This window comes from Triturus cristatus, chromosome 3_2, assembly GCF_964204655.1.
Source record: "Triturus cristatus chromosome 3_2, aTriCri1.1, whole genome shotgun sequence".
Lineage (NCBI taxonomy): Eukaryota > Metazoa > Chordata > Amphibia > Caudata > Salamandridae > Triturus > Triturus cristatus.
The window spans coordinates 995,000,350-995,144,528 of record NC_140584.1 but is presented as its reverse complement, the minus strand read 5'-3'; positions in this window follow the sequence as shown (position 1 = coordinate 995,144,528).

Below are 144,179 nucleotides of genomic sequence, written 5' to 3'. Positions count from 1 at the left end.
AGCCCCCTGGAGACAGTGTCCTTGCGATAGATCCAGATCTCATTAGAAATGGCAGCCATGTTTTGGGGGAAGCAGCTGTTTACATAAACCGGGTCTGCCCAAGTCACAGTGCCTGATCTCACAGACTTGCTGCTGTGATTTTGAAGGAGTTATTGTCGGTGGACCGCCGCCAGCTGCTCCTGGCTTGATCCTGCCTTTGAGAGATTCCTTCTTCTTTCGTGACCGCCGCCCGCAGTCTCATCTCAGTCCTGCCTGCGATGAGACCCCCTGAAGCTTCAAGGAGAAAATAACAGAACAAGCTACCAACAGACACCTGCAATATACCACTGTAAAGTGTGCATGCACTATGGTATAAATGACTTACTTACTGTCCCCGTAGTCCTTGGAGCTTGCCTCCATTTGGACTATGGGATTCCTGAAAAAGACAACAGATAAGTTACTCTATGATAAAGAGACCTAACGACCGTTATAACAACTGCTGGCTTGTTTCCACAAAATAGTTTAAGAGCAATTCTATAGAATTATTTTGATTATCCTTTGCCTGGCTATCAGAACAATCTGTTGACTCATATCCTTATCGATTTAAAATTATGAAGATAAAATCTGCAAAATGCATTGATATGATTAAGGCTGTTACAGTCTTGGTAGGAGATGGGAACAATGTTCTGCATCTTGCTCCTACAGGCTGACGCAGCCTCTCCCGTTAGTGCTCAGTTGTTACACAGGACCCTGCAACAGTTTCTTGCTCAATGTCCTAAAAAGTCTTCTTAATGGCCTGAAGTTGGCTTTATAGGAGCCAGGAAGAGAAACTGCAAAGGTGGCACTTTGGTCCACCACCGCCAAGTAGCAGCCCTCCACTCCCCTCCACTCCCCTCCTGGACACCCACTGACTGAACCCAGAAAGGTTGTGTGTGCAGCTGGAAATAAACTATAGGCATATGTAGGGATATGAAGTTCCTGCAGTTTGCAGATGCAGGAGGCAGTTTGGAGTTTGTCACCACAGTGGGCCACCATGGCTGGGCAGCCTTAGTACTTTGGCACTTTCTAACCCTATTACCCAGATCAGGTCCTCTCTTCCTCATGGAAAGTAAGCATGTCTGTCCGTTCTCCTATGAAAAATAACGGCTGTCTTGAAAGTCTCTCTTTTTCGGTCTCTTTCAGTCTCTCTCTCTCTTTTTATCTCTCTCCCCCTCCCTCTTTCCTTCTTTCTCTCCCTCTCTACCCCTTCCTCTCTGCTAAATGAGAACTACTTTTCAGCGCCTCAGAAGGCACAGAAGCCACTGACAGCAGGTTTCTTCAAGGTAGATTCTGTTTTCAGACGCTTGGCTCGACTAGGACATGCAGATTCACCTGTTGGGCCTCTATTTACTGGATATGGTCAATTTTTACCAATGTGCCTACTGTACAAAACAATTGTCAGGGGTACTAAGCGCTATATAATTCTGCAATACAATGTTTATTATTCACTGTAGCTTATATTGTTCCATTGTAAAACACTCTAATATCATTGGGCCACATTTGCACTGTAGAAACCAGCACAAATAAAATAAAATTCAATACAAAAATATATTTAAAAATAAAATCCAAGCAGTAGAATGAACAGTCATTCGCCTACATGTATTATCACCCATGGGAGGCAGACCGGTGTCTTTCAATGCTTATCCACTAGTTGTGGGAAATCCTGACTGTCAGAGTTTGTCAATATTAGAATACAGTGAAGGAGAGACAGGAGGCATGAAGGTGGTAGAAGATTTGTTGTCTGGCCCAGCAGTCTGGGATAGCAGATTATGCCCTTTCCTAGGGTCTCTTCTAGATGTGCATACCGCTGGACCCAGAAGCCAACAAAAGGGCATCTCCAGGAAGAGCAGCCCTTCCCGAGTTGTACAGGGAAGTCTGCAGCACATCAAGGCTTTTCTGCATGCACCGGTGGGGAATACTCCACTAGTATTAAGTCAGAGTATTGTTTGCAAGTATAGTGTCTGACAAATATATTTGTGTCCTCAATATCGTTTACAGAAATATCATCCCTTTGGTTGTAGCTTTTGTATCAATAACACCAATGGGGCTATACTTTTGTATATTTATTTATATCAATCAATATGTTTTGTTATGATATTCTCGAGCTTTACTCTTCATCCAACCGGAAGTATTTGTTGAACTATGCAGCTAATCTCGCCCAGTGTAATGTGGTCACTCAAAACAAAGACAAGCATTGGCATTTGCCAATCATTCTAACTTTTGTTTGCTAAAAGGTTTTAAAAAGCTTCACTCCCACATAATACAAATAAACCTTGGGCCGGACCAGTGCAAGCTTCCCTAACCCATGTATCTGGTACTGCCTCGGGCAGCAGAAGCAGTGCAAGGTTCACTCTCACACATATAAGAGGTAAGGAACAGGTAGCAGCTATGTATTCTTCTTTCAACACAGAGAACAGGAACAGTTGGTGCTGATACAGTGCAAGCTTCCCTTACATACACAGAACAATTACAGCAGAGGCAACAGCAGTGCATTCTTCCTCACACACATAGAGTGGCTAAAAAATGTGCACAACGCTGCAAGCCTCAATCATGAGTATGCATGGGATGTTTTAATATGTGATGTGGGTATTTCATCATGTGTGATGAGTTTTGTCGCTGCTGGCAGTGTTACTTCAGAGAAGCCGGGCCTGGATGCCCTACTTGAAGGATATCCCGTGGTTGGAATTAGAGAAAATGACCAGAGGGAGATGCTGAGAGGGCTGGTGGAGTGGGCAACATATGGGGTGACCCGAGTTAGTGACCTCTACAGAGATAGAGAACTGCTAGAGTTTGAGTACTTCTCTGACATTTAGGATGTCTAGGCGTCCGTTCCGGTTGCACAGAGCGGTGGTGGTAATGATGCAGCGGAAGCGTTGGGGAATTTTTCTCACTATACTTATCCACACCAACCACTATATACTAATCGGAAACGTAACTTTAATGATGGGCCCATAAGTCATTATCACTTAGGGACTCATTTGATGGTGGGCAGGCATCAGTCTGCCCGCCATCGTAGCGGTGCTGGGAGCACCATCCAGACGTGTGGAGGTCGCACCACACAAATAAGGATGCGCCCGCCATAGGGGCGGGCGCATCTAGGCTTTTAACATTGCGGACAGTGCTGCTGGCTGTAGCACCGTACGCAATGTCAAAAGTGCATGCACAGCACAGCATTTCCCTGCACTACATGGCAGGCACCATGCGGTGCCTGCCACTTGGTGCATGGAAATGCAGGGCGGTACCGGTACCTCCCCAGTACACCAACCCCAGACACAGAGGGGGCCTGCAACAGGCCCCCGAATCCAGTCTCCGCCTGTCTTTTTGCGGTGGGATAACCGCCGCAAAAAGACAGGCAGAAAGGGATACGGTAATCCCTACAGCGGTGCCTTGGCACCGCCACAATGCTGTCCTGGTTCCGGGTTCAGGAAGGCGGGCGGAAAAGGACCGCCTTGCGAAACCGTCACCACGGACACATTGGGATTCCCATCGCCATCCTAATTTGGTGGTAGGAATTTCCTGTGTGATGGCGGAAGGACTGCCACCGCCGGCCCGCCGGTCCTTCCACCACTATAATGAGCCCCTTAGTTAGCAATATCAAAGGTCCTCCGATTAATCTTTGGTAGAGCTAAAAGGGACTAAATAATGAAAGACGGAATGCTATTTCTCCACGAGGACTTACAATGAAGAAATATGCTATACATTAGTCATAAACATGTCCAAATAACGTTGAAAACTCAGAAATAAAGACAAAACCTATTCTCTTCTATTTAGGTTTTTCTTGTTATTTCATATTATGAATGGTCAAGCACAAATACAAATTATAATGTCATGATTTGGTTAATAAAAATGCAGATCAGTTTTAGAGGAGTGAGAGGGAAAGAAAACATCAGTGAAACACAGTTCACTTACGCAATGGAAATACTAATGCACAGTTTGCAATTAGTCTGAAAAGCTAACCCCAACGGCCGTTAGGGATTAGCAAGAGCAGCATCACCAGCCGATGATGTGCAAAGTCTCTAGGAAAGTCTCTTAGGATTAGCAAGTTTTGCGAGCCAGAGAATCAGGAATCAGCATGGCATTCAGCATACCACGAACACAGGAACAGGTCCCCAATCTTGTGAACAAGGCGAGGATCATTTTCCCACAGGAATCTTTATAGTACGCCACTTCCTTTCTTACGTTAAAAGGGTGCATTCTCTCTCTTCTGCAAACCTCTCTATTGGTTATTCACGATGGTGTGACAGTCTACTGACAGTGACTTAACAACTATTTTCTCTTTTTTTTGTTGTACATTTATTATTTTATTTTATTGAGGCATTATATAAACATAAAACAAGGTTATGATACAAACACAAGCATTTATATATAAAAAAAAGTTACAAGCCCAGTATGGACTGGGTATCCCCGACAGACAAATTATAATTCATTCGAACAATTCATTTTATCATAGTCAATGCCCCTAGTTCTCAAGCACTCTAGCAGAACCCTTCACTAAATTACATTATTTTTATAGCAGTTAAATATAAAGACAACCAATACTGATATTGATTTAAAATCCTTTGTTACATATCCTAAATCTATTAAATCCAATCCAATATTGGAGGCCAAATTTTGCACCCTATAACCCTTTTCCTTCTCCCTTTGATTTTATAAATTGATAGCTCTAGATTATACATAGCTAATAGTCTTGACCACCAGTTAATAAAAGTTGGTGGGTCAGGACTAATCCATTCATTAGTAATGCATGCGCGAACCAGCGCCATGGCAGTAAATAGAATAGCGGTAGCAGATCTTGATCTTAATTTATCCTCCCTGTCAGAGCCTACACCTATAATTACTAATTCCCCAGTGATTGTAATCGGAGCTTCTAGAATTATACCTAAGAAATTCTCAATTTCTTGAAAAAAGAGCCCCAGACTCGTACAAGAGAAAAACATATGAATCGAGTCCGCTGCCCGCAACCCACACCTATGGCATTTGTCCCCCTTCGTTGTCCCCCATTTAGCAATTTTGCCTGGAATGTAATATAAATTGAAAAGGGCCATATAGTGTTGACTTTTTAGTCTACCAGTCATTAACCCCTTCGCTGCTGGGGACATTCCGTTGCAGCGCTGGGGGGGGCAGGGGGGCAGCGCGGTTGGCCTGTGCTCATGACGGAGCCGCTCCGTCATGAGCCACAGTTGAGCTGTGCTCATGACGGAACGGTTCCGTCATGACTCCGCCCATTTGCGTTGTCGCCCCGCACAGGCGGGGAAACAGCGCCGCGCAGGCGGAGCGGCCGCCAACAGGATTGTCATGACGGAACCGTTCCGTCATGAGCACAGCGCAACCGTGGCTCATGACGGAACGGTTCCGTCATGAGCGGGGAAGGGGTTAAGACCTGGTTTGCCAAATCAAGAATTTTTTTTATATTTCTATCTTCAATTCCCAGTTTATTCGCCCATTTTGAATTCCATACACCCAAATCATCCGGGAATGTTTCCAATAGTTGTTGATATTGCTGACCTATTGATGTTTTTTCCTTATTTTTTCAATTAAGGAGATTTTAACAAACTGTTGCTCTATTTCTGACCCCAACCGGCCCAAAAAGCTACGTATTTGAAGATATTTAAAAAAATCTTGTTTGCCTAGACCAAATTTCTCCTGTAGATCTAAAAAAGACAAAAGTTGACCATTATTAAACAGATCCCCTATGCACCAAAGCTCTTTTCAGCCCCATCTGAATGTAATTTGATCCTGAAAGATTATAGGAAGCAAACCAAATGCGGAGAAAGGGGTATAAGCATTTAACTTTGAAACGTGAAGCTTACATTAAATCTGTTTCCATTCTGCGTAAGCGGCCTTTACTATCTTGAACTTGGTCTTTTTAAAGTAACTGGGCTCTATTACCCTAACTAAACAAAAATTAGTTTCATCACTCAACTCATATTCAAAAATGGATGGTCTTTGAAAAGAGGGAATCTCAGCCTTGGCCCCAACTAAAAGGGGGCCCATTTATTGCAACATTGCAGCCCAATAATACATATAAAAATATGGGATACCCCATCCCCCACGATGTCTTGGTAGTACCATCTTCTTATATGCCCTTCTCAGTCTTCGGTACCCCCAGAGAAATCTAGAACATATCCTCTCTAATTTAGTAAAACAAGAAGAGGAAAACTCAAGAGGAATTGTTCTGAACATATAAAGAAATTTAGGGAGGACTGTCATTTTTAAAACATTACACCTCCCATGAAGGGTGAGATGAAGGTGATCTAATCTTTCAAATGTTACATTCACCTTATCCATCACTGGGGTAATGTTCAAATCAGGAATCTTATCCACTTCCGATGTAATTTTAATTCCCAGATATGTTGCTTCAGAAACGATTGGTAGATGTGCCGGAAATTCTGTACCTGAGTAGAGCATCTGAGTTTTATCAACATTTAATTTGTAACTGGAAAATCTACCAAACTGCGAAGCCAGCGTCTTGATTGTAGGGAACGCTGATACTATATCACTGGTAAGTACCACAATATCGTCGGCGTACGCCAGCGCTCTATACTCAATGTTATAAAAACTAACCAGCTTGATATGTGTGTTCAAATTTATTTTGTTAAAAAATAAATCAATGTATAATGCAAATAATAAAGGGGAGCACGGGCACCCTTGCCTTGTACCCCTACTGATACTGAATGATCCTGATTCCTGGCCAGAGATACATATTGTTGCTTCTGTACATATGTATAAAGTCTTAACTGCTCGAATAAATTCACAGCAGAACCCCTTCCACCGCAAAACATCCCACATATATCCCCAGGAGACCCTGTTGAACGCCTTTTCAGCATCCAACAGGATCACCCCAAGTGAAGATTTAGTTGCCTGAGCCCAATCTAAAAGAGCTACTACGCATCTCACGTGGTCGGCTGTGTCCCTCCCAGGAATAAACCCATGCTGAAAGTTAAATACTAGAGGGATAATAACCATTCCTAAACGACTAGCCATAATTTTCGAGAAAATCTTACTATCCGAATTTATAAGCGAAATGGGCCTGTATGACGAAGAGTACAATTCAGGCTTGCCCTTTATTTGTTTAAGACAATTATGGTGGTTTTACGCCATGATTCAGGAGCAAAGCCACATTGAGCAGAGAGATACAATGTCATAAGTTCAGGACGGAGCACCTGCCGAAATGTCTTAAAAAATTCGAGAGGAATACCGTCCGGGCCTACCGCTTTTCCTGTGGCTAAAGATAATATTGCTCCTTCCACTTCTTCCCAGGTGATATCAGCAGCCAATTTCTCATTTTGATCGTGTGTAACCTTATTTGTTTCGGGTCTAAATTCCTGCATCATCTCTTCTGCACCAATTGTCTCTTCTTCTGTGTATAGCTTATGGTAATACCTACAAAACACATTCAAAACTTTACCAGGGGAGTACTGGTATTTCCCTTTGCTGCAATCTCTTCGCTAAGATCCTACCGGCATTTTCCCTTGCTTCATATACTTGGGTCCTATACAGAGCTAGTTTAGCCGCTACTTTCATAGCAAAATATTGATGGATTTTCATTTTTAAATTGAAATAGCCTTTAGGGTTCCCTCACTATTTTGCTGCCTAGTTATTTCCACCATAAGCTCTATTTTGAATAATCTTAACTGATCAATCCAGCCCTTAACTTCCACCAAGATTTTCTGCTGTTTGACTGTAGAGTAACTGAGTGTTTCCCCCCGAACCCCAGCCTTAAAGGCATCCCATACAATGGGGTCGGAGGCTGTGCCCCGATTTATTTTGAAAAATTCCTAAATCCATCCATATGAGCGCAGTATTCGGAATCTAGCAAAAGTTTATGTTCAAAAGTCCAAACCTTTGGCTGAGTCCTAGAGCTAATACCTAATTCTAAAATGACCGGGTTATGATCTGAAATGATCCTGGGTGTAATCTCTATCCTAGCATTCAAAGCATTTTTGGTAGGAATGAAAAAATAATCCAAGCGCACATGTTTTTTATGTGGGGCTGAATAGAAAGTAGCTCCCGGATCATCGTTTTTATGAGTGTACCATACATCAACCAACCCAAATTCTTTAAATAGGCCTTGAGTAGCTTTAAACACTTTAATTTTCTTGCCCCTATATGGAAGGTTGCTTGTTATATCAAAATAGCTCTCTAAATGAAGATTAAAATCTCCACAGAGAATTAATGGGGAGGACCATAACGCTAATTCGACACTCAGATAGTACATCACTTTCGGGTCATCGAAATTAGAACTATCAATAGAGCAAATCATCAATGGAGAACCATTGACATGAATTTCAGCGATGGCCCACTGCCCCAAAGCATCTTCTTTTACCCGTTTACATACTCCCAAACAGTGTTTAGTCAGGATCGCGAACCCTTACCCTGATCCATACCCAAATCAGACAACCATTTATGATTATTCCAGGGAATATGGGTTTTTTGTATACAGAGCACATTAATACGCATAGCTTGTAAGATTTGAGCCATCACCCCTCTTTTTTTGTATCGTTCAAATCGCATACATTCCAAGTACGTATACGTAGATTACCAGTCATAATTATATCTAAAAATGATCAGATCCCGTCTGCCCAGCCCAAACCCTGGACTAAGTTTCATAACCAAAAAATAAATTATTATCTCTCAAGTGAGAATAAGTACCATAACCATAATGCATAGTAAGCATCAAAAACCAACAATGCCTCCCCACCCCCCCCCCCCCACATTCCCTGAGAAGAATACAAAAAAATCAGGTATATCTGTCAATCCTAAGAGGGGCACCTCCTTATTGATCAGATACATATTTATATTGTTATCCTTCAGTCTACTTCAGATTGTACTCAAAAACTCCTTTGCTTGGATTTCAGATACAAAAGATTTCGTCTGATCCCTATGTATAACTTTTAATTTAGCTGGAATGAGTAAGAAGGCCTGTGCCCTCTTCGCCTGAAATAATGAGATCATTTGACGAAGGTGCCACCTCTTTTGGACTGTAACCTGACAAAAATCTGGACAAACAAAAAATTCACATCCTTTACCACCTATTTTCCTATCTGGCCGCGCTAAATCATAAATAGCTTCACGTAGCAAAAAAATATTAAGGCAGATAAGAATCGCCCTTGGCCTTTCATTTGAACCCCCTGCTCCAGCCCGTTGATTAAATGGGAACCTATATGCTCTCTGAAGCTCGACTTCCCAGTTCCATTGTTTTTAAGTTCTGGAAAGGCTTCTGTAAATAGTTCGATAACAAACTGCCGGGTATCTTTACCCTCCAGGCCTTCAGATATTCCCAGAATTCTTAAGTTGTTCCTTCAGGAACGATTTTCCAATTCCGTCAGTTTCCAAGTAGTATCCTCTTTCAGAGACTGCAGGGATGTAATTGTGGCTTTCTGCTGCACAATTTCATCCTCCATTACTGAAATCTCGCCTCAGCTTCCCTGATGCTTGTTGAGAATTCAGTACAAGTCTTTGCAACTTGGCGCACAGTGTTCTGCAATTTTCGAACGGCACCTTGAATCCGAAGTCCTTCCGCCCTGGTCTCCTCTCGATGGGCCATTATGCTTTGGTAAATAGTAGAGAGGGTAATTTCACCTTGTAATGGTGTATCTGAGCCTGCAATTTCTCCGGGGTTTGTTCCTTGCTCCACGACCTCATTAGGTTGAGGAGAGAATGAGTAGACCCACACTAATGATCCAGCTGGCCCAAATTCACCCTTCGTCAAAGATTTATATATTTCCCTTTATTTGTGAACTGTCCCTTTATTTGCAGAGACTTTTGGGAACTCTTTTGAAGGTGCTGCTTCACTAATATTCGAGTTTCCAAATGGTGCTGGCTCACCCTGTAAAGAGGAAATGTGCATGGTGCCTGTCTTCTCAATCCCAGTCTCTATGCTCTGCATTTCATTGCTCATAACCCCCGAGCTGACCTGGGTATCCACAATGCCATTGCTATTTACATCTGAAGCTGCCACAGTTGCCACAATAGCCATAGTGGTAGAGTCTTTACTTTTTAGTGGCGAGAGTAACGGTGCTGCTGCAGCAACAATTTTGCTCGGGAAAGTCATTACATTATTGCCACAATCCAAAGAAGAGGTAGTCTCATCGGCTTCCGCCGGGATCGTACCTTTATCAGTTTGTTTTTAAACAACCCTGGAACCATTTGAGGCTTCCGAACTGTGCTGCCTCTTTTCATCACAGGCCCTGGAGAGGAGCCGCCAGCACCGCAGCGTGATCCGCCATCTACGCTTTGACCTAGGTTCTGCTTCGTCGGGCTATCGGCAGAGGAGGGGGCTTTTGCTGCCGTAGCCCCCCGGGTCTTAGTGTACTTGGGAAAGTTCTTCGGAGCCATTGTAGGCACTAGTGAGTACGAGGAAAGCTCCGCACAACAAGCAGATATGTCGCAGACCGCGAGTCCCGGTGGGTGCAGCCTCCGAAGAGTGAAAAAGAAGGGGCCGATATTGCCACAGTATTTCCTAGGTCACGGTCCGAACTGCCATCCGCATCCGCATCAAGAGGTAAGGCGGCGGGGAGAATTACTCCGGGAGCGTGTCAGCATCCAACTTACTCGTTCGAGGGAGCGACCGCCATCTTGCCCCAGAGTGTTTAGAAAATAGACTTTACAACTATTTTCTAAACACTCTTTGTCTAAATAGTGTTTAACTTCCAAGAGTGGAAGAGGAAAGAACCTAGCTACAAATGTATTTAAACATTTAAATAGTTACATTCATGTCATCTACATCCCTCGCCTAGACAGGAAAGAACTCTAAAGACTTATTCAGGAACAGGCAAAATATCTGTACTCTAAGGTAGCACTTGTAAAATTTGGAGGACAGGAGCATGGAAAGCACATCCTCTAACAATTCTAAGGCCTACATTATTTTAGCAAAACAGAGAATAATTTCTAAAAGCCTACATTATGCTTTCACAAAGAATAAAGCATTTTCTTTGTCATTTATTTTCTGCAGTTAGGAAGACAGAATAACATCCAGTTAGCATTATTCTCATTATTTTGACTAAGAAAATCATATTGTCGTGCCTTTTGCACATTTCAAGTGTTGTACACTCTAATATTATATGTTAGCAATTCCACATGCATTATAAAAAGCATGCATTAGGGTGGATTACGTCGAGCAGACTTTATTTACAAAAATCGTGCTCCATCAATTCCCCATCTGATGGTACCCCAAACCATCACAATAACCCTTCTCAGAATACTATCTGATTACATAATTTTAGAATGCAGAGTCCATTGTTCACATCTGTTTTAGTCTAACACCCTCTAAATCTTTCATGACACTATAATAAACACCCTTTCGATCTTCCATTTCAATTCCTTCTCTCTTCCTTTTTCTCACTTTTCGCTTTACGTCTTTTGTTTCATTCTTGTAACATTTATAAAGCAATATTATCATTAGTACGCTAGCAGCAACACCAACTATTGGTGTTAGTATTCTCCCCAATAAGCTGTTAGCAAATGTTGAAAACCAATTACCTATAGAAGAGAAACCCTTACCAAGTTTTTCCTCAGCACCATCAACCTTCAGTTTCGCTAAATCATCATGTAAATGAGTAATGTTGCTGATATATCCTTCTAGATCTCTACTTTTATCAGGAATATATGTGCAACATTGTTGAATTTTCAGCATACTACAGACTCTGCCCTCTTTTGCCAATAATACATTTATGGCAAGTCTGTTTCGTAAAACCATGGTTCTCATAGCAACCATTTCTGCATCAATCATTAATAATTCATCAGCAGTATCTGTTGATAAACGATCAACCACTGTAGACAATTTTCTAATCTTTTGTGAATTTAGAATCACCCCAACTGAAGGTATCAATGCTCCAAAAATATCTCCCACAATTTCCGCAGCACTCAACCCCCTTTTACTCCGTGTTAGTCTCCTTTCATTGGTTCCATATTTATCACCAACGTGGTAGATCTTTGGGAAGACTATATCCATATAACAGCACCCATTCCGATGTGGTGGCAACCTATAGTAGGCATTGTTACCACACACATAATAGACTCCAGGGAATACAAGATCAGTACCACCTCTTAATCCTCAACCCCCTGTTATAAGGAAAGTATGTTCAGATTCACTTGACCTAACAAAATGATTATTATAGTCAGTCTTCTGACTTAATAAGCAAAGCTTTCCTTTATGAGACCAATCCAGACCCCCCAGGATATTGCGGCATGGATTAGCAAATTTAGCGGCACAAATATGGAAATTTAGCGGCACAAATATGGAAATTTAGCGGCATTTTTGCAGCACTTTATTTTACTCATAATCATTCATTTGCAGCTTTAAAACAATGGAAACGTTTAGCAGAGTATTCCACTTTGAAATAGGTCCTGACGTGATGTAATTTCCTGTGATGTCCCTTTCACTACCCCTAGCATTTTAGTGAATTGATGCCCATGCTCTAGTTGGCCATGTTACCCCCTCACCTTCCATGTCCAATGTGCCCGTATTTAAAATATATCTTGATGCGTTGAGACAACCCATACTTTTTATATTAAAGCAACTTCTGAATTTGAAAGGTTTATTAAAAAGGGCTTTCTATTTTAGCTTTTACGTATATTTCTCTCTTCTGCTCCGTTCTGTCCACTGTAAGGGACAACGTCGTTCGGATTCCCTGCAGCGCCTGGACGTGAAAGTGCAGGCCGCTGTGCGGTGCTCAACCAGCTAGCCCCTTGTGCATGCATGTGTGGCCATGCGTTACTGCAAGCTACCCATCCGACATCCACACTACCTGCTGGTAGGGCGACACTGATGTCTATTCATCAGTGTCCGCCCCACGTCCCCTTAAAGCAGGTGAACCCATATTAATGCTGGGGGCTGCGTTAGACCAGGGGTCTCTAACCTTCTCTGTAAGCAGACCTACTTCCGTGCAATGAAAATCATACCGAGCTGCTAACATTATTAGTGTTTTTTATACTGACTACATCAGACAAGATTATTTTAGTGGCCACCCCATTTATGATTATCAGCAGGTAGTTGTCGGCCTCAGTGCTTCAGGAGGGGTTTCCAGCAGTAATGTAACAAGGCTTTGCCAATTTGGAATTCCTTTACATGTTTAACACATACCAGCCATAACTGCAATACCCCTGGCACAAAGTGATAATATTAATAATTCTGCCCAATGCCTGATGAGTTATCGAACATATATCAATCAATAAATATATTTTGCAAATTGAACCATTTCTCAAAACATCAGCTTATGAGCTATGAAAATACACATATTTTCTTTTCAAATACATACTTTTCAGTTTTGGTATGTGCATTTTAATTCAGCCTAGCAAATCTTCTAATTTAGTATGTTGCATTGCACAGAGGAAAGCTACTTACAGGTAGCTGTAGAGCTACTGGTAGCTCATGAGCTACTTGTTGGAGAAGCCTGCGTTAGACCTTGCTAGTGAATGGCTTGGACCATCGTTTTATGGTTTTACAGCAATACTGTTTTGGCTGTCAAGTTAGTAAATGTGAATTATCTCATCATTTTATTTTGATATGCGGTGAATTAAAGCCTATCAGAACTGGTGTGCTTTCCGTGAAGAATCTTCAAAGTATAGTACTTGAATAAACATAGTTCTCAGTGCGGCTTAATACAGAGATGTGTTTCACTTTAGAAAAAAATATCTAGATAGTTTGCGCCCTGTACACTAGTGTTATTTTGTTGATGGGGCAACTCTGTATCATCTTCCCTCTAAGCCTTCTCATCACTGGATGTACCTTTTTTTTTCTACATTTACCAGATGTGAAGTGTCACCAATTTCTTACACCAACGATTTTGCGGGCACTTTTGTAAAAATCGCGGCATTTTTTCAAAAGTGCCGATTTCGCGGAAAATCGCGAAATCCTGGAGGGTCTGCCAATCCAGAGTAATTGCAGCATAAGTCTCGCCCTGTTTGAATTACCTTCTTTATATACCCATGGTGGTTCTTTACTTTTCTGTCGTGCAGCTCTTTGTTTAAAATGTCTACGTCTATCTTCTACTGTATTAATGAATTATATCTCTACACTATGCAACTTACAAGTCAGATTATTTCAATGTGCATATATTGTGTCTATTGTTTTAGTAGAATGGAAAAAATCACCCATATAATCAGCATCCTAGCACTATAGACTACATTCATATTCTTTCTAATAGGAACTTCTGAAAATACTAGATCAAAATTCGAATAAAAATACTGAAATGTCTCTATACCATAAAACAGACTTGTTATTACACTGCATGAAATACCATATGTTAGGGAAAGGTGTTGGTAAGTCACCCCCTCAGACACGAAGGTAGGTAACTGCATGCACACTTAATATTCTCACGCATCCATAGTATCCACATACTCATACAGAAGTTTAGTGAAGACATTTAGTGAGAAATTGTTAATTGATTTTTCCAAATGTAAAACACCACCGGTTAATTCCTTAATATTAGTCTCTGGATCTTCTTTCAGATCTTTTTTAGCATTAATTGTTACGTGCTCATTATTATAAGTAATATTAACTACATTAATAAATATAAAATGTAGTACTACAAATGTTAATACCAACCATGCAAACATTGTTAATGTAACATATGTAAGACAAACATTAAGACATCTTCGCCTAAATATGCACTTATTCCGTTTACAAATCTCAGTTCTAGTTCTATCCATTTAAAATAATTACTAAACTAAATTTTGCTAGACTAGCTTTAGGTTGTGCACCCCCACACCTTTTATAGCCTTCAGCTCTCCTGCTAGCTTTAGGTTGTCCCCCTACACCTTTTAGAGCCTTCAGCTATTCTTCTACTGCCTCAGAACTTTTCAGAATTCATTTATTTTCAAGAATCTCCTCTCTCTTTTTCTGCACCCTTTTCAGGAAAACAGTTCATTTAGGATGGCTTGTATGAGCAACTGCTTTTTTTTAAACAAAATTCAAGAAACTTTCTCCCAAATATTTGTCGAAGTTGTCACCACATATGTCCATTCAGGTGCTGTGTATTTATTATTTGGTACTTTAATTCTCTTTGTTCACTGCACTTGCTCTTCTTCTTCTTCCACTTCACTTGGTTCAGATTGGCTAGATATTTCAATTACTGTTTCTGAAACCTTTTTATTTAGAGTGTATTTTACGCTTTTTACTCCTTTTGGCCACTTGTCTCCCTTCTTTGTTCTTTTTCCATTTTCATTGTCAATGTCTCTATCAAGTGATTATGTGCTTTCTTTTGATGAATCCCTTTTACTTTTTTCTTTGTTGTTGCTTATAAGGATCACATTGTTTTCAGCATTGACAATCACAGCATCATTTTCATCAGTCCCAGTAACTTTTTTTTTTTTAAATCTGTTTATTAGATTTTCATAGCATCGTACAAACATACCACTGCGGCAGGCAGCGGTGAACCAAACACAATATAAACAAACTTATACAGGTACATTTTCTGAGATCAGATATCACATAACACGCATTTCTTTTTTTTGGTTTTTTTTGGGCCCCACTCCATAGAGACAATGTCCCCAACTCTGAGAAATCTGAATACATTTCAGTATACAAAAGCAAACAATTGATACAGTATCGACATGTACCTGCTGTAATAGATAGTCTCTCAAGGGCGACCAGATGTCTTTAGGTCTAGACGACACAGGCAGTTCCTCTGCATACAACTCCAACTGTTCGCGACACAACACAAGGTCCTTAATCCACTCTACTTGAATTTCAACTCGCCTTGGAACATTTCTTTGTTCACGTCGTTCTTCTTCAGCAAGTTCTTCACTTTCAAGTGGACTTGGGATTCTTCTGGTATGGCCTGCTTGTATCCAATTCGGCAAACTTCCACACTTAACAACAGTCTTCATCACCAGTATTAGTTGATAGGGACCATGCCATCGTGGCTCTAGGCAAGACTTCCTTACTTGCTTTTTCACAAGCACCCAGTCCCCAGGACATAGGTCATGTCCCTGTTCTTGCTGTGTTGTTGTTGCAACTTCTCCAACCTGGTGAGACACAGAACGCACCACGTCAGCCAATCCTTTGCAATAATCCAGTTCCAAATCGTCAGTAATGTTCATTAGTTGATTTGCTGGGACAGTCGGCTGTCTCATAGCCCTGCCCATAATAATCTCATGGGGGAACAGTCCTGTTCTTTTGTCAGGAATACTTCTTAAGCTCATTAACACCAATGGCAGTGCGTCAGGCCATTTCAGTGTTGTGGATGCACAAACCTTAGCCAATCTAGATTTTACTGTGTCGTTCATCTGTTCAACCACACCTGAAGCCTCAGATCGGTAGGCACAGTGCAACTTCTGCTCAATTTGTAATGCTGCACAAATCCTCTGAATTATTTCATTATTAAAGTGTGTTCCCATATCAGATTCCAAAGAGACTGGGAAACCTTATCTAGGTATTATCTCTCTAAGAAGCAATTTAGCAACTGTTAGACTGTCATTACGTCTTGTTGGATATGTCTCAACCCAACGAGAAAACAGACAAACAACCACAAGAATGTATTTTAGTCCCTGGCAAGGAGGCATTTCGATAAAACCTAGTTGCATCCTCGTAAATGGACCTGCAGCTTTGCCAATCCGTCACATACTAACCAGTGTCTTTCTCCTTGCATTTTTGCTGCTGGCAAACAATACAACTTTGACAGAGGTTTTCTGCAATAACCCTGAACTTAGGGTTAAACCAGGCTTAATGAAACAATCTGATCATTGCATCTCTATCTATGTGTGTTGGACCGTGATAGGCCCTTGCCATCTGTGATGACAAACTGCCTGGCATTACTGGTCTCCCATCAGTGTAGGTCCACACTTCATCATCTGATCTGCGCTTACAACCTAATTTGATCCACTAATTTTTCTCTCAATCATGATGGCTGAACTAGTGCCGCGCACTCCTCTGGTGTGTTTGTTGGGGATATATAAACTAAGGCCTGTGAAGAAGCGTAAATTCCTAGCAGTATCCCTGCTGCTGGCAAAAAGATGGGTGGCAATTAGATGGGGCAGCAAGCACCCCCCTAGGTTCAAGGATTGGCTGGTAGACATGACATACTGCAGGGAAACTATGGAGGTATATGCGGAAGGACTACCACAAGCATCAAGGCCCGGGGATTTCTGGGAACCTCTAAGGCAATACCTTCAGCAAAGACAGAGTGATGAGTAAGTCAAGTTTGGAGATTTGAACAACCACTGAACGAGATGGGCGGAGAGGACTGGGTATATTAAGGAGGGGGAGAATGGATATGTGTCTGTTATTTAAATGCATTGCACTGGGGCGAATAATAGAATGTAATTGGTAAAATGTGTGGGAGGCCTCCCTGGCCACTAGGAAATGTCAAGGTACTGGTGACCGATTCAATGCACCTGCAGATAACTGTCTGTTGAAGATTGTTCATATGTATATCTAACTTCTGTACAACATAAACTGTAAGACTGTACGGTGTGGGGATAGATCACCTGTCGGACCAGACAAAATAAACAAATTAAAAAGTATGAGGGAGGGCAAGCAATACCAAACCCTTGCCTCCTACAGTAATCTGTGAAAAAAAAAATAATAATAATAATTTCTCTCAATCAGTTGCTTCTTCCTATAGTTCACCTCATCCCAAGTTTCAACAGATGAGAACATTAACCTGCATTCTGTTTGGCCAATTTGTTCATTTTGTTGTTCCACATTAATTGAATATGTATTTAAAGCACAAAATCGTGCAATCTCATCAGCATATCGGTTATCCAGTGTGATATACTCACAACCGGACTTATGTGCTGAACATTTTACCACTCCAATTTGTGCCGGCAGTTGTAGTGCCATCCGTAGATCTTTTACACACTCTCCGTTTCGTATTGATTAACCTGAAAAGGTCAAATATCCACGTTGAGACCACAATTGCCCAAAATCATGAACAACCCCAAAGCCATACTGGCTTTTAGTGTATATTGTTACTCTCATTTGTCTTTCTAAACAACATGCTTTGGTAAGAGCCACTAACTCAGCCACTTGTGCCAAACTCACTCTCTTCAACCATGATGCTTCAATCACATTTGCCACTGTGCACATTGCATATGCAGCTCTCAAACTTCTTTCTGAATCCCTCAGACATGATCCATCCACAAACAAAACAACATCAGACTCAGTCAACGGATGGTCTTTGATATCAGGCCTTGGTTTGGTACATAACTCAGTCACATCCAGGCAATCATGATCAGCTTCATCCAAAACCACTTCACAGCCTGGTGTCTGTAAAAATGTAGCTGATTCAAAGTCGTACATCATGCTATTGTTACATTCTCAGCTCCCAATATCACCTGTTCATATTTTGTTAACCGACTGCTCGTAAGATGCTGTGTGCGAGTTTGTGTTAACAAAATCTCAACTGAATATGGCACATACACTTTCAAAGCATGTCCCATTACAATCGACTCACTCACTCGCAACTCCCAAAAAATGTTCATGCCTTCCACATCAAGATGTATTGGGTCTGTCACATCTTTGTGTGTCAATCTCTGTAATGGCTTCACGATCAGTGAAAAATTCATAATCCACTGCCTGCAATATCCAACCATTCCCAAAAACATTCAAACTTCTTTCTGCGTTTTTGGCGGATTCATTCGCATAGTATCATTGATCCGATCTTGTGAAACTTTCCGAATTCCCTTTTCAATGATATGACCTAGATAAAGAACTTCTTTTTTACAGAATTACAATTTCGCCAGTGACACCTTCTGCCCACCTACTTCCAAATGGTTCAGTAGGGCAATTGTATCTGTCACACAGTCTTCTCTTGTTTTCGATGCAACCAAAAGGTCATCGATATATTGAACCAGAACTGAGTCTTTAGGCATTACCAACTACTCTAAACATTTCTTCCATATCTGATTGAAGATTAAGGGGCTCTCCATGTACCATTGAAGTACTCGGCACCATGCCTAAACACGTTTCCCGAACCGCAATGCAAATAAATATTGGCTATCCGGATGTAAGGGTATCGAGAAAAATGCTTGACAAAGATCGATCACTGAAAACCACTCTGCATCACATGGGATTTGATATAGGATCACAGCTGGATTTGGTACAATTGGACAACAAGTTATAACAATTTTGTTTACCTTTCTCAGGTCCTGTACAATCCTATATTTCCCATTCGGCTAGCGAATTCCCATTATAGGCAAACTGCATGGACTTCCAAGTATTTATTTTAATATTCCTTGCACAATCAGCATTTTAATCTCACGTGTCACCCCTGCAATCGTCTCAGGACTCATTTTGTACTGTGGTATTTCTGGAAATACTGCATTGGCCTTTACTGTTATTTGAATCGGTGCAACTTTTTTATTAATCTGATATCTTTCCCTGTAAAATCCCACACATCAGACATCACTGTATCTCTCAATTCAACTGGCAAATCATTTTCTGTAAACAATGGATACAGATCACTCACTTCTGTTCCCTGCCTTGACATTTTGAAAATCACATATTCGTCCTTCATGTGAAATGCTATTCCATCTGGGGTACAAGGAATGTAATGGCATTGCCATCAACCTCACCATCCACATAGGGACCTGACTGATCTACCTCTAGAGATGCACCAAGAACGCACTCTTCCTCTCCCTCAGGCACCGTCATTGTGATGTATCTGAATCATTTTCTTTTGACTGCATAAAATATTGTGAAGCCACCTGCACATTTGAATTCACTTGACCATTGGTATGAAAACCCACATTCGCATTGTACCGTTGCATTTGACCATTCACATCCTGATTTGGCATAGGAACTTGTGGTATTTGTAAACCCTGTCCTCGATTATTTGATACCTGCATTTGTGAATTTTGATTTTGTATGTGATTCATCCTTGCTTAATTCATCTGTGCCTGATTTATCTGCACCTGATAACCCTGGTTTTGCATTTGCATTTGGTCACAATTTCCTGCCTGTCCTGTATTATTTAACAGACACTTACACTTGCGTCACCAGTGTCCAAATTAACCGCAAACATGACAAGGATACTTTTGTTTCATTTCTTCTTTATCTTTGACATTACCTCTACCTCTTCCTTGACCCATCAGGATCATTTGCGTCACAGTGTTACCATTTGAAACTACACCTTTCATTTCAGTAGTAGTCTGACCATTTCACTGATAATCATCTGATGAATCACTAATCAAATAACCCCCTTTCTGTGCTGTTTTCATCTGGGCCAACATTAATTTCTCCTTCAATTTCCTGTGTCTCATTTCTATGTCATCTCCACAATACTTCGCATAACGAAGTATTTTGTCAATCGATTTATTCTGCCACAAATCAAATGCCGCTGTATCATAGCACTTATTTCAGGTCTCAATCCATACACAAACCTATACACAAAGTGTCCCATATCTTTCTCTGTGATATTTTCTATACCACTACACTGCCTAAATACTTAAAGAAGCCTCTCATAATATGCATGCACCGATTCTTTCAATTCTTGAGTAATTCTGTAAATTTTCACCCAGTCTGTTTCTTTCGGAAAACTTTTCCCTTCAAATACGTAATGACCTGATTATATTTTTTCATAACCTCTTCCGAAGGTGCTCCTGTTTTTGGATCTCTTGGTTATTCTTTTTTCGGCCCATCTACAGCAATTTTACACTCAACCCACAAAACTGCTGGTGCTACAATATCAAAAAGACCTTCCAAATTGACCCACAAAACCTTTGCAACCTTCACAAATCTTTTTACTTGTCTGTACCATTCAACAGGCTTTTCTATCAACCTAGGGAAATCATTTGTAAATTACAATATGTCCTGTCTTGACCATGGAATGAGCACAAAACCACCTCCTGGTACCTCTCACATTGAATTGAATAGGCTGTAACCGCATCATCTGGTACTGACTCTTTTTCTGCTTCTCTTACAGGGTACAATGGTAAAGCAGCTTTCGCTATCGCACTTACTTCATCCTTCTTTTTAGCCAACCTTCCTTTCCATCTGTCCAACTCTCCCCAACGTCTTAATGTGGAAATCAATTCTTTAATCTGTAATCGTCTTCCTGATACATTTAAACTCTCCAAATCTTTGACGGTGGAATTCAACCTGTATGTGTTATATAAAGCTTTAGACTGTTCAATATCAACTCCATACATCTGCGCAACTTCAGCAAAAGTCTCATGTAAGCTTCTTGCTTTTCTCGTAATATTTTTACACAAGAATAACAACTCATCTTCCTGATATTTACTCGGTCTCTCTGGACTAATTGTTCCTGCAATCATTTCTTTCAATTCTCCTTTCAATTTATTCACATCTATTTATGCATCTTTATTTTGACCACTGCAACCAGGAGCTATTTTTTTAATCCAATCATCTAATTCTTCTTGCGATGGACCTAATGATCTCTGTACATTTTCACTTGTTTCAGTTCTTGATCTATTACGTGTCTGTGTATTCATTCTTATTTCAACTTGCATCAATCTCTTAGGGTCAAGATTTAGAACTCATTTTGGTGTCTCATTTGTCTTTTCTGAAATATCGATCATTTGTTCCACTTGTCCAGTGACTACACTCACATTCGTACCACTATTTTCATTTGTTCTTATTATCTCTCTATAGTCTGTATGAGGATATTCATTACTCCTCCCTGGAACGGTTAAGGCATGTACTCGAGTAAGTCCTTACCCATCTTTATACACTGGAACAATTGGACCAATTGTCACTGGAACTGACAAAACATCTGGGTTCATTGTCCGTTTCATTCTCACTACATCTTCTCTATTTACATTTTGAATCTGACTTACAACTTCAGGTGATTTATCTATTAACTCTTCAATTTGAATTAAAGGAGCATTTGGCGAAAAAGTGGAGACACTTGTATTTGTATTTGTATTAGTCTGTTCTTCTTGATATGGCGGAAGTCTATTCCTCAATAATTCATTCAGGAAATCTTCATCAAACTCATCTATACTATTATTTATATTGGTATCCTTTTCTTGTGATTCAATATTTTTCTTTATCTCTTTAATTTTTCCTCCTTCAGCGGTTTCAGCCTCTCTAACTGGAAACAATCTAGTTCCTTCAACAATATCTCTTCTCCAAAATTTTCCCAGAACTTCCCATTTTGCTTCTAAATACTTAGTCACTGTATTTTTGTATCTATTCTGTTGTCTGTCTCTTTCTCTTTTATATGCTTCGTAATCCCACTCTTGAAGAGCTTCGTACTGCATAGGTCTCGGATTTAGATTCAAATTATTAATTCGTCTCCTCAAATTTTCTAATATCTTAGTATTAAAAGTATAATTTGCTGAAAATGCCAAATACCATCTTGTTCTGTATATCCCCTTTCTATCACCATAAACGATGCAGGCGTTCTTTCAGGAGCCATGGAAATTCCTTTTCTAATTGCTATTGGCTCATATTTGCTAAACAATGTTTTCAACAATTTAATTATCTTCATGTTTTCTGTTTAAATCTGTAAAATTTGTATTAGTAAATAAGTCTACAAACTCCCTTTCATGCGCCGGGACACTCTGCTTGAGTAGCTGAGCGCTTAACAAACCCCCTCATAACATAACATAACATAACATGTTATGTTTTTCTGCTTCCAATCAATTTTATTTAAGCTGTCCAATCTCAGCGCGACTCACACCAACTAACCTATAGCAGTGCGGTACTTTTGGTGACGTGTACTCACCACTGACTAATACCAGTGTGGCACTTTATCACGTCAGTATTACTCCTTCTACTGATCCTTCCTTTACAAAATCAGCATCAATGTCTTTTCAAGTCTTTGACAAAGAATAACAAACTAATAAACACAGCTTGTCTGCTCCACTATAAGAAATATGAAAGTATTTTCATGTACTCTAAGAATTTTTTCTACATTCCAACACAACCTCGATCAGCGTGATTATGCCCTCTTACAAGTGCTTAATTCTCGGGACTTCCCCAGTTGCGCCTCTGAAGTGACCCACATAAACATCCACTTCTTCATTCAACAAAGTTCCCTGTGCAGTAACTTTCAGTTCGACGACTGCCTCATACCACATCAACAGCAGACAACGTACATAATGCTTAATGTATGCCACATTAAGACAGCCCTTAGGCTTATCACGGGATCCCAGGCCTACGACGGTCCCGCTAATTCCATTGAGATCCAACAAACCACACGTGACATAAAGGTACAAACTCGCATATATCATAAAATTCTTTAAGTCTTTCCTGTCTTTAAACTCCGCCTCTTCATTACCTAGTATTTTAGTCTAAACAAACCATCCGATGCAACTACCAAAAACTGATGCAGTGGAAGTGTTGGGGGATTTTTGTCACTACACTTATCCACACCAACCACTAAATACTAATCGGAAACGCAACTTTAATGATGGGCCCATAAGTAATTATCACTTAGTTAGCAATACCAAAGGTCCTCTTATGAATCTTTGGTAGAGCTAAAAGGGACTAAATAATGAAAGACGGAATGCTATTTCTCCACGAGGACCTACAATGAAGAAATATGCTAAACATTAGTCATTATAAACATGTCCAAATAACTTTGAAAACTCAGAAATAAAGACAAACACTATTCTCTTCTATTTAGATTTCTCTTGTTATTTCATATTATGAATGGTCAAGCACAAATACAAATTACAATGTCATTATTTGGTTCATAAAAATACAGATTAGATTCACAATAATCATAACAGCTCATTTATGAAGACATCAGAACATCAGGTATAGAGGAGTGAGAGGGAAAAAAACATCAGCGAAACACAGTTCACTTACGTAACAGAAATACTAATGCACAGCGTGCAATTAGTCCGAAAAGCTAACCCCACGGTCATTAGGGAATAGCAAGAGCAGCATCACCAGCCGATGATATGCAAAGTCTCTAGAAAAGTCTCTTAGGATTTGCAAGTTTCGCCAGCTAGAGAATCAGGAATCAGCATGGCATTCAGCATACCACAGACGCAGGAACAGGTCCCCAATCTTGTGAACAAGCCAAGGAACACTTTCCCACAGGAATCTTTATAGTACGCTACTTCCTTTCTTTCGTTAACATGTTGCATTCTCTCTCTTCTGCAAGCCTCTCTGTTTGTTATTCACAATGGTGTGACAGTCTACTGACAGTGACTTTACTACTATTTTCTAAACACTCTTTGTCTAACTTCCAAGAGAGGAAAAGGAAAGAACCCTGCTACAAATGCATTTAAAAGTTGAAATAGTTACATTCATGTCATCTACAATCCTCGCCTAGACAGGAAAGAACTCTAAAGACTTATTCAGGAACAGGCAAAATATCTGTACTCTAAGGAAGCAGTTGTAACATTTGGAGGACAGGAGCACAGAAAAGCACATCCTCTAACAAATCTAAGGCCTACATTATTTTAGCAAAATAGAGAATAATTTCTAAAAGCCTACATTATACTTTCAAGAAAAATAAAGCATTTTCTTTGTAGTTTATTTCTGCAGTTAGGAAGAGAGAATAACATCCAGCTAGCATTATTCTCATTATTTTGAAAATCATATGGTCATGCCGTTTGCACATTTCACGCGTTGTACACTCTAATATTATATGTTAGTAATTCAACATGCATTATAAAAAGCATGCATTAGGGTGGATTACATCGAGCAGACTTTATTTACAAAAATCGTGCTCCATCAGTGACGTGTCATGATCATTGGAGAGCTGGCACGGCCTCCTGTTCATCAATGCTGTCTGATTCTTTGCACAACAACGTGTCGTATCAAAGAGGTGAATAATTTCTATCGGGCCTTGAGGGACGACATTATTACACTCCTAGTAGAACAGCGTGAGAGATGGGAGAAGGACCTTACGATCCTAATCATAGAGGCGGAATGGTAAACTATACTTGCTACCACATATACAGTGTCCTGCAATGCTAAATTCAAATTAATTATTTGTTTATTTTTACATACAGAATATCTTACCCCTCGTAGGTGTCGGGGTTGTCAGTAGCGCAAGAGAGAAGAACAAGCCACTAACCTTCACACAACAGCCAGCGGGGACGACAGCAAGCAGAAAGGCCTCCCTATTCTCCAGGGCACAACCCCCTACAGTGTAGCGGACACATCTATGGGAAATAGCACTCCGGGGAACAGGGAAGGGAAGATGAATGATGCAGCGCAGTGGGTCTCGTAATTCGGGGGGATGCGGCAGGTCTACGCGCCTTATCGACTTCCTGCAGAATGACAAAAGACAGAAGACTGTTCAACTACCAGGGTTGTTTCTCTGTGATTGTTAACCCCCCCAGGGACATAACCAGTCGTTCACTCACAGTGTCATGCGGAAACTGGCGTCTCTTTCTTTGTCCTGTTCTCACCCTCTCCAGGTTTAAAATCATATGACCATACACAATAGCTTGTACGTGGAATCACTCCGCCTGGCTGTTCTCTTCACAGCAAGCGGTAAACAAATGTTTTCCCCAAACGATTATAAAGTCACACTGCGTAAGACACCATAAGCACCACAGAAAACAATGTTGTTCCCTCAACAAAGAGGAATGCTAGGATGGGTAGTACTTTAGTGTTTAATGAGCCTTAGCGGTTCCCAGCGTATAGTCCCTTTTGCCAAGACACACGTGGAAATGCCTAGGAAGGGGTTGCGGCAAATGTACTCGTTACCTGTGCACGGCGGGGACTCTGCTCTTCGACTCTGAGGCGGGTAGGAAAGCGTCCGCCCTCAGAGCACCCTACTCACTCCGAGGCGGGAAGGAAAGCGTCCGCCCTCGGAGCTCCAATGACGTGGTCTTGTTTCCTCAGGGTCCAGAATGGTGCGGGACGGCGCCCGGCGGGGGATGTCGCGGGGACAGAAACTCCCAGCGGGAAGGCAAGCGTCCGCGAGTTTCTAGCTTTGACAGGTTGAGTAATGCGAGGAGTTACGGTGAAGGATTGTCAAGCACCCTCCCATTACGGAGGCGGTGCTTAAATAGGGATGGCCGCCCACGGGAGCCGGATTGTTGCACGTCATACCCCATTGCCTCCTGGGAGTTGCAGTCCCTTCGGCGCCCTGACCGCCTACGCCATTGTCCACAGCTGCAGGTGGACTTGCGGGGGTGCGTGAGGGCCGGCCCATGCCGGACACAGCCTATTACCGTCACAGAGCCCCCCCCTCAAGGACCGCCGTCTCGGCAGGCGGCCTGGTTTCCCCGGATTGTCCTTGTGAAAGAGTTCCAACAAGTCCGGGCAGTGAAGATTCTGCTATGGTTCCCAGGTTCTATCTTCTACCCCATATCCTTTCCACTCAACTAGGTACTGCACCCTTCCCGTACTAGTCTGGAATCTAACAGTTTCTGGACCTCATATTCCTCCTGACCATCTACTTCTATGGGAGGGTGTCTGTCAGGTAATCTCATGTGTGCAGGACATGGTTGGAGCAGGGATACGTGGAATACAGGGTGTATGTGCCATGCCGGGGGTAAGGATAGTTTCATGGTGACGGGGTTGATAATCTTCTCGATGCTATAAGGACCAATGTATTTGGGTTTCAACTTGCCTACCCCTTTTAAGTGTAAATGTTTTGTGGCTAGCCAGACTTTTTCCCCTACCTGATATTCGGGTTCTTTGGATCATTTTTTGTCAGCGAAGTGTTTTTGTGCTGCCTGGGCTGTTATCAGGTGTTGTTTTGCATCCAATAGGACTGCCCTAAGGTGAGCATGATGTTCTTGTATGCTCGGGAGTTTAGTTAGAACTGGCCACTCAAAAGGGAGCATGTTCGGATGATGTCCGTTTAGGCAAAAGAAGGGGGAACACCCCAATGTTGCATGGTCTACGTTGTTATATACAAATTCGGCCATCCATAATAAGGTGACCCAATCCGTGGTGTTTTGGAGAGCAAAACACCGGAGATATTGCTCCAACGTCTGGTTTAGCCTTTCTGTTTTTCCATCCGTTTGGGGGTGGTAGCTGGATGAAAGGCGAGCGTCTATCCCCATTGTTTTACACAAGGCCGTCCAGAAACGGGAGGTGAACTGTGTTCCCCGGTCCATAATAAAAACACTGGGTATTCCGTGGGCTCTCACTACATGTTGGAGGACGAGATGGGCTAGTTCTGAGGAAGAGGGAAGCCCAATGACAGGTATGAAGTGTCCCATTTTCGTTAAGTCGTCCACTATCACCAGGATCGTTGTGAAGTCTTGGTAGGGGGGCATCTCTACTATAAAGTCCATGGACACAGTATGCCAGGGCCTAGGAGGGATAGGTATCGGTTGTAGTAGTCCTGTGGGTTTGGAGTGTTTAGCTTTCCCTTGTGCACACACGCTACAACTTTGAACGTAGTTCCGGATGTCTTCCTTCAATGACAGCCACCAAAATGAGTGCTCTACACATGCTATCGTTTTGTGGATTCCCAAGTGCCCTCCTAATAAAGAATCGTGGGCCCACCGAAGGACTTGTTCTTGCAGGTCAGGGAGGGGCACGTACAATGCTTGGTAACGGTATAGCAACCCGTTCTCAACAATTCTATGGTCGGGGCCCTCGTCTAGCCAGGTCTGTACGTCCATACCGGCCGTAGCAGCCTTGACTTCTGCCACAAAGTCTTGAGGGGTTAGGAGAGCAATGGATTGGTCTTGAAATACTTTTTCATTAAGTATGAACGGACTGTCTGACGGTGGTTCATCTTCTGTGGTCAGACTGCGGGAGAGGGCATCAGCTTTCCCATTCTGGGGTCCCGGTCGGTACTTTATCACGAAGTCGTATTCTGAGAAGAAAAGGGTCCAACGTAATTGGCGAGGTGTAACGGCCTTAGCAGTCTTTAGAAATAAGAGATTGCGATGGTCCGTGTAAATTTCCATGGTATGCTGTGCTCCCAGAAGATAGTGTCTCCATTCTTCGCAGGCCCTTTTTATTGCCAGCAATTCCTTTTCGGTGATGGAGTAATTAACTTCACTGGGAGTAAGTTTCTTCGAGAAATATGCCACGGAGTGTATCTGCCCTGTTTTTGGATGTCTTTGCGACAGTACTCCTCCCAAGGCGTATTGTGAGGCGTCCGTCTCTACTATAAAAGGGAGGTGTGTGTCCGGATGTCGAAGGATGGGAGCTTGAGTGAATTTTGACTTTAACAACTGGAAGGAACGTTCGGCTTCTTCTCCCCATACAAAAGGTATGCCTTTTCGTAACAACGAGGAGATGGGGTGTACAATCTTGGAGAAGTCCTTGATAAATCTCCTATAATAGTTAGCGAAACCCAAAAAACTCTGGATGGATTTTACATGTTGAGGGGTTTTCCAATGTGTGATGGCTTCGATCTTTCCGGATTCCATTTGAAATCCCTGAGCGTTAATCACATATCCCAAAAAGGCTACCTCCTGGACGTTGAAGAGGCATTTCTCCAGTTTTGCATGCAGATTATGTTGACGGAGTCTATTTAGGACCTCTTTGACGTGCTTCACATGTTCTCGGGGACAGGATGAATAGATGAGGATGTCATCTATGTAAACTACACAGGTAGTGTCAAGCAATCCCCTTAGTACCTCATCCATAAAGTATTGGAATGCCGCCGGGGCGTTGCAGAGCCCAAAGGGCATTACCCTATATTCAAAAAGTCCGAACTTAGTCCGGAAGGCGGTCTTCCACTCGTCCCCGCTTTTGACCCGTACCAGGTGATATGCTCCTCTGAGGTCCAACTTCGTGAAGTAACGGGCTCCTTTAAGTTGGTCCAGAAGGACTGGGATCAATGGTAGGGGGTACCTGTTCTTCACGGTGATGCTGTTTATGGCTCTATAGTCGATACAGGGTCTGAGCTCGTCACAATCTTTCTTCAGTATGAAGAAAAGAGGGGACGAAGCTGGTGACGAGGAAGGTGCGATAAAGCCGGAAGCCAGGTTCTCCTCAAGATAGTTCTTCAGATACAAGGTCTCGGGTTCGGTTAAAGCGTAAACCCTACTGCAGGGGATGTCGGCTCCAGGCGTTAGTTCAATACGACAATCGTACACTCGGTGCGGAGGAAGCCGCGTAGCTTTTTGTTTATCAAAGAGAGGCCTGTACTCTTCTTACTCCTCAGGTAAGGTGATGTTACTGCTGCGGTTTTCTTGTGAACATGCAGTAGCCAAGAGACTGGCCTGAGTGTCCATGGTCATTACTGAAGGTGTTGTCTGTTGGTTGCACGTCTGTCGACAGTAGTTGGAGTTCAGGGTCACGGAACGAGCAGCCCAGCTAACAACAGGATCGTGAAGAGTGAGCCACGGCATGCCGAGGATGAGCCGAAATTGTGGTGCATCTATAAGATCAAATTGGATATATTCATAGTGCTCTGTGTTGACTCGCATCAATAAAGGAAGTGTATGTGAGGTGACTGGTCCCGAGGTTAAAGCTGATCCATCCACAGCCTTCACATACTCGGGTTTTTTCTTCCTTTCATACGGAACACCGATGGTTACCGCATACCCTTGGTCCATATAGTTCCCGGTAGCACCTGAATCCAATAGCACCGCTACTTCCCTGGGGTTGTTCTTGGTCACCCACAACGTTACACCTATACATAAATGAGCCACCGCCGGTTGTAACGTATTGGCTATTATAGTAGAGACCTTTGCATGTTGTCCGCCCGACCCAGTGATCTCCTTCTGGTTCGGACTGCTCAGTTTTCCGCCACCTCTTGGGTTCCCAAGATGGCTTGTTTTCGTGGGGTGAACCCACGTTCCGGGAGCTGAGCTCTGGCCCTACATTGCCTAATGAAATGTCCTCCTTTCCCACAATATAGGCATAGTCTCATTTTTCGTCGTTTTTCCTTCTCTTCTGTGGTAAGAGGACCTCGGATGCCCCCGATTTGCATGGGCTCTGTTCCTTCCCCTGTCTTGGGAGGGTCTTCAATGACTTGTTTCGGTTTGGGATACCAACCCCGGGGTTCTCCCCTGCCCTTGTCTCCCTTTCTTTCCAATAAGCGATGTTCTAATTGCACTGTGAGATCAATCATCTCTTCTCAGGTTTGTGGCAATTGAACCACTTGCGAGAGGACGTCCTTCAGCTCCCCTCGCAATCCTTGGTAAAACAACGTTGTTCGTTTCTCTTGGGGCCAGTCAGTTTCGACCACTAACCGGTTAAAGGAGGTTATGTATGTCAGTAAATCTTGGGACCCTTGACGAAGGTGTGGAAATGTGGATTTTCCTGATCAGTTATGTCCCCTATCTTGGACCCCAACGGTTCTATGTGCATGTCACAAGTACATGTATGTTCCCTCCAGTTCCAGTTTCCAAAACGCAAACATATGTGCGTCCACCGTCAACATGTTCTCTGTCAGATCCGCCATCAATGGGCTGGATATTCGATTCCTAAGTATGAAAGGCCACCGACTTTATATGGCTAAGTTACTCCATTTTTACAGTTCAGGCAAGTAGGCCCGATTCTGTCCTCAAAGCCTTCCCTGCTCTCTGTCTCTGACAGCTTCAGCTTGAGCTCGCATCTGTATCCATGAACTTTGTCCTACTCCCTGTGCAGCTAACGGTGCCTGCCTCGGCCAGTTTTGCCTGCCTGCCAAGAAGCTGTATTTCACCTTCGAATTATCTACTTTGCTCTTCAGCCGATGCATTCCTGTCTAGTGATTTAGGTAAACATTTCCTTTAGCTCACAAGCAAAGGACTCGGCCTTTCCGTCCTCCTGCAAGTAATTCATAGCCCTGTTGCCATGGAAAGTTTTCTGCCCCTCGCATCTCATATAGACACTTAGACGCTTGTACACGCACACACAGTCAGTATAGAATAGATTCTGTCCGAGAGTCTTTTCTTGTGGATAACATAGTTCTCTAAACATAGGATGTTAGATATGATTTGGGATTAGGTTGACTTGACCCCCCAGACTTCTCGTCTCCACATGTAGAGCTAAAATGTCAAGTCCCCTTCACCCCCTAGTTGCACGTCAATCACACGTCATGCTGCTGCGCGCGCATCTATGTTAAAGTATTATCTTATAGATCCACCTATGCATGATAATCAGAGCCAATCATGTTTCTTTCTGCTCCTTATTACGCCTAGTTTCGATTACGTACCACTATGTCATTTCTCTTATCAATTGTTACGCCTTTTGCATTCGTTTCATTGTAATGTATGACCTATAAAAGTTACTTCTTGTCAATAAAGTATTGTACTTCACTTCCTGAACCCTCGTGGTGACGGAACCTGAAGGCCGCCACTCGAGTCGGCCATTTTGGAATAAAGCCCATTCAGAAAATCTCTTATACCACGGATTCTGCCTCTTGTTATTCTGAGCTATTTTACTTTATTTTAGATTCCGTATGAAATTCAGTCAAGGTAAAAAGAATATTTACCACATAATGGCGCCCGAACAGGGACACTTTCTCATCTCACGCGCCGGCGGTGCGTTGCAGGCCCGGTCTCCTGCCACAGCTGGACGGACCATAAACGCGTACCAGCAGGATTTCCTGTAAGCTCCCTCCGGTCAAGCGGGGGCGACTGAGGCTGCGATCAACCCAGACGAGGCGGTGAGAAGTGCGAAGTATCCCGACCAGAGCCTAGCTGAGAGAGCAAGATCCGAGGTATACAGAGGCCCACCAGGTTTTCGAAATCCCGATGTCCAGAGGGTCCGCTATCCGCAGTCATCGAGTCCCGTCCATTCTCTGAGGCCTTCCGTTTCAAGGAGCTACTCGGTGAGTACCATCGCCGGGGAGGCGTGTTGACGCGCACATAGGTTGTGCCGGTCAAGACGGATTTGGGTACACAAATCCGGTCTGCACTGTTTAGCAGTGTATATGTACTGTTTAGCAGTATATCAAGTATTCCGAAGTATTCAGTTATTGTCAAGAATTCAGCTTGGTGATTAGTTATGCAGACTGTCATCATCGTCGGTTATTTTTAAAATGTTTAATGGTTAATGTTTAAAGTGTTCAAATGTCTTGCATATTGTGGTATGAATGATTGTTCATTGTTCACTGTTCATTATTGTGTTTTTTTTTCGTATTAAGTGAGTTCAAGAGTAAGTATCAGATCAGTTGTCAATATGCCGCTCTTCTCGAAGTTAAGACAGATTACTACTAGAAAAGGGGTGCTTGAAGAAGCAGTTCCTATTCCTCCTAGGGACACTCCAGGGCATTTTATGTATCACAAGCATGGCTTAGATGCCATATTGTTTCTTGATCTATGGGTAGATTATACCAAGGGATTGCCGGAAAGTCAAAGGTGGCCCGCAGCGGGAACCTGGGATGCAGAGTGCATCATGAAAGTGGAGGAAGAGTTATGGAAAAGAAAAGTCAGACAGTCACAGAAAGACGCTGTTGAGTTATGGCGTAAAGAATCTCATAGACGTACAGAAAAAGCACGTAGACAAGAAGAGAGGAGTAAAGAGAGTTCAAAGGAAGTTCAAGAAAATATATTAATTGAGGAAGGTATCCGAGTGAAATCAGAACAAGTAGATAGACAAAGAAACGCTCTTATGAGTGGTATGTATCCCCTCCTAGCCGAAGGACTACCTAAGGCTGTTCCAGAGATGCCAAAAGACTTGCCACCCCCATTATTTCCAATTAAGGTACATCCAAAAGGGCATCCCAGAACCGCAGAAGATGTTTTTCTTTCCTCATATCTAGATGACGCAGCTCCCGAGTATGCTAACCCCACACCACATAGACCGTCTGGCGGAGGGGTTCAACGTCAGGATCAGGTATCTGTCCCCGTGCAACAGCAAGTCCCGACACGAGCTCCGGCAAGCACATCTGTTTCCGCATCTGTCCCCGCAATCGATTCTACAGTGGTATCGACACCTATAGTTGCTGTATCACGTTCGACGAATCCATTCACACCCGACGCCCCTGAAAGGGCCACGGGAGGTGCAAGCAATACTTTTACGCCACCTAGAATAAATAAACTTGTTTTTCAAGAATCAGCGCATTCACGTACACCCAAATTCGTAAGTGAACGTACGCTTAAGGAACTCCTTATAGATTGTAGATATGACCCGGTGGTCGGTAAAGAGGACGAAATGGTCCTGGCATCATTACGTATCAGACGAGCCGCAGAGTATTTAGCGAGGTTACCAGGAATGATTACGCATCTAGATAAAATATATCATTTTGTTCAAACAGGGCGAGACCCAGAATGTATTAACAGAGCTATGGAATTCCAGAAAGTAGAGATACAGGGGGAACTGTTACGTTTCCTCATAAACTGCGTGATCAGAAATCAAGACCGTCCGGGGGTAGACCCGAATACAATGCTTATTCTTACAAGATGGAGCCAGAATATATCAGAAGGGAGACACGATAAGAAAAACTGTATAATAGCCATGTGCCGAAAAATCCGTAGAGAAATAGAACGTATTCACGAAGAAAGATTGGAAACAGACGAGTTCGAGCAAGATGAAGTATCCGAATCAGGGAATTCCGCAAGACAGTCAGAAACCATAGCATACGTAGGCAGAGGAAGATCCTGTGATAATACTAGATGCTTTTCTGATCCCATACACTCAGAATGTCCAAATAATAGCAGAACGTATCCGACGCCTGTAATAAATTTAAAGTCTCCTGAACATTTGTTCCAAGCCGCAGATAAACTACTACGAGAACGAAGGGGTTACCACCTCCTCGATTCCATGGATGAGCAAGAATTGGCCAGATCAGCCGTTCACTGGATTGACAGTCCTGAAAAATACGGTGATGAGACCGTAGCACACACGTTTTTTAACATGAGTGCAGATGAACAACGTTTAGCTGGAATCTATATGATTCAGCAACTCCTTATACTATATAAGAGCCAACATGCTGACCCTGGTCCTTTACCTGATATATTAACGGAACTACTCACGAACAGATGGAGAGGTTCTAGTAACAAGTTAATTAAAGAAATATTAGTGTCACGTAAACAGTATGTCCTTTTTGTAAGTCCGGATTCTTTCTCGCTGCCCCGCAGAGAAAGAACGCCGTATTATATGGATAGACAAAATCCCTTACGAGAAGTGCACCCAATAAAAGGCGAAGACAATGAGTTTCACCGTGTATTTGTATACACACCCATATCAAAAATTGAATTGTTAGAAATGAAGAAAGTAGTACCAAGTCATGACAAAGACCCAGCGGGTTTCCACCGAGAAATTAAGGACATGTTGCTGATGGGAGAGTATACCTATCCTGATATTATGACGATATTAAAGGTGCTCTTACCTGCTGGCATTTATGAAAAACTGAAAGAAAAAGAGTGGGAAGTGGGAGACCAAAAGATAGATTGGACAGCATTAGAAACGGAAGAAAAGGCCCGAGCCGCAGGTTCAGGGCTCGGGGATAAAGTCAAAGCATTACCAGGTTTACTAGTACAAGTACTGCCACGTTTATTAACTACGAAAAAGGAAGATTGGGGTGCAATCACGGCCTGTAAACAAAAGCATGATGAAGACACAAGTGACTATTATGCCCGATTTGAAAAATGTTTTGGAATAAATAGTGGTATAAAAACAAGTAGTGAGTCGTATCCACATTTATTTGTGACAAAATTAGTAGAAAATGCTTTACCTCCAGTAAAGAATAGAATATTGAAATTCGAGAGTACCTGGCAAAGTAACACTCCGTCACAAATGCTACAAATGTTACAGTATCATCACAATAGAATTAGAGATGAACAAGAACACGAACAAAGACGTATGAAAGATACAAAAATGAAAATGCTAGTGTCTCAGACAGTACCGGCTGAAGGACATAAAAGGGGTATGACACAGTCCGATTCAGCAGGACCGGTAAAAGGGACATGCAATTATTGCAAAAAGCCAGGTCATTACGTACACGATTGTCCAGTTTTAAAACATAATATCGCCATAGGTAAAACACAAGAAAGATCACAGCCACTCAGACAAGATCAGAATGAACAAGGAGCTATGCCGCATTCCCAGGCCATACCAGCCGCACAACAGCCAATACAGTTTGTGCCAGCTGCACCACCGTTGCCTGTTACTGCCACACAAACCACAACACGACAAATGTATCAGACTGCACAGTATGAATATCCTGAGTATCAGCGTTACGCATGAACCAGCCTAGAGAGGGAAGTTGACTTACCCCTTATTGAGATTCCTGTAGATCAAGAAGGACCTTATGTACATAGTGAATTATTAGGTCAAGATAGAAAATTCTTACTCGATACAGGGGCAAGTCGAACAACTATAAAACGTAGTGAAGTTCCAGGGGCACCCCTCTCAGGCTCTCAAAATGTTTCCCTTGGTTTTTCAGGAAAACCTATTGTTAATGAAGTATCACAGCCTCTTCCACTTACGATAGGACCTTTGACACGAACTACAGATTTATTGCTTACTAAATCATGCCCAGAAAATCTGTTAGGAATTAAAACTCTGAAAGCCCTAGGAGCCATAATATGTTGTTCTCCGGAAGGAGTAAGGTTGTTTTTACGTGATTTTAAAGGTCACTATGTGTCTAGAGACATGGATCCCCGACTACAGACTTTACCAGCACATCTATGGGCACAAGGCCCTACTGATGTTGGTTGCATGAACATTACACCATACCGAGTTACACTCAAGGCAGGAGTGGTATTACCACGATTGCGACAATACAAGTTACTGCAAGATGCTGTAGTGGCTTTGCTGAAAATCATTGATGAGTTAATTGCCCAAGGAGTAGTTGTAGAAACAGACTCCAATGTATGTAATTCGCCGATAATTCCGATTCTTAAACGAACTGACCCTACTGCTCCGCCAGTATACCGATTGGTTATTGATTTGCGTGAACTAAACAAGTGCATTGTGCCACAATTTCCTGTGGTCCCCGATATATCATCATTATTGACAGCAATTGATTCCGAAGCAACATTCTTTACTGTAATTGATCTCAAGAATGCCTTTTTCAGCGTCCCAATAGATCCGGAAAGCCAATATTTGTTCGGATTCAGTTTAAATGGGCGCAGCTTTAAATTCTCACGCGCTCCCCAAGGATTCACAGAAAGCCCCAGCATCTACAGCCAAGCACTGAAACGAGAACTTGACAGTATCCACATGCCAGTCAACACTGCACTGCTTCAATATGTCGATGATCTGCTGATCACCGCGAGAAGCGAACCTGAATGTGAAAAGGCTTCTCTGACAGTTTTACATTTTCTAGCCGACAAGGGGCACAAGGTGTCTCCTTCTAAGCTGCAATTCTGTGTCCAGCGAGTTATTTATCTTGGTCACTCGCTGTCCAAGGAGGGAAGGCAGCTTACACCAGATCGCATCCAGTTAATTGCTAACATGTCAATACCCCAGACACAAAAGGAGGTGCGGGCTTTCATAGGCCTCACTTCATATTGTAGGCAGTGGATCCCTCAGTACGCATTTCTAGCAAAACCACTCATTCAGTTAACCACACAGGAGGCAGCCACATCGACTGTTCTCCCTTGGACTCAGGAACATACACAAGCTTTTGAAAGCCTAAAGGAAGCTTTATGCCAAGCACCTGTTTTAGCAACACCATGTTATAGCAAACATTTTACACTCTTTGTTACAGAACGCGAAGGTACTGCTTTGTCAGTACTCACTCAGGATCAAGCAGGATCACGCAAGCCATGTGCTTATTTTTCCAGTACATTAGATCCCGTAGCTCAGGCTTTGCCCGCGTGCCTGAAATCAGTGGCAGCAACAGCTTTAGCAATCAGACAAAGCGATGCCATAGTGTTAGGACATCCATTGACAGTACAAGTACCACATGCAGTAGAAGTTCTTGTGAACCGAACACAAACACAACACTTGACCATAGCAAGACTTACCGGTTATGAACTGACATTGTTTCAGCCACACATAGAGATCCGACGGTGTAATACATTGAATCCTGCTACACTATTACCTGTAATTGGAACAGACCCACTAGCTCATGATTGTGTTGAAATTATTGAAATAAAGACGAAACCTAGACAAGACTTGACAGACGTTCCATTGTTAGATCCAGACCTGACGTTGTATGTAGATGGATCGTGCATGAGAGCAAGTACAGGAGACTTAGTGGCCGCATATGCAGTCACAACAGACACTGAAGTTATTGAGACAAATTGTATAGATACTTTGTCAGCCCAAGCAGCAGAACTTATTGCTCTAACACAAGCCTGTATTCAAGCCACAAATAAGAAAGTTAATGTATACACTGACTCACGTTATGCATTCGGAGTTGTACACGACTTCGGCGTGCTGTGGCGAGAGAGAGGTTATTTAACCTCCCATGGTGCCCACATTCAGCACGGAACCCTCATTCATGCCTTGTTAGACGCAATACATCTACCAACTGCCATATCGATTATGAAATGTAAAGCACACACGAAGGTTACTGATATCATTTCTCAAGGCAATGATTTAGCTGACAGAACAGCTAAACAGACTGCTCAGAATCGCACATTAGACATGACAAAGCCAATAGTTCAGACACCAACACAGTGTATGACAATTAAGGATCCCGCACTTGACGTAATTGACATACAGACACATGCTACTGCAGAAGAATTAAAGAAATGGACTGAACTAGGAGGGATCCAGACAGATCAGGGATGGATGACGAAGGAGAAATCTGTATGGTTTCTTCCTGACTCTATGGTCCAAGCCATTATAGCTACAATTCACAGCCCGGCGCATTTAGGAGAGAAAGCTATGCTAGATAGCATTCAACACATTTGGTTCAATAAACATTTACGAGCAGCAGCTAAACAAAAAGTCCGTACCTGTATGATATGTTGTCAGTTCAACCCAGGAAAAAGTGTTCCCGTAGAACAGGGTGGATTCCAGACTCCTGATCATCCTTTTGAAGTGCTCCAAATGGATTATATCCAGATGGAACGATGTCGAGGATTCAAATATGTTCTGGTAGTTGTCTGCGCTCTCTCCCGATGGACTGAGGCGTACCCAGTATCAGATTACACGGCCCCGACTACTGCCAAACAGTTAGTTCGAGAATTCTTCCCGCGGTACGGTTTACCACGTGTTGTATATTCAGATAACGGCCAGCCTTTCTCATCCGAATTAATGAAACATGTCTCACTTTTGTTGGGATATCAGTGGAAATTCCACTGTGTCCGACACCCCGAGGCAGCAGGTCTCGTGGAACGACATAATCAAATTTTGAAAATCAGATTGTCTAAAATATGTAAGGAGAAAGGTGTTGACTGGATAGTAGCATTACCAGTTGCACTATTTTACATAAGAATGGTAGCACACTCTCGAACAGGGCTATCCCCGTATGAGGTGATCTTCGGAAGGCCACCAAATATGTGGGGGACGCCTATACCACGTAAAATAACTGATGTTAATTGTAATATGCTGACAGATTACTTGGCTTCCTTGATGTCTGCACTACAATCTTGTCGTTCACAGGTAGCTGCAGCTTTTCCTGACAACACTGAGGTGAAACCCCATGACGTTGCTCCGGGGGATCTGGTGTTTGTAAGAAATTTTGATCGGAAGACCCAGTTGGAGCCCAGGTGGAAAGCACCGAAGCTAGTCCTGCTGACCACAAGAACAGCCGTGAAAGTTGAGGGCCGCAAGGGCTGGATACATTCCAGCCACATTAAGAAATTTCATGGACTATCCTCGGATATAGACACTGTGCCCTGCACTCCCTCACAGACTGATTCAAAACTTCCTTTTGTTGAACAGAATGACTCTCAGTGCTATAAATTAAAGCTTAGGCCCAAACAGTCGAGCAATTTGATTGTTTAAGTCCTCTCCAAGGTGAAGCGGTTGAATTGTCTCCGACATGTATCGCTTGGACCTGAGTAGAGAAAATACCCGAGAAATGTTGAAACGACAGGCGTATTGTAAATCACTGCGTAGCTACTGTATGAGGACATTATTAATTTTGTTTTTATTGAGTGTTTTAATAATTATTACAAGTGTGATTTTGCACATATATCATCCTATTTCTAGACATGTTTATAATGTTGCTGCTGAACATTCTTTTAGTGACCTACCGCCACATGAATTATCTTATAGACTTGCGCTGCGCAATAACACCTTCATTAGTATGTTACATCATTCCCATCAGACTAGTAATGCCACCAATTGTTGGGTGTGTGGCCGACTCCCTCCCTATCAGAATAACAAAGGAGTTCTGCCTTTCTTTCCACATCCGTTCACACACAATGGCTCCTGTGGAGCATGGTTTAGTTTACTAAATTCCATAGACCCAGACACAGCAGTTTATCAACAACATTGGATATGGGGAAATCTGAATCTAGTTTTATTCAAAGTCTGTCATCCTAATAAAGGAGGGTCACCCCAGTAGAACAGGAACTGATCTAGAAAATGAAGTGTATAAATTAGGTAATTTTACACCTAATCTTATGATTCTGAATGTCAAATCCGAAGTTGAACTAATTCTGCCCACTATGTCAGTATTTCCAGTTAAGGGTGAATTATGTGTAAGAAAAGTTGGTTCCATACATATGGGCCATAGCCAATGCGTTACTACAGTAGAATATAGTGATCAAGGTAAATCTTCATTTAGAGCTTCTCGCCATTCTTACTTTATATGTGGTCAGACGGCATATATGCGTCTGCCTCTAGATTGGGATGGTACCTGTTACATAGCATTCCTTCTGCCACCTGTTTTCCTAGCTCCCCCTGATTATTATCGGAATGTTCATTTAGTACACAATAGAGAGCGAAGAGATCTCCCAGTTGTCGATTATACTGAGACGGCATGGGACAAGTATGTAGATTTCAATAAAGGCATCTTTCCCTATATAGGTACAATATCAAATAGTAAGCTGATACGCAGACTAACCAAGACTCTTGAAGCTGTAGTAAACGAGACTATAGCCGCCCTAGGCAATCTGACAGAGGAACAATCAGTGATGAGAATTGTTGTTCTCCAGAATCGTCTTGTCCTTGACGTCATCCTGGCCGATAGGGGCGGAGCTTGCAGGGTCATCGGATCCAGCTGCTGCATATTCATACCAGAAAATTCGCCATCTGTATATAAAGCTATAACACGCCTTCATAAGATTGTGAGCCAGATACACGAGAATCCAGGCACTTGGACGTGGTCCGGGTGGTTTTGGAGTGTAATATCAGCCTGGGGATGGAGAGTTCTATCGTTCCTAGGTATTGGCCTTCTTATGCTCTTCAGTTGTTGTTTATGCCTGCAATGTGGACCAGCGATTTGTGGTCTGTGTGCCACATCATGCATTCCATATCAAAGTTCTCGTTCAGAATGCCGGAAGAAGAAGGAAGAAGAAATGATGATCCATGAGCAAATCGATGGAATGATGAAGATTGATATCTCTTGAAGGGCAAGTAGGGGACAAGGAGGGAATGTGGAAATGTGGATTTTCCTGATCAGTTATGTCCCCTATCTTGGACCCCAACGGTTCTATGTGCATGTCACAAGTACATGTATGTTCCCTCCAGTTCCAGTTTCCAAAACGCAAACATATGTGCGTCCACCGTCAACATGTTCTCTGTCAGATCCGCCATCAATGGGCTGGATATTCGATTCCTAAGTATGAAAGGCCACCGACTTTATATGGCTAAGTTACTCCATTTTTACAGTTCAGGCAAGTAGGCCCGATTCTGTCCTCAAAGCCTTCCCTGCTCTCTGTCTCTGACAGCTTCAGCTTGAGCTCGCATCTGTATCCATGAACTTTGTCCTACTCCCTGTGCAGCTAACGGTGCCTGCCTCGGCCAGTTTTGCCTGCCTGCCAAGAAGCTGTATTTCACCTTCGAATTATCTACTTTGCTCTTCAGCCGATGCATTCCTGTCTAGTGATTTAGGTAAACATTTCCTTTAGCTCACAAGCAAAGGACTCGGCCTTTCCGTCCTCCTGCAAGTAATTCATAGCCCTGTTGCCATGGAAAGTTTTCTGCCCCTCGCATCTCATATAGACACTTAGACGCTTGTACACGCACACACAGTCAGTATAGAATAGATTCTGTCCGAGAGTCTTTTCTTGTGGATAACATAGTTCTCTAAACATAGGATGTTAGATATGATTTGGGATTAGGTTGACTTGACCCCCCAGACTTCTCGTCTCCACATGTAGAGCTAAAATGTCAAGTCCCCTTCACCCCCTAGTTGCACGTCAATCACACGTCATGCTGCTGCGCGCGCATCTATGTTAAAGTATTATCTTATAGATCCACCTATGCATGATAATCAGAGCCAATCATGTTTCTTTCTGCTCCTTATTACGCCTAGTTTCGATTACGTACCACTATGTCATTTCTCTTATCAATTGTTACGCCTTTTGCATTCGTTTCATTGTAATGTATGACCTATAAAAGTTACTTCTTGTCAATAAAGTATTGTACTTCACTTCCTGAACCCTCGTGGTGACGGAACCTGAAGGCCGCCACTCGAGTCGGCCATTTTGGAATAAAGCCCATTCAGAAAATCTCTTATACCACGGATTCTGCCTCTTGTTATTCTGAGCTATTTTACTTTATTTTAGATTCCGTATGAAATTCAGTCAAGGTAAAAAGAATATTTACCACAAAGGTTAAGCAATTCTCGGTCCAAAGTTAACATGTGCGACTTGCGGTCAAACACTTTCCTCATGGCTGCACAAAAGTCAGGGAAAGAATGCAGCATGGGGTCATTTCTCTCCATCAGGGGTATGGTCCAACCGGCCGCGTTTCCCCCCCATATAGGACATCATAAAAGCGGTTTTCGCAGCCTCGTTCTGGAAGACTACCGGCTTACACAAGAAGTGGAGTCTACATTGGTTTAGAAATGTCTCAAATTTCTACAGGTTCTCCGTAGAAACGCTCGGGTGGTGCCAGAGGGATCCCTCTATTCTGGGTTACGTGAACAGTGGGGGCATGATCAGAGGCCGTGGAAGGAACAGGAGGGATGGTAAAGAACCCACCCACTTGTGTGGTCGTTGTAAGAGGGGGAGATGCTACAGGTCCTGGAGGAGGTAACATAGCTTCTCTAATATATGAACCCGCACCGGTGCCCTTTCGTGATAGTCCCGCCACCTCTCTGCGCAAGGTACTCATGTCTCTTTTCAGGTCCTGGTTTTCTAATCTGGAGGTATGAACTTCCTGCTGGAGTGCTGTAAGGCTCTCCAGCAGTGAAGATAAAACCACGTTGGTGTCCATCGTCCAGGCCAGTCGTCTAACTTGGGCTTGACAATCTGTCGGGGTTGTCAGTAGCGCAAGAGAGAAGAACAAGCCACTAACCTTCACACAACAGCCAGCGGGGACGACAGCAAGCAGAAAGGCCTCCCTATTCTCCAGGGCACAACCCCCCACAGTGTAGCGGACACATCTATGGGAAATAGCACTCCGGGGAACAGGGAAGGGAAGATGAATGATGCCGCGCAGTGGGTCTCGTAATTCGGGGGGATGCGGCAGGTCTAGGTGCCTTATCGACTTCCTGCAGAATGATAAAAGACAGAAGACTGTTCAACTACCAGGGTTGTTTCTCTGTGATTGTTAACCCCCCCAGGGACATAACCAGTCGTTCACTCACAGTGTCATGCGGAAATTGGCGTCTCTTTCTTTGTCCTGTTCTCACCCTCTCCAGGTTTAAAATCATATGACCATACACAATAGCTTGTACGTGGAATCACTCCGCCTGGCTGTTCTCTTTACAGCAAGCGGTAAACAAATGTTTTCTCCAAACGATTATAAAGTCACACTGCGTAAGACACCATAAGCACCACAGAAAACAATGTTGTTCCCTCAACAAAAAGGAATGCTAGGATGGGTAGTACTTTAGTGTTTAATGAGCCTTAGCGGTTCCCAGCGTATAGCCCCTTTTGCCAAGACACACGTGGAAATGCCTAGGAAGGGGTTGCGGCAAATGTACTCGTTACCTGTGCACGGCGGGGACTCTGCTCTTTGACTCTGAGGCGGGTAGGAAAGCGTCTGCCCTCAGAGCACCCTACTCACTCCGAGGCGGGAAGGAAAGCGTCCGCCCTCGGAGCTCCAATGACGTGGTCTCGTTTCCTCAGGGTCCGGAATGGCGCAGGACGGCGCCCGGCGGGGGATGTCGCGGGGACAGAAACTCCCAGCGGGAAGGCAAGCGTCTGCGAGTTTCTAGCTTTGACAGGTTGAGTAATGCGAGGAGTTACGGTGAAGGATTGTCAAGCACCCTCCCATTACGGAGGCGGTGCTTAAATAGGGATGGCCGCCCAAGGGAGCCGGGTTGTTGCACGTCATACCCCATTGCCTCCTGGGAGTTGCAGTCCCTTCGGCGCCCTGACCGCCTACGCCATCGTCCACAGCTGCAGGTTGACTTGCGGGGGTGCGTGAGGCCCGGCCCATGCCGGACACAGCCTATTACCGTCACAGTAGGATCATTAGGATTTTGAGAACAGTCAAAGCATCCTGCACCACCTATGGGGATCATAGTGCAGAGATGCTCCAAATGGTGTGGTCCTGCCCTGAACTGATAGATTTTTGGAAAGAGGTGATTGTGTGTATCAACAAGGTCATCCAGAGAGTGATCCCAGGCATTCCTATGGCCTGCTTGCTTTGAGGCGATAGTAGAGCGATGCCACAAAAATAATTTGTTAAATCAGGCAAGTTCCATCGAAATGCACCGTTAATCGGCCAATATTAGTGAACCGTTCCTCACAATGCGTCTCCTGTTTATTGTATTAGGAGCCGAGCTTGAACCATTGTGTATGCAAAATTGAAAGTGCCCGCGTCCTCAAACGCTGCCTAAGCATAGCACCTAAGTGAGTCATTTCATTGCTCTTATAAATATTGGTCAAGCTTTATGACTGCAATTTGGTACAATATTCTAATGGAACACTCTGCTTTTTAGGTCGGAGAGACTTTAGTAGGTGAGTTTTCAAAGTGCTACCCACATGGTTTTGCTGGCTACAAGCTTGAGTGCACGATGGCGTGCACGTGCACAGCTGCTCCCCGCATTCCCCCCTCCCTTCTCGCCCAGCCCTTTGATGTTCTGCTCACGTCTCCCTCCTCCCTTTTCGTCAGTTTCATTCTGGCTCCTTTTGGTCAGTTTCATTCTGGCTCCTCTGCTCCTCCCATTCCCCTCTGCTCCTGGCATTCCCCCCTCCCTTCTCGGCCAGCCCTTTGATGCTTATAACATTGTGTTTCATTTAGAGCATTAAACATAAAGGAGCACAGGCAACGCAGATAAAATGGATTTAATTTTGAGTAGTGACTAAAACTTTAACCAAACACACACAACCACACACACACAACCACAAGCACACACACAACCACACACACACACACGAACAACCACACACACTAACGCACACACAACCGCAAACAATAACACACACACACACAACCACACACACAACCACAACACCCCACAACCACAAGCACACACACAACCACACACTCAACCACTCAGAACCACACACAACCACGACCACACCCACACACAACCACAACCGCACACAAGCACACACAACCACACACAACCACAAGCACACACACACAACCACACACACACACACACACAACCATACACACACACAACCACACACACACAACCACACACACACCCACAACCACACACACAACCACACCCACACCTACACCCACACCCACAGAACCACACACACAACCACAACAATCCACAACCACAAGCACACACACAACCACAACCACACCCACACACCAACACACAAACAACCACACACACAATAACACACACACAACCACAACTACACACACAACCACAACTACACACACAACCACAACCACAACACACAACCACAACCACACACACAACCACACCCACAACCACACAAAACCACACCCACACACAAGCACACACACAACCACAACTACAAACACAACCACACACACACACAACCACACACACACAACCACACACACACACACACACACAACCACAACTACACACAACCACAAACACACACAACCACAACCACACACAGCTACAACCACACACACAACCGCACACACAGCCACAACCACAAACACAAAACCACAAACAAACACAACCACTCACACACACAAACACACACAACCACAACCACACACAGCCACAACCACACACAACCACAACCACACACAACCACAAATACACACACAACCACAACTACACACACAACCACAACACACACAACCACAACAACACACAACCACACACACAACCACACACGCAACCACAACCACACACACACACACAACCCCACACACACACCGACAACCATACCCACACATAACCACACACACAACCACACACACACACACAACCACACACAACCACACACAATAACACACACACAACCACACACACAACCACAACCCCACACACACACTCACACACCCCCACACACACAACCACACACACACACACAACCACACACACAACCACAACCACACACACAACCAACCACACACATACAACACACACAACCACACACAGACAACACACATACAACCACACATGCACACAATCACACACACACCCACAACCACACCCACAAGCACACACAACTACAACCACACACAACTACAACCACACACAACCACACACAACCACAACCACACACACACAACAGTTGCATAACTAAATACTTATAAGGTCCCAAAAGCGAGACCTATTGGCTATGCCAATGCTTGTTTAAACAGCTATTGGTTTAACCAGCGCATTGTGAAAACGTCAAACAGTTTCCATTCAAATCGTCTTCGCAATCATCAATGTGCCACAAGTAAGGTTTCTTTCAAATTTAGTATTACAAGGCACAACTTGACCGTAACTTAAGTTTAGATACACTTAAAAATATTTGGCCCGCGAAATTTTCATTATTCTTGCCAGGTGCATACACTAGAAGACTCGCTGCATCACCAGATTGAGAAGTTATGCATCGTCGATGAACAATTAAGATTACATACACGAGGCAAGTTCAATCTTCAGTCTATTGCTATTTATTAAGCGTCTCTACGATTGGCTTTGCAGCCACCGGTGACAGTTTCAATTGAATGCACCTTTTAGATTAGCTGTCTGAATTACAGCGTCCATTCTTTATTTCACAGAATCTTTTTGTCACTCCCGTGATTCCATGCCGTATCCACCACCTATTATTCTTCACCGTAACTGGTAAGATATTACTGCGATATAAGGTACAAATAAAAAATCTTTAAATGCAGGGATCCATATCTCACAAGTACCCCCTCATTATGTTTCCTAGTGCTAAACCATGTCCTGGTCCCGAGGAGAACCCTGAACTTGAATAGGGTTCTGAAACGCATCGACCCTATCCACCATTAATTTATGAAATAACATTGTGTACAGACAGGACAATTAGCCTGGTGTAAACTTTGTGGGGTTTAGCTGAGTATGGCAGGATGCACTATTGAAAAATGATAATTATGTGCACTGCCTCAGTTGTACCTAAAGACTGGTTTGTCTCGTTTTGTTATGTCGTGTCATTTATAAGTATTGGTTTGCTTTTGATATCTTTGTCTCAATTTTTATCATTACCATTTTGTTTAATTGTTTCATGGTGTATCTTTCTTCATGACATGAATTAACCTCTTGAGTGCCCATGACGAGATGGTCTCGTCATGGGCCGCGTTTGCGCTGTGCCCATGACGAGACTATCTCGTCATGAACCCCGCCCACTAATGAAAGGGCCGGCACAGGGCGGGGAAAGGGCGGGGCACTCAAGGGGTTAAATGTTTATCGTGTTTGTACTCGAAAAACAAGAAAAGGTGGAATAAAGCACCAGAACCACTTTAGACTCCAAGGTGGTTATGTTGAATGTATTAATTATCAATGCACATCCAAGCTATTTTCTTTTTCACATAATATTGTGACCTAGTTTGGACGTAAGTATAGGCCCAACCCCTTTGTGTATCACATTTTACTATGAGAGCATGCATTACGGCCATAAACTGTCCATAGTGCATGGGAGGTGCGGTTCATCCCTGCCCTCAAGGAACCTCACGGTGCCTGCCACAAGTTACAGGGATTCTTCGGCATCCAACAGGAGGCTGTGCACCAAAGGGGGCGCTGCTGGAGGCCCCCAAAGATGCTTTTGGCATGGTTTCCATGTCGGACAGACCGGCATGAAAACCATGTTGGAAACCGTCATCATCCTTGAGACTACTTGACGCATTCCAACTGGCAGACGAGTTCTCTGAGCCCGTCGGAATCCAGCCGAAATGACCAGTTGGATTCCTTTCCCATTGTCTCCATGAAAATGAGGCGGTCAGAAAGGAATCCGACCGGCACATTACGATGCAGTTTGGATTGCTCCGACTGACGGTCTAAATCTCCGAACCGCATCGTAAGCAGCCCCTTAATGTTGTCGATCATAAGACAGAACTTATAATAATATGGCACATACGATGCAGGAATATGTTAATAACTGTACACTTAATGCCAATGCAAATCATGTTATGGCAGCTCTGAAGCTATTGGATTTTATTAGTTTAGTCATGTTGCTAGTACAAATGTTTCTAATTATGACATGGATACAGAGAAAAATCTGTGCACCATTACTGTGTGGGTTCCACACAATCTGGATTTCCTTTCAGCAGCACTCAGTCAGAAAGTCACATTGCTGGCATACTACAATAACTCAGCTGCTCGGGACTATTAAGTAACACAAGAGCTATGCTGTCTTAGAGTCTAAAAATAACTCAGGGTAAATCCTTTACCTTTCAGAAGAATCAGTCAGTTGTAATGCTGACAAGTTGAAAAATATCCCTCGAAAAATCACCCTTTGTAAATAATATTAATCTAAAATAAGTCATAACTACTGTGTGGAATAAAAATGGTGGGTAATTAATTAAAGTTATATTGTGAAAGCTCTAAATCCTAATTTCAACAAAGATTATTACACAGAGCAAAAGTTATTTTAACTTGTGGTTGGTGCTGCGTGGGTGAGGCTGGGTGCAAAGTGTGAGTGGGGCGAAGTTATTGATTTTATTTACACATTTTCGTGAAGTCAGGAAACCTACAAAGTAGGGTGATGTTTTCCTCGTCCCCCCGACTTTGTCCGAGGCAAAGTGTTGCCTTTGCTGGCTGCGGAGTCCCTTCAGCTGCACGTCCTGGCACCAGGGGGTTGTTCATCCCACATCACAGAGCTGGGACACTGAAGTCACTCAGGACTATTCTTGGCCCTGAGTGGCAGCGGCAAGACCAGCAACTGTTCCAGAGCCGCGCGCCTGATTCCACGGCAGGAGAATTTCTGACTGTTGGGAAGCGCGAGCCTGCAGCTGGCCCGGATCAGCAGAAGGACATTTTGCTGCTTACACATAGTTAGTGACGTAACAAAAGCCCCCACAGCTCTCGCAGTGAACGGGGTCCTGTAAGCTCCCTGATCTGAGAGCTCCCGACTGGGTCTGGAGCATGGGGGGTCTCTGCATGCACTTTGCACGGGGGCCCACTGAAGTTTCATTAGGCCGCTGCACACAGAACTCCCTGTTCTCACCACATTCACCTCCTCATAAAACACAAAGGGCCTGGTTAACAAAGGTCAGGAACACTTTTCAGTAAATTACACTTTTGAGCAGGTTTACTACTTTTTTGGCTATATTGGCTATATACAATACTTGAATGTAAATTTTCTCCAAAAGTGTAACTTACACTCAGATTTTGTGAATAGCTAAAAGCAGTAAACTTACTCAAAAGTGTATAGCTCCCAGGCCTTTCAATTTGGGGAAGAAATGTAAGTTTCACTTTTAGAGTAAAGTTACATTCGAATTGTGGGGATAGCCAAAAACTACTCAAAAGTGTAAGTCACTCAAACGTGAAAGTTACTTTTGTGAATCAGGCCCGAAGTTTTTTGCATTTGTCCCGAGGGGAACGGGTATGCCCAGACGTCGGTCCCGTGCTCTCCATGCCACTGGAGTCAAGCTATCCTGGCTGATGAAGGGTGAAACTCCTACACCGGTCTTAGGATGCTTGTTTCCATTCCAGGGAGGACCTGGCCTGGTAGTTCGGGCTGGACTGTTCCCATTGGGCACAGGGTCAAGACAGATTTGCATATGGCCGGGTCTAAACTGGAATGGCATGGTGAGCAAAAAAGAAATGGATTTAGGCCCAGATCTCTGTACTGGGGTGAATGTATGACATTGTTCTGCATTCTGTCCATCAATTGTTCTTTTTGCATTTGTCACCCTGAGTGGAACAGGTATGCCCAGACGTGGGTCACGTGCTCTCCATGCCACTGGAGTCAAGCTATCCTGGCTGATGAGGAGGGAAACCCCGAAACCGGTCCTAGGAGGCTTGTTTCCAGTCCAAGGAGGACCTGGCCTGGCAGTTTGGGCTGGCCTGTTCCCATTGGGCACAGGGTCTCGACTGATTTGCATATTTCTGGGTCCAAACTGGAATGGCATGGTGAGCAAAAGAACGATGGATTTAGGACCAGATCTCTGTACTGGGGTGAATGTATAACATTGTTCTAAATTCTGTCCATCAATTGTTCTTTTTACACAGTTAATCGCATAATAAATGCCCCCACAGCCCCCGCAGTGTAGGGGTCCCATGAGCTCCATGACCTGAGAGCTCCGGACAGGGTCTGGAGCGTGGGGGGGCCCTGCATGCACTTTGCACAGGGGCCCACTCAAGTTTCGTTAGGCCGCTGCACACAGTACTCCCTGTTCTCATCCCAATCACCTCCTCATAAAAACACAAAGGGCCTAGTTAACAAAGGTAAGGAACACTTTTCAGTAATTTACACGTTTGAGCAAGTTTACTACTTTTTTGGCTATATACAAAATTTGAATCTAAATTTTCCCCAAAAGTGTAACTTACACTCAGATTTTGTGAATATCTAAAAGCAGTGAACTTACTCAAAAGTGTATAGCCCCAGGCCTTTTAATTTGGGGAGACATGTAAGTTTTACTTTTAGAGTAGTTACATTTTAATTTTGTGAATAGCCAAAAACTACTCAAAAGTGTAAGTTACGCAAAAGTGTAAGTTACCTTTGTGAATCAGGCCCAAAGCTTTTTGTATATGTCCCTGGAGTGGGACGGGTATGCCCAGACGTGGGTCCCGTGATCTCCATGCCACTGGAGTCAATCTATCCTGGCTGATGAGGGGGGAAACCCCGAAACCGGTCCTAGGATGCTTGTTTCCAGTCCAGGGAGGACCTGGCCGGCAGTTCGGGCTGGACTGTTCCTATTGGGCACAGGGTCAAGACAGATTTGCATATGGCTGGGTCCAAACTGGAATGGCACGGTGAGCAAAAAAACGGTGAATTTAGGCCCAGATCTTTGTACTGGGGGGAATGTATGACATTGTTCTACATTCTGTCCATCAATTATTCTTTTTACACAGTTAGTGGAATAGCAAAATCCCCCACAGCCCCGCGGTGTAGGGGGTCCTGTGAGCTCCATGACCTGAGAGCTCCCAACGGAGTCTGGAGCATGGGGGTCCCTACTGGCACTTTTCACAGGGGCACACTCATGTTCATTTTACACAGTTAGTGCCATAACAAAAGCCCCCACAGCCCCCGCGATGTAAGGGGTCCTGTTAGCTCCATGACCTGAGAGCTCCCAACAGGGTCTGGAGCGTGGGGGGGCCCTAAATGCACTTTGCACAGTGGCCCACTCAAGTTTCGTTAGGCCGCTGCACACAGTACTCCCTGTTCTCACCCCATTCACCTCCTCATAAAAAACAAAGGGCCTGGTTAACAAAGGCATGGAATACTTTTCAGTAATTCACACTTTTGAGCAAGTTTACTACTTTTTTGGCTATATACAAAATTTGAATGTAAATTTTCTCCAAAACTGTAACTTACACTCAGATTTTGTGAATTGATAAAAGCAGTAAACTTACTCAAAATGGTATACCCCCAGGCCTTTCAATTTGGGGGAGAAATGTAAGTTTCACTTTTAGAGTAAAGTTACATTCGGATTTTGTGAATAGCCAAAAACTACTCAAAAATGTAAGTTACTCAAACGGGAAAGTTACCTTTGTGAATCAGGCCCAAGGTTTTTTGCATTTGTCCCCGGAGTGGGATGGGAATGCCCAGATGTGGGTCCCGTGCTCTCCATGCCACTGGAGTCAAGCTATCCTGGCTGATGAGGGGTGAAACCCCGGAACCGGTCCTAGGATGCTTGTTTCCAGTCCAGGGAGGACCTGGCCTGGCAGTTCGGGCTGGGCTGTTCCAATTGGGCACAGGTTCAAGACTGATTTGCATGTGACTGGGTCCAAACTGGAATGACATGGTAAGCAAAAAAACGATTGATTTTGGCCCAGATCTCTGTACTGGGGTAAATGTATGACATTGTTCTACATTCGGTCCACCAATTGTTCTTTTTACACAGTTAGTTGCATAACAAAGCCCCCACAGCCCCGCGGTGTAGGGGGGTCCCATGAGCTCCTTGACCTGAGAGCTCCCAACGGGGTCTGGAGCATGGGGGTCCCTACATGCACTTTGCACAGGGGCCCACTCAAGTTTTGTTAGGCCGCTGCACACAGTACTCCCTGTTCTCACCCCATTCACCTCCTCATAAAAAACAAAGGGCCTGGTTAACAAAGGTAAGGAACACTTCAGTAATTTACACTTTTGAGCAAGTTTACTACTTTTTTGGCTATATACAAGATTTGAATGTAAATTTTCTCCAGTTACTTACACTCAGATTTTGTGAATAGCTAAAAGCAGTAACCTTACTCAAAAGTGTATAGCCCCACATGCGATTGGAAGGAAGCAGAAGGAAGAATGCGTGCCGGCCGCGGAGGATCGGAGCGGTGCCAGCACCCCACCTGTGCAGCCAAGAGGTGAGAAGAGGACCGCCGGCGAGAACACAGTGTCAGGCATAAGTGACTAAAGCAGAGCCCACCCGCAGCTGTGGTAACACAAGCCTCCCCCACACAGCCTGGAAAGCGAGATGGTCTGCTGCCAGGGGCCGTGTGCACAACACAAAGTGACTGCATGCGGCCTTTTGCAGAGAAGAGACAAGAATGGAGCAAGAGTCGGGACTTGTGAGAAATGTCCCTCTCCAACGCCACCCAAGGTCCGCGTGGCAGCGCAGCCCCAAAAGAGCACAAAAAACAGAAACGCTTACCGGGGAAAAATAGGAGGTCTCTGGCAGCCTGTAAGCATCCCGGGCTGTGGCGGTCAGAAGAAATACCCCGCCTCACCATGTGGTGCATGTAAGACCATCAGGTCCCCGGAACGAGGCCCGGAGCAAGTGTGAAGCTCCTGGGGCCGATCGGAGCACTGCCGGGAAATGGAAGGAGCAGCAGCGCCACCTGGGGGCCATTTAACGATACCGCACTTGAGAATTAAAGTAATTGCCAGCATGGTCAGAAAAGCAGGAATGACAGGCAACCCCAGGACATTGTGGCGCAGTCAGAACCAAGCTGAAGCAATGCAACCGCAGAGGAGACGGAGTAGTGGTTGTGCGGACCACCATAAGCTGACCTGCCAGATGGTCGCAAGGAGGATGAAGCCGACCTGCCAGATGGTCGTAAGGAGGAAGAAGCCGACCTGCCAGATGGTCGCAAGGAGGAAGAAGCCGACCTGCCAGCGGGTCGCAAGGAGGAAGCCGGCCTGCAAGACTGTCGCAAGGAAGAAGCTGAACCACCAGAGGGTTGCAAAGGAGGTGACCTGCGAAGAGGTCGGAGAGAGAGAAGAGATCTGATAAAGAGGTCTGACAAGAGGAACGGAGAAGACATCTGTGAAGAGAACGACCGAGGAGATGTCCATGAAGAGGACCCCAGGAGAGGCCCGCGAAGAGGACCAGGAAGTGACAGAAGAGAAGTCCAAAGATATGAACTGGAAGTCAGAAATAATGCAAGAAGGTCGCGATGAGAGGGCCAGTCACAGAGCGAAGTGAAGGCAGTGTCCTAGTGTTTGGACAAGACCAGGGGGAAACATGTGGAGTGCACGCTACATGGAGAAGCCTGGTTAGGGCGAACAGGCATGAGAAAAGACCAGACCGCGTTGCGAAGGAAGGAAAGAGAAGAGCACAGAGGTGTGTGGGACAAGTCAACTCACACACCAGAAAGGAAAACACCTGAAGAAGAAAGTGCGAAGGTGCAAGAACATCGGAACACAGTGCCTGGAAAACATCGGCACCACTGGGAGTACACATCTATGTGCGAATCCGAAGGTCACCCAGTGACGACAAAGGCGAGCAGGCCGGTCCATTGGTAACAATCACCTCTGGGATGGAAGGGACACAGGACCGTGGATATCCAAGGGGCAGAGGCCTCAGGGACACCAGTGGCAGCGGGTCCTGACATGAGAGATGGACTGTTGAAGCTCACTCTGGAAGTCCTGGGAGGACAAAGGTAGCATGCAAAGGAGCAAGTGCCAACAACACCCTTTTCAGGTGGAGCTTGGGACATGGAGAAAGGACCCGTAGCGATTCCTCCAACGTGGTTGGAGCGACAAGGCGGAAGTCCACCGGTCCAGTGGAAGCCTGGCCGCAAAGGGCATCCGGGCCGTCCGGTGAGAGGGGACACCCACGAGAGAGGGGCATCCGTGAGAGGGATGTCCTGCAACTGCACATCCCGTTTGGAGATAGTGAATCACCAGATGGAGAAAATACGCCAACCAGGACTGTGTGGTGGAAAGTAACACGGACACGATCCACCAGCACTACACCTGCACCTTCACTGTATGTGGAACAGGAAGAGAGAGACCGTTGGGCACACTTCAACGCTGTGAGTCCAAGAAAAGACTACATCCAGAGGGCACCCGGACATCGTGCCAAGGAGAACTAGTGGTCCCGGCTGCAAGGGTACCTGCGTCAGGGTTTGAACAGCAGCGAAAGAGACTACATGGAAGTCGTTATTATTTGTGTTATGGTTTAGTTTGCAAATTGTATTCTCTCCCACAGGTTCGGACTTCATTGTTTTGACCTTCATTAAAGTTTGGGAGGGATGTAGTATCCAGCTGGATACGTTCTAGTGGTTGCCCTGCTGTACAACACACTAAACACCCACCCACCACAGGCGTCACCAGTCAGGTGACCATGACAATAAAAGGGGCCAGTTAGCTAATCCAACTAACTGTGTCTGTGTAGTCCTTTACCCAAGCATGTGGGCCTAGCACCCGCCAACTCTACAGTAGGGACAACAATGTACCATATTATACTGGATTCAGATGTTCAGTCAAAGTAAGAATCTATTCTAGAATGGTTGGCTTTAAACTTCTAACCATTTGATCCTAGGAAAACAGTGTTAGTGGTCAACCATGCAATAATGACATGATGGCGGCAGATAGGATGTTCACTAAATGCCTAGCTGAAAAAGTTGTTTCTTTTAAAGTTAGCTAAATTTCAAAGAGTTGTTCCCCGATGTTAGATGAGGTGATAGTGAGTCCCAGAGGGTAGATTTAAGTGTGTGAAGGGCTCTGTCTCCGAACGTCTTAAGGAGCTAACGGCAGATCAAGAGTCGATTTTGTTTGATATATCTTAACCCCTTACATTTTGAGGGGTTTTGCCCCACAGAACTCTTTTTTGTGATGTTTAGGGCAAAAGGTATCCAGGCCAAAGTTGCATCATTTTTAAAATCACATATTGGGGATTCTAATGGTACACAGGGCTTGTGGATTTCCCTGAAGGGAACAGAGAAAATAGTCAAAATATTGCAAAAGTTCTGGAGGTTTTAGAAATATGGAAAAAAGTGCTGTACAAGAAACTATATTGTTTATTTTCCCTTAAGAATTGCATCTACACAGATTTGCTGTGCTTATTTCACCCCCTTTCCAGCTTTCGGGAATGGCCAGAGTTGCAAAAACCACATTTTTACGATGGTTTTTGCATTTTTCTAAGTGGAAGTCGATGTTTCATATATTTGTTTTGTTGGCTTCTGCTTGCTTGTATTTTGTAGTGAAATCAGATATGAAATCCATGGGAGAATCTGTAAAGTTATACATGTCTGGAAAACAGAGTTCAGCAATTGGTCATTTCTATAGATCGATCATGGTTTTCCCAGAGAAACTTTTAAGAATAAAGCAGAACTCTCCAAGAAGCCTAAAGTTCAACTAGTGCTTAATGCAAAATAGAAAGCAGCACAGCAAAATATCAAATACAGCTGTCATTTCAACTGACCAAGGCTCTTTCTGGAAAAAAGTCTGTTGGAGCCTAAGGCTAAAATTCATTGGGGCAGATTTATGTTTCCTGGCGCAATCCTGCAAATCAGCAGGGATACGCCAGGAAAGATGCGTCACACAAGTTTACCCTTGCGCCACCACAGATGCGCCGCATTTACAATGCAGCGCATCGTGGCGCAAGGATAAACAGATGCGTGACGCATCTGATAGCATAAGGGCGGCGCATTGCTGGAGTCGTGTCGCAAGCACGACGCAACTAAAGCAATGCTCTGGGGCTGCCCATACCTAACATGCTGCGTCATGCCTTACGCCTGCTTCAAGCAGGTGCAGGGTTTTGACGCAGCAGCGCCAGAAAAGTGACTCAGTGAAATCTTGTAGATTTCACTGCGTCACTATTCCGAGGCTTTTTCCGAGGGAACGCCCACCCTGCTTACATTAAACCTGACACAGGTTTAATGTAGCGCAGGGCTTTACAACGTGACGCATCTCCCTAGATGCGTCACGTTGTAAATAAGGCGCAACATGGCGCATGGTTTACGCCGCCGCTGCATCACAGAAGTGACGCAACGGCGGCGTAAATGTCTCGCAAGGGGCTTGTAAATCTGCCCCTTAGAATTTTAGACCAGTTTGTTCTACACAAATGAATGGATCTTAACCATGTGACAGAAATGTGTCACTTTCAGTAAAAACTAAGGAGCAGTTGGCAGAATCTTCTCCCTGTGTAAGAGCTGAATGATCTTGAAGAGAAGATATAATTCAAAAATTCATATGTAGGCTCATTGTTCTCCTGAAATCCTTCTTCCAGTTGCCATGTTGAAAAGTGAGGTTGCGCTTCTAAGAAAGTTGCAAATGTACAACCTAGAGTATGGCTTCCAGGGCTACTGGAACCATTAAAATTAGCAAACATATTAAAAGCCACAAGAAGCTCTAAACCACTGTAAAACGACATGTATATTCGTTATTAAACCATTGGTACATTCTTGGTTATATGCATGAACATTAACGCTGTAATGCATTGGAGCATACAAACATGATACAAACAGAAAATTTAATTTTCACATTAGTCCTTAATTTTTTTTTTTTTAAATAAGTATGAAGAAATACAACTACTTTTCTTCTGTTCTTTTTTAACTCCAATGGCCAATTTGCAAACGTAATACTCCTTTACTTCCATCAGACCTCGCAGGTCACAGGTTTATATAGTGAACGCTGGTTGTCCTAAAGCATCCAATACCCAGGGCTAGTAACTAAGCTGCAGCGTCTAATGATTTTTGTATTGTGTACCAATCGCGCATTTATTCACATGGTAAAATCTAATGAATTAAAATGGGTATGAAGGAAACCTATGCCTATTTTGAATGTGCCCATGATACTGAATTGAGGAATAGTGGCTATTTGTACATCCCTGAATTTGGGGTATTCATACTTTGTGAGAATCAGATGGCATTTTGCAAAATTAGCTCTTTCTTCCACACTAGCTTCCATTTTGAAGCCGAAAATGGAGTGAAATTGAATTGATAATAACAAATGTTCTACTGTTCCATGTTCCCACATTTCTGCAAATAGAAACGGTACACTACTTTAGGGAATTTGCCTATTGCCTGCAAATGGAAAGGTCCCATAATAAAACATGAAGACATCAAAATGTCACCATAAAAATTGACCAGTAGTGGCTCGTGGAGGGAGTGCCACGGGGCGGTGAGGCGGGGTGAGGTGGGGGAGGGTCAGGGTGGAGGGTAGTAAACTCCGGCTCACGGCCAACCGGAGTAATGTAACTAAATATATAAATAAAACAAATTTCATTGCGCGCACAAAAACGCCAAATGCGTTTTAGCACGCGCAATGAAATTCATGTTATTTATTTATTTAGTTACATTACTCCGGTCGGCCGTGAGTCGGAGTTTACTACCCCCCACCCTGCCCCTCCTCGCCCCACCCCACCGGCCTGCGGCACTCCCTCCACGAGCAGCTACTGAAATTGACCCATTCTGACAAAATGGGTAGCTGCAATATTTTTGCCGGGGCTTAGCTGCCACCAAGGACACCTACCAAACACAGATATATCTGAGAACTAAACATGCAGGGGAGTCCAGGAAAGTACAACTTGTCCAGATCCAACTGTGCGACTTGTCTGGATACAATTACGTGTGAAAAAATCAAACTTTGCCTACATTTTCTGCATATTTCTGTGCGGAAAAGTTCCGGAAACTTCAGGTATCTACTACATTTTACATACAATCCTACCACCAACGATTCCCACACTTCTCCCAATATTATTTCTACCCAATGTGTGTGGCTGGGCCTGACGCTAGCAACTGGAACTAGTAAAAACCTGAACCATATGAAGATAATGTAGTATCAATGAGGTCTTTGTATGGTTCCAGTTTTGGTCCACTCCTGTGATGTGCAACCACACACTGGATTAGTGCTTTAATCAAGAGAACTGAAGAAATACAGGACAGTAATATTTTGGCCATTGACTGGAAGAAACCAAGTTTTCTGTCACATAACCATGGGAATGATAGCTTTTTTTGACATTTGCATTCTGTAAATGAAAATGAACTGGGACCCACACCAGCCAACCCACCCTGAATTCCACTGGGTATCTAGGTTTGAGATATGTCCAGGGTTGGAAGGTTTCCATGGTTGTTGACTGACCCAGGGCCTGAATAGTGTAGCAATTCAACATGAAACGTGAAAGGAAATTGAAATGTACCCCTCTCCGGTGGCCCATATGTCAAAACGATGTCGAAAAGAATCTAAATTTGCTCTCACTTTCCATGGAGATGCTCAGGGCCAAAGGGGTGCAGAAAGATTGCAGGGGCTTTACTGACATCATTGCAGCCTAATACCAGGACAGTCTGGCCCCCATTTTTTATTTATAAAATAAAAAACTATCCCAGTCATCTAGTGAACGTTTACCCCAGGGGAAGGGTAGTTGGGGTAAATCCTCCAATTTCCTCCAAGGGAGCAGAGAGACTGATGGGTCTTAAAAGGTAGGGGGCATGGCACAATGCAGGCCAGCCACCACCTCATTATTTTACTTTTTAAACATTATCCCTGGATTTAGGGGGATTCCCCCTCCCCCAAGGGAGCAGATTGGGGGGATAAAACCCCAAATATGCCCCCAGTGGGAGGAAAGACTGTTGGGCTGTTTAGGGTTGGCAGTAAAGCCCAATGCCTGTGCAGGCCGCTCCACCCCAATTTTCTTATAAAATAATCTCTTGTGTCTAATTGTTATTCTGCTCCCTAGGAGGTCAGATTGGGGTAAATCCAAAATCTTCCTCCCTAGGGGGGGATTGATAGAAAAAATATTGAGTGCTTTAGGGCTAGGGGTCAGGCCCAATACAAGGCGGGCTACCGGTCTCATTCTTTTTTCTATAAACAACAGTCATTTTCTGTGGCTAGTGGGCTTTCTGATTCCTCAGGAGGCTAGATTGAGGTGAGCCCCCAAGACTGTTGTGCCCTGTTTAGGGGTGGTGACATGGTCCAGTGCAAGAGTAGGGAACCCCACCCCTTTCCTTTTCCTATGTAATATAACCCAGGCACCTTAGAGGGCATCCTGCCTTCGGGGTGCAAACTGGGAGTAAAAACCCCAATTGCCCAACCAAGGGGTGACAGAAAGACTGTTTTAAAGAGGGGGCACTTGGCCATGCCCGGTAGGGGTACTCTTCCCAAACAAATTCCCTGGTGTGTAGTGTGTGAATCCCTGCTTGGGGATTGCCTTCCTAGGGCGAGTGCCACCCTTCTATGGGATTATTTGTCTTTGCTCCTTGAACATGGTGCTGTCAGAGACATTCCACCTTTGAATATGATACTTGAGGTGGAATCGGGTCCTTGTTGGACCAGTCCAAATATTTTCAAAGTACATCATTAGTAAGGCTAGTTCTATTTCATGTCTACTGATAGTAGGGGATTCAATTAATAGATCATAATATTTGGTAACTTCTGTTACAGGGACATATGCTAAAGCCAACCATTTTTTTATATCATGTGAAAATTCTCTGTAATTGCATGCCAAACACTCTGTGTAAATTTCTGTTCATTCCTCCAACATTTTGTGGATTGCTTTTCCTTCTCCTTTTATTGCTTTTTTTCTTATAATGTAAGTACCTGTATTTTAGAGAAAAACATTTATATAATTGTTTCAGTTATTTTTTATGGTAATTTATTAAATTAGTTTTTGTCACAGTAAAGTTGAGTTATTTCTATTATTTACTTAGTGGGTATGAAGTCTTGCAATCTTCTAATCAGGAGTGGCATGACGCTTTCCTGCAGTGGTGGTTATTTAAGAACTATTTTGTTGCATGTTTTCATGTGCTTTTTATATTGATATTTAAATAGGAAATCATTTATATTTGTTTTTTTCAATTATATTTTTGTTGTTGATATATATGTGTTTCTCTTTTTTTAAATCTAGAGTAGTAATTGCAAGATCATCATTTTTTGGGTGATTTTTGAGTATTCTGAATTTGTTTTCTTGTTATTGTGTCATAGAATTTTTCTGATGAAGAAAGATTATTGCTTGGTTTGGATGCTAAAAAAAGCACTATCAATTTATCTTGATCAACAAAATGAGTTTTTGCTCATTTAACTCAGGTTCCAGAAATTTCCCTAAAGGAGATATTTAAGGCTGGAATTTGGTCCATGGAGCACACACTTTTATAAAGCATTATCATCATCATTTAACTTTATTTTGGTTATAAAACCATGAAAGTACACATAGAAACGTAAGTCTAACCCCTTGTATGCCCATGACGAGCTGGACTCGTCATGGAGCACAGTCGCGCTGTGCCCATGACGAGTCCAGCTCGTCATGAGGCATTCCCTGGGCACCAGAGGGATTCCCTTTCATGCAAAATAGCCTCGGGAGTTGGGGAAGAGCTTCCCCAGCTCCCGTGGACCCCCCCCCCCCTTTCACTGTAATGACGATCGGCGCGCACGTCGCGCCGACGTCATTACAGTGAAAGTGAAACTGAAATGAGCCAAGAGGCTCATTTCAGTTTCACTCTCTACGTGCTCAGGGGGCTATCTCAGCCCCCTGAGCACGTAGAAAGACGGGAGAGGTATCGTTGGAAAGGGGAGAATCTCCCCACAGGAGGGCGATCCCCAAGCAGGGATCCACCCACTAGACACCAGGGTGGGGGGAGCGACCCCTTGGGCGAGGGCCTTTGCTCCCCCCAAATTATTTGGGCATTATTTAGTCTTTTTGCCCCCCCTGGGGGGCAGATGGGGGCAGTAGCCCCCAATCTGCCCCCCCGGGGGGGCAAAAAGCCCACTAGACACCAGGAAATTTCATAAAAAATAACATTAGGGGTGGGGGCTGCCCAAAACGGGCAGGCCCATGCCCCCACCCCCCAATAATCAGTCTTTCTGCCCCCCCGGGGGGCAGATGGGGCGTTGACCCCTAATCTGCCCCTTCGGGGGGGCAGAAAGCCCACTATACACCAGGGATTTCTTTTCAGTTTTTTTTAGGGTGGGTGCTGCCCGAAACAGGCACGCCAATGCCCCCACCCACCCGCCCCCATTACAGCCTTTCTGCCCCCCCTGGGGGGCAGATGGGGCATTGGCCCCCAATCTGCCCCCCCCCGGGGGGCAAAAAGACCACTAGACACCAGGGAATAAAAAAAATAAAAAAAATAGGGGTGGGGGCTGCCCAATACGGGCAGGCCCATGCCCCCACCCCACCCCCCAATTATTACAGTCTTTTTGCCCCCCCCCTGGGGGGCAGATGGGGCATTGGCCCCTAATCTGCCCCTTCGGGGGTGGGGGGCAGAAAGCCCACTAAACACCAGGGATTTTTTTTGCGCAATTGTTTTTAGGGTGTGGGCTGCCCGAAACGGGCATGCCAATGCCCCCACCCTCCCCCCCACAAAAATGACAGTCTTTCCGCCCCCCAGGAGGCAGATGGGAGCTGTAGCCCCCAATATGGCCCCCCCTGGGGGCGCAGAACGCCCACTAGAAACCATGGATTATTTTGTTTTATTAGTGTAGGGATAGGTGCTCCCCAAAATGGGCATGACAATACCCCACCCCACCCCCAGAGAAATTCCAGTCCTTTTGCCCCCCCGGAGGGCAGATGGTGGCAGTGGCCCCTGATCTGCCCCCTGGGGGGGGCAGAAAGCCCACTAGGCGCCAGCGAGTACGCAGGTTTTTTTATGCACGGGGTGGGGGCAGCCCAAAATGGTCATACCAATGCCCCCACCCCCACAAAAAATAGCCACAGTCTTTCTGCCCCAGATGAAACCCCCTTCCCCGATTTCCCCCCCCCCAGGGCGGCAGAAAGCCCACTGGGCTCCGATTTTTTTTTTTTTTTTAGCAATGTGCATACCTGTGGATTTTGGGCCCTAGCACAGTTGGCACGTAGGCAAACCTAGCAAACTTGTACATTCTTTAAATCTAGACACCGAGGGGAATCCTGGATGGGATGACTTCACTGGCTCTCACCAGGTTCTGTTACCCAGAATCCATTGCAAACCTAAAAATGTGTCCAAAATAACACATTTTCCTCACATTTCTGTGGTGGAAAGTTCTGGAAGCTGCGTGGGTCCACAAAATTCCACCCACCCTGCGTTCCCTAAAGTCTTCAGAGAAAAATGGTACCTCACTTGCGTGGGTAGGCCTAGTGCCCGTGTCAGGCAAGGGCCCAAAACCTATTGAGGAGACATCAAAATTACCTATCATGTAACAACCTGGTTTTGCAAAGCGGGTCCTCTGAGTTTTTGGCCCCGGGCTTGGCGGCCACCTAGGTAAACCTACCAAACCCACACATTTCTGAAAACTAGACACCCGGGGGATTCCAGGGAGGTATTGCTTGCGTGGATCCCCAACGTTTCCTTACCCAGAATGCCCTGCAAACCTCAAATTTAGCTGAAAAAATCACCTTTTTCACACATTTTTGTGTGGGAAAGTTGTGGCATCACCGGGCTGACACAAATTTCCTACCACCCAGCGTTCCCCCGGGTCTCCCGATAAAAACGGTGCCTCACTCGTGTGGGAGGCCCAAGTACCCGCGACAGGCAAGGGCCCAAAACGTATTGAGGCGACATGAAAATTGCCTACCTCAAAACGACCTGGTTTTGCAAGGGGGGGCTACCTGGGTTTTTGGCCCGGTGCTCAGCGGCCACCTAGGGGAACCTACCAAACCCACACATTTCTGAAAACTAGACACCCTGGGGATTCCAGGGAGGTATGGCTTGCGTGGATCCCCCAACGTTTCCTTACCCAGAATGCCCTGCAAACCTCAAATATAGCTGAAAAAATCACCTTTTTCACACATTTTTGTGTGGGAAAGTTGTGGCATCCCCGGGCTGACACAAAATTCCTACCACCCAGCGTTCCCCCGGGTCTCCCGATAAAAACGGTGCCTCACTCGTGTGGGAGGCCCAAGTACCCGCGACAGGCAAGGGCCCAAAACGTAGTGCGCCTCAACAGGCAAGGGTCCTAAACGTAGTGCGCCTCACTACGTTTTGGGCCCTTGCCCGCATTTTGCTTTTTCCATGTGTGCTGCACAAGGCATGTTGGTGGCTCCTTTCTTTTTGTGTGATCAAACGCTTTTTGGCTTTGGTTTACTTCACAATTAAGGAATGAGATGAGGGCAAGCGACGTAGAAGCAATAAACTGATTACTTACCAGTAATCTCTGTTCGACTCACAAAGCAACTACGTGCTTTGGAGGACTAAGACTAATGAAGTAATCTGGCCATTGCTAGACGTCTGAGGGATTAGCATCCCTTTCACTTGCCTCACCCAGAGAGGGAGGGGGGAGATCATTATCACCTTCAGGCACAAGCTAACAGCTTGCTTTCTCCCAGGTGTTTCTTTTTGCGGGAGAGTATTTTGGCAACTGAATTCAATAGCTCTTTGTTCTTGTATTGAGTGTTTCCTGACGCTAATGGCTTTGAGCCATCCATTTTCTGCAAGCCCTGCAGCGTTCTACCTCCCCAGTATTGGCTCCTGTGCTTTTGCTACAACTTTTTAAAGCTTCCAGCCTTCAGTAGGGCTCCTCCTCCTATTCTCAATGACCCCGCTGCAGTCTCCGGCGTCTGCCTACCTTTGGTGCTCACTTTGCAGCTCTCTGTCCCCTGTCGCTCTGCTGCAGTTTTGCATTTTAGTATTTTCACTGCTGCTCCTTGCCTCCTGATGCGGCTGCTGGGGATTCATGTCACCATATCACCATTTCTATGTCACCCAGGAAGTAATGCTACAGTTGTGTGCTTTCCTCTATAAATCAGTATGTGCAGCTGTCTTTTGGGTGATCCAGGACTACAACACCCAGAGTGCATTATGTTTCTAATCTAAACAGAAGAAATGCAGCACCACCTCCTTGGTGAGACATGGAGACACTTGGTGACCCTTGCCAGGATTCTCACAGCTCTCAAGTTTCCAAAGTCCTTGTGGTAGTTACTTACCCAGTCCATTTTTAGGTCTCGCCTGACCCAGCGCATGCGCTGGTCTGGCGAGACTTTTTGTGAGGGCTCAAAAAAGTGCTACCACTGTAGCCTAGAGCTACAGTGCATGTGCGCGGGCGCGCGCCCCTCACTTACGCGGCCGCACGGCCGCTCTGATGTTTGATCGCGAACACTTTTGCGGCCGCAGTTTTTCTTTTTTTCCAGTTTATTACTTCTATGTAGTAATGGTGGCACCCGTGCTTTAGCTTAAACATCTTAGGCTAAAGTCGGGTGCTGAGATTGCTTCAAAAGTAAAGAAATAGACAATTCTTTACTTTTGAAGCAATCTCGGCACCCGACTTTAGCTTAAGATGTTTAAGCTAAAGCACGGGTGCCGCCATTACTACAGAGCAGTAATAAACAGAAACAAGAATTGGCATAGCCAATAGGTCTCGCTTTTGGGACCTTATAAGTATTTAGTTATGCAACTGTTGCATGGCTAAACACTTATAAGGTCCCAAAAGCGAGACCTATTGGCTATGCCAATGCTTGTTTCTTTTATTTGGGACTTGTAGACCTGTTTTCTCATTTATAAATCAGACTACAGATCTGGAGCAAAAGGCAAAACGCTGGATTGGATGAGCTATTCAGGATGGATCTTGGAGAAATGCAGAGTCTACCTACTCCAATTACAACCTGTTGATGGCTTTTGTGTGTCTCCTCTCCTTGTCTCCCCTTTTGTAATTGGTGGCAGAGTACTCCAATCTGAAGTTCCTTTAGTATTCCAGTCAACATTGTCCTTAGCATTCCAATGTGATCTCCTAGGCACACTGGCTCCTGGTTTCCGGTAAATATGTTTCTAACATTTCTGCTCTGTGGTTTCATTGCTGCCCCTTCTACTTGCGTTTCTTTTGTTTCCTTTATTGCACTGCTGTTCCTGTTCTTTAGCTCTTTCTATGCTCTGTTTTTAAGTGCCTTGAACCTGAAATTACTGAGCTGCAGTCTTGCTAGTTCAATTCTTCTATTTGTTCTGTGTTGCTTTGTATCCAGTATGAAACCTTGGTCCTCTCATTTGTCTCTTCCTTGCATATGGTCGCTTGTCCTCCTTTTTTGTTAACAGTGTTTTGTCTGCTTTTTCCACGAAGGAGTCTGTTATCCTAGGTTTGGTCTTGTGAGTGTTGCTGCTTGTTAATGCCTACTATCTAGACAATGAAGTCCCCAAGAACTACTGCCATGCTCCCCTGAGCAACTCCTTTGCTCATCTTCACACCTTGTGCTACCTCCTGGAGCAACTCCAGGCACAGCCCAACTCTTCAGAGGAGGTAGGGAGACACCCTAACTATCTAGCAGCAGGGGGAGACAACAGATGTCATCAGATCGGCCCAGATGGTAATGCCAGCCCTCCTTAATGGGAGACTTAGGCCGTCTTTCAAACATAGCCGGTTTCCAGCAAAATCCCATACTGGAGCGAAGTCAGAGTAATACCCTAAACCAAACATTCTCCTGATCTTGTACCATATAAATAACGCAGATCTCAAAACGTTTAGATGAACTTTCTCAAAAACTCTGGGGGCCCCAAACTTATACAGGAAACTCACCTTGCTTAGTTTCCTCACCATTTCACTCAGGAGCTTCCCCTACGTGGACTTATCAGGTTTCCCTAACAACATTCGCACATTTTTAAACTGGAATGCTGTGCAATACAGATTAAAATCGGGAAGAGCCAGGCCTCCCTTATCAAGCCTGTGTCTTAGCTTTTTTCAAGCCAGAGTGGCCCCCTTATCAGCCCAGATAAAACTGACTACCTTTCCCTGAATTTTGGCAATGCTAGATTTGAAAAACACCAGAGGGATACAATTGAAAACATCCGTCAGCTTGGGTAGGACAGCCATCTTTATTTAAATTCATGCAGCCATAAATTGTTAGTGGCATGTTCTTCCACCTAACAAGAAGGCGATCTATTTCCCTAGCTACCCTTTGCAAATTATGCTGGGGTATTTCATCCACCTTATTTACACTTAAACCCCTTGATATCTAATACCAGGGCTAGTTCTCCCACCCCAATCTTGGATATTCCAGCACATCACTTCAATTTTGGGTGATTTACTAAATACCCAGACACGGCCCCAAATTCTGCAACCAGATGTTCTACTCTCAGGATAGTTAAAGTGGGGTCTACCATATAAATCAACAGGTCGTCTGCATATAGTGTGACCTTACTATTGTAGGATGAAGAGATAAAAGGAACAACCTGGAGATCTGCTCTCAAAATCTGGCTCAATGGCTCAAAATAGATATCAAACAAGAGGGGTGACTGGGCATTCCGGCCGCGTACCTCTTGAAATGCTGAAACTAGCCGTTAATATACCATTAAGAAGAGTCTTGGCCGATGCATCAAGATGGAGCATCTGAAGGGTAAATATGAACCCCGGGCCAAATCCCATAGCTCTCAAGACCTCCCAAAGGTACGTCCAACACACCTGGTTGAATACCTTGGCCTCACCTATTGCGATAACAGCCAAGGGAGCCGAGCGGGTTGTGGCAAGATCTAGTGTATCAATAAGTTGTTGTGTCAACTCCTGAATTTGTCTTTTGGGAACAAAACCCTTCTGATCTAAGTTTATCAGCTGTGGGCAAGCTTTGCCAATCTCCCTGCCAGAATGCTCATAAACATTTTATAGTCGGCATTCATCAGGGAGATTGGGCGATAGGAATCAGCACTACTAAAGTCCTTACTAGGTTTTAAAATCAGGACTATAGTGGCCTCTTACAATGTACTAGGAATACGCCCTCCCTGCCGATAGATTAAATTAAACAAGCTCTCTAGACCTGCAATCAGTTCTTCAATTCAGTTTATACACTTCGGCCGGCAGAGCATCAGGGCCAGCAGCCTTACCATTCTTACTCTGAGATAGGCAAGAGCGGATCTCGTCCTTGTTAATAGGAGCATCAAGCCCCACCTATCCTCTAGTGTCAATCTTGGCAATTACATCTTTCTCAGCCAAGCTTTAAGTGTGTCTTGATCCGGGCGAGCCTCCTCCGTGTATAGTTCAGAGAATAGGGATATGAGGCAAGCTTGCATTTCTTCCATCTTATCTGTAACATTGCCCCTGGGTTAAATGCCAACTGTCTGATGAAATGCATTGACCTATCAGCTCTGGCTTTCCATGCTAGTAATGCCCCTGCTTTCTCACCATATTTAATGTTCTTCATACAGCCAGCTTGCCACTGCTCCCTACACTTCCGATCTAATTTGATCCTGATATTCTGCCTCGCCTCTTCCAACTGCCTCAGTAACTGCTCCTTTCCAGCACTTACATGAGAGCCAAGCCACAACAAATCAGCCTATAAAGATTCCACTTTGACTTCCAATCTCTTCATTCCTAATCTTTCGGTCTTTGTTTTATTGTGCGCCAAATTCTGTAATACCCCTCTAATATATGGGCATCCCATACTACATCTTGGGAGTTGGACCCTAGATTATCAAGAAAATAGGCCATACTTGCTCGCTTTAGCAGCTCCCCTACCTCTAAGTCAAAAATAATAGTGCTTTTTAACATCCATCTTGGCCTCGGCAGTCCACCATACCCTTTTAACGACATAGTGACCGCAGCATGATCAGAAATGTGGCCAGGTAAAATACTTATTGTCGTTATAGCCTCCACTATGGTCCTATCAGCAAAGAAATATCCATACTTTTTGCTGTGGAAAGTAAAACCTTGACTTGCTCCCATCCTGTGTCTCCAGACATACACTAGGGCCAGTTCATACATCATATTGAGGAGACCCTGTCTTACATGGGGAGGGGGCATGGACATGTCTCTTTGTGGTAGACCTATCCAATCTGTTAAACCTTCTTTCTCCGCTTTTTCATTTTTTCATTTTTTTTCCTTTGTTTCTTTCTTTCCTTTGTTCATTTCTTTCTTCGTTTCCTTCTTTTTTCTTCTTTACTTCTTTCCTTTTTCTATCTTGCCTTCTGCTTGTTCTTCCTTCCTTCCTTTCTTTTTTCTGTCCTTTGTTTCTCATTAATTCCATTCTTCCTTTCTTTCCTTCTTTCCTCTTTCTTCCGTTTCCTGTTCTTTTTCCCCTTTTCTTTCCTTCTTTCTTGCCTTACTCTTTCTTCTTTTTTCTACTTTCATTTTCAGGTTGAGCCTGAGTCAGCGCGCATACGATGCTCTGCAAGACTTGCTGTGGTAGAGTATGAAAGAGAAGTCCCGCCCACTCTCCACCCATATTTTTCATTGGCTTGTGTCTTTGTCCTTCCTAAATGCTGGCTTCCGATTCTGTAATTGGCTTGTTTGTCCCTTCTTAGTACGGCGATGTCTTTATTTGTAACCTCCCATGGTTGCTGGCCCCTTTACACTTCAGTTGTTAAACGGTACGTCTTTTTAAGTCTCTAAGCACTACTTTCTTTAATGAGTTTTTACTACTGCAGGCACATCATGCTTTCCTGCAACATTCAGCGTGCGATGCGTGCTTTCATTTTACAAGCAGTCACTTGTTCAATATATGCACGGGCGCTGTGCTTGATGTTGTTGCATGGTGCCCATTTTATAATTTCTTTTAATATATGCACGGGCACCGTGCATAATCAAGGTGCCCGCTTAATTAGGAATGCACGGGCGCTCCGCATCATGTTGTTGTACGGCGCCCATTTTATTATTATTTTAATTTTAATATATGCACAGGTGCCGCTCATAATCATGGCGCCCACTGAATTTAATATGCACAATAACGTGTCCTACTGCAGATATTAGAACTGCATTAAAAAAAACAGGGATCTTTTTATGAAATGGCAACACCGTGGCACAAAACAACAAACAGATAAGATGCAGACTGCTTGATCTGAATTCTGGGCACCTCTCCTTAGACAGTGTAAACTGCTGCTTTGAACAATCTGCGGAATGGTGAGGAGGCTGTTTACCCTCCTCAATGCACGATTGGTTGTCATGAATGGAGTTTCCAGGGCTAACTCAACGGGCTATTTGTTGGGGAGCACTCCACTCCTGTTCTGCATATGTGAGCGCGTGAGTGACAGAAGTGGCTGTTGTCTTGTTAGGACTTTGTCAGAGGACAGACAGATGTGAGAGTAAGGAGACCTTAGAACATTCAATATTTGGAGTACACCTTGCTTGCGCTCTTGGTGTCTAGTTTGGACTGCTGCTCCATTTAAGGGTCTTTTGTCTTTGTTTTTAAGGATGGCCACACGGGCAGTGTTTTTCCCAAAACATTGGCAAGCCGCCTCCCCAAGAGGTGTGCATCTTTCCTGTGAGTCCCAGAGGCTGGCAAAAGCCATCTCAGAGAAAACTCTGTCCAAGTGTGGCCTGCTTACCTCTTGTTCACCACTTGCTGGTGACATCTGGTTTACGTGTTTCCACAGCACGGCATGTTGCCCGTTAGAGATTCCACTGCAGCGGCCATTGACTAGTGCGATGTTTTCTAAAGGATCATCTAAACTATTTTCTTCGAACTTCTAGTATACAGCCGCACGCTTATTTTATTTGTTCTGAAATTGTTCGAATGTGTGCACTTAGTGATGTCAGAAACAAGCCGCACCAAGGGTTTCTAAGTGCCTTCTCACTGTGCATATATTTGCATGGAGAGGACGTCTAAATAGCTCTTAGAAACAAGCCTTATTGTTCAGTTGAGTTTTATGATCCACCGCTCAAACCTCGACACCATCCTATACACGGGCCAAAAACACCTCATTCCATATGCAGCAGAAAATGTACAACTGGGTACAAAATTGTGTTAGCGCCCTGTTTTACACTTTAGGCGTCTTGGGGGTACTGCACATATTTCGTTTAGAAACCGGGTTTTGCACGAGCTATTCCCTCCACGTGCCATGTGAAAAAAACGTGCATTGCCATATAGACCATTTGTGTACGCATTTCCCATGCAAAAGGCCTTGCATTTGCGAGAGTTTAAGCCATTGGCATTGTAACTGATAATTCGTTTTATCTGTTTTAAAAACAACACATAAATCGAAGGCATCAATAGCTCAAACTCTCATAAATGCGAGACCTATTGCATTGCAAATGCTTGTTCTTTCTTGCAATCTGCTCAATTCCGGAGAAGCACAGCTGTGATGATCACACAGAGGAAACATCTTGTTCCAAGAAAGGCCCCTTTAGCTAGTACCTTTCACCCGTAAAGACTATTTACTTCCTCTCTCAAAGCCCCAACTCTCTCACAAATACCGATTTCTCCTTCAAATGTCAATCATTGCCTATCCCAAATTCGATCTTCCCCCTGCGTCAGCCTCTTCCTTTTCCCTTTATCACTCTCCTTTCCAAACTCATTCATGTTCTGCATCAATCTCAGAGTTTCCCTTGCTTTGTCTTTCCCTCATCCTTCACAGACAAATTACAGCCTCTCTCCCCTCCATTCCAACACCTCTCTCCAAGCTTCCTTTGCCATCACCAGCATTCATTTTATACCTCACCCTCTTCCACCCTCAATCCCAGTCTCTTCATTAGCTTCTTCTTTTAGCACACCAGCCAGTTTCTCTCCCTTCTATCCTGGCCTCTCCTCATCCCAGACTATCTCTCCACCACTGCAGTCTTTCTCTTCCTCCACGTAGCCTCTTCCCCAAGGAGTCTCCGTATAAGCCATCTTTAAAGCTTACCAATCTTAGTGGCCCAAATACCTTTCAATGAGCCATTTTTGGACAGATTCTCTAAAACTAACATAATGTCCCCTATTAAGTGATTCTTGAAGTCCAATTAAAGTCTGATCACAATTTTCATATTCGAAAATCTTTGGCAGAGATAAGCCCTTGCTGTGAACTGTTGTGCTATTTCATTAAAGGTGAGGCAGCGCTGCCTGGAGGCTTTGGTACTACCAATGAAACATAAAGCAGACGTGCTGAGAAGTGGTGACAATTCACTGGTTTCCTGAATTCCATTTTTAGGTCGAGTTTACGAGACAGCACAAGCTGTCTGATTGCAAATGACCTTGTGGGGCCTACAAAGAGGTCACATGGGCTTACAGCCAAGCCGCTGCTTACCATTGCTTTGCTTTATTGTCACCAATTTGCTTGCTTCAGGTTCTGAGGTTTTCTTGTCCCAGCCTGTCCATCTTTTGTTTGTCCTCTCACTGGAGCCTAGCCTGCCCAGTGTCGCTGTCCCTTGTGTGCTGATTTCCCCTCCTCGCCTTCTCCCCTTTGGGGATGAATGTTTCTGGTAATTGATCCCTCTTAAGTCACAACATGAAAAGTTCCAGGCAGGCCAAGGAAAGAGGCAAGAAAGAGAGGCCACTCTGGGATAGTTGTGCTGCTGTGTGTACAGTAGAATGTGTATGGTAGTTAGTGGTGGTAACATGAGTGTGGAGGGAACTGTGGAATTTTGCTTAGGTTTGAAGAAAAGTAAGCTGAGAGCTGGTAGAGCATCTGGTGAGCTGTTGCTCCCCGCCTCTGTGTTTCCCTTTCGATTACAACGCCTGCTGTATCTCCAACCTGTCCCCTTCTATACTGATAGCAGCTTGCATAAACAGGACTCTGGATCAAATCTCTTAAATTACAACTAGCTTTGGGCAGTGGCACAGCAAGGGTGCTGTGGGCTCTGATGTAAGCAGGTTCCTTCGGCCCCCATACCTTGGTTTGGAAGTAAACAAAACACATCAATAACTGGGGTGCATTACACCCCTCCGACACCTGGGCCCGATGCTGCTGCACAGCTAAACCCTGGCGGGGTAAAGCTGAGGCCAGGTCAGACGACTGGGTTTTAAGATGGACCATGTTTCTCAGGTCGGCCACTTGATAATTTTGTCGACCTCAGAAGGATGAAAGGCTGAGTGGACGCTGGGATTTGAACCTGTTATCATAAAGTCAAATACAGACTCCTGGAGTCCACGGATCCACCAGATCCGACTCCATTTATGACACATTTCTAAATTGCTCCATAGTGTGAAAGAACGCCAACAACTCAAAACACCGGAACGCATTTTGTGATTTAACCTTAACACATGGTAAACAACCCTAACCACTAAACCGTCACCCCGCATGTTGTTACAACGCGGTCGTTACAACGACCACGTTGTAACAATGCATACCATTACCCCACAAGTCGTAACAACGACTTGCGGAAGGGGGAGAAGGTGTTGGACTTAAAATCCAACACCTTCCCTACTGTCCACACAGACTGGAGTTGGAATAGTAAATTATACTATTCCAACATCCAGCTCCCCCCTCCGCATGTCGTTGTTACGACTTGCGGGGTAATGGTATGCGTTGTGGGCAGTGGAAAAAAGAGGCATATTCCAACACATAGTATACTTTTTCCTTTTAAGGTGAAGCGAAAATGCCACCCCTTAGTGCTACGCTTTTTGGTAATTTTCATTAGTGGGGGGTCATGTCCCCCAAACATATACTCCGGGCTAAGACTTGAACATGAGAGTAAGCATACGAGGCAGAGAGTGAAAGTGAGTGCCCAGGTGAAAGCTCTCTGCCCATTAATGACTGGTATATCTAAAACCTTTTAGTATTAACCTAAATGTTAAATAAATGTTAAATGTTGTAGACTTGTAAAGCGCACAGCTACCCCAGCAACAGGGCGTCCCGGCGCTGTAGACCGCTGGAGAACCCGTCCTCGCTATCCCTGTGAGATGGTCCCTTTCTGGGTATCTCCAAGGTGAAACCAGGCATCCCCGGCGTCTGTGGGGGGCCATTGTAGAGATGAGGCAAGCTTAATGCCCAGAGTTGCCAAGTGTGTTCCTGGTTAGAGTAGGTACCGAGGCGAGAATTATCAAGTCCGTTTTGACCCTGGTCCACAACCCTGCCGCATCGGGAATTGAACCCTGGTCCCTGGCCGATTCTCTGCTTACAGGTCTGCCGCCTCTACCTAGTGAGCCACACCTCTCCACAACCTAGAAAGGTCTTGATTTGTGATAGGGGAGGAGAAAGACATGAGCATCATTACATTTGATAAAAGTGCCAAGTCTTATTCTCAGTGCCATGACACGGATTTAGAAAGATATTTGCCGCTGTTGCTGCACCTTTCAGATAGTTCAGTGGGTTTTGGAGTAGTGATGTGGTTTGTAGCGTCCACTGGCACTCGAGAGGGTTTCGTGGATCTCCTTAAGATCTGTACGTGCCTGTTGCTGTGATCTGTACCTAACCAGTATATCATCACTATCTTGACACGTCATCATTCTGAAGTTGATATTCCATTGAATTGGGCAGGAGCATCGCTTGTTTTGACAGGGGTATGAAACTGGGAATTCTGTGTAAGGAAGTGAAATGCAAATTAAAAGCTATTGTTGTTATAGTGCTAAACCAACAAGCGTGAAGAAAGACTGTGGGAAATTGTGCAGCTGTGCGAGCAAATAAAATGATAATACTCTTGAAAATCTGGGACTGCAAATTTGCCAGAGCAACATGCTTTAAAATGTATAATTTTACTCTAATTTATCCTGAAAAACAATATTGGGGGCACTCTAAGGTCCTCCTATGTTTTTGTCTTTACAACCTAATCTATTTTAATTGATGACGTGTCAATTTGCTTTAAAATGTGACCTTTGCTTGAGGAAGGTTGGAGCGGGCCTGACCAAAGGGGGGAGGTGTGCAAGTCGTCATCAATAAATGTATTATGCAACCAGTGCAGAGGATGAGATTAATGGCTTGGCTTCATTTGGGTGGCTCTGACCATTCTGCAAGTGATTAGCAATACACCCATGTTGGAAACAGCCCACTCCCACTCCGCAGGGTGGTGATGGACTTCCCCGAACACACTGTGGTAGCTTGGCTCGAGTGGTCAGGAAACAGGCGCAGTGCTAAGCATACAATATACCCATACAATAACCATGCGTGCATCCGTTCCAAAAACGACTCTACACCGTAAAAATTATGAAAATATTCTTTCTTTATCTTTTTCTCTTAGTTGCTGATTGGAAAAATAAATAGGTCAATCACAATATACAAATTTCAATTAGTGCAGGTCAAAGAAATATTGGCTGCTTGATGAAATAAATAGGGGTGATCATAAATAACAGGGCATAAATACAAGTGCAATATATACAGACAATTAAATACTTTGAGGCAATAAATACTGTACCAATAAATATTGTACACCAACAAGTCCTGTGGACCTATAAATATAGTGCAGCAATAAATAGGTAAAAACTCAATAAATACAGTACCCCCCAATAAATAATTAAAAGTATACAGCAACACTCATATAATCAGATGACACTTCAATTCTTAAGGGCTGATTTGGCCCAGGCACAGCTTGTAGGGTTGTGGAAGGCTTGAGGGGGGGGCTACTCCCTGGCTGGGACAAGGCTGAGGCCTAAACTGAGGTAGATCAAAGGGGGGGAATACCAATGCCCTGGCTTTCTCTCTCCACACAACCTCTCTAGGTTAGTCCCAGTTCACCCCTGGCACAGTCAGGTTGGTTTCAGCACCTCCCTAGCCCCTTAGAGCAGTCTCTCAGGTCTCCACAGGGCCTTAGGCGCCCCCTACTCCACTTACTGCCCTTTTTCTGATGTTCCGACGCCGCTGGAGTCGTGTCGACGCCGTGAGGCGGTTCCGGTTCGGTCTCGGCGGCCTCGGCACAATGTCAGTTCTTTGACGACGCCGGTAGGCGGTTCCGGTCCGATGTCGGTGGCCTCGGTTCGATCTCGACCTCCGATTCGACGGCGTCGGGCAGTCTCTTCACGATGTCGACTTTGGGCGGCTCCGGTCCGATGGCGCTCTCGGCTCCGATGACGTCGGCCGGTCTGGCCTCGATGTTGACTTCCGGCGACTCCGGGGTGCGATCCTCACCCCCGACCTCCGGTGCTCCTCCTCTCAGGTTCCGGGCGACTCCGGAGTGCGATCCTCACTCCCGACCTCCGGTGCTCCTCTACCTCGGTCTCCGACGACTCCGGAGGGCGGACTTCACTCCTCCGATGACGCCGCTCGCTCGACCTCGGTTCACTTCCTCCTCGACCTCTGGTATTCCTCACGACCTCCGTCGGCGCCCTCTCACGACCTCAGGCAGCTCCGGGTACGACGTCTGCTACCTCAGTCAGCGCCGCTTCTCCACCTCGGGCTCCAGGTCTCAGGCTACTCGACGCCGGACTCCAGGGAAACCAGTTTCCAGGTCAGGATCTTGCTGCTTTCTGTTTCTAAGGCCTGTTCCTGCTGTCCAGGTCCTTAGGATGAGTTTTTCTGGCTTCTTCCCACACAGGGCTACAGGCTGGGATCCATCAGTAGGGACAAGTATCAAGGGTGGGTTTATGGACCCCACTCCAGGCACAAGTTTCCACCCCTGCTGCTTCACTCCTTCCTCCTTCACTGTTGTGCTGCTCTCTCTTCACCAGTCAGGTGCCAACTGCCTCTCTTATCCTCCCAACATTCTAAACGGTCTCCAACTGTCACAGAGTTCTGGAATCTCCTGGAATGTTCTGGAAGGTGCTGGTAGGTTCCAGTGGATGCTGGTGATGTCACAGGTGGCCACCATTTTGGGCTCCAGGCCCTCAGACAGAAGTTTCAGGGGTAGCTAAAATGGCTCCCTGAATCTGCAGCAACACTAAAAAGTCTGGTGGTTCCCAAAAAGGAAAAATTCAAACAGGGGTTGAGGCAAAAGTGGGACAAAATAAATAATAATGAGGAGGGACCACCCAAAGGGCTGACAGGTCTAACACGCGTCCCCCCCAGCTGAAAGTGGGGAGAGCTACCCAACCCCTTGGGAGTTCTCATCACTAAGGCGGAAATACCTTGAGAGACCGTCTGCATTGGCGTGGTCCACTCCAGGCCGATGTTCCACCTGAAAGTCCATCCCCTGTAGGGAAATAGACCACCTCAACAACTTGGGATTCTCCCCCTTCATTTGCATCAGCCAACGAAGGGGTCGGTGGTCGGTCTGAACTAGGAAGTGCGAGCCAAACAGGTATGGCCGCAACTTCTTCAGAGCCCATACCACTGCAAAGGCTTCACGCTCTATTGCACTCCACTTCTGTTCCCTGGGAAGTAGTCTCCTGGATAGGAAGACCACGGGTTGATCCAGACCCTCTTCGTTGAGTTGCGATAACACTGCCCCAATGCCATGTTCTGATGCATCTGTCTGGACAATGAACTTCTTGGAAAAGTCTGGGGCCCTTAAGACCGGGGCCTCGCACATGGCTTTCTTCAATTTCTCAAAGGCTTGCTGACAAGCCTCCGTCCAGACTACCCGTCGAGGTTGTTTCTTGGACGTGAGCTCCGTGAGAGGGGCTACGATGGTACCGTACCCCTTCACGAAGCGGCGATAGTATCCCGTGAGGCCCAAAAATGCTCGGACCTCAGTCTGTGTCTTGGGGGGTTCCCAGGCCATGATGGCCTCTATCTTCGCCTGGAGGGGTTGCACCGTTCCCCTACCCACCAAGTGTCCAAGGTACACTACCGACCCCTGCCCGATCTGGCACTTGCTGGCCTTGATCGTCAATCCAGCTTGTCTCAGGGCCTGGAGAACAGCTTGCAGGTGACGCAAGTGATCCTCCCAGCTGCTACTGAAGACGGCTATGTCATCCAGATAAGCAGCAGAGAAACTCTCCATTCCGGTGAGGATCTGGTTTACCAGGCGCTGAAACGTGGCAGGTGCGTTCTTGAGCCCAAAGGGCATTACACAGAACTGGTAGTGGCCATTGGGCGTGGAGAAGGCTGACCTTTCCCTTGCTCCATCAGTCAACGAGATCTGCCAGTACCCTGAAGTAAGGTCAAAGGTACTTAGATATTGGGCAGCTCCCAGCCGGTCAATCAATTCATCCGCCCTAGGGATCGGATGAGCATCAGTTTTTGTCACTGAATTCAGTCCCCGGTAGTCCACACAGAACCTCAGTTCTGGTTGGGCACCCGGTGGTGCAGCTTTCGGTACTAACACCACCGGACTAGACCAGGGGCTGCTAGAAGGTTCAATCACTCCTAGCTCCAGCATCTTAGTGACTTCACTATGAATGCTGGCCTTCACCTTGTCTGACATCCGGTAGATCTTGGACTTCACAGGTGGGCTGTCTCCTGTGTCCACGTCATGGACGCACAGGTGAGTCCTACCCGGGACAAGGGAGAACAACGCAGAGTACTGCCCCAGGGCCTGGCGACAGTCCTCCTGCTGTTCAGGAGTTAGAGATGGGGAGAGAATCACTCCCTCCACCGACCCATCCTTTTCCTGAGACGCAAACAGATCAGGGAGAGGCTCGCTTTCCACGTCCTCTCCTCCGTCAGTCACCATCATCAAGATGACTTCGGGCCTCTCGTGGTGGGGTTTGAGGCGGTTGGCATGCAGCACCCGCAGGGGCTGACGAGGGGTCTTCAGGTCCACCAAGTAGGTAGCCTTACCCTTCTTCTCCAACACCTCAAAGGGTCCTGACCAGCGATCCTGGAGGGCACTAAGCTCTCCTGGTTCGATCACCCACACCTTCTGGCCAGGCTCCAACTCCACCGGGTGAGCGTTGTGGTCATACCACGCCTTCATTACTGCTTGGCTGGCTTCCAAGTTGTCAGAAGCTTGCTTCCACAACTTAGCCATTTGGCTCCGGAAGGCCAGCATGTAGCTCACCACATCCTGGGGGAGCTTTCTGGGAGTTCTTTCCCATCCGTCTCTCACCAGGTTAAGAGGTCCACGTACAGGGTGCCCATACAGAAGCTCGAAGGGGCTGAAGCCCACTCCCTTCTGTGGCACTTCCCTGTAGGAAAAAAGTAAACAGGGTAGGAGGACGTCCCATTTCCTCCGCAGGCTTTCAGGCAGACTTCGGATCATGCCTTTTAAGGTTTTGTTAAACCTTTCCACCAGACCATTGGTCTGGGGGTGGTAAGGAGTTGTGAACCGGTAGGTCACTCCACCCTCCTTCCACATTGCCCGCATATATGCTGACATGAAGTTGGTCCCCCTGTCGGACACAACTTCCTTGGGAAAACCCACTCGGGTAAAGATTCCCATCAGGGCCCTAGCCACAACAGGTGCTGTTATGGTCCTCAGAGGTATTGCCTCTGGGTACCTTGTGGCATGATCCACCAGAACCAGGATAAACCTGTGACCAGCTGTAGTTGGTGGATCTAATGGACCCACAATGTCGATGCCCACCCTTTCAAAGGGGGTGCTAACGACAGGAAGTGGTTCCAGGGGAGCTTTCAGCTTCACCCCTGTTTTCCCACTGGCTTGGCAAGACACACATGTCCGGCAGTAGGTATCGGACGACACTTTCATCTGAGGCCAATAAAAGTGTGGGACAAGACGGGCGAAGGTCTTGTCTTGCCCCAGGTGTCCTGCCAATGGTATCTCGTGAGCCAACTCCAAAAGGAAGGCTCGATAACGTTGAGGAACTACCAAGGCTCGTGACGATCCATGTAGGGGTGCCTTGGGTTCACTGTAGAGGAGGCCATCCTCCCAGTAAACACTGTAGTTCCCTTCAACGTTCCCTGCTGCCTGGGCTTCGGCCTGTCGCCTCAGCCCCTCAAGGGTAGGGCACTCCCTCTGGCCCTGGCAGAATTCCTCCCTGGACGGGCCTCCCTCCACGTGCCACTCGGCCGGGATGGGTAGGTCCTCCAGGTTGGTAACGTCCCCCTCCGCAGACTCCTGGTCCACCACCTCCGGTGGCCTATCCGTCCTACGGGGTGGAGACGCCGAGGCAGGCTCCTCCTGTCCTCGGTTCTTCCCTTGACTGGCAGCTGGCTGGGCCTTTGTTCCAGGCTCCAGCCGGAATGAACTCCCTCTTCGGGTAGTCTCGGACCTTGTGCTAACACAGGCCCAGTCAGGTGTACCCAGCATCTCGGTGTGAGTCCGGTATTCCACCTCCTTCCAAGCGTTGTGCTCCATGTCATTGCCCAGCAGACAATCGACTGGCACGGCAGGGCTTACGGCAACTCGAAGTGAACCTGCAACCCCCCCCCATTCAAAGGGAACCTCGGCCACTGGATAGTGACCTGTTCTGCCGTCAGCCATCGCGGCTGGGTGGAGTACATCGGGAATTACCTGCTCTGGAGACACCAGTTGGCTACGCACCATAGTCATACTGGCTCCTGTGTCTCTCAGAGCCTCCCCTCTTTGGCCGTTGATGGTGATCCACTGCCCATACTTTGCGGTATTTGCGGGCACCTGGATCTTAGGAACCATCTCCCGTTCTCCCAGGGACACTAAAGTGACACCCGCCCACTCCCTTCCCTTAGTTAAGGGCATCTCCTCCCCGAGCACTACACTAGCTACTCCGGGGGGCTTTCCTCCAGTGGGAGGGGGTGATCGTTTCTGACACTTCGGATCTCCTTTATAGTGTCCAACGCCACCGCACTCATAGCAATGGACAACCCTTGGCTGCTGACTCTGGCCAGGATTAGGGTTTCTGGGTGGGTTAGCCTTAGAGGTGAATCCTGTTCCCTTCCCTTGGAAGTTATTTTGGAGGCCTTTGGAGAACTCCTTTTTCTTTTCCCCTCCCTCTTTCTTCTGGGGGGCGCCCTGTCCGGCCTTTTGAGTATCCCCTCCAGTCCCCCTTGTGGACACCCGGGTACTGGCCCAAATGTCCGCCTCCTCAGCAAGCTTCCGGGGGCTGGTCAGCTTGCTATCCACCAGGTGTTGCCGCAGTTCAGGGAAACATTTCTCGAGTAGGTGTTCCTTCAGTACTAGGTCAAACAGCTCCTCGTAGTTCCTTACTTCACTGCCCTGAATCCAACCTTCCAGTGCCTTCTTTGCATAGTCCAGGAAGTCCACCCAATTCTGTGTGCCCAGTTTGTGACTACCCCTGAACTTCTGTCTGTACTTTTCAGGTGTTAGTCCAAACTTTCTGATGAGCGCCAGTTTCATGGTGGGGTAGTGGGTCTGCTCATCCTCTTCGAGGGCCAATAAAGCATCCCTACCAGCTGGAGGCATGTACTTATACAATCCCCCTCCCCAGTACTTCACTGGAACCCCATGGGCCCTCAACGAGACCTCATAGGCTGCTAGCCACTTGGCGATGTCGTCACCCGCCCCATAGCTAGCTACTATGTCCTTTGGCAGGTAAGGTTTGGGTTCCCTGGTGGACTCTTGGATTTGGCTGCCACCATTAGGAACAGTTGGTGCTCCAATTCTTAGGATCTGAAGCTCTATCTCTTTCAGTCTTATCTCATGAGCCATCCTCTCTTTCTCCGTCTCATGAGCCAACCTCTGTTCCTCCTTCTCCTTCTCCAGCTTTGCTAAATCCCATGTGAGCTGTCTTTTCTCTCTCCGATCTGCTAACTCCACGCTGGATAAGCCCCCGCTAGAGACAGTGCTGCCCTTCCTAGAAAGTGTCCTGGGCCCTGCTGACAGGTTCCCCACCTCAGGTTGGTACATCTCAGCCCCCTCGGGGTCAGGCTCTCCATCCCTGTCTTCCTCCTCAGCCTTGCTTTCTCGGCGTGCCTCCCCCCAAGCCCTTAAGCTGGTTTGGAGTGCACCCTTCTTTGCTCCTGGGGGACAGTACACCCCCTCCCGCTGGCAAAACTCCCTGAGTTGGGCCACAGTGTACGTTTCTAGATTCTCTAGTACAAACTCCATCTTGCCCACTCAGGTTAGAGGACAGGTTTTGTGCAGTAGCAATGTAGGGGGGTACCTTTAGTAATACCTCCTCCCACCACCAGAGTAAATTTGGAAAAAACAAAAACCCACAATTAGGAAGGCCGCTGTGAGAAAACTCCCGGTGTAGGCCTATGGACTACCCACAGTTATTGTTGAGTATATGTAGGCACAGCTCTATCCCACCACTGAACACCAATTTATGTTGGAAACAGCCCACTCCCACTCCGCAGGGTGGTGATGGACTTCCCCGAACACACTGTGGTAGCTTGGCTCGAGTGGTCAGGAAACAGGCGCAGTGCTAAGCATACAATATACCCATACAATAACCATGCGTGCATCCGTTCCAAAAACGACTCTACACCGTAAAAATTATGAAAATATTCTTTCTTTATCTTTTTCTCTTAGTTGCTGATTGGAAAAATAAATAGGTCAATCACAATATACAAATTTCAATTAGTGCAGGTCAAAGAAATATTGGCTGCTTGATGAAATAAATAGGGGTGATCATAAATAACAGGGCATAAATACAAGTGCAATATATACAGACAATTAAATACTTTGAGGCAATAAATACTGTACCAATAAATATTGTACACCAACAAGTCCTGTGGACCTATAAATATAGTGCAGCAATAAATAGGTAAAAACTCAATAAATACAGTACCCCCCAATAAATAATTAAAAGTATACAGCAACACTCATATAATCAGATGACACTTCAATTCTTAAGGGCTGAGTTGGCCCAGGCACAGCTTGTAGGGTTGTGGAAGGCTTGAGGGGGGGCTACTCCCTGGCTGGGACAAGGCTGATGCCTAAACTGAGGTAGATCAAAGGGGGGGAATACCAATGCCCTGGCTTTCTCTCTCCACACAACCTCTCTAGGTTAGTCCCAGTTCACCCCTGGCACAGTCAGGTTGGTTTCAGCACCTCCCTAGCCCCTTAGAGCAGTCTCTCAGGTCTCCACAGGGCCTTAGGCGCCCCCTACTCCACTTACTGCCCTTTTTCTGATGTTCCGACGCCGCTGGAGTCGTGTCGACGCCGTGAGGCGGTTCCGGTTCGGTCTCGGCGGCCTCGGCACAATGTCAGTTCTTTGACGACGCCGGTAGGCGGTTCCGGTCCGATGTCGGTGGCCTCGGTTCGATCTCGACCTCCGATTCGACGGCGTCGGGCAGTCTCTTCACGATGTCGACTTTGGGCGGCTCCGGTCCGATGGCGCTCTCGGCTCCGATGACGTCGGCCGGTCTGGCCTCGATGTCGACTTCCGGCGACTCCGGGGTGCGATCCTCACCCCCGACCTCCGGTGCTCCTCCTCTCAGGTTCCGGGCGACTCCGGAGTGCGATCCTCACTCCCGACCTCCGGTGCTCCTCTACCTCGGTCTCCGACGACTCCGGAGGGCGGACTTCACTCCTCCGATGACGCCGCTCGCTCGACCTCGGTTCACTTCCTCCTCGACCTCTGGTATTCCTCACGACCTCCGTCGGCGCCCTCTCACGACCTCAGGCAGCTCCGGGTACGACGTCTGCTACCTCAGTCAGCGCCGCTTCTCCACCTCGGGCTCCAGGTCTCAGGCTACTCGACGCCGGACTCCAGGGAAACCAGTTTCCAGGTCAGGATCTTGCTGCTTTCTGTTTCTAAGGCCTGTTCCTGCTGTCCAGGTCCTTAGGATGAGTTTTTCTGGCTTCTTCCCACACAGGGCTACAGGCTGGGATCCATCAGTAGGGACAAGTATCAAGGGTGGGTTTATGGACCCCACTCCAGGCACAAGTTTCCACCCCTGCTGCTTCACTCCTTCCTCCTTCACTGTTGTGCTGCTCTCTCTTCACCAGTCAGGTGCCAACTGCCTCTCTTATCCTCCCAACATTCTAAACGGTCTCCAACTGTCACAGAGTTCTGGAATCTCCTGGAATGTTCTGGAAGGTGCTGGTAGGTTCCAGTGGATGCTGGTGATGTCCCAGGTGGCCACCATTTTGGGCTCCAGGCCCTCAGACAGAAGTTTCAGGGGTAGCTAAAATGGCTCCCTGAATCTGCAGCAACACTAAAAAGTCTGGTGGTTCCCAAAAAGGAAAAATTCAAACAGGGGTTGAGGCAAAAGTGGGACAAAATAAATAATGATGAGGAGGGACCACCCAAAGGGCTGACAGGTCTAACAACCCACATCTCTGGAAACTAAAATCCGGGAGATCAGCATTAATCTTAACCTGCTACGGCAAGATCTCCACAATGTTGTGGACAGAGTGACAAAGACTGAAGGTGGAATTTTTGGAGCAGACGGTACCATGCGGACCCTCCAGAAACATGCGTCACAACTCCTTAGAGCCACCAGGGAGATAGAGTACCACACTGAGAACGCTGAGGGCTGCTCCAGGTGGAACAGTGTGTGCTTAGTCGGGGATTCTGAAGCAGAGGAGTGATCGAACCCCGTTCAATTCATGAGTTCATGACTAACATCATGGGTGCCTAAAGAAGAATTGTCCCACGGCTTCATGATTGAAAGAGCCAATCAAACCCCCTTTGTGTTCTCCACCTAGACCCTATATTTTAACACTCCTTACTTACCGAGACCGGGACATTATTCAGCAAACTGCCAGACCAAGGGGAGCTCTGTCCTTCGGAGCAGAGCGTACCATGATCTTTCCAGATTATACTCTAAAAATGTAGTAACAATGACGATCATTCCTGGAAGTTAAGAAAAAAATGTAACGCCATGAACTTGGCATGCATGCTGTTCAATTCAATTCAAATGATCTTTATTCGGATATATTCAAAAACATCCATAAAAGTACATACAAATTACATCAGGCATTCTTATATACAGTCAAATAAGTGCAAATATCAATGTGCAAATAGTGCAAAGATAGTTCTAGATCTAACATGTCAGAAAGCTCTAGAAGATGCGTCCGTTAAAATACATAAAAAGTCATCCCAATGAACAATAAAACAGGTCTTAAGAAAACAGCATGTCTAAAAGTACATCCAATGTGCAAATATGCAATGTGCAAGTAATAAAACAACCGGATACATTAATGAAAACTGATCTTTAAAACAGCATATCTAATGGTACACCCAATGTACAAAAATACAATGTGCAAATAATGAACAGGCTGTCAAACCAGATTCATTGAGGTAAATGAACAACCATTGTGCAAAATACAGTATGTTGAGTGAGCAGAATAATCAACACACTTCAGGTCGTGTTCATTGAGGCACGGGAACGGACAGCAATTTGAAGAAAGTGATTAACTCTGTAAATTACATCGTCAGTACTTAGCATCCGTAGAACTCTAAAAGCCTCATTAAAATCCGTCAGGGCATTGGCTCTCAAATAAGGGATTAGAAAGTGTTTGGTATATTTTACATAGAAGCCACAGAACAGTGTGAAATGCAGCAGACTTTGCTTTCCACCCTGGTTACATGGGCAAGATAAGTTTCCCAAATTATGGGTGTAACCTAAGGGGAAGCAGAGTAAGTTTACCATACTCCCATCCCTAAATCTAAACAGCAAACTCCGATTCCATCTGCCCAGTTTCTTGCGTAGATAGCCTTGGGGCATGTTAAGTGGCCTAGTACATAATACTTGTAGAGATATGTACACAAGAATTGCTGGCTTTGTAAATTCAATTTTTTCTCTGTTCACTCGATACAAATCAAATAAGGCCCTTTTCACTGTAGTCTTATGTGATGAGTCAATTGTTTCGGGTGCTGAGAAAAGATGCCCCATTTCTACGCTTAAAAGGCTCATCTGTACCGCGTTAAGCCAGGGAATATATTTTGCCCGCTCACTTTTTAGGCAATCTAAAATTATGTCACGGGTCAATGAGGCGGCTGGGTTACGCCAAATTTTTAGCCAGAACAAAGCAGGTCTAGATTTTATAAAGTCCTCTATATATGGGAGATTCAATTCTCTATGGCACACTTATGATGGTGCCGAAATAACTCCCCCCAGTACCTTCCTACAGAATTTATTTTCTTCTGTCTGAATGTTCGTGCAACTCGAGTATCCCCACACCTCGGCACCGTAAGTTCCTGTAGGGACGCACTGGGTTTTATAGATTTGTAAAAGTGATAGAATGACTTCAGTATGCTTTGGTTGGCGTAAAGTAATTATGGAATTAATGGCTTTGCCCAGTTTGTTCCTCCCTCTGGCAACGTGAGGTTGCCAGGATCCGAAATCGGAAAACAACAGACCTAAGTAAGGGAAAGTGCTAGTGCTATTTAAAACATTGTTCCCTGACATAATATGGTGGATTTTATGTTTCTTTGGCCCACAAGACATTATATAAGATTTTTTAAAATTTGTACATAGGTCAAGGTCGGCCATATAGGAGACAAAGCCTGAAATTAAAGTGCGGAGTGCATTAGGTGTACGACCTAATAGTACCGCATCGTCGGCATAAAGCAATACAGGGAGGGGTTTGCCGTTGACGAGCGGGACATCAGTAGTCAATTTATCCAAGGATGTGCTTAATTAATTTATATATAAGATAAAAAGCAGGGGAGCCAAGACACAACCTTGTCTTACACCCCTGCCGATTAAAATCTCGCCCGAAACTTCACCATCGTTATTAATACGAACACAGGCTTTTAAATCACTGTGTAAATGGGCCAGGAATTGGACCAGAGGTTCATCCAAACCATATCTCAGCAAGGCTGTCCATTGGCGTGATCGGTTGACAAAATCAAAAGCAGAGCTTAGATCCATAAAACCTAGGTAAAGTGGGGATTTTTTAGCTATAATATATTTATCTAAAACTAAGTTTAGGTTCAAGCACTGCTCAACCGTCCCTACATTGCTTCTAAAACCTAACTGACATGGGTGTAAAATTTTATTTTCTTCGGCCCAAATACTGATCTTATTAAAAATGACCCTGCCCAAAATCTTCAATGTATTGTCAATTAATGATATCGGGCGATAACTCCCAGGATCAAGTCTGTCCCCTTTTTTAAAAATAGGTACGATGGTGCTATTGGACCAGGAATAGGGCAATGAGGTAGTAGATAAGTTATTAAAAACATTACACAAGAGTGGGGACCATAGGTCAGGCTCTGATTTTATTAAGTCAATAGATACTCCAACAGGCCCTGGCGCTTTATTTCCTGCGCTTTGAAGAATTGCATCCTCTACTTCCGTTATTGAAATGTGCGGGAACTTAGATGAGTGACAGTTTTCAAAAGGAGGAGTCGATGCCATGTAAATATTTGAAAAGTGCTTCACCCATACGTCCCCTGGTATGCTACAAGTTATAGGAGTGATATTGGAGCCAAATGATTTCAGGTTCTTGACCTCGCTCCAAAACCCAGCAACATCCTTTGTTGCTGCAGTTCGTACGAGTGATTCCCAATGAGTTTTTAAAAGCTCTTCGGATCGTGTTCTTAAAGTACGTTTGTAACTAGACCTCAGGGTCCTCACCAAAGACTGATCTGGTGGGTCGGTCTTTAGGGCAGCTCTCAAATCTCTATTTGCTCTAGAGCAGGAGTTGTCAAACCATCTAGGGTTAATGTTAGTATTAATTAAAACTGGCTTAGATATCTCCTTCTTTATAGTCTTACACAGTTCCGTGAATGCTTCCACAATCGCATAGTCAGGGCAGTCGGAGGACAGGCAGGTGAATACTAATCCAGGATAGGATTTTATAACTCGGGCTAACACCCCCTTATTGTCAATCCCCTTCCAAACCACCCTTAGCTTATCCGTCGACGCGACTAGGTTTTTTGCCCCTATTTCTATCCGCTTCAGCTTTTTGTAAGGAAGTTTAAGAGTGGATAGGATAGGGTGATGGTCGCTATATATACACCTAACTACTGTGGCCTCTAATAAAAGGTCCACAAGCGTAGGGGTCATAAATACATAATCAATTGTGGAAGCACTCCCATACCCAATATAAGTAGCCACGGGACAGTTATTTTCCATAGTGTTTACTTTTTCCATAACGTTAATTAGGTCCCTTGTGGCCAGAAGGTTGGATAATTCTTCACCTCTTTTACAGGGAGGAGTTTGACGGTGAATGTGTGCATTAAAATCACCTCCTACACATATCCCATCAAGTTTGCCACACTTTTGTCCTTCTATAATATCGTAATAAAATTAAACAGCTTTATAAAATTCATATTGGGATGTGTTTTAAAATCATTGTTATAAAAATGTATTAAACATATTCTAACACTACTAATATAAAGCAATGCCTGGAAGTTTCTATTGTGCGTTTCCAGTGGTTCAATTTTGACATCTGCACCTATTTTGACCCATATTGATAATCCCCCGCTAGGTCTACCCATAGCAGGTGTTGGAGCAATTTGGTTAAAACAACTGAAACCATCAAAAAGTAGAGGAGTGGTGCACCAAGTTTCTTGAAACATCAAGATATCAATTTTAGAAACCCAGTCCACCCAGTCCCCATTTGTGACTTTAGCATTTAAACCTGCTATATTCCAGCTCAGGATTGCCAGATTGTTAGTAGATGGTACCGGGGTAAAGACATAGCTATTGCCCTTGGGCACCTTATCATCATTAGCAATCACTGTAGTTGGGTCAATAAGTGAATCCCCTGCTGGGCCGGGTGTATTAGAATAATTCCTGATTACTGAATCTGACAAAATGGTTGATGGTCAGTCCAAAGTGCCCAGATCAGACAGTGCACTGTAACTATTGTGTAGGGGGAAAGGTGAAAAAATGGGGCTGGGTGGTCTATGATGAGGTCTATAAAAGTAGCCCAATGGCTCAGTAGGGGGGAAAAACACATATTGGTACTACCAAGGATAAATTTAACTGTAGAGGGATTTCTAAAATTAATGACAATACAATCCCCTTCTATGTTCTTGGGTAGTGGCCCGACCCAGCTCACCCGTCGAGTGGTCAAAATTTCTCTCATAATATTAGGTCCTACCCCTTTGTGTTTAGATAGCCAGTCTATACACTTGTTGTTTAGCTGCATCCATGACTCGCTCTGTCCCTCCCTTAACTGAGGTACGCCTGCCAGAATTATTACATAGGGGCAGGCGTCGGGAGGCAAATGGAGGACAGGCCCTGAGTGCATTGTTGGCCTTGTAATAGTTGTTTGGCCCTTATCTAATGCAGTGTTAATAGGTACCTTCCTCCCTGTGGCATGCAGGGTGGGAGCATCCTTTAGCGTATTGGTGGCTATAGTAATGGGGCATATTGGTTCTGTGACTGTAGTCAGGGTGTGCTGGGGGGTTTTTGGAGTGTAATTTCTCCCTTCATTGGCGCCTTTCGATGCAGTGTTAGCAATAGTAGCTTTTCTGGAGGCATTTTGCCCCTCACTCAAAATGCCCTTATTAGCAGTTTCTAAATCTTTCAAAAAGCGCTCACCCCTTATTAAGTCAAGACTAATAGCCCCCTTCCTCTTAACATCTTCATTCTTTATCAAGGTTTCAATGCGGTCTAATCTTTTAAAAATATTATTAAACTGTTTGATCATTTGACATTCTAACTGTTTAAAAACCGTATCTACAATGGTTTCCATAAAATTCGCATTTGATTTCATTGCTGTAATACTTTCACTAACAGGCTCAGTCTGTGTGCATATGCAGTTTATACCATTTCTGGGAGGAGTAATATCCAGGAGTTCTTCGGCCAATTGCGCTTGTTCAATCGTAATACTACTGCCCCCTGTTATTTTTTGCTTCCCTTTAGTCCACATACTCTGTGGTGTGGGTTGGCCCTTGTTATTCAAAGCTGGTTTCCTTTTATTAGTTGAGGATTTTGGGGGGCCTCTTTCCCTTTTTCCACCAGCGGGTTTAGCTTTCGGGGATACATGAGGGATAGGGACGTATTCAGTAATGTCGAGCTGGGACTCAAGAATAATAGTGTCGCTTTCCTCCCCAGGGGTAATAGATGGTAGGTGGGGCACATTGGACTTAGACACTGTAACAGTTGGGGATAAGGGTATGGTGTGTGCTATACTTGAGTCCCGGGACTCAGGATGTGCACGTAAGAGCTCCAGTGACATCCGTCTCTCTGTGCTCGCAATTTCATTGGCAACCATGTTGAAAGCATTATCCAGCATACTTTCCAAGGATAGCGGTGTACTCGGATGTGCCACGTCCGGTCTACCAATTTGAATAGCAGAGCGCTTCCCCCTGGTAGACATATCGCTTCTCTCACCTGTCTACAGCTTAGATGGGTGGCCCGCCCGACCACTGTTGGCCTCTGAGGGCCTCAGAGGGCCCGCCCTGTGCCCGGGCTTAGCCCGGCGCCCCCCGCGCGCGTCCCGCGACGCGGAGGGAGCCGTGAGTTTTAAAGCGCCTCCGGGCGCGCTGACAACAGGAAGGGGGCGGGGCAGTGATGGTTCACGCGAGCTGTAGTCTCCCCCAACAGCGGCCTGCGGTGTCGTGGAGGCGGCGGGGGAGACTCACAGCGTAGGTGCCCCGTCCAAAATGCAGCGTTGCGGCAATCCAGGAGCCCAGGAGCCCAGGTTGGTCGTGGCGCGGTGTCCGCTTGTGTGGAACACGATAACACCCCCCGCTCCACCGAGGGAGCCGTGAGTTTTAAAGCGCCTCCGGGCGCGCTGACAACAGGAAGGGGGCGGGGCAGTGATGGTTCACGGGAGCTGTAGTCTCCCCCAACAGCGGCCTGCGGTGTCGTGGAGGCGGCGGGGGAGACTCACAGCGTAGGTGCCCCGTCCAAAATGCAGCGTTGCGGCAATCCAGGAGCCCAGGAGCCCAGGTTGGTCGTGGCGCGGTGTCCGCTTGTGTGGAACACGATAACACCCCCCATGCATGCTGTTATTCCTGACCCATCTGAAAGTTATACACAGTGGCAAAATCCCATTTTTGACAGTCCCAAACGTTTTTAAGACTGGCTGGAGGTACACACCCCATTGGCCAGCTGCCCAGGAAGGAAGTAGGACAAAGTCAGAGGGACTCCCACCGGGGCAGATTAAGGGAGAGTTTGAGGTGCAAACCATGGCGTAAGGTAAAGGAAGGCCTTTGATCTGAATCTAATGAGGAAGTGACGGAGGATCAGGGAGACGGCCATCATCTTGCAGTGCACTCCCGATCTCCTGTGACATACTGTTGGCGTTTCTAACAGAAACTAGTCACTGGAAGGTGGGCTGGGAAAAATGTTAGACAGCCTTGTGATGGCCTCAGCACCCTCTACCCGGGGACTTTTTGACCCTTCAGCCATTTATTAGATACCACAATCAAATGACCACAGAGAGTCATTCCCGGTATACCATAATAATGTTCGGGACTTGGGGCGCCAAGCCAGGCCAAAAAAACCCTTGCTACATCAACCCTCAAAAGACTCGAGGGAGGTCAGTTGTAGCTTGTTTTTTCTAGGCTTCTGGCAATGGGCGACAGATGCTTCTGGTGTGGAAGTGTGAGATGCGGAGGGTTGGGGTGAGGGGTTTGCAGTTCATTGTTTTAATTGAACATTATTATGATGCATCAGAGGGAAGACAACTTTCTGATACTTTATTAACATTGACTAATGACAAGACAATTCTCAGTATTAATCCCCACTACTTACAGCATCCTATCATGGAACGTTAATGGGCATAACAACTGGATCAAGACGGGAGGTTGAACCACATAGCTCTGATATCCTCCTTTTCAAGGAGACCCACTTAAGGGGCAATAACTGTGTATTCCTTGGCTGGTATGGATTTGACATGGTTTATTATGTGGGCCTTACTAACAGTTCATGGGCTACGGCAGAACTACTAAATAAATCATTCCCGTCATGTTAGATCATTGATACTCTAAGTATGGCCGGTGGGGCGCATGCGTCCCTCCAGACCTTTATATGCAGCCCCCTGGTCAACAGCAGTACTAGGCTGGTGTTCACTTAACTCAACACTAACATTAAAAAAATATTTATATAGAAAGGCAAGCCTTTACTTAAAGGTTAATTGAAGTTTAAAAAAGTAAGTAACTAGGTTGTCCTGCACCACTTAACTTTAGGAACACCTTCATTTTCAAAGCTATCTTACAGCAAAAGTGTAAAAATATGATAATGTCTCTTCAAAATTCAAAAATTGTATTTTATTCCACTCCATCTGGTAAAGTGGGGAAGCTTGGATTAACCTAAGGCTTTCTGGTATCACATTGTGCAATTCAGCTACTAGATGTGTATGCTTCGCTTCCCCTATACCCACCTTACCACACACCCCACCCAAGTCACCTCCCTGCTGGAATCTATGCCGCCGTCGTCACATCACAGACCAAACTTTGTGGAACTTGAGAAAATGTTTGGAAGTACCCATTAGATGGTTTCTAATCAAATCCCCTGATTGACGGAGCTGCTCCATGGGCGCAAAGAAGTTCCCCGATGAGTGTACATGCCCCTCCAGCCTTTCTGGATACACTCTGCACTCTCTGACCAAATTATTGGTGGACCTCCTCCATTTAAACTAGTTATAGGTGGGGATTTAATTCGGTCACGGAGAAGAATCTAGACGTTAAACACACAAAACCAATGACAAGATGCTCCCCTAGATTGTGTGATTGAGTAGGTTTTCACTAACATCTAGCAGTCTGGGCATGTAGACAAGTGAGCTTTCACATTTCATTCGACAGCACATAACTACTTTTCTTGCCAGGACTACATATTTGGTCCACACTTAGACATGCAGGATGTAGCGGCTGTAGAAATTCCCCTGCTGGGCATCTCGGATCACTCACCAATAATGTTGTCATTATTTGGAAGGGCTCTAAATCTAAGGGAAGTTGGTGGTTCAGCTCTTGGTGGCTCATAAATGGTGACCTGGTGACATCCATACGAGCAGACCTTAAGGAATATTTCCAAATCAACTATGACTCTGTTTTTTCACCCATTACTGTTTGGGAGGATTTCAAGACTGTGATAAGGGAACCACACCAGAAAGCACAAACGAGAACAGGATGCCCAAATATTTGCCCTAGAATTACAGGTGCTCAAGATTGTGCACCTTGAGTAGAACCTAGAACTGTACCGTACCTTAGAGGACTTAAGCTTTCCAAGGCCCAAGTCAGACATCTATCTATGGACAAAGCCCGCCAGATTTGAATGGATTCACATGTGAAACTGGCAAAAAACCTGAGAAACTACTACACTGGTTGGACACACACAAGACTCACTCACGAATGAGTAGTGTGTGGCCAACCATTGTAGTAGCTTCTGAGTTTAGCGCCAATTCCATATATCATGAGTAGTCCCATGTGCAGCAACAGGCTCAAAGTATAAAGTAGCTCTATGACGCGGTCAGTATTTTTTTTTACTTAACTTTCACCATGCTGCACAGCAGCTGTGTTTTTATAAAACTTGTCTAGAAAAAACATTGACAGAGCCAATAGAGCTCGGAAAGGCGAAGCCTATTGGCTATGCCAATGCTTGTTTTTTGTTGTTGCTATTATATGAAATCGACCTTTTTCACAAGGCCATTCAATGATACTTCACTAGCAAAGACAATAAATCTCAGCTATATGAGAGCTATTGACTTTTATTGATGTTTTCTTGGCATGTTGCACAGCATTGCGACTGCTGTGCAACATGGCTTAAACTAAAGAAAAAAGCAAAATGATGCTCGGTTCTAGGGTTTAGGGCTAGGGCTTGGGGGTCGGCATCTGGGTCCAGGGCTTGGGGTTAGGGTTTAAGGCTCCGTTCGAGGGTTTAGGGCTCCGGGTTAGGGTTTAGGGCTCCGGGTTAGGGTTCTGTGCTAGGGTTTAGCGCTAGGCTGTAGGCTTTAGGGCTCGGGGCTAGGGGAGGAGGGTGAGAGGAGTGGAGTAGGTAGATATTGTGTGTTAAGGATTTGGGGAGGGTACCTGGTGTTTTGGGGTTCAGGGTTGGTTTCTGTGGTTTAGGGGTGTTTTGGGTGTTGATGGTTGGTGTTTAGGGTTCAGGGGCAGTGTGTAGGGTTTAGGGTTAGGTTGTAGGTATTTGGGGTGGTGTTTAGGGTTGAGGGCAGTTTTGGGGGTTCAGGCTGGTTTTGTAGGGTTTAGGGTTCAAATTTGATAGGGTTCCCAGAGTATAGGGTTCAGGGCCCATTTCAGGTTCGTGCATAATGGAGTTGGCAAGGTTTCAGGGTGGTTTGGTTTGATTTTGGCCAGATTTGGCTGATTTTAGGGTGTTTTTGTAGGTTGGCGGGTGGGGGATGTTTGGTTGAAAAGTCGTACCCGTTACAGCGGATCTATTTTGTTCTGCCTTGCTGAGATTGTTGGGAATCGGTGGAACTAGTGTCCCAGTGAGTTGATGATGATCGAAGCAGTGGAAGTGCTGAAAACAGCATTTTTTGTGAAGGCCCGGTTTGCAATGATATCCAATGGGCGGTGTTGGGATGCGTGGATAAGTGGTTTTCAGGGGGTTCCAGTTGCTCGAGGGAAACGGGGCTTCTGTGAGTGGTAGGGAGGGAGAATTAGTACGTGTGCAGGAAGTTTGGGAGGAATCGATTGATGGGAAGGGTGTTTTTAGGCAATGTCAAGGAAGGTAAACCGCTGCCATAGGGGTCCATGTTAATCATGAATTTTGCATGTTTTTCTGGTGCGATTGTAGGGTGTTGCAGGTGGTTCTGAGTGGATTTGCTTAGCTGGGATCAGAGTTGGGAAGGTCTAGTTTTGATTACAAGTGGTTTGAAGAAAATCCATGAGGGGAAGGGTTGTTTTGGGCCTAGTTTAAGAGTGCGTTTTGACGCCTTTTTTAGGCCTTTTGGAGCTTGTGGTAATGTACGTTTTTGGGATGGTAATTTGGGGTGTTGTAGGGATTTGGGAATGGGTTTAGTGATTTGGGAGCAATGGTGGGAAGGTCTAGTTTTTGGGAAAAATAGCAGTTTGGTTGTAGGTGGAGGGGAAAGGGGAATTTGGCCCGGTTTCTAAGGTGCATTTTGTGCCATTGGCTAACATTGGCGGCCCCAGAGGTCGCAGTAATGCAGGTTTTTGGGAGGCTATTTGGGGGTGTTCCAGATTTTTGGGAATGGGTTTAAGGGGTCAGGAGCTATGGTGGGAATGTCTAGTTGTGGGGAAAAATAGTAGTTTGATTGTAGGTCGAAGGGAAAGGTGAATCTGGGCCTGTTTTCAAGGTGCACTTTCGTGCCATAGGCTAACATTGCCGGTAATGGGTTATTGCAGACGAGAGCCACAAGAGGGCGACTGAAGGCTCGATTCTAGGGTTTAGGGCAAACAAAACTAAAACACCTCTGTAAGCACACGATCAGTGAAAGGACACTGGTAGCAGACAGGAAGCTGCACTTGGTCCGTGCTCCACAGAACCTACATAAACAGGAAGAGAAAGGGAAAGCAGGAGGTGTTGAACAATGAGAGGCAAGGAAATGCGGATGATATTGAAGCTAACCCATGGTATGAATTGGTAAGTAATGGGTGGGCTCTAAGCCCTTTTTACTTTTTTATTTAAATTTATTTACAAGAGACTTACAAGTGACAGCACATGGGCTGTCTCAGACGAGACCTAAATATCAGGTATGGATTACTTTCTCCCACACGTGTGTGTCCAAGCAAATCCAAAACAAGCTTTAGCAAAGCCAACAGAGTGCTAAACTGTTGGCTTTACCAATGTTTGTCTATAAACTATGAAAAAGAAAAAACATTTCAAAATACTGGCGGAAAGCAAACACAAACCATACTATGTCTCAAAACTGTACTATGCTTTTAACCATTATAAAAGTCAAGGTTTACTTTTCAACTATTTTTCAATCAAGAAACTCTGAACAGATCTTAAAAATAATTAAAGTGTTAGAATGTTAAGGGAAACACTTGCCAAGGCCTAATTTACTTGTCGCAGAAGTCAACCATTTGCTCCTCTGCAGTGGTCCAGCAAGCAGATTTATGGACTTTTAGAAGAAATATCATGCTAAGCACACCTTCTGCCGCATACGCCAGATGAGTGAGTGCAGTGGATGGCCTTTCCTTCAGCGCCATAAAAGCCTTTATGTGTCAAAGCTTGTGATTTCATGTAATATGTGCAATGCAGGAGCTATAACAACATTACTCTTAAATCTTGCTATTCAGCCATACCCTAGCAAAAATATCCCTGTTGCTGTGTGTTTACAGGCAAGTTGGGAGGAGTGGGAAGCCACTCAGCGCAGAAGGGTGAAGCAGCACGTGAGGGAGAGAGCTATAAGACACATGCACTCTAATGGACTGCTGGATGAAAGAGAAAAAAAGATGTTCCTTAAATGTGAGCAGTAGAAAGAAACACGTCAGCCAATTAAAAGGATTATAAGGATTCAAACACAAGAAGAGGAAGACAAGCCATCGAATAAGACACAGGCAAATAAGAGTGACAATACAGTCATCCACTGGTAAGCAATGGGTGGGCTGTAAGCCCACTGAAAGTTCACAATAGGTCTTTTGCAAAAAGACAGCTTGTGCTTTCTGATAGGCGAGATCAAACAACACCCACCAAGCAGTCACCATGGCAGCCAGCTTAACCTTAAGGACAATTACATTAGCGGTCCTATGCAGGTTTGAAAACCCTTTTTCTAGAGCTGATTGAAAATTTAACAAGCTAAAAAACAGAAGGCGTGATTTAGAATTTGGCAGAAGGATACTCCATCACAAAAGTGATGGATGTCCTGTCCACCTTGTTATATGTGCCATAGCATAAAATACACTTGTAATAAGATGGACTGGAGATTTGTCACATTTGTTATGTTACGGGGATTTATATAGCGCGCGATTACCCAAGGGTGTCCTGGCGCTACCCATTATTCCTAAAGGAGGGGACAGAAGCTTTCACACTACCTATTAAACAACCAGGTCTTCAAGCATTTCCTGAAGGCCAGGAAGATCAGGGCACATTCTAAGGTATGGCGGAAGGGGCGTTCCATGCCTTGGTGGCTCGCAAAATGAAGCTTCTTCCGCCCCAGGAAACCTTCCTTATCTGTGGTACTATCGCTAACCTGGCTTCCATTGACCGTAACGTCCTTTTAGGATGATATCATTGTATGTTTTGTTTCAGGAACTCCGGGCCCATGCCCTGAAGTGCCTTAAACACAATAAAAAAGGGCTATAAAAAAGACCGGCTTCCTCACAGGAAGCCAGTGCAGTTTGCTAATTTCTTTGGAAATAGGTGCAAACTTAGCTGTACCTGACAGTAGCCTAGCTGCCGCATTTTTAAGCGTTTGCAGCCTATTCATATGGCATTCCTGTAGGCTCAAATATAGACCATTACAATAATCAATCTTGGCCATCACGAGAGAAGTAACAACTGTACGTTGACTCTCAGGCGGTAAGAAGGGGAGGATCTTTTTGATCATCCTAAGGATAAAAAAGGTTGCCGATGAGATAGAATTAATCTGATCACCAAAATTAAGCTTGGAATCTATCAAGATTCCTAAGTTTTTTTATGTTCTTTTTAGACGGTGTGGGATGAGAACCGAGGGTGGTAGGCCATAAATTAGGAGTCCAGAAGTTTACACCATACAGGATGACCTCTGTTTTACCTGAATTCAATTTAAGGCAGTTGCGAGACATCCACGTACCCACCGCTGCCATGCAATCATGGAATTGTTTTCCAACTTCCAAATCCTGACCTGGCTGTAGTGACACAACAATCTGTGTATCATCGGCATTAGAGGTCAGTTTAAAACCAAATTAACTGATCAGTGAGCCAAGAGAGGAAACGTAAACATTAAAAAGTAGGGGACTAAGAAACGACCCCTGAGGCACTCCACAAGGCAAGGAGAAAGGCTTAGAGTGAAAATTGGCCAATGCTACTGTCTGTGAACGATCTGATAAAAAGTACTTTAAAAGCAGCCAGGCTTTCCCTTGAATACCACAATCTGACAGACGGTCCATCAATAAGCCATGGTGGACTGTATCGAAAGCTGCCGACAAGTCCAGCAAAACCAAGGCAGCCTTCCCTCCCCCATCTAAGGCCTCCCTGATCTCTTCTGTTGATTTTGTAAGTGCTGACTCCGTGCTGTGACCCTCTCTAAAACCGTATTGCATGGGGTCCAGCACTTTGTTATCCCGTAGAAAGGCACTTAGTTGCCTATTCATTTCCTTCTCCAGCATTTTAGCTGGAAAAAGGAAGGCGAGAAATCGGGCGAAAGTTATTAGGGTCCTTACAGTCAAGATTCGCCTTTTTTAGTAATGGTAACACTGAAGCCATTTTCTACATTTTTGGGAAGAGCCCCGAGTCAAAAATGCTGTTAAAAAGAGGGGTGAGGACTTGAGCTACCGGGTTTGGGGCAGACTTAACTACTGCGACCGGACATGGGTCAAAAGACGAGCCAGATCTCACTGTCAAAAGGAGTTTAATAGTGTCAGTTGAGGAAATATCATAAAATGTATTAAAAACCTGGGGGGAATCCTTTAAAAGTTCTACTCCCTCCTGACGGGGAATATGATCTATATTACTACAATTGAACGCGGAGAAAATAACCTCCACCTTGTTCAGGAAAAAACTTGCGATATCCTCGCAGAGTTCCTGACTAGATTCAATTTTGCCAGTGCAAGGGGAGATCAGCTCAGATACTGTTTAAAATATTTCTTTGGCCGAGTTTTTTGCTTGAACAATTTTATTTGTGAAAAAACATTTCTTGGCATTAAAAATTAAACCCTTGTATAATGCCAAACTCTGTTTGTATCTTCTTCTGTCTACCTCTTCAGATTTCGTTCTCCAACTGCGTTCTAGAGATTTACAGATACGTTTCTGGGTTTTCAGTTCTTCAGTGTACCAGGGGGCTGTAGGATGCAATCTTTTAGGAGTACACAGTTTTTGGGGGGCTAATTTCTCACAGGCTGCTGCTAACCAATTTGTATGAAAGGATGTTGCCTCCTCTGCCTCCTCTGCCATGGAGTAATGCAGTAACCTATCTGCCAAGCTCTAAATTATGCCCTGAGCCTCCTTTCTGTTGGACATAACTGCCAGTCATCAATCTAGAGTGGATACACCTCAAGAGCATCTAACACACATGGTCTCCAAATCTGAAGAGTTGGAAAAGAAAATGTTATAATGATGAAAAAGAACAATGCCCTGGCTTGTGGAACAGAGGTTGTTTGGAATGTAAAAGAACAGTTCAAAATTAAGGTGCTGGGAAGAGCAGAAGGACTAGAGGTGAGGACCTGTTAGAGTTGGACAGACAGAATAATTCAATATGTGAGGACAAATACCGCAGAGACCGTCAAAAAGAGAAGGGCCCTCAACGTGGCCAAGAAGAAGAAATCAAAGCAGGTACACTCCATCCAACAAAACTATGACTTAATAAAATGAGGGGTAGATCATTTGGGATACGGAAGGGACAGAGGAGAAAGTAACAAGTGGCAAGGAGATGGGGATGAGAGTAATCTGTAAGGGGGATTATATGTTTACCTTCACAAGCTGTCACGCCTTTGATGATAGAAGAAGTTAACTTGGTTACTAGTTAGTGTCACAATGAGTAACCCCAACTTGTAAGCTAGTGGGCCACATAGCTAGGCCTACCTAGGTGCCCCAATATGTTGACAGCAATTATGCGAAGGGGGCTACTTCTTACTAATCTAATGTTTTCTCTTCCACCTTTTCAGGTATGGAGTGGACATGCACAGAGCTCTCCAGGTGCAATATATTCCCTGGCTAAAAAGCAGTAGTGGAAATAGCATAGGGCTCTGTCTGTGTGGATTAGGGCAGATTGTACTATTTACTGTTTGCAAAACACTGGTCACAATTAGCGACCAGTATTTTTGCAACTAGCACATATTTTCACGAACCTAACTATATGCTATTAGGTCAGTTCATAAAAAACAGAATTGGATTGAGTGGCAATGCAGCCTGCCTCATATTCTTTAAGTTGGTTGCAGAGAGCAACGTAGTTTGATTGGCCCCAAATACAGGAATGGTAGCCTGCAAAAGTCAATAGACCGCCATGTCTGTGATTGATTTTCAATAAGGTGACCCTTTTTTTTTAAATGCAGCACCTTTTCTTTAAAGGAAAGAGGCTGCCCGGGGCCACTGGCCACTCTACAAAAAACATACTTTTTTTATATACACAGGAGGACCCGCATTCCCTTTGTCAGTGGGTTAACACCTCCTTTAAGGTGTAGTTACAATTTCACTGTTTTGCAGCAGATTTCAGTTGTAAAACATTGATACATAAAATACTGATTTGGTGTTTGGAAGGGAAGCCTGCAGCACGCCCCTTTCAGATGCCAACCCACTATCTATTGGGAATCCATAACAAAAATCATCACAACAGATGCAAACGTCTATCGGAGCATATGCGACCTTAAGGTGCCTTAAAAGCCCTTACCTCCGAACTTTTGATTGTCTTGTTTTGTATAAATTTAACAAAAATAAATATAAAAAGTTGCAAACATAAGCTGGTCCAAACACATCTGCCATCTATTACTAAAGGTCTGGCCACAGAGTAGCACTTGCATATATAAATACTGGTTTTACTCATGCAAACTGATTGTTGTGTTTTTATAATGACGTTTCAACTGCAGACAAGCAAGATTAACAGCTGTCTGCTGCTTTATATGTATTTCTTGGCAATTAACTTTATATTTAAAATAAAATATGAGGTTATACTGAACATGTGCACCACATTTTTTCATAAACAAAATGCTGTGTTACTTTACATGAAATTCCGATGCACCGATTATGATGAAAGAGTCTGTATCTTCTTTATACCTTGTGAGTACCATTTAGCCTGAGACCCAAGGAAATATAGACCAGGGGCACATGCAGAGGGGCAGGGCCTGCTTTAGCGCAGGTGGCACCCAATGTGACAATCTTTGTTGGTGCCCTCTCCCCCCAAAACGTCTTCCACAAATCCCCTCATTACCACCCTCCAATAATGCACTTCATCTCTTCATATTCCTTCTCTCATGTGCATTTGATTTGTTTTGTAGCGTTACCTATACCAGCGTAGCTTGTAAGAGCACTTTAGATCACACACATTTTACAGAGCCAATGAATCATGTGTGTGTAAATCAGTCTATAGGAAATGTTACATGAGATAACGAGAATTACAAGGTGTACGAGTCACTGATACTAGTGGTGGTATATTTTTAAGACTCTTTTGTCTGCCGAAGCACAAACTCAGATTTAAAACGTACTACAGTGGTTATGTTTACTAATAAGAATACATTTCTACCCAAATGAACCCTTTTCAGCAACATTAGGATAATTAAAAACTGGGGTGAAAAAGCATAACAGTCTAACCTATACTATGCAGTTTGCATGCAGCTCTTTAATGACAGTTCATAGATCACTGTAAAACATTTGGGTTGTAACTTATGAGCTGCACACATAACAAAAGCATCTCTGTGACAAAAGAACAAAAGAACCAGCTACTCGATGCCTCCCAATCCAGCTTCCACAGCAATCACAGCACCAAAAACTACCTGATCTCAGGCACCAACGGCATTCAAACTCTCCTCAACCGAGGAGAAACAGCAGCTTTGATCCTCCTTTACCTCTCGGCAGACTTAGACACCAGTTCTCACCACGCACTGATCGAAAGACACCACCACATCGGCATCCAAGGGGACGCGCTCAGATGGATTGCCTCCTTTCTCACTGGAAGAACCCAGAAGATCCACCTCCCCCTTTCACCTCTGAACCCAAGGAGATCACCTGCGGTATCCTCCAGGGCTCATCCCTCAGCCCCACGCTCTTCATCCCATGGTCGCAACATAATTTCCTATGCAGATGACACCCAACTTATCCTCTCACCAACGACCCCACTACCACCAGAACCAGCTTCCACAGATGCATGACAAATGTCACCGACTGGATGAAAAACAATTGCTTGCAGCTGAACACAGACAAGACAGAAGTATAGATCTTTGACAACAGCAGCTACACATGGCACAACGCCTGGTGGCCATCAGACCTAGCACCCGCACACACTCCCTCAAACCACGATAGAAACCTCTGAATCATCATCATTGACAACAAGCTCACCATGAAATCAAAGATGAACGCCGTCTCGTCTGCCTGCTTCCTCATGCTGCGAATGCCCCGTAGGCTCTTCAAGAGACTATCCCTACACACGAGACACACCGTGACATAAGTCCTCACCACCATCCGACTGGACTATGGCAATGCCCTCTATGTGGGAATCGCCGCATACCTTCTACAGAGACTTCAGACCATACAGAACACCACAGCCAGACTAATCCTCGTCCTTCCCCGACGAACCCACATCACACCCCACCTCAGGAAACTCCACTGGCTTCCCGTACAGAAAAGATGCCAATTCAAGCTGCTGACCCACTCACACAAGGCTCAACACAACCCAGGACCCTCCTACATTAGCCACCACCTGAACTTCCACCAACCATTGAGAAGACTACGCTCCACTTCCCTTTCATTTGCCCATACTCCCAGCTTCTACCGAAGCAGAAGTTGAGGACGCTCCTTCACCCACATCGCAGCAAAGACCTGGAACAGCCTCACCACGCACCTCCGGACCATCACTTCACTTCCAGAATTCCGAATCGCCGTCAAAACTTGGCTGTTTGAATAAGCCTCAGGGGCCTGCAAGAGCCTGAATACCTTATCGGGTGATTAGCCGCGCTTTGTAAATCCTGTTTGATTGACAAAGGCAGTAACCTACTGAGCAATCCGTAGGTAATTTTTTGTGCTACACGTTTTTTGCAGCAGGCATATTAACCCTTTGTACTACTTTTGCATGAATGGAAACTGCCACTAGACAAATATCTTTCTCCAGCAGGTACATAAATCACCACAGTCATCTTGACATTTTTATTGTTGCCTGCAAACTGCTGGACAGGCAAGGAACTCTGCAGCAGGTGCTTTTTAAACTTGTATTATTTCTAAACACAGCACATCAGCGCCAGGTGTGGTTGCACCGGTCGCACTGCTCTAGGGTATAATTCAATTACGTCTCTAATACATATTTCTACCCTCACTAGCAGCTTTTTAAAAGGTACCGTGATGTCAGTTCCTGGGATGGCCTAACCCTATGCTGTCACTTCCAGTGATCTCATCAGGGACAAGAGTCACTTCTTGTGAAATCATTAAAGTGATAAAGGGTTTTTGATGTCACTTCGACTACCTGTGTTTCTGTAGGGGAACCGACAACCATGAAACGCGGAAAGAAGTTGCACCACACTCTGGCCTAACAGGCCCATTTTATGACCCTTGGGTCTTATAACTGTAGGAGTGCTCACGAGAAATAGAACAAACCACGTTGCACAGCACCCACGCGGTAAAACCCACAGGAAAATTCAACCACAATAACGTTTTTCTGCGGGAAACATGCTTCACAGAAATATTTGTACAAAAGTCTCAGCCTTCATGAGGCACGGATGTTGTCAACTTTACTCAAATTCGCCGGCAGATTTTAAATTCTGCACACCCTTAGTGCAACTCAGGACTGTATGCTCCATTATCCAGAATACCATTTTCTTACACATATCTCCAAAAGCATTCCCTGGCTGTTGCCTAAGGGGTAGGCCTAAATTCATACTTACCAGATGCTGTTTAATTGTATCTTTTCGTCTATCCGACACTACGGCATCGCCTGCATGGACGAGACAATGCATCTTTTACGCACAGTTAATGGTTGCCAGGTGTCGCCATGGCATCATGAACACTATATCCCAGTTCCGGGCTTTCCTTTCACAAGTCATTGTTTTCAGTTGAAGTGAACCTACGCTACAGATATAGAAAACATGACATTGTTAAAAACCCCGGAAACGGAAGCTGCTGCCCCAGGAGACATGTAGTCATCTGGCAATTGTATTCCAATTGTATTGGCAGCGGTTTAGGGGAAGCGCTCATCCTCTATGCACTGCACAAGCAACAGATAGGCAGACACCAAAATTGTGCTCTGCTGGGAAAGCAGCAGCAAGAAATGCCCCATAGATGCAGTGATCCAACATTACTCTGCGTCTGTGGGACATGGTGTTTCCGGTGCCGGGCTTCCATTTACAAAAACAACTGTGCACTCTGGAAGCTACAGTCTCTGTTACTTTTATCGAATCTGTTAGGTTAACTAACGACAGCAAGGGCCTAAATGTATTATGGGAGAAACAGGACTACAACAAATGGACAAATCCTGAATGGGGTGAGCAGCTGATGTGTGGACCTGGGAAACCGGAGAGCTCTGCCCACTCTGCACCCTGCATCACAGAACCAGCCAGCAGCTGCCCACAGTCACTACCTCCTGGTTAAGCATGGAGCAGGGAATATTGACAAGAAGCTCCATACAGAACACATCCAATTTCCAAATAACTTGCTGTTGTAAATTTTGATATTACCTTGACTGCCATTAGACAATGAGTGCAAATTTTCAGCGCTCTAAAGTACACGTAACCTAAAACCAGGTAAACAACTTATGTTACCATCTACTGTCAGAGACTGATCAGAAAGATCCACTAGTTTTGCTACCCAAATGCATCGCATAGGCATCGTTCCCATCCAAGCGGATGGCTTTGAGGTGCAGCTGTGGACATCATCTTTGTAAGAAGTACATACATTTCCTCTGTAAGTTAAAGCACTCAACAGCATAGGTAATGCGATGTGTGGGGAGAGGATGTAGCCTTACTGCAAGATCGGTCAACCTCGAAGCTGGGGAACCGGGTTTGAGTCTCGGCAACGATGCTCAACATCCTGTGATTGTGTGCAAATCACTTAATCTCCCTGGGGCCGATTCACAGAACTAATCTGAGATAAAATCCTAAACGTACTACTTTTGGAATGCTCGTGGCTGCTTGCGGCCGCTGCTGACTCCAGAGATCGTTGTTCTGTTCTTCTGCCCATCTGCTTAGCCTCGACCCTAATCACAATTGTTTTGGCTGATTTATGAGTTTCTGAATTTGGGCTTCAACTGGTGGCGGAAAAGGGGAGAAAAAGCGGAAGCGCTGGCGGAGCCGAGTATCTTCTTCAACCTCCTCTGACCCCCTCCGACATTTGTTTTTGGTCGGGCAGAAAGTGAGTGGAGGAAGGTGGGGGCACATCGCGGTGTGGAGAGGAGAGCACCGGAGGCACTGAGCGAGATGCAGGCCGAATACAGAAGTCAATGGGTTTTTGAAAAGACTCAGCAGTAAGTGGGCTCTGCACGTGCCCGGTCCTGTTTTGGCTTTGGGTTCCAGGCGCTTGCTGCATGGGCAGCGGCTGGAGATTTGGAGGGCGGCGCTGCGTTGGAGCAGAGAGTCCAAGAGAGTCTGAGAGGGTGTTAAACCCAGGCTATTTAACTGAAAAGTCCCAGGCTAGACAGACGGCATTTCGCACATGAACAGAGAGTATGCCTGGCTCCAAGCTCTGTGTGCAGTGAGAGCTGCCCTCCCGGGTTCAGAAAAGCTGCTCAGAAAACTCGACCCGTCTGCTGCTTTGACTGTGTCCCCTGTGCTGAAGGAGAGGTTTCCAATGAGACAGAGCCTTTGGCTGCCGTGAGGGAAACGGCCACCGGTCACACCGTCCTTAAGCCATGAGGGGAACGGCCGGGAGAAACTACACTCCCCAGAAGTCCTGCAGCAGCGCCTACCGTGACGCTGCTTTTCGCCCGGAGGCACGCTAAACCCCTGCTGGACTCCTGCAGCGCGGGACGTTGCTTCACAGAGCCTTCTGCTGCTGTGAGGGGAACGGCCACCGGTCACACCGTCCTTAAGCCGTGAGGGGAACAGCCAGGAGAAACTACACTTCCCAGAAGCCCTGCAGCGGCGCCTGCCGCGACGCTGCTTTTCACACCCGGCTGGACCCTCTTACATTTAAGGGCCCAGGTCTTCGTCCTCCATTAGAGTCGGCTGAAAGGTACTGTGAGATTCTTCTTTAACTGCCCTTGTATTTGTAGTTTATATTGACCCCCACATTGACATTTGGAACCGGTATGTCCCGTGGCCAAGTTGACTGGGCATAACATTAATAATTACCTTCTATTCCAGCGTGGGCTGATTGGACCCTCTGGGACTTCCTATACACCTAAAACCGGGACATTGCACAACGCACTTTATTGACAGTAACTTGTTCATATGCCCTTTTGCTACTAAATACATTAAGCACGTCGCACTTTTGTCCTTTGGGGCCAGGTCTTATTAGCCTTAGCACTTTGTACCTTCTGGACTGTGTTTACACGCGCTTCTGCTCCCAAACATATTAAGCATGTCGCACTTTTGTCCTTTGGGGCCAGGTCTTATTAGCCTCTGTACTTTGTACCTTCTGGTCTGTCTTTACATGCCCTTCTGTTCCCAAACATATTAAGCACGTTGCACCTTTGTCCTCAGGGGCAAGTTTTTGCTTGGTTTCTGACTAACCCTGAAATCCAGTTGATTGGTTATTTGTCAACCTGATTCTTGGGTCTGTGTTTACCTAGTCTCCTTTTTGTATCATTGTATGATTGTTTCTCCGCTTGCTTTGGATATGGGGAAGCGTGGCTGTGCACCCAAAAAAAACCCTTCAGTGTTAATAACGGCCCCACTCCCCCAAACTTCAATTGATAGGATGCTTCAGAGAGCTATCGGGGTAGTCTCGAATGAAATCGAGCTTACAGAGGCGACTATCCTTAAATCCAGACATCTTTCTTCAATCCTCTGAGCCACCTATTTCTGTGCAATCTAGTTTGGGTTCTATCCTTAGCCCACTAAAATCCTTACCTGGACCAACTGAGACTTTGTTATCACCCCTGCAACCTCCCTAGCAAAACCAAAAACCCGCAAAGGTAGAATAAACACTACTTTACCTAAAGCCGTGAGGCGAAAAACGGGCAATGGGACAGGTTCAAATAAAAAGACCAGTCCAGAAATTAGCCTCAGTGAGGGCGAATCAGTCAGATTGGGAAGCGTGGTAGCAACCCCTCAAACTTTTATAAAAATTCTGACTGTCCTTCATGGGTGAGGAACTGGATAGTGGAACTAGAAGCACAGATGAGAGCCATTGTTAAAGAAGAATTAGCGCTCCATCTTGGGAACAGAGCTAGCGGCCAGATGTCTGCCCCATGTGTACTGGACAACCCTCCGGTTAATATTTTGCCAGCCCCAGTGGAGAAGATAGACTGTAGTTCACAGATGGATAAAGTAGGGCAACCTCCGCTAGCTAGAGGTGGCACTTCTACCATTCCATCATGCCGAGCCCCTATGAGTGGTGTCAAGACAGGGGCTCCTAGCGCTGCTCAAGAGGGTAATGTTCACTCTCCTGGTGAGAATCCCGGTACACACCGGGCTTAAACAAGGAGGGACATTCCTAGCACCAGGGGTCCTAGCACGCAGAGTGCAAGTTCCCATCCTGACCAGATGATAGATAGGAAAGTGCCTATCTCACCAGATAATGTGAACGCAGGCCTAGTCCCCCCGGCCCTGCCAATAATCGATTTACCCCCAGCCTCACTCCCTTATGTTACAGTTTTAACTGATGTACCTGAAATAAAATCTGCACAGAAAGAAACTCAGTTGGAATTGAGAAACAAGTGCCTCTTCATTGCTCAGGCATGGTCAGTTCCCCTATGATAGGGCGGGTGAGATACTACTAGTTCGAAGAGTGGGTTGGGTTGGCAAGAACCCTAAGACAATCAAAGGAGATTGTATAGTTATTAATTTCAGTAATCCCCGGACAGTCCGAATTTTGGCTGACCAGTCTCCCAGCTTTCATGCACCGCCTACATGGATTCAACTACACACCTTGGCCTTTTTTTATTCCTGTAACTACCCATCACCATGGACCCCTTGCACTAGAGCTCCAACACACTGGTTACGACCCCATCCTACATCTGGCCAATCCTCCATAATACAGTACAATGTTGCAGTAGCAAATAGGTTTGGGGCCCTTGAAGAGGTAGATTGACTATCGACTCCATGTGATCCCTCTTCTACACAGGGGCTAGGGGGGACCAAAAGAGTGTGTAATCCGAAAATTACTGGGTTGCAGTCCCTAAACATTGCTGGTGCGACACAAGATGCTTCAGGCGTACCCCATCATGAATCTCACCTGGGACTCCAAGGCTCTGTAGATTCTACCTTAGATGTATCAAATAACCAAGCCTCTCTTACCTCTGAATTTATAATCGCATCTATGGACAGGAACAGATCCTTAGTGGAAGTGGGAGTACCAGACCCCGAGATCGAGCCAGACATCACACAAACTCTGAACCCCTCTGGTCCTGTTGTGCGTGATGCCACCTCGAACTTGGACCTCCAGCTGAGGGTTTTGACTTGGAACATTGCCGGTATCAAAAACAAACTTCAAAATCCTGATTGGATGTAATTTGTACAAAATCATGATGTGTGCATGTTCCAGGAGACCTGGGCTAGAGAGGACTCTGTCATGAGGGGCTTTGCAACTTTTATAGTGCTAGCAACTATGGGAGGCAAAGGTAGACCATCGGGAGGGTTAGGCACGTGGGTCGCTACACATCTAGACTGTACTGCTGAACAGTTGAACACTACTTCGGATGATATCCAGTGTACCCTCCTTACTTTTAATGCTGGGATTAAGATTGCATTTATTAACATCTGTACCCGTCCGGTAACCTTTGCCCAGGAATCCCAGACCACAGACACACTTACCACATTCATTGAGTTAGTTCCCCCGAATACTAGGATGGTGATAGGAAATGATTTTAATTGTCAGTTTGAGCCCTTTAGCCCTACCTACTGACTCTTCGCTCACTGCCGAGGATTCTATTTGGCTAATTCCTGAATCGCAGATTCCTCTGGTAAGAACTTGGACCCCTTTGGCACTACAGATCAATGCAGTTACACTAACTCATGCACTGAGGGCATGCAATGGTCGTACTAAATCAGACCAACCAGGAAAACCTACTTTTAATAGACCGGGGCAAGCATCACTATTGGACTATATTCTGGTGGAAGCTAGTATATGGCACTGGGTAGTAGACTTCGCTGTCTGGCCAAGACACGACAGCAACTATAATGCTCTGGTACTCGAGCTTAAGCTTCCGGAACTTCATAGTCCCCCAATCACTAGCCCCCTCTCTGGTACCAACCTATCTTTACACAATAATAGAAGGAGAATTATGTGGGAAACCCTGAAGCAGTCACCAGATAAGGCTGCTGCCCTGTATCCCCTAATTATTCCACCTTTATTGGTAACGGAGAAGGCTGCACAGACCCTCAACTCTTCTGGTACTATTGCTCAACTTATGGCTACCCATGCAGACCTGACCACTAGCCTGACCAACATCTTTAATCCCCTGATACACTCTCAAGGCAAGAGGACCCCTAAATCTACTTGGTGTAACAACTCCTGCCGAATGGCAAAGGGTGCCCTCATTGACGCCATAAAATTAAAAGACAGATCTCTGATAAAAACTAGGAGGGCCTTATACAGTCTAAAGTAAGCCAAAACGGAGTGGGAGTCTGAAAGATGGGATACAATTAAACAGGTTCTCACTAATAGAGATATGAGGGCGTTTTGGACCCTGGTTCGAATAGTTAGTTCCTCAGAGAGCTCACCTATTGAGCCAAATATTGCTGCAGATGCTTGGAAACTTCAATTCCAATTGTTATAGTCCACAGAGGACATTATAGAGCCCATAGGGGGAATTTTGCCATCTGCTGTGGGGAATCCCCTCGAAGATGATGTAGGGTTTACCCTGACTGGAGTGCTGAGTGCAATTGGGAAGCTTCCCCTTGGAAAGGCCCCTGGATTAGATAAGATTCCTGGGGATCTATTTCGGAATCAGCCCAATATCTGGGGGTCCATATCTATGTGTAATATTTAATGCCATATTAAATGGCATGAAAATCTCGGATACCTGGTTAGGGGCAGAAATCTTCCCAGTATACTAGAAGGGCCCTTCCCTCCTGCCCACTAATTACAGACCAATAAGCCTGATTGACGTAACTCAGAAGTTGTTTGCCAGGATTGTCCTGGAGCGCCTCCAGTCCTGGGTGGATGAGTGTGAGATTCTGAGTGCATACCAGGCAGGCTTTCGTAAAAATATTTCTACCATTGACCAAATCTATAGGCTCCAATTATTATATTGGAAGCCGGTGACTATAGAGGGTGGAAGCCTCTATCTGATATTCGTTGATCTTAAATCAGCCTTTGATTTGGTGCCTCGTGACAAACTTTGGGCAGCTCTAGAGCAACTGGGCATTCCGCCATATTTGCTCTCCTTGATCAAGCGACTGTACACTGGAAATTTTGCCCAGGTGTGAAATGGGAAATATGGGGAATTGACCCCACGCTTCCCAGTGAATAGGGGTGTAAGGCAGGGGTGCGTCTTGGCCCCCACACTGTTCTGTCTTTTTATTAATGTCCTGGTGGACCAACTAAATGAGGTTGCCAACATTGATGCCCCAAAGCTCGCCCGTGGCAAGGCGCCAGCAATGATGTTTGCGGATGACACCTTGTTACTATCTAAATCCCCCATGGGCATCCAAAGGTCCCTTGACAGCTTCTCTTTATTTTGCAAAACTAGGGGCTTAGAGATTGACACACTAAAACCCAAGTATATGGTATTTAACCCTAGTAAAACATCTCACCCTAATCCTACCCTAAATGGTATCCAGCTAGAGAAGGTAGCTGTCTTCGACTATCTGGGTGTTACACTGATGGAAACCTTTGGGTGGGGCCCACAGCAAGAAAAGGCAGGCTTAAGGTTAGCACAAATGGCCGGGGGAATAGCAAAATTTTACAGGAACTCAACATCTAGACAGCCGGGTCCGTTGATTGAGATATATAAAGTCCAAATCAGGAGTGCTATAATGTATGGGGCAGAACTTTGGGGACACCTCTCTGTAGGTGGACTGGTTAAAACCGAGAACAAGTTTATGAGACCGCTCTTGGGCCTACTGCAAAGCACCCCTATTATCCCCCTACGTATGGACCTCGGGATTAGACCCATAGAGGAGGAGATCGGACTGCGACCCTTGACTTTTTGGCGTAGACTATGGGCGACCCCTAAGATAATAGCCTACCAGTCGGAACTCAAGGCGATCTTGGGGCTCCCAGGGACGGGAAAACTATCCTGGTTCGCACACATAAAAGATTTGTGTCTTAGACTAGGCCGGTCGAACCTATGGACCCACCCTGAGGAAGTGTCCCCGACAATATCACGGTTTCGAACTAGTCAAAACTTACAGACAGTTTAGATTGGCTGAAATTCAAGGGAGTACAAAACCAGGCCGTTTAACCTCTGACTTCCTCAATTGTAAAGATCAGTATTTATTGGAGACCTTCCTTGATAATGTTCATCCGTTTATGGCAAGGAAACTATATGCCCAGTTTAGATTGGGTTGCTTGCCGGTCCATGCACTTACAAATAAATGGTCAAAAGCTTCCCCTGTTGGATGTCCTGCCTGCAATAGCCAAGAAGAGACACTTGTTCATGTTTTCTTCTTTTGTCCAGGATATAACGTACCCATTAGGTATTGGCTCTTACCAATATGCATTAACCAGGGGTATAGACAGTCATGTGAGGCCCTTAGAGTTTTGAGGACCGACACTCATCCCCCGGTTGTTTTTGCTGTGTCCCGTTTCCTTAACTCTATGTGGCATAGGCGCCGTAAGTTTTTAATCTACCCCGCACATGATAAATGTTCCTTCGCCATTTCCTACTGTTTTGATCTTACTAATATATGAAATCATTGTTTAATTCGCTTTTTAAACTTTAATATCTTTTTAACTGCTAGGAAATGTTTCCAATTTACTGTACATGGTTGTATTCTGTAATGTTTATTGATGTTTTTATTGCCTAAATTCATTGATGCATCTATTTTATTTTTTTGCTTTTATGGTCTACAAAGATCGAAATAAAGCTTGGAAATGGTAATGGTATTCACAGAAGGCATTTAGTAGTAGTAAAGTTGGGACTCCTAACTTTACTACTACTAATTGCCTTCTGTGAGTACCAAAAGTAGTAAGTTTGGGATTTTATCCCAGTTTAGTAATAGTAAAGTGAGGAGTCCTAACTTTACTACTACTAAATGCCTTCTGTGAGAACCAAAAGTAGTAAGTTTAGGATTTTATCCCAGTTTAGAAGTAGTTAGGAGTCCTAACTTTAGTACTATTAAATGCCTTCTGTGAATACCAAAAGTAGTGAGTTTAGGATTTTATCTCAGATTAGTTCTATCTAACAAAAGTGAATGTGTCCGTCTCTAACGAAACTGGTGCTCATGTAAAGCACTCTGATATCTCCGGGTCAAGTTTGTGCTATATAAAACTCCCAAAAAAAAATCACCACCAGCTAACTGCCAATACCTGCTTTCTGCCACTATGGTTGCCCGTTCAATGGTACCTTGTTGGGTGTTTGGGTTGGCGGTTAACTTGATTTCACCAGAACACCAGCTTTTAGTCACAGACTTCCTCAGTTCATTTTGGGAATTGTATCCTTGCTTCATTACCTCCCAGTCCGTCTTCTTCGCCCCATTCCAGACAAATGACAGATGGTCATCCTCTTCAAAACAGTTTACCCAACAGGAAGGCACTTAGAAGAAAAATTCTGTTTAAGAAAAGCTTTTTTTTCCCTTTCTATTATATGCCATACTCCACCCTTCCCTTCATAACTCTCCACCCCTCTAACCGTAACACACCTTTGTTGTGTCTCATTTGGGGAAATTTTGCCAACAGAGGTAAGAATCTTTTATACTTTATTGTTATATCTTTAAAATGTATACATTGTGATACACTGTCTGTCTGAGCGAGATTGTTTCATTTTAGAGAGTTAATACTTAGGCTTCGTTCCTCGATCTGGACTAGGACTTCCTTATTTTAATACCTGTTTGCTCCCGCGCCATAGGAGGAGTCATATAACAAACATGTTTGGTCCCCGACAGGAGTAGGTTGCGTGTTTGAAATTTCTTCATGGAACATTTGTCCCTGCCTGAGCGGGTCTCAGTGTTTCAAAGGAGCCAGTGGGATGTATAACCAGGGAGTTTAGACAGAATATCGAAAACAGAAATATTGTGTCAAGAATATCGAGGACAAAAATATTGAGAAGGCAAGTTTCTATCGGTAAGCAAAGTTTTACTATATATAACCAGCCATATATGTACCTTGACAATACATATATCTTCAAGGTACTTAGATGTGGGGTTAAAAATAGTAAATCTATATCTACCCATTTGCACTTACCTTCTCGATATTGTGGTCCTCGATATTTCTAACACGATAGCCCTCGCAATATATTTGTCTTTGATATTCTGTCAGTGATCCAGAACCAGTGATTGGAATAAGACTAGAAACTGGTTCTTATTTTAATAAACAGTGTTGTCCTGCCTAGTGGACATTGTTTAATACTGAACTGGTTTTCTCCCTTTGGGAATCAAATCACTTCTCAAAAAGCATGCCATCATAATCAAAAGAAACTTGGGATTTTATTTAATTTTATTTCTGGTCCCAAGCCAGAGGGAGACTTACAACTTCTGGATTTAAGAGATATAAATAACTTTATTTATCAGATAAATTTCAAGATAGTAATACTATAGATGGCAATTCTGCTAATAGCTCCAGGAGATTACTTGGTGACCTTGATCTCGAATTTGCAAATTTCCATGTGCCAAGATACATCCTGCTTATCAACAATATGAAAGTTCAGTTATCTTGGTTTTCGCCTCAAGTTTCTCTGTTGAAACTGATAACATTGCCTCACAGATTAGGAGAATTGGGTTCTCTATTGATTTTGCCTCCATACTTAAAATTATTTCTGGACAGTGTTGTTTAATATTCTGGTCCAGGATTTGTTTCCAAGTACCCTCTCAGTTCCATGCTTCCCAGGTGAATGTGCTATATATTGTCAAACCCAATGGTGAAGATAAAATTCTTATATCTTTAAATGTCCGTAGAACTGTATCCATATATTTAGAAAGGACAACAATTGTTTGTTCTACTGATGATTTACTTGTTTCTTTAGAGGCCCAAATAAGACTAAGAAGGTTTCTTATATGACTCTAGGTCATTCAGTGTCTCAGGTAATTTCTCAAGCCTATGTCTCTTTAGGTCTTACTGAAGGGATTCAGCGATGTGCACCTTCGCCTGAAAGAGGTAGAGTTCCCCTACACGAATTTTTTAGAGCTACTACTTGACCTAAGTCTCATACTTTTATTTTGCACTATTGCTTAGGGGTATGCGGTTATAGTGGGGAGAGTTTTGCTCTGAATCATTAAGGACAGCTTTTAAATAAATCGATATTTAAGAAGATAAAATCTTTGTTCTGTTTAAATCAGTCTTTTGTGTAATACATTTTATGTTTGCATTCATCCCAATCTTTATTGCTTGTTGGGGGTGCGCTTTAGAATAAAGATTAGATAGATCCACTTATTTTTCAGTACTAAGGCAAGGAAGAAGTACATGGTGTTAATGGCTTTGGCTGCTTAATACACAGATGCATTAGCTAAGCACTTCTCCAAATGTGTCTGTATGGAATTAATTATACTTTTATAGTATGTTATGCTATGATATATGTCATGATATTTGAGGCTTTACTCACAGATAACAGCATCAAAGTTCACCAACATGCAGACTATACACAACTCTACTCCTATAGGCTTCCTATGCCTCAAACACTGCCTATGCCTCAGCTTGACCTGGATGTCCAGTGCCTACCTGAAGCTCAACCTCACCAAGACAGAATTCCTCTTATTTTCTAAGAACCAGCTTGACACTGTGCAAACTTGGCCCAATGACGTAAAACGTGATGGTCACCAACCACACCCTCAAGGGATGCATGGGCAAAAATAAACCCCCACAAAACAAAGACATCTTTGCAACAGCTATTTTTTCTAAAGAAAGTAAAATAGTTCCTCCTAGACAATGACCTCAGAGCTGCGGTTCAAGTCCTTGTACTCTTGCCTCCTGAAGTTTGAAATGCCTCGCTCCAAGGCCCCTTGGATTCCACACTACTGACATTAAGGGTATCCTATATGCTGTAGCATGTCTTATAGAGGGCCCAAATGAATATGATCATATCATATGGAACTCCACTGTCTCTCTTCGCCTGCCCTCTCTATCTTCAAAACTAGCTGCATCATTTACAAAGCCATCATGGTCAGCACCTTCGCCTCTTTGATTGACCTGCTTACTGAAGTGTTAAATGCACGCCTCTTTAAAGAATACTCCATCACAATGCAGTAACAGTCTACTACTGCACACAGAACCCAGCTACATCTCCAATCACTCATTGACTCTATTCTTGCCTTGACCCTGTACAGGGCTCGGCTGGCTTTTTGGCAAAGTTTAAAATTCAACAGAGGGAGGTAAGAGAGATAGGCACGAGGAAGAGTAGCCACTCAGCAAGGGAAAGAACAGGCTTAGGTCATCTGAAAGACAGGCCCATGGGGTTTGCATAGGAACAGGCAGGGGGTATACCACCCATTAGTTTCATGTGCCTGACTAATCAGCTGAAGTTGCGGCGGCGAGGGCAGTCTACAGATTAGCTACCTCTACACCCGGATCGACATTGAGCACCTCTTTCTCAGCCCGTGCACTTAGAAACATCTCCAAGGAGGACTATATATCTTTGGGGCGGGATTGTACAGGCAACATCTCCCTGTAGGCCGTCAGCTGCTTCTGACAATAAGCTGCATCTCGAATCCAGCCAGCTCTGCGCAGTACCAGACGCAGACTCCAATGCATCAATACTGTAAGTTTGCACACCTCAGAGGGGACCTCTTTTACATAACCTAATAGGGTAACTTGTGCTGAACGCTACAGGGGGTATCCAGTGATCTCCTCAATAGTGTCAAGATCGTGAGCCAAAAATGCCCTACTTCAGGGCAGTCACACACCAGGGGGCAGATTTACAAGCCCCTTGCAACACATTTATGCCGCCATTGCGTCACTTCTGTGACACAGCGGCGGCGTAAATCATGCACCATGCTGCGCCGTATTTACAACGTGACGCATCTAGGGAGATGCGTCACATTGTAAACCCCTGCGCCACATGAAACCTGCATCAGGTTTCATGTGGGCGTTTCAGCGCAGGGTGGGCGTTCCCTCGCAGGTACACCTCATAAAAGTGACGCAGTGAAATCTACAAGATTTCACTGAGTCACTTTTACGGCCATGCTGCGTCAAAACCCTGCGCCTGCTTGAAGCAGGCGTAAGGATTGACACAGCATGTTAGGCATAGGGCACCCCCGAGCCTTGCTGGAGCCGTGTCGCGCTTGCGACGCGACTCCAGCAATGCGCCGCATTTCTGCCGGGGGATGCGACATGCATCTGCCCATCCATGCGCCACGGCGTGCCGCATTGTAAATGCGGTGCATCAGTGGTGGCGCACGGGTAGTTTTGCGGGTCGCAAATGTTCTGGCGCATCCCTGCTGATTTGCAGAGATGCGCCAGACCTTGTAAATCTGTCCCAAGATGTAGAAAATCAGCGCAGGGCACAGCACAGTGCACACATCGCACTTTCTCAATCAGACTCGTCTTTTACATTTGCTCTGGAGTGCCTATAACTTATGCAAGAACTTGAAATGCACTAAACACAGCCTGTAATTGGGCTAGAGCACTCGGGGCTAAGGGCAGCAAAACTTCCATTGTTCTTCAGTAATGGGTAGCGCAAAGGCAGAAGAACTTGCCTGCAGTGCAACAGGTACTCCGACCAGTGCAGTTTCTTGCATGCGTAGAGCCTCCTAATCAGTCTGCAAGGGGAAGGACATGAGAGAGTCGGCTCCAGGACCTACAACGTGAGTGAGAGGGGCTGCAGGGAAAGAGTCATGCAGGGCTTGGACTGCAGCTGGCAGCTGGCAGTATGTGAACATGTCCAGTATTGTGGAGCATCTGGACCCTGCAGGGCTTACTGTGGCGTGATGAAGGTGCAATCCGTGTATATGGCCCCCTTACATGTCAGCTGTAATCGACGCGGCCTACTGCGGGTACCGGCATCCCGCGTGAAGGGAAGGGAAGGTAGTTCAAGGAGGGGGACAGAAGGAGCAAACAAACAGCTCACCGAAGCTCGCCGCCGCGATTCGCTCCATGCCCACACCGTGCAAGCCACACTGTCAATCTCCACCCTCAGGTGCTAGGGGACCAGGTATAATACAATATGGAGGGGACATGGTGCTACATGGTCATGTTTGAGTGCTGTGTGCGCCAGAAATTGTGTGGAATAAAGTCAATAATGCACAACCTGAGCCTGGGCACTAAAGTAATGGAGATCCATATGAACCGTGCTCATCCCTCCCTGCTCAAAAGGAAGGGATATTATCTCCAGTGCTATCCTGGGTTGCTTTCCAGCACACGCGAGAGCTACCAGGTGCAAACGGAACTGTCACCTAAAACACCGGCAGCTGGAGTGGCAGATTGAGAAAAAAGTAGTGGAATTTAGGGAGCACCACCATCTTAGCAGAAGCCAATCTCCCAGTGAGTGATAACGGGAGCTTTGTCCCATGCACTACCCGCTCTTCCAACAAGGTCATCAGGCGTCCATAGTTTTTGTTTTCTTTTTTTATTTTTCAAAAAACCTTTATTGAAGAAATTGCACATCAGGTTACAAGGTATATAGGCGGAGAGTCCGCACTCAAAAAGGAGAGAACACATCTGGTACATGCTTCATAGGAACAAATTGTACATAAGCAGTCCACAACAGTGCACAGAGGGGAATTACAGAGGCCGGGGCAAGAAGGGCATGGGGGAGCGCCCAGAAGAGACCATGTGCTGGCAGGGGAGGCCGCAGAGAACCAGCAGAGCACATAGATGGGGGAACTGCACACTATGAGCCATCCCCGGCGGCCGCCGCGGTCAAAGAGCCGGCAGGGGGGCGCGGGAGAAGCCGCAGATGCCAAAGCGCTCCGGCTCTGGAGGTAAGAAACAAGGGGACCCCAAATATCAGGCGGCCGGCAAGTACCCGGCGTCAAATCCCAGAATTCGGACAGAAGCGTCTGACAGCGCGCTGCATCCTCAAGCCAAGCGCTGACCCTAGGCCCGGGTCTCCAACCCCAAGGCATCAAGACCCTGTGCCGCGCAAAAATGAGCAGTGATAGCAGTGCACACATCGTGCCATCAGTCGTCCATAGTTGGCTTTCCAGAGGTCATCCAAATCTCGACTCAACCAAACCGCTATATAGCGCATGGGTTCTCTCGCCTACCACAGCAGGAATTCTGAGAAGAATTCCTCTGTCGAATTTGTCAGTGGAAACAATATTGATTTAGCCCATTTTATAGTTGTTCCTGTTATGCCATCAAATCTGGTGAATTCACAAATCAGCGGGTCTAGGTTGTCCTGCGGATCCCTCACGTATAAAATAACATCATTAGCAAACATGGACACTAGTACCCAGTGGGCCGTAAAGGCAAGGCATCAATTATTTGTCACAGCCGAGCCGCCAGGGGCTCCATTGCTATTGCAAATAAAATTGGTGATAAGGGGCACCCCGTCAGGTGCCCCTCGATATCAGAAAGGGGGGAGTAATTGTTCCATTCATCCACAGGTGAGAAACTGGCTGGGCATATAGGAGGCTATATAGGTGAATGAACTTGGGACTTACTCCTAGGCGACTCAACACCACGAAGAGGTAAGGCCATTAGAGGGAATCGAACGACATGGTAGCGTCCAAAACAATAACAGCTGTACTAAGGGCAGGGTCAATGGTGTGTACAAGTACAAAAATTATGCAAATTGTGGCCTATCCATCTGCCCGGTACAACGTCCAATTGATCGGGCCTAGCTATCAGCGGCAAGAGTGGGGGTAGCCTCGAGGCAATCAACTTTGCGCGGATTACATTATCCATGTAAATCATGCATAGTAGATGAAATTACTCACAACGCTGGGGGTCCTTGTCTGATTTCAGTATGGTCAGGGCCTCCCGCAGAAAGGGTGGCAGGACACCAGAAGCAAGGGACTCCTCACACATGGCGAGGAGTTGTGGGGCAAGGATCTGAGCAAACTCCTTTAAAAAGGCGGCAGTAAGGCCTTCCAGGCCAGGCGCCTTGTCTCTAGGCATCTCGTACACGACCTGAATAACCTCCTCCACTGTAAACAGCTAGTCGAGGAAATGCCAGTGGCCCTCCTCAAGCCAAAGCAGCTGCACCAAATCATAGTAATAGGCAATGTCTGGTTTTGCCCAGCAGATTGGCTAATGTCTTACCCGCCCTATCCCCTTCACCGTAACATCGAGCATAGGCATCCTTCCCTAGGTACTGGGTTTCTCTATGCGTTGCCTCATCATACTCAGCGAGTTTGCCCCGGATGGCCACCAGTGTGGATACATCACAATTCACAAAGTACTGGAGTTCCAAAGCATGGATCTCCTTTGTTAGTGGTGCAAGCTCTTACAGTATCGCTTGGAATATGCCCGTCTGCTCGGTCATACAGACCCCTCGGATTAAGGCCTTAACCCCTTCCCTGCGGGGGTAATTCCCCCGCGGTGCGGAGGGTGGGGAGGGACGCGGCGCCGCTGTGCTCGTGACGAGCTCAGCTCATCATGACTCACAATGGAGCTGTGTTCATGACGAGCTGAGCTTGTCACGACCCCACCCACTGATTAATTCTCCCGCACAGGCAGGGAATTAATTGTGCATGGGCGGGCCGCGGCCGTCATGACGAGTTCAGCTCGTCATGAGCGCAGCTCCATTGTGACTCATCATGAGCTCGTTATGAGCACTCAACGAGTTAAAGGCCTCCCATAGGGTGGACTGGGACTGAATTGTGCAAAAAGCATTCCAAAATAGCCGTCTTAATCTCATCGCGGATTACCTAGCCACGCAGCACTCCGGCCGGAAGGTACAACATAAAGGCACACATTCTATAATCAGGAGGAAACATCTACCAGCAAGACTGGAACATGACCCGGCAGCGTCCGCGGATAATGCAGAACGTCAGTCCTCCATGAAGCTATAGCACGCGTAGCTTACCAGTAGTCGATCGCGACCACGTGGTATGTGTAGCAGCAATGCATGTGCATTCCATGATGGGAGTGCCAGAGGTCAAAGAGGTAATTGTCAACCATTGTTGAACACAACTGCGCAGCCACATGTGGGTATGGGCATCTGGAATCGCCGAATCTGTCAACCCCAGGGTCCAAAACCACGCTGAAGTCCTTCCCAAAGAAGCATGCCAGGTACAATCGTACCCGTCAGCATCTATACTTCCGCAAAGAAACAAAGATTCTCTACATTTGGGGCATGGATAGAGAGGAGCCTGAACGGGTGGCACTACAGCATGCCGGATACCATAACATAGCGATGCTATTGGTCGCACAGACCTCGACTCATGCGCCAAGGCAAGCCCTTTCAAATTAGTAGAGCCACCCCTCATGCGCAATTAGAGTAATGTGCAATGTGACACTCAGCTATCCACCCTGCTCTCAGATACACTTGTGTTCTCTCCGTAAGGTGAATCCCCTGTAGCATGCAAATGTCTGCGCTGTGGTTCTGCAGGTATGCCAGGACTTGTCTCACCTTGCTCCTATCATTGAGGCTCCATACTTTCCAGGTTACCTATCTAAGTGACGGCATTCAAAGCTACGTGTGGGTGAGGTTCCACCTGTCTCAAATGCAGGAATCACCATGCTTGGGAACCTATGTATATACACTGAGTGGCAAGAAGCGGAAAAAACTATTGAATATTGTGCAAACAAGACGCTGTCAGCATCCATACAACTTCAACATGCCACCCACCTCTCACTTTGGCCCTCCAATCGGGCCAAATACCATCTGCCCACCCCATACATTTCCCCCTTTTGCAAACTATGAAAACAACCATGGAATCATTGTGTAGCCGTGAACCAGAGGTCCAGCTCTCTCCCCGCCAGGGGGCAGCCGGATGGATGGAGATTGGCAGTATCAAGGTGGTTAAAGCCCGTCTGGTTGGGCCTCTCTACGCAATCATCATAAGGACCCTCGCTGCCAGGCTCGCAACTTAATCGTAGGTCCGTGGTCCATCGCACCAGGTGGAGCCCACTGAAGAGTCGCCACCACCAACCACCAGGCAGTGCAATTTCCTGTGTCTCACACAGGAGAATGTCCTCTCAGTCAGTTTCACTCATCTACCCCTGATCTGCATCTCTGGCCACAGCTGGCGACCCCGCCACAGTCAGCTGAATAATTTTCAACAAATTGCAAATGCGCAATTCGGCTGGATAAATCAAAGAGTACTTGGCATCAGTTTTTTTAACCAAACACTTGATTGGCAGAAAATTCCTCCTAGTAGCCTGCACTGCAATTGTAAAGTCCGGGACGATGGATATCGCATTAGCTTGATAGTTAAAGTCCGGTGATTCCTTGCCAGCCTCAGAGCCATGTCCCTGTCACGATAGTTTAATAGACAAGCTATTATCGGGTGGGCAGGCGCTCACGGAAGAGGGCGCTGAGCAAGCGACCAATTGGTTCGTTATACAATAAACCTAGCAGAAAGTACATCTGTAAACAGCATACGGAACATTGTCTACACATAGTCCTCCATGCGGCCCATCTCTGTCGACTCTGGGATGCCCAATATTCACAAGTTGTTCTGCATCGAAAGTGCCTCCAAATCTTCATTCTTGTTGCGGATGACCTCCAGGACCCATTACATCCTGAGTAGTTTCTCTTCAGCTGTAGAATTCTCATCTTCCACCTCCGAAGTGCATTACTCAGGTTAACCTATCTGCTCGTTGTGTCCGTCTACTTTCTCCTTCAAGTGATCAATTCTTTCAGTCATCAGATCAGCGGCGGCTCCACTGCAATGGCGGAGGAGCTTTGCACCACTGCTAGGCTCAGAGCCAGCAAATGTAAAATAAAACAATGTACTTGCATCGTTTTATTTTGCATTTGCTGGCTCTCAGCCAACACTGCAGGGAGGGGTGGGGCCTAGGCATGGGAGGGGGAGGAGGAGTGCTACGTGCACTCCACTCCCTAAGTACTCATATGAGTTTGGCCGGCCATCTCAAGCCGACTAAAGCACACATGCGCACTTAGGTTTTCTCCAGCCCAGCTGCATTGAGCAGCTGGGCTGGAGAAACCCCCATAGACTCCCTGGTCTGAGCAGGGTGTCTTTTCAGCCCACTCAGACCAATCCTTGTGCTGCTCTGCAGCACAGGAATTGGATGGGAGTATGTCCCAGGGACTGCTAGGACCCAAGAAGAGGAGAGGTTGCAACGCGACGCTGGAGATGGCCAACGGCTAAAGTTAATTTTGTTTCCAAAATAAATTATTTCTAAACCCCCAGCGCAGCCCCCTTCTCCCGCGCGACCCCTCTGCCCCACCACCCTTTATTCATGGCGGGCGCCACTGCAGCCGATCTAGCCTCAATGGTGGTTAAACTGTTAAAGATAGTACTAATATTCACCTCCTGTGATGTACCCGGGTGGTTGTCTGTATGCAAATCCATCGTGCTACTCAAAGGAGAGCTTGGACTGCCGTGCATCAGCTTTCCCCATCCTGCCCCAGGTGTAGACCCTTGCAGTCCAGGGTCAGGAGGTATGGCGCACCGTGCCACCTGCAGCAGACGCCGGCATCTCATTGAAGTTCCTGCCTCACCCAAGAGGCGGCACAGCTGGGGGGCATGCGCAGACCTCACTCACTCTAGCCATGCAAATGTGCACTGTAGAGAGCAACTTGGTGCACCTGGCAGCAGACACTGATGGGAAGTACGCATGTTATCGCCGGGAGTGACAAACAAGGGGTTATCCTTGGAGCATAGTCCAAGACCCGCCTCACCCTAATAACAGAATCTCGGGGACATGAGCAGAACAATGCAGTCCCTCACGTCGTGATGTCTTAGGTCTAGGACTTTGAAGCTCCTCCCAGCGTCCCTCACAGCGTGATCACCCGGGAGCAAACACAGCAGTCACAGGGGGCTAGGTATTCAATAGTTCCCCATGCCGGCAATCTCACCACGGTCAGCACTGCGGTACAAGCACCCAGGTCAGCCCAGCTGTTGTCGCAAGGTTCAACTTGGCAAATCACAACACACCGCGGCAAAAAATCAAAAGTCCTCTGTCTATCCCCAGGGACCCGGCCAAAGAAATTAAGTGCAGGCACACCCTACAGACTGCCGGAGAGCAGGCGACCCACCTCTGCTGATATCTTGGGTAGGACCCCAGCGGCAGCCCCCCAGGCTGCCCCGCATTCAGAAAGCCAACTCCAGCTCAACAAGCATCATAGTGAGCTGCGCAGGGTAGACCCTAACTAACAGTCCTTCTTCACCCCAAGTCGCCAAGCCCCCGCGGCCCATGCACAGCAGTCCAAGCAGCCACAACCTTCTCCACCATGGCCGCACCTGAGGCGGGTGAGACCCTGGGCCTGCAGACACTCACCCAGCCAAAAATGTCGCTGTCCTCGAGCAATGCTCACGTTCTAAGCACAGGGTAGGCCGCGGACGACCCCAGGGCGTAAATCTGCACCTCGCTGTTGTTCCACCCACAAAAAGGGGCACCCCTGATGCAGCAGCGTCGGAAATGTTCTCCCCCCCCCAGCAGATTCTGATGTCCCCGCGCGGATATATCTCTCTGGCCTGCAGAGCCTCAGTAGTTGGCAGTCATCCTGTGCTCTCTAGTGCCCCATATACCTTACTTACCAGTAAGACTTCCTCTTTAAGCCAAGCATTTCTATTGACTCAGTTGGACTAGTACACCTGGAACACAATGGTTGTAAAAAGGAGCCTGGAAAATTTGACATATGGATTAATTTAATAAGCCATCGTTCGTTGGATCTTTACACTGACAGTACCTTCGCTTCGCCTCTCTTTGTCCTCCCCTTTTCTGCATCCCTCTGCTCCTGTCCCTTCCTCTGCCCTCCCCAATCCTCCCTTTTCTCCTCTCCCCCAGCAGACTATCGGATTATGGATTGAATTCAAGGACGTGGTCCAGGTGACTCCCCTCCCCCTCCTGGCTTCCTGCAGCTGCAGTCATTGTAGACCCGAGCCTCGTAGACACACTGATCAATGCCGAACGCAGCTCAATGCGCACGCGGGCACAAGCCCCGCAGCCGGATGCATCACTTTACACCCAGGGAGGGCCCACCAGCACCACCTCAGAGGGGGGTGGGGGTCTGATCACACCCTGACACCTGGCTGCCAATCTCTTATCGCTACCAAAGTCCAAAGAACGGATTCAGGGCCCCCTCCCACAGCATAACTTAACTCCTTCCGTGCTGAGGATCAATAGAGGCCGCTGGCAAGCTGTGCTGAAAAGGCTCGGTGGATGTCCAGGACGATGTGCTTCAGACACGTCATTACAGGGGGTGCACGGCCTCTGCAGCTACTGCACTGCAGTACAGTGCAGAGCTGCCTCTGTGACATACAGCAATGCACATGAATACCGAGATAATCATATACCTACGTACATAAACACAAGGGTCGTTCATAAAAGACACACTCCCAAATACAGGTATGTATACGCATACCTGCATTAATAAACACATACTGAATATATACACATAAGTGGAGATATGCTTGAACGCCCTGCTACGTAAACACATAATGCTTGCACAGTCATACATGCAGAGATGCTGGCATTTCTACACATATAAACCTATAATGCAGACATACAAATAAATGCATGCCCACTTAGATAAACATAATGCATAGACATAAATGTAGAGACAGGTGGATGCCCACCTACATAAATAAATAATGCATACAGATACATGCAGAGATGCTTGCGTGCCTACATACATAAACATATAATGCACACATGCACATAGATGTAGACACATGCATGCCAACCTACATTATAATGCATACACACAGATACATGCAGAGATGCTTGCTTACATAAACATAAAATGCACATAAATGCAGAGACACATGCATGGATAATTGGTTGATTGCGTAGTGTGGCATGAGGCTGTGACCTTGCAGTGGGAACCCCTGCAGCCCACTTCTGTTTGTTGTCAGAAGGAGGGAGCCGGAGGGCCACCCCGTGCTTTAGACCCACAAACACTGACTTGGACTTCAATGTTATGGCCTCCAGCTCTCTCAGAACCGACACGCGTCCAGCCAAAGGACCCTGCAGGAAGCAAGAATTCTGGGAGCACAGAGTAAGGGGCAGAACTAAGGGAAACGACGAGCCTGTAGGTCTGGTATTCCGTGTTTACTTTGTGCATGCTGTATGATCACTGTAATGATGGGCCCTAGGCCCACATGCTAGGTGAAGGAGGACACAGGACACATAGTTGGGGATAGTGGGAATGGCCACGAGCACGTGCGCTCGGCCCCTTTTATTGACAGCGTCACCTGACACAGTGACGTCTGTGGTGGGTGGGTGTACAGTGTAATACAGCAGGTCGGAGCACTAGAACGTGTCCATGCTTGGACACTACATCCCTTCCAATTTTTAATAACAAAACCCAACGTCAACGTTCAACCTGGGGGAGAAAGAAAGATATACACAGTTGTAATACAGTGACCAAACTTCTGCAGAATCGCTCACGCTTCAGCTGCTTGGAGTCGCAGAAGATGTTCTTCCTGTCGCGGACGATGCTCTTCCTGTCGCAGACGATCACCAGTTCACTGTGGCACCAGTCATGGGTGCTCGATGGATCTAGTCTGTTTGACGGCTCTGCCTTGAAGTTGTTCTCACAGTCTTTCCTTCGCTTTTACTTTCTTGGCGACAAACGCAGTTGAGTTCTTGTGGTTTTTACCGCTAGATGTTGCCGTTCGTCTTTTCGTCCAGTCCTTTTCTTTATCTGTGGCGTGTGTTCTGTTTTGCAAAACGGATTGGTTGCAAGACACCCCTCTCACCTGGATGCCTCTCTCGCAGGTGTTCCCCTGCCACGGGATATCCCTGAGGCCCTCGGACTCGTCCTGAGCTGGGTGTACTGTGTCGTGTTACTCGCACGCCGATCCGTGTGGGTGCAGAGGAGACGACCAGTCTCACCTCGGGTTCTGCAGTCGTGCCTGGAGGGTAGCTGTTGGCTCCGGTCTTCGCACACAATGTCTTCATCCCCCTGGGACCTTTGCTGGAGGGCGGCTGGTGACCATCTCTCGTCGCGGGGACACTCTCTCACTGGTATCCCTGAGGCCTCTGCCCCTGGGTCACCACGGCTGGCGTTGTCCAGTGTCCGTGTGACCCCAAAGGTGGGTGTTTCGAATGGTCCGGCCTGCTCACCTCTGCCGATCCCAGGTGCGCTGAAGGTATCATCACAGATGGTCTTTTCTCCGTGCCACGGGTGTTCTTCAGGACTTGCGCACCGTGTTCTGACGCTTGTCACCTTCCTTGTCTTTGAGGTGTGAGTAGTCTTGCCACACTCTTCTCTCTTTCCTCTATTTCTTTCTCCGTGAGGATGTCATGTCACTCTGACTTCTTCTTTTGTTGCAGTGGCAACCGTGCCACTCAGATCTCTTCCTTTCCCCTTTCTTTTGGTGGCAAACGTGCCACTCCGATATCGACATACTTCTTTTCTTGTAGTGGCAAACGTGCCACTGCGATTTCTTCTTTCTTCGTAGTGGCGGACGTGCCACTCTGGTCTCTTCATCTCTTCGCTTCACGACCTACTCTGGACCGTTCCTGTTCTCTTATCTGGCCAGGCTTCTCCATGCAGCGCGCGCACTCTGCACGTGTTCCCCCTGGTCTTGTCCTCGTCCGAGAACACTCTCTTCATCTTTCTCAGCATTCCGAGTTAGGGTCGTGACCTTCTCTTCATCTTCACCTTGTCACCAGTTACGTCGGTTGAAGTTCGTGGGGCCATGCTCATGGTCCGCTTCGGTCTTCTCCCTTTCACCAGTTGCTTTGGTTCTTCTTGAGCTTCTTTGGACCACTTGACGGTCCGCGCTGCCGATCACTGGCAGGATATCTTCGGTCTTGCGTCAGACCTCTTTGTGCGACTCCAGGCGAGGCGGCTTCTTTGGTGCGACCATGTGGCAGGTCGGCTGGGCCTTTGTGGTGCGACCGTTCGGCTGGTCGGCTTGACCTTTGTGGGGCGACCGTTTGGCAGGTCGGCTTGGCCTTTGTGGTGCGACCATTTGGCTGGTCGGCTTGACCTTTGTGGTGCGACCATTTTGGCTGGTCGGCTTGACCTTTGTGGTGCGACCGTTTGGCAGGTCGGCTGGGCCTTTGTGGTGCGACCATTTTCTGCTGGTCGGCTTGACCTTTGTGGTGCGACCGTTTGGCAGGTCGGCTGGGCCTTTGTGGTGCGACCATTTTTGGCTGGTCGGCTTCACGAGGTGTGTCACGTCGTGTGACTACCTGTGTCCGCTGCCTTGTCAGGCGCTGGTGCGTGCTACTCTTCGTACCGTCGTGGTACCTCTTCAGTGTAGCGTTGCTCCTAGTATCAGGATCACTTGATGTGGTGGCTTCTTGGCGCCACTGGGTGTTGCTCTGCATCCATGGCCGCCAGTGTCGGATACTTGCTGCGCCCATCCTCTTCAGTGGGTTCCTCTCCTGTGTAGGCGCTGCAGTGTACTGTCCGCGTCCGGGGTACAACTGCGCTGAGTCCGTTTGTTCTCTTGAGGGTTCGCTCCACTTGATGCGGCGACAGCGCAGTCCTCGCTGGGGTGGATGTGGCTCGACACCGTTCTTCTTTCTTCCTCCTTGTTGCTGCGGGATGACGCTGCATCCCTGTGGCACACCGTTGCTCCTTCCTGTGCTTCTGTCGCGTTCCTGCGCTTCTGGCACATTCCTGTGCGCCTCCGTCGCATTCCCGTGCGCTCACCTTCGCGCATCCGTCAGACCTTGCGGTACGTGCCTTGCTGCCTCTTCTGCCTTGCGCTGCGAGCCGTCGGTCTCCTGTGGCTGCTGGACTTCTTTGGATTGCTGTAGGCTTGTTGGTTTCTTAGTGCTGCAGTACCACCAGTGGCCACTGGGTGGCAGTGTTGCTTTTGTTTGGCTTCAGCAGCAACCTTCTGTACTGCCAGAACTCTATCCCTTGTTTTCCTTTTCTCAATTTCCCCAGGCTCCGGTAGAGTGCAGAGGGCTGGAGTGGGGCTGGAGCCAGGCAGACCAGTGAAGGGCAGGACCGGAGCTGGGCAGCAGGTAAGTCTCTTCAGTTATTCTATTTGTATGCTTAAGTTTATTGAGAGGCATGGGGGGCTCAGGCATGGCCAGTAAGCTGCACAGAGGGCAACACAGCACTGCTCCGCTGTCACGCTGGGTTTTCCTTCCTCTTCGGAACTCCTAGGGGCATGGTGGCAGTCAGTGCCATCGCGCACTCTACTTGAGTTTATTTTCGGCGGCGCTGGCCGCTTGCTGCTGGTGTAGGCGCTGCTGGGGGTCCCGCGAGGTGGGGGACCTGCTCGTATGGCCGGCGGCGGCCATTGTTTCATTTGAAGACTGCCCTCCCTGCCCGCGGCAGCTTCCTTCAGTCTTCGCGCGGCAGGGGGGGGGTGGGGGTGCATTTGCTGGGCTCCTCCCGGCTTCGCATTCATGCACTTCTTGCCGCTAGCAGCGCTGGCTGCACACCGGTCCCATTCTGCTTGTGAGGGACACTTGGCACCGCGGGTCAGCTCCGCTTTAAGTCCCAGTTCTCAAGCGGCCTCGGGCCGCACGCCGATTCTTTCCTCCCGCCCCCGCAGCCTCACTCAGCCAGCATGGCGCGAGGGGAGCGGGCGGGGAGACGGGATCACGATGCGGCGTTTGAGGGTGGGCTCCTCTTTTACGCCGGTGCCGCTTATACTGTTAGTCGCGGGTGGGCTCCGCTTTACTTGTAGTTCTCCCACCCCCGCAGCAGGTCCCTTCCCTTCACGGACCATGCGGGGGGGGGTTTTTCGCCAGTGCCGCTCACTTCTCCGCCCCGGGGCAGACGGGGTGGGCTCCCGCTTCCGTTCCGCTTCTGTCGTCTCTGCTGGGCGTCGCTCAGCGCGGCTCACCTTTCAGCCGGCGGGCCTCTTCTTCCCCGCGGGTGGGCTCCGCGTGGATCGCTGCCACTTGGTGGGTCGCGGCCGATGCGGGTGGGCTCCGCACGGTCGGCACTTCTCCTGGGCGCTACTCGGCACCGCGGCAGGTCGGGGTGGGCACCCGACTGCCACGCTTCCTCCCTGTGGCACAGCGTCGCCTACCCGTCTTCGTGGCGGTGCGGGGTGGGCACCCGGTCACCGCAGGGCCTGCTGCGGGCTCCGCTCGCCTGGCTGGCTTCTCGGCGCGTGGCGCCTTCACCCGGGGGGGTGTGCTCACCGGGCAGTCCTCTTGCCCCCTCATCCATCGAAGGTGCGCCGATCGGGGGCTGCACACGCGGGGTAGATTACCCGCCTCGTCGCCAATGTAATGATGGGCCCTAGGCCCACATGCTAGGTGAAGGAGGACACAGGACACATAGTTGGGGATAGTGGGAATGGCCACGAGCACGTGCGCTCGGCCCCTTTTATTGACAGCGTCACCTGACACAGTGACGTCTGTGGTGGGTGGGTGTACAGTGTAATACAGCAGGTCGGAGCACTAGAACGTGTCCATGCTTGGACACTACAATCACATATCCGGGTCCAGGGGCCCAAGCTCCCCGTGTATGCCCTGTGGGGGTGCACCCTGCACCCAGTCAATGTGACCCTCCGTGGTGCCATGTATGTGTAGGCTCACTCGGTGATCAGGCAGTTCACGGTCGGCTTGAAGGGTTTCTCTCTTGCTTATATATAGAGGGAGAGCCTGCACTGATGCATTCCTTCAGGGTAGGAGGCCCTCGCCTGTTCTTCATCACCGGATGTGAGAGCCTCTCACAACCGGATGTGAGAGCCTCTCACATCCGGTGATGAAGAACAGGCTGAGGGATCAATTCGAATAACTGTGGACGCCGCTCCAGTCCGGGTGCCTGGGCCGGTAATAAGGGGTTAACACACACATTCTTAAATACAAACTCTCTGACTCCGACTCCTACGTACATATAGATACATACACAAATACTGACACACTCATAGATGTGCATAGACACGCTCTTGTGGATATTCTTACACATATATACATTAACACACGTAAATATATATAATCAGCAACATACCTTATACACAGGCACATCCCTACAGGTATAAATCCAAACACATTCTCAAACCCCAAACCACATTCTTAAAGACATACAGCTACACATAAACGCATGGACACCTTCTCACGTGTTTGTTATTTTATGTTAATTTTTCTTCTGGTAAAGCAATGACACTGAAGCATCATGGCGCCGTTTTATAGACTTCACAGTGACGAGCCAGATTCTGCGTTGTTTGCGTTTAAAGGGGTCGCGCTGTCCTACATCTTGAGGTGAAGCCCGTCGAACTGTTTGGACCCCAGTACGAAGTGGGCGCTGCCTCTGGCACTGGCGCAATACACCTGGGGGCAGATCTCCAGGCTGGCACTCGGTCTCACGTGCCCACGGGAGCACCCCGCAGCAAGGTGATAGCTAGAACGCTAGACGAGGCGCGCGCGAATATTTAATGAGCGAGGCACATCGATGTACATGGCGCATTTTCCATACGAGTAACCAGAGGAGCCTTGGCGTGCACTGACCTTTCAAGTCTTATTAAAATGTAATGCATTTGTCTGGCTAAACTTATAAGACTCTGGAAAAGACGGCAATGAGATGACCCGTGGAGTGGAAAGCACTCAAGGAATTGATGATGTGAAAAAGAGCACACACACATTTCACAGGGAGCTGTAATATAAGGACACACATAGTGACCACACCGTCATCCGCTTCAATCAACACGCATGCACAGACGTCACCCAATGATTACACTGACACTTTCTTTGTGGGTGAAGAACTGCTGCAGGTTTATTTCATACAACATGAGTATGACAATAAATGGGTTATCTTACGGGCGATTCAAGGCAAGCAGCCCCTAGCTGCTCCGCCCGCCTGGTGAGCCAGCACGCACGGTGGGTCGATGCCCGGCAGTGCGGCACATATTTATTTTCAGATCATCCACTGGGTCACGTGATCTGTCTCCTACTCCCGCCCCTTCTGACAGGGGCGGAGCGTGTTGTGGCACACCCCCGGTTGGTCAGGCCCCCCAACCGCCCGAAGGACTAACGGGGCGCCGTCGCGGTCTTCCCAGAACCCCCTTCGGCTCGTGGACCTTGGCTCGGGCACCCTTACTGTGCCGGACAGGGGTACCCTTACTGTACCGCCTGTCGCAGAGGTACCCTTACTGTACCCGTCTGCCTCCAGATCGCCCTGTAACTCCGCCTGCAACGCAAAAGAAAACATTAAAACATTCCAATAACGCGCTGTCTCCGTCACGCAGGGTAAGCGGAAAGGGTGGGAATACGCGTGTCCGAGTTGGAGCGGCGCGCGGGAAGCAGAGGAGGAACTGGGCAAGCTGCACGCCTAAGTAGGGGGGCTAGCCTCGCCCCCCCCCGAATGGCCCGCCTCCTCCTACACACTACTGGGAGATCTCCTCCCTGGGCGTGGCCTCGCTCGCGAGGCAGAAGAAGGGGGAGGGGGAAGGCTGCGACGGGCGGCCACTAGAGAGCTGCCCTGCTGATGTCCCACTGCGTGGGACGCGGGCAGCGGCATAGTGACCACACCGTCATCCGCTTCAATCAACACGCATGCACAGACGTCACCCAATGATTACACTGACACTTTCTTTGTGGGTGAAGAACTGCTGCAGGTTTATTTCATACAACATGAGTATGACAATAAATGGGTTATCTTACGGGCGATCCAAGGCAAGCAGCCCCTAGCTGCTCCGCCCACCTGGTGAGCCAGCACGCACGGTGGGTCGATGCCCGGCAGTGCGGCACATATTTATTTTCAGATCATCCACTGGGTCACGTGATCTGTCTCCTACTCCCGCCCCTTCTGACAGGGGCGGAGCGTGTTGTGGCACACCCCCGGTTGGTCAGGCCCCCCAACCGCCCGAAGGACTAACGGGGCGCCGTCGCGGTCTTCCCAGAACCCCCTTCGGCTCGTGGACCTTGGCTCGGGCACCCTTACTGTGCCGGACAGGGGTACCCTTACTGTACCGCCTGTCGCAGAGGTACCCTTACTGTACCCGTCTGCCTCCAGATCGCCCTGTAACTCCGCCACAGCTCTGGGGAGGCAACCGTCGCTGCCAGAGCCCCCCCTTCCTCCCTTTGCTGTTATATGTGCCCTGCCCCTGCGAGCCAGCTTGTAATGGGCTAAATTAGGGGTCCTGTTCTGTAACCCGTAAAAGACGGCATTAATTTGCAACATTACTCAGAAGCCCAGGGCAGACGAACAAAGGATGTCTTTTGGGCCCCACTGCCATAAGCTTAGACGTGACCGGTGTTCCTAACCTTCTGAGCGATGCCACAGCAGATCATCCTAACGTAATTATGGGAAGATCTAGCACCTGCATATGGAGCCAGAACTGAACCATAGCTGAATTCCTCAATCCATCGCTTCCCTTCATATCCTAGTACGAAGGTTTTAATTTCCACTCTATCTACAAAGGTGATGTATCGATAGCGTCATGGTTCCTGAGTTGCTGCTGCTACTGCCAGGATTGCATGATTTCTCGACTGGGCAAAACATTTTTAACGCCACTGCTAATCGGACGCCTTTTATATGACTGACTGAGCTGCCGAAGAATACATCTCTCAGCTCGAGGACCCAAATTTGTGAATGTTTCCCAACTCCCTGGCTCCAAGAAAGGCTGAGCGGGAAGAGCAGCACCTAAATCTGTTTCTCAGGCTGGGAAATATGGCATTGGTAACAAGGCATAGGTGAAATAGGCACTTACTAAGTTTTTGCCTTTCTACTTGCAAATTAAATTCCATTAAATAGGACGATAGAGTCATATACTAGTCCCGCTGTCCATCCCAATCTTTTCTTGCTCTCCACTGGGACAGCCTATCTAATTGCCTCGCTTGTTGAAAAGAAGCTAGCTTTCGGACTTTAATGCTGCTGGAAAGGGGTCAATAGGATTGTCTACAGTCCTTGTTATACCGGTGTTGCTGTGCTATAGGTAACTTAAGGGTGGAACTCACGAAATACCTTCAAGATGTTATGTATGACACACAAACCCAGGCCTACAAATTGCTTCAACACAGCACAGGCTGCTGACTTTCCTATATACACCAGGCTGCCACTATGACTGATTTGAGAGAAACCTTACCCAGCTGTTCTCAGGCTGCTGGCTTTCCTGTATGGACGAAGCTGCCACTATGACTGTGAGTTGAAGAAAACCTTACACGGCTGGTTCCGAATAGCACGGCTAAAACATAAGGCAGCAGCATCTTTTGGCCTAAGCGTGGAACTCACCATAATAAATCAGTATTCCGAATCCAAATATTTACCAATATTTGATCTCATGTGACTATCATAATCACCATCAGCCAGGCCTACTTCAGTGATGGTGGCATCTGGTTCCCGGCTTCAGGAATGAAACAGCCTTCAAGTTAAATTTGCCGTTTATGGTAGTGCTGCACGACCCGTAAGGTATCGAGTGGTTGCGCGCTTTACCTGCGCACCAAATAACGCTACAACAGGGACACACTCATTTCCTATTAGGCACGGGGAGATTAAGTGATTTTTCCAGAATCACTGCATATTGATAAGGCGCTGAGACTTCGGGCCTAGTCCTCTCCGGCATCTAGTAATGGGCCATGCACTAGCTAGTTGTGCATGGAAAGCATAGTTACAGTACGTAAAGTTTGATGTCTGTTATTTTCTGCCCGATAAACAAGTTTCATTGGGTATCCCTAGAAAATTATGCTTAGTTGCCGGTAATAATTGGTTTGTATCCTGCCTATGCTGGTTATGATCAATGTAATTCAGCACGCCCCTAAAAGTGTTGTAGAGCTCTCGCGGAACGGCGATGGTGGTGCCTTGTGCAAGAATGTTGTTGGCGCCCCCCCAATGCCGCCTCCACCTCAGATTCACTCACTAGCCCCCTTCAACAGTTGACCAAGTTTCCATAACCACACTCTAAGATGCATTTAATTAGTCAGATAGCGCTACTCCTGCCCGTGTAGGGTGTCCGAGAACTTTGCATCTCACACAAAAAAACCACCGAGCCAATCAATTATACGCATATGACAGAGTGTATAGGAAAGGTTACCCGAGCCAAGGACTGAAGTGTAGGAGACTCATGTCATCCCTACTGGCAGGCAGTGTAGTTTAAGGCTGCGTGGTGGGGAGAAGCACAAGCTCAATCGGGTCTAGCCAAATTAACCCTTTTAAACACCAAACAATGTTCTAATAATGTATGCTTAGTGGTGTGTATGCAGCTCTAGGGTGATTGTTCGTGGCTCATTGTGGACTACTAGCGCTTTAAGATATCCATTGCAAGTAACAAAAGGATGCCTCCTTTGACACAGTAACCTGCAGAACTATTTACATCATACGCACTCTGATATCTACTTGGCACACGTTCTTTGCAGCGTGGAATATTTAGCCCATGCACCAACTACACCGAAGTCAAAACCTCCACTATATAAACTCTGGGTCTTTCTCCAGGAAGGATAAACAATGCGAGTAAATACACCAGCATCCACATAGTTGGTAACCCAAAGACGCATTTGCGCCGCATGGCCTGTGCCCCACCCATGAGGCTGCGTCGCGATTGCTCGCGTTTACAGACCACCAATCGTACTTGCACTATCCCATGGCACCGGATCAAATAATGTAGTACCACTGAACCGCGTGCACTTAGACCCTGTGCCCCGCGAGAGGTGTGCATACACCCGGGCACAACAAACCAACAAACCGAGACAAACTGCCCTCGTGCAGCGGCGCCACGCACAAAAGTAGAAACCACACCTGAAAAAACGCGAACAATCACGCGTCGGGGGAAAAGGGGAGAGCGATTGCCTCGCACTGCCAGCCCTTGTTAGGCAGAGGTAGGTAGGGTGCTTTGCAGAACCACAGGATGCTCAGCGTCATTCCTGAGACACGAACCCATATGGTGCGACTCGACCCGCAGGCAGCGGAGTGCTTACCACGCGCGCCATATTTGAATTACACCAGTAGGTAACGCGGAGCCGCGCGGCCTGGGCACAACGAACCGAGCAAAAACTGCCCTCGTGTGGCGGCGCCACGCCCATAACTAGCAAAATCGTACCTGTAAAGTGCGAACCATCACGCGTCGAGGCAAAGCGAGACCAGTTGCCTTGCACATGCCAGCCCTTGTTGGGCAGGGGTAGATAGGAGAGCCAAGCGACCTGGGCACAACAAACCGAAACAAACTGCCCTCGTGCAGCGGCGCCACCCACAAACTGGAAACCACCTGCAAAGCACCCATATAGCGCAAACTCGACCCGCAGGCGGCGGAGTGCTTCGCACGCGCACATATTAAATTAAAACAGTAGGGATCGATATCAGATGACGTGGTATCGGTAGCAGGTGAGCCCACGCGGAAGCGAATGTTTGCGGTACCCACAATGATGACTGGGTTGTAAGAATGGCATCTGCTGAACTCCCCAGGAACGTGCTCACAGCATGAAGGCACCGCTAAGATCGAACTCAGTTCCTCCTGTTTACTAGACAGGCGCTTCAACCTACTGAGCCACAGCACCACATAAGCAGTGCTTAATTGGGCCAGATCAAACCGATGATCATGTTTCCCAAGCAGTAAAGTAGAGTAAACCCAGGACTGTCTGCAGTAGGATTGAACCCATGCCTCCCGAGGAGACTGCGACCGGAAAGCAGCACCGTAGACTTTCCAGACTTTGTTTGTTCGTGCGGAGGCCACGAGCTTCTCCCCGTGCTTTCAACGTCTGCGCCATCGCATAGCTCGGCATCGCTTGCACAATTTACGCAACCACTTAACATCGCCACCCAATGTGTTAGACCCCATTACTTGAGCACCCGCGTTTTACAAGCGGGTATGTTAACTTTTAGGCACAGATTACGTGATATGCCCAGAAATACAGGATGCTTGAGCTTCGGAGCCAAGATTCGAACCGGGTTCCTTAGCTTCGAAGTCCACCGCTCAGGCCGTTCTGCTCTGTGTCCCCACGAAATTGAGTGCATTATTGATTAAGCGAAGGCAGCCCTGCAGCACTCGCCCAGGTAGCTAATGTTTTCACCCGCGGTCAACCTGCTGGCCGGAACACATTGAAACCTACCCACTAAGACCCCCTTCCTCAGCGCCATTTGCGGGTCTAAAAGCAGGGCTGAAAACCTCCTCGAGTGCGGGTGATAGAATATTCGGTGTAGACGTTTCGGCGTGTCTCTCCACTAACTTCACCGAAATCAAAACCTCAACTGTACACACTGCTGATCCTTCCCCAGGAACATAACCAATAAAACATCCGACGGCCGTGACTCCACAGCAGTGCAAAGCCCGCAACCGCACAAACACTGAGGCCATTCCTGTTCACAGGCACCCCGCACCGCCACTTCCCTGTCCCCCGGCCTCGCTCCAACACAAAAAGCCAGACTGAAGGCCCAGCAACTGCCCGACACGGGGATGCGGCCAAGACTTGCCTGACAGGCACAAAGCAACTGCGCGCTACATAGCGCTGATATGCCCTAACAGCGCTGATACAGGAACCACAGTATCAGTGACAACCGTCCCCCAGAGGCCCCACTCACCGGCAAATGAACGTCATGCCGGACACGCGGCAGACACGACCGACGACAAGCTGCCCAAGGCGAACGAGCGGTTGAACCCGCGATCTCACACATGCGGCGGGGCAGGGCATTATGAAGGAAGCCGCTCTTCCTTTTCACACTGGCGCAGTAATCATCCTAAAACATGGCGCCCGCAATACAACCACCAATGCTCTTGGCCCAACAAGACCCAAAAGAACTTCCCTGCCCCCCCAAAACTCACCGCGCATGCCGATGACCCCCTGGCCCGGAAACATGCAGCCCGAGAGTGTGCCGCAAACACCGCGTATCAAGCGGGGGGAGTGAAGAAACCGCGCCGGCCGACGCGAGACCACCAGGTACAGCGGGGGAGCGACCGCAGCGTGTCCGGGATACAGCGCAAAGACATCACGCGTGTCCGCCGGGGGGGACAACTGATAGGTGTGCTTATAACTCCTGCATTACGGCGAAGTCAACTGCGCCTTCAAAGTCAGCGTCGAGGTCAAGAAGACGGTGATCCCAATACTTCATGATCTGCCAGTGTGCGCTTCACTAGATAGAGAGTTCACAAGGGAGAAGAAAGTGCCTCAAATCTCGCACATCAGTCAATTCTCCATTTATACATGTGTTCATTGACTACGATGGAGGACAGGGTGTACTGTAAAGAGGAAGCCCTGTCTCTTCTGCCTGTGTCCTAAGATGCCATACACACTCTCCTACCCAACCGCATTTCTAATACCACTTCTAATATTCTTATACTGTTGGGGGGGGGGACTACCGGGGCCCCCCAAGATATCTCCGGAGATTCACACAAATCCCGCGACAACCTCACACGCCGCTGGCAAACGCGCCCAAACAGCCACAACTACAAGGGCGGCCCCGCATCACCTTCCGCTTGTCGTGAGCCCGCAACAGCCGCGCGCCCCCCCCGATCCAAACCCTAAGTGATACGCGACGCAAGCTCGCAGGTGTATACAGCAGACGTTTTGAATTGGGATACCTCGGACAATGGAAAAAATACACAATCAGCGTGTTATCCTCCACTCAAAGTTACAAACTAGGAATGATGAGCAATTTGTGCCCACACCAAACATCGCAATACCAAACATGTTACACGTAAAGGTGCAAAATAATTTCTTTTATCTACCTCAGAAGCATGGAAGGCCGGTATGGCCTGCTTCGTTACAAAAGTATGACCTGGAATTTACATAAAGATCCCTGAAGCGGGAGCTAAAACACAATTACACCATAATACAAAATGAAAAAACACCATCTTTCCTGAATTAGTGCTGTTAGAATTTCGATCTACTGCGCCATGTTGAATTCTGCAGTGTCGCTACAGAAAAGAACAACAATTCAAATTCAGGGCACATTCAAATTCAGAGCGGGCCCTGAAAGGAGAAACACCCTTGATAAATCTCCCGTAAACAAAAAATTAGGAGGTAAGGGACATAGCAAACAACTAAGAGCCAGGGTATAGGCACCAATTAAAATCGGCAAGCAGTATGAAATGCAGGGTTAAAATACATTGAAAATCACAGGGAACGAACCACACAAAGCTTTGCTTGGATGTATCATTAGTTACTAAACAACATAATTTCTGGTAGATTAGTGACTGCACTCTGATTCTCTGCAAGGGCCCCTCGTCCATTCATCTCCCAAGCACACTGATCTCCAGCACCCGGGGCGCGACATTTTTGGTCTTTCTCCATTGTTCCCAACCTAAGGGAACTCTATCACCTAGTGGCAGAAGTGAAAACTGCTATTCAAATATGCTCGAACACCACATGAACCGGATCCCGCATACCCCGTGGCACATGCGTGGCCCTGCACCCATCATCTGTGCACCAGCTCATCCAGGGACCAACACCTGCCACTCAACGATACCCAGGGACCCACAACTGCCACCCAACGACACCGGACCCGCAGGCCAGCACCCCACACCCTTCCTTGACCTTGTTGCTTCCTCCCCGTCTCGAACCCAGTCTGTGCTGCACTGCTCCCAATTCCCGACACGTGAAAAATGACGTATGCAATCAATGACCCACAAACTCACTGCAAATTCCAGACTGGGAACCCACCGTCCTGTGCCCTCCCGCGCGCTCTGTCCCACCATCAGGACAGGGCCCCCGAAAAGACAAATGGCACATCTGATCCGAATCCTGGCCATGAAGGACACCGAGACCGATCGGCTCTGCACAGATCACCTCCGTGTAAGAAGTGCGCGCTCCCACCCAGAGACCGGGAGAGCACACCCCCAGTGGCCAAATACAATGTGTGGCAAAACAGTGGGACGAACAGAACACACCGCCAAAACCGGGGCCCAGAGTCACACAGCATCGGGAAAAGACGGGAGGCGGCACTGCCCTGCACTCCCCAAGGAAAACAACGCCAGACCAGGGACACAACCGTGCGACCGACGTGCACAGGAACCCGCGCCGCACAAGAGACCAGCGGCACGAGAGCCCTGTTACGGGCGATCCACACCACAAAGGCCCCGGCCCCGCACCCTCACTCGGCGCCCCCCCCGCACCCCACCCCGCCGCTCAGCACAAGTCTCGCTCCCTTCTGCCCACCTCCCGAGCCCCACCACCAGGCAACATCCAGGCCAATGGGGCCGGGGACAGGTCGCAACCAACACTCACTGGGACAACAGAGGGGGGTGCAAAACCCGACGCCAGACCAGGACGACCAAAACGACCCGGACGCCCAAAAACGGCGACGTGGCGAGGAATACGCGTGTCCGAGTTGGAGCGGCGCGCGGGAAGCAGAGGAGGAACTGGGCAAGCTGCACGCCTAAGTAGGGGGGCTAGCCTCGCCCCCCCCGAACGCCCGCCTCCTCCTACACACTACTGGGAGATCTCCTCCCTGGGCGTGGCCTCGCTCGCGAGGCAGAAGAAGGGGGAGGGGGAAGGCTGCGACGGGCGGCCACTAGAGAGCTGCCCTGCTGATGTCCCACTGCGTGGGACGCGGGCAGCGGCATTTCATAGGGAGCTGTGAAATATGCATTTAATCATCTTAGTGATAGCCACAAACAACTCTACACAGCTTTACAGTTGTCTGTTGGTCAATCGACATTCTAGTCGTGAAACGTAAATACACCTGAACCTTTTAATTCCTTAAGTGCCCATTGGTAGCTACACCTTTTAGAGAACAGCTTCACCAATCTTCCTCTTCCAGAAAGAATGTTTTTTGTAGGAAGTCAAGGGTGTTTTTTCCAAACTTCAACATTCTTAGCTACATAATGAATTACGTTTAGGTTTGGCTTGAAAGCTTAGCTGTCCCTTATAAGAGCTTTAAGAAGCGCCAATGAGAAAAGGGCATTGGTGCTGCCCACATACTGAAAATCATCAGCACTGCATTTGATTGGTAAGAAGTTGTCTGTTTACACTAACAAGCATTTGCAATGCAATAGGTCTCGCATTTATGCGACTTTGAGCTATTGGCATTGTAAATGGCAATGCCTTTTATTTATGTTTTAAAAACCAAAACATAAACAAAAGGCTCTGTCATTTACAATGCCAATAGCTCAAAGTCGCGCAAATGCGAGACCTGTTGCATTGCAAATGCTTGTTCTTTAATCTTTCTCCTCACACCGGCCACCGTCACAGCTCCCGGTCTGGTTTGACACCTGGTGGCAGTACTTGGAGTAAATAATGCCAGCGACGCCTCTCACTCAGGACACAACTCCCATCCTCACCCTCTTTGAAGATTGCCTGTGTGTCTGCAATGTCCAAAGACCACAGGGGTCTGCCGCCCCCTTAGGGGGGTGGTTAAGCCTTAGGATTGTCAGCGGTGCATCAAGGCGCACACCAGAGGATTAATATCAAACGTGGATGCTGTTCCTCTAGTAGTGGAGCCTAAGCAGTAGGTGTGTACCATCCCTCAAAGGACGATGATGGTGGTGGAGGGGTATTAGGAGTGGGCGTGAATCACAGGGGATCCAGCTTTTGCGGAACTAGGGTCCTCACACACCCAGCAAGCTAGGTGTCCTGCTTTATCATCTGGACCTGCTCCTTGTTGGGTCGGCGCTGCAATACCCAACGGGCACCCGCGGGGGGACTCTTTGTCGGAGATCTTTTGTTCCTTTGCCGTTTGATGAAGTGGGGGTGTGTGGCCCATGAAAGTGTAGATACAGTGAAGTGCAGTAAGTGCATTCTTAAAAAAGATGGATATTCCAAAGGATAATTTTATTCAGGTTGGTTATCCACCTTATTAAAAGTGTGAATAGTGGCAGCTCCCCAGACGTGAGGGTCCAGTGGAAGCTGTGCTCATCTCTTTGTGGTCAACATGTTTATTGCCTCGTGGTTATTAAATACTGTGGCAAATCGTCAGAACCTTGGAAGTGAAATCTATCTACACTTGGTGGTGCAGCTAATTGCTAACTACCACTGGGAAAGAACACTACCTCAAGATTCTCCAGTAGTGCTGTTAGAAGACCTCCCTGTAGTTGGTGTGTCTCCTAAGCCGGTGAGGTGAGTCAAAAAAACACCTCGGTAGATGGTGTCATGTCCAGCGTGGGGCCGAGGCGGTTCATCTACCCTCTGCGTCTGCACCAGAGGATGCCTGGGGGAGGGAGGGGGCTGCTGACTCCACCTGAGTAGGGCTCTTGTGCTGCTCACTCCACAGGGCTGTCTGAGTCGTGTATGTACTAACATCACCGGTCACCAAGGGATGAACATGGATTACACATAGGGCTGGAAGCAGAGGGTTCCTGCAACATTCCTTATTAAACAAAGTGCTCAACACAGGGCTATGGAACAGGGGATTACACCTGAGACCTGTTAACACAGTCTTTCCAAATCGGCACTTCTGAATCAACCTTTATTCCAACCGGGTGAAAATGCACTGAGAATATTTACTTCTCCATTCCTGGTGCTGCAGCAAAAGCGTCCTCTGCCCAAGATCACTCATGCCGTCTGTTCATCTGATGTACAGACTCGCTGCACACTCTCCCAAAAATAATCCAGATGTAAAGACTGAATGCTTCCTCAATTGTAAGAGTTTAGTCCAATCACTGGGGACATAAAATGTGACCTTCAATGTTGAGTCCAACAGTGAAGAACAAGACGTCCATTTCACTGAAGAGACTTAACTGGACTCTCTTCTGTCAATCACGTGACACAATCACTGTACACTCAGTCCCATGCGTTCCGGGGAACCAGGCGCCTTCTTCATGGAAAAGGAGATGAAAAGGGAGAGTCACATCAGTCCAAGAGATTCAGTCAAGACACCTCTTCATGCATGGCAATGCCATGCTCTGGGCACACAGCAGTGTCTCAAAGAACCCACCCTTGGGGTGACGTCAACAGATCTTAAAGACAGATGACACTCTCAATAATCCAACAAGCATTGGCATAGCCAATAGGTCTTACCTTTGGGGCCTTATAAGTGTTTAGCCAGAGCTATTGACTTTGCCAATGTCTTCAAGCTGTGCTGTAGAGAAGTGTGGCTGCTGTGCAGCATGCTGAAAAGTTATAATAAAAAAGTGTCAGAAGCATTTTTGTTACCTTAATTTGACCAACAAAGGCATTATGTACAACTGAACGACCATATTAAAAAAAGTATTTACAATAAAAAAAAATCCTCAGTTTTCTTTTGTTCTTGCAATGCTGGTAACTGGTTTCTGCCTATTCCAATGGTTGTTTGTTAAAGCTTTTTTTTGAGGGGGCATAAACAATCGGAGGGTGAAGGTTGGGAACTAGTACCTGTATTATAACACTAGCAGCGGCCAGACGCTAGGGGATAATCAACAGATGCCAGATTCAGAGAGCAGGCTGAGGTGGTGCTGAGTGATGCTGAGGTGGTAGTGGTGGTGGTGGTGGTGACTGGTGTGGAGACAATGCTGAGGTGATGCTGAATGATACTCAGGTCTTGCTGAGTGATGATGATGTGGTGGTGTACTAGTGCAAAAGCGATGCTGAGTGATACTGATGTGATGCTGAGTGATGCTGTTGTGGTGCTTAGTGATATTGTTGTGGCACTGAGTGATGCTGTGGTTGTGCTGAGTGATGCTGTGGTGGCGCTGAGTGATGCTGTGGTGGCGCTGAGTGATGCTGTGGTGGCGGTGAGTGATGCTGTGGTAGCAGTGAGTGATGCTGTGATGGCGCTGAGTGATGCTGTGGTGATGCTGAGTGATGCTGTGGTGGCGCTGAGTGATACAGTGGTGGTGCTGAGTGATGCTGTGTGATGCTGTGGTGACGCTGAGTGATGATGTGGTGGCGCTGAGCGATGCAGTGGTGACGCTGAGTGATGCTGTGGCGGTACTGAGTGATGCTGTGGCGGTACTGAGTGATGCTGTGGCGGTACTGAGTGATGCTGTGGCGGTACTGAGTGATGCTGTGGTGGTGCTGAGTGATGCTGTGGTGGTGCTGAGTGATGCTGTGGTGATGCTTAGTGATGCTGTGGTGGTGCTGAGTGATATTGTTGTAAATGTAAATGTGTATGTGCTTATATAGTGCCGAATCACCCCTGGGGGTATCTCCGCGCTGTACTCATACCGCTGTAGGAACCCTTCCTGGCTATCCGTGTGAAGTGTCCACTCCTGGGCACCCCCATGGTGAAGCCAGGCATCCCAGCGCTGTTGGGGCCGTTGTGGAGACTAAGCAAGCTATTGCCCAGAGTTGCAGCGTGGGACCCATGATTAGGATAGGCACTGATGCGAGAATATCAGGTCCGAAGAATTTTTAGCCCAAGACCCTGCCCCGTCGGGAATCGAACCCTGGTCCCGGACCAGTGCTCTGCATCGAGGTCTGCCTCTCTAACCATTGAGCCACACTTCTCCTTCTTCTTCTGAGTGATGCTGTGGTGGTGCTGAGTGATGCTGTGGTGGCGCTGAGTGATGCTGTTGTGGCCCTGAGTGATGCTGTGGTGGGGCTGAGCGATGCTGTGGTGTCGCTGAGTGATGCTGTGGTGGCGCTGAGTGATGCTGTGGTGGCGCTGAGTGATGCTGTGGTGGCGCTGAGTGATCTTGTGCTGGCGCTGAGTGATGCTGTGCTGGTGCTGAATGATGCTGTGGTGACGCTGAGTGATGCTGTGGTGGCGCTGAGTGATGCTGTGGTGGCGCTGAGTGATGCTGTGGTAAAAAACTTCCAATTATATACAAAGGTAGATTACTGACTTGCAGTGTATACTCCTATATATAAACCACATGGAGGGATCTCAAAGGTTTCTGGTCATGTTATATTTTTCTTAGTTCCCCGAAGAGGCTCATGACTACGCGGGCACTATACAAAATCAGTAAACTACATGTTATCAGAAATGGAAATGTGAAAAAAATGTAAAGTTATGTAGCTATTGTTAACCACATGCATGTTTCCATGTATTAAAAAAAAAAATTGACCGTGTAATTGACCCAAAATGACGTGATTTAAAAAGAAAGGGAAGGTAATCCCATGTGGTTCATTTTAAATGGCAGTTATTCAACTAGTAAAACACGTCTGTGTTGAATGTGAATTCTTGGGTCCTCGGGGGTCTGCCCAGTGAGAGATGCCCTCTGACCATTGTCCCCAAAGCCCCTTAGATCTGCGGATCGTGATCATGTGTCTTTCTGAAAGTCAGCACTTGGGAACATGGAAACCTCGCGCGCATCTGACCCTTGTCCATTTAATACATGTTATTGGTGGGTTCGAGCCCTGTAAACTGGCGCCTGAGGATAGAAGGGACGTTCGTCCTCCTGGAGGCGGCCCCTCTAGAAGTGTTTGTTTATTGGCTCTGCTGGACCGAAGCTGCTTTCCAGCGTCAGGAGTGAAGTAATCCCAGCTAGTAGTCATCTAAAACTCACTTCTCCCCCCTCTACAGCTTGCATCAGCCACGGACTCAGCTGCAGTATTTCAGGAAACCTGAAAAGACAACAGTCTTTAGCGGCTTCCCATAAATTAACAATAAAAAAATAGAGAAAAAAACACTCCGCCGTTACAAAACGGATCTGCAGGCAGTAATGTAAAGACAAAGGGCCCGATTCACAGAACAAACTTAAGACAAAATCCTAAACTTAGTACCATTTTGGTATTCACAGAATGCACTTACTACTTCTGGTATTCACAGAATGAACTTACTACTTTTGCGATTCACAGAATAAACTTACTACTTTTGCTATTCACAGAATGGATTTACGACTACTAACTTTACGTCCGCACTCGGGCCGGAAATTCTGGCCCGGAGGCGGGGCTTCCGGGCCGGAGGCGGAGCTTCCAGCCCACAGGTGGGGATTCCGGCCAGTGGTGGAGATTTAGCCATGGCCAAAATCTCCACCTCTGGGTCAGAAGCTCCGCCTCTGGCCCAGAAGCCCCGCCTCCGGGCTGGAATTTCCGGCCCGAGTGCGGACGTAAAGTTAGTAGTCGTAAATCTATTCTGTGAATAGCAAAAGTAGTAAGTTTATTCTGTGAATCGCAAAAGTAGTAAGTTCATTCTGTGAATACCAGAAGTAGTAAGTGCATTCTGTGAATACCAAAATGGTACTAAGTTTAGGATTTTGTCTTAAGTTTGTTCTGTGAATCGGGCCCAGAGTCTGTGGTATGTCAGTAACTCTTATGGGGGTGGGTGGGGGCGTCACTGTGGACGGGTTTGTTTGCAAACGGAGAGGATAGGGGTTCAAGTCTCTGACGCGAGGAGCGTTAGGCTGGGCTGGGCACCAGAAAGACAAGCACGCGCGCCTCACGCTGCAAGTTAAAAAAAAAAAAAGGAGGCACATCTGGCGAGTGGTGTGAGATGTATGCGCACCATGATGAGAGAGGAAAGTCAGATGGCGCCTCTGCTCGTAATTGACCGCGTAACCACACAAAAAGCGTGTGGTCGGATTTTTTAAGCCCACTTACTAAATGTCTCGCCAGAGCAGCGCATTCTAAAAAGGATAGTAGTCATTAATCATGGAGATGTGCAGAAGCCACCACGTGTCCGATGCCAACTAGAACGTACCCCGTGAGTAACTCACCCACTGAAGCCATGTGACCCAAAGACATGTATGTCCTGATCGGTGAAGCTAGACACGTGCAGCCGAGACCCATGACATCCAGAATGTGCGTCAGTACAAAGCACGTGAACCACGTGCACAGGGCCTCGCAGCGCTACTTTTCACCAGTTAACAACATGTCAAGCTGAGCGAAAGATATTCCAAAATAATAAAAAAAGAATTGTGCACACGCTCCACCGAAGGACCCGCTTAAAACTAAAACAAACTTAACCCTTAGCTGATACAAACACTCACTTGAATAACATTAACAAACAGCGGGTCAAACAGTAGGACCCCACAGCCTCGAGACCCACACGGGTGAAGCAGCCGCCCTACGCAAATCCTGATTGATTGATTGATTGATGACTGATTGATTGATTGCCACATCGGATTCACTTCCACTTGCTAAACTTCGGTAGGGCCACCATTCTCAGAATAACGTCATTAGGATACGGCTTCAATACGTCACTGCTCCATCACCTCTGGTTCTCATCAATAAAGAAATGAATAAAGAAAATAGTGCTGACAGTTTAAATAACATGTACCTGGAAACAACTGAAGTAAAGGGGCCAGTCGCTATGGGAGGTGACAAATGAAGAGGAAGCAGTATTAAGGAGGAACTAACAAGCCTATATACGAATCGGAGGCCAGCATTTAGGACAGACAATGACACAAGTCAATGGTAAATATGGGGGGAAAGTGGGTGGGGCTTCTATTCTCTACTCAACCACAAGTCTCGCAGAGCAGGGCATGTGCTCTGGCTCTAGGCTCGACCTAAAAACAGGGCAATCTATTGGCTCCAGAGGGATCCTCCCCATCTAATAGTCACCTAATACTTGCACTCGAGTGTGATGAAGTGGCTCTGAAACCGATGCGTTGGGATTTGCATTTTTTTAAAACTATTTATGACTGCCGTGTGTGTGCAGAGTGGGGATTAGGGAAGGGGAGGCTGGTGAAATTAGCACCCTCCTCTGCCCTTCTCTCTTCATGGGCCTTTCACAAGAGCACTGATGGCGCTCACATGATTTCAGTCAACCACAGACACACGGAGGCATGTGCAGCGAGGGTCCTCTTCTTTCACTTAAATGAGGGAGAAAATAGGCCCAAATGCCCTTCAGGACTGTTCCTCCTGCAGCTTTCCAACTACGGAGACAGGCTACGTCTGGAGCAAAAAGCTCCTTGAAGATTATTAGGCTTAAAGGTAGGTGCCTGGTGACCCGGGCTATCATTCGCTCCATCTGTTGTTGGTATCCATGCCTGGATATTTACCTCTGGTTTGGGATGTTAGAGCTGGTAAACCCTGGGGCAACGAAGATTTGCTGCAGACTGAACAATACAGTGCAGAATTATAAACACGCTCCAG